At 39.9% G+C, this 101,169-nt stretch overlaps 5 protein-coding genes across 6 annotated transcripts; 3 read left to right on the top strand and 2 right to left on the bottom strand.

The window, feature by feature from the left end:
• Window positions 1-7,957: 7,957 nt before the first annotated feature.
• LOC146567169 (TNFAIP3-interacting protein 3-like) lies at window positions 7,958-11,899 on the top strand. The gene is made up of 10 exons (XM_085285945.1): window positions 7,958-8,083; window positions 9,044-9,156; window positions 9,240-9,303; window positions 9,539-9,613; window positions 9,701-9,766; window positions 9,879-9,992; window positions 10,075-10,203; window positions 10,307-10,381; window positions 10,799-10,924; window positions 11,010-11,899. Exons 1-10 carry the CDS (start codon window positions 8,081-8,083, stop codon window positions 11,148-11,150), a joined length of 906 nt encoding a protein of 301 aa, XP_085142071.1. The 5' UTR covers window positions 7,958-8,080; the 3' UTR covers window positions 11,151-11,899.
• Window positions 11,900-14,171: 2,272 nt separating this feature from the next.
• On the bottom strand, window positions 14,172-43,437 carry LOC146567168 (F-box/LRR-repeat protein 7). Its single transcript, XM_085286830.1, has 4 exons — window positions 41,723-43,437; window positions 36,688-36,777; window positions 18,558-19,175; window positions 14,172-17,622 (listed from the first exon to the last, which is right to left on the bottom strand). The coding sequence occupies exons 1-4, from the start codon at window positions 41,757-41,759 to the stop codon at window positions 16,886-16,888; spliced, it is 1,482 nt and encodes a 493-aa protein (XP_085142956.1). The 5' UTR covers window positions 41,760-43,437; the 3' UTR covers window positions 14,172-16,885.
• A 145-nt stretch (window positions 43,438-43,582) lies between these two features.
• med1l (mediator complex subunit 1-like) lies at window positions 43,583-54,256 on the bottom strand. The gene is made up of 20 exons (XM_085286829.1): window positions 53,969-54,256; window positions 53,730-53,819; window positions 52,427-52,502; window positions 52,277-52,331; window positions 52,030-52,156; window positions 51,916-51,944; window positions 51,703-51,774; window positions 51,535-51,609; window positions 51,273-51,349; window positions 50,797-50,859; window positions 50,576-50,687; window positions 50,327-50,451; window positions 50,115-50,221; window positions 49,797-49,995; window positions 49,591-49,686; window positions 48,379-48,481; window positions 45,895-47,648; window positions 45,386-45,527; window positions 44,937-45,024; window positions 43,583-44,350 (listed from the first exon to the last, which is right to left on the bottom strand). The coding sequence occupies exons 2-17, from the start codon at window positions 53,817-53,819 to the stop codon at window positions 47,381-47,383; spliced, it is 1,674 nt and encodes a 557-aa protein (XP_085142955.1). The 5' UTR covers window positions 53,969-54,256; the 3' UTR covers window positions 43,583-44,350; window positions 44,937-45,024; window positions 45,386-45,527; window positions 45,895-47,380.
• ralaa (RAS like proto-oncogene Aa) lies at window positions 54,173-60,761 on the top strand. Of its 2 annotated transcripts, none has more exons than XM_085286832.1 (5): window positions 54,173-54,392; window positions 56,739-56,856; window positions 56,952-57,160; window positions 57,384-57,558; window positions 57,672-60,761. In XM_085286832.1, exons 2-5 carry the CDS (start codon window positions 56,743-56,745, stop codon window positions 57,792-57,794), a joined length of 621 nt encoding a protein of 206 aa, XP_085142958.1. In that variant the 5' UTR covers window positions 54,173-54,392; window positions 56,739-56,742; the 3' UTR covers window positions 57,795-60,761. The 2 variants fall into 2 exon arrangements, with proteins under 2 accessions (XP_085142958.1, XP_085142957.1); XM_085286831.1 differs by having other exon boundaries at window positions 56,611-56,856.
• A 1,195-nt stretch (window positions 60,762-61,956) lies between these two features.
• cdk13 (cyclin dependent kinase 13) lies at window positions 61,957-70,431 on the top strand. The gene is made up of 14 exons (XM_085286828.1): window positions 61,957-64,069; window positions 64,314-64,880; window positions 64,970-65,128; window positions 65,236-65,375; window positions 65,533-65,703; window positions 65,810-65,999; window positions 66,124-66,180; window positions 66,308-66,409; window positions 66,513-66,590; window positions 66,858-66,974; window positions 67,076-67,207; window positions 67,294-67,490; window positions 68,193-68,687; window positions 68,920-70,431. Exons 1-14 carry the CDS (start codon window positions 62,931-62,933, stop codon window positions 69,618-69,620), a joined length of 4,245 nt encoding a protein of 1,414 aa, XP_085142954.1. The 5' UTR covers window positions 61,957-62,930; the 3' UTR covers window positions 69,621-70,431.
• The last annotated feature ends 30,738 nt before the right edge of the window (window positions 70,432-101,169 follow it).

Raw genomic sequence — 101,169 nt, 5'->3', positions numbered from 1 at the left:
TCTGAAAATATTGTTTATTTAACCTTCTTTTGTTTAATTTTATTTAATTGTTTAAAAATTGAATCACATTTCAATTTCCATATATGACATTTAATTTGTATCATATTTGCTTATCTGTTTTGTTTTGGGGTTTTTTTTATTGCTTAGAAATATATTGTGCAATTTATTTAGGTTTTTCAGGGGAGGAAATTCACACTGATTATGTTGAAGTCCCAAAAACTTTCAAAAAACTGTATGTATCAAATATGATACACTAGGCATTAAGGGGTTAATTTGGACACAGCATCTTATATGTATACTGGACCATAAGCAGTGACAATGCCCCGCTGATATGTATGGTTCCCGCTTTCAGTAGATGAATGAAACCAGTCTTGTCATGTCAAATAATGCACATATAATACAACGTTTTTTTTCTTCTTGTATCCAGATCAATTGATGAGCTAAATAGGTTAAATAAAGCCCAGTTTATTGTTGCGAAGTGGACAAAACTGTCTTAATGCGTGTGTGTTTTGGAGCTACTTTCAAAGGGTTTTGCCAGTTGGCCTTTACCTTTGTGATTCTTCTTTACATGCAGATTCACTACATTCATCCACCATTTGTTTGTTTTTCTAGTGACTGAGCATGCCTGCAAAAGGGTTAGAGGGAAAGAAAAAAGAGAACAGGGCGGTTTAAAAGAGGTTCACTTACAGGAGAAATGCAATGATAGAGGAAATAATTAGCAAATTCTGTAGTTTCAGTATCTAATTTCATAGTAAAAAGTTAAGCTATTCATTTCATTACGGTCTACCACTAAGCTACAGTTCTGTTCAGTTCAGTGTTATTTATATTGCGCCAAATCACATCAACAGTCACCTCAAGGTGCTTTAGACTGTAAGGTAAAGACCCTACAGTATTACAGAGAAATCACAAGAAGATGATCCCCTATGAGCAAACCCTGAGCTATAAAGAAAGAAAACTCCCTTTTAATGGGAAGAAACCTCCAGCAGAACCAGGGACAGGGAGGATCAGCCGTCTGCCATGAACTTTCGGGCAAAGGGAAAGAGAAAAGAAAAAGAAAAGCACAGGTAGACAGGACAAAACGCAAACTATAGAAAAGACTGACGGGAACTCAGAAAACATGAACTGAAACTACACCTTATTGAGGATCTTCCTATGTCACCGTCAGTGGTCTGCAATAGTTAAAAATCATTTTCAGTAAAAGTATACATACAGTCATAGTAAAAAGAAAGCACACTCTCCGTCAGTTCCAAAGTTTTATGTATTAAGAGATAAAACAAAACCATCTGGTTCTTAGCCAGACTTACAATTAGGTAAATACAACCTGGGGGAACTACAAACGTGACATTTTACACGGTGTCATTATTTATTTAACAAAAACATAGCCAAGAAACAGTGTGCAAGCACAGCCCATGAATCAGTCACTTGTAAAACCTCCTTTAGCAACAACTTGAAGTAGCATGAGGTACATTTTTTTTTTGTGTAACTTTATCAGTCTTTCACATTATTGCGATGGAATTTAGGCCCACTGTTCTTTACTGGGATATTTCAGTACTTTCAGTAGATTGCAGTAGATGAATTCTCATCTTTTTCTTTCAGCCATTCAGTTGTAGATTTACTGCTGTGCTGTGATCATTGCCCTATTTCATGGCACAATCTGGGCCAAGCTTTAGCTTATTGGACAGATAGCTTCATATTTGATGCAGGATTACTTTGATATACTATATACTTTGATATAAAGGACATTGTTCTATTGTTTTTAGAAAGAAGAGGCTTTTTCCCGGTAACCCTGTCAGACAAGCCGTACTTGTTCAGTGTTTTTCTAGTTATGCTGTCATGAACTTTAACATTTAACATCAGTTAAAGTTAACTGAGGCCTGTAGAGTCTGAGATGTAGCTCTTGGGCTTATTTTGTTCAGTTTCTCTGAGTAGTGCACAACTTGACCTTAGACTAAGCGCCATCACTGCTGGAGAAACTGGAAACTGATTGATTGGAAACCTGAACTTTTGCTTATGTGGAAGCAGTAAAGGTGTAATTAGTTTTTCAGAAACTTTCTGCATTTTGGCTTTGGTTTTCTTCGAGCTAATGACACTGTGTAATATTTCATGCTTTTGTTAGTCTGAAGTTGTATTTACCTAATTTTAAGACATGTTTTATTAAGCCCTGAAAGATTGTGAATTTCCTTTTTCCTTGTTTTTTACTCTAAATCTTGATTTCTATAGTGTATAAAAACTCTGTGACTGTGACTGAAGGGCGTTTTATTTCTAAAACTATAATTATCTGCTTATAAATGTGTTTCACTAATAATATCTAAAAAAATATTTGTTATTCAGTCTTTTTTTGTTTCGTTTTTTTTTTTTTTTTAGAGGGATTAGGTGAAAATTTAGGTCAGCTGAAATATATACTTGAAAACAAGCTACACCTTTGATGAGCAGGTCATGCAGTTATGTTTGGTTAAATAATTTATCAGAAAAAAGTCTGTTTCCACGCCTCAAGCAGCACATATGAAAGCCTCAGCTCTGATTTTGGAAACGTGAAACAAAACCTAAAAAGCGAACAGGCTTAGTAAGTTCAAATTCAGCGTCAGTAACTTTCTGTGAAGTCATCGGGATTTTATGGAAAGAAGTCTCTGACAACAAGCAATATTTGCTTAGCTAACTTTCCACTTTTTCATCTAAACGCTGTGTTTGTTTTCTTTCTTCTTTCACTTGAAACCGATAGCAAAGGTTACACTAACACGTGTGCAATTATGCAAACCTGCTAAACCACTGATCACAAGAGAAAGTGTTCCAGAACAAGATCAAACCCGTTTTGGGTTTTTAATTCGTAGGTGTACGCCACAAAGAGCCTTATCTGTTTCGCGTGTGAACCAAAGATCTGTGACAGGATCTTAAAGAGCAGAGTTAGACATATTTGTGTGAGTGATACTCTTGTGGCAGGAAGAGGGAGGCTCCTCGAGCAGAGTAAAACCTCCTCTTTCCTTTCTAGCGTATAGCTGCTGTGTCACACGTACCGTAAATGGGCTGTATTGGTGCTGGGAAGAGGCGTTCGGGGTTCTCACTGCACAGGTGTAATATGAAGAAGGCCCCTTGTGTAAAACCACAACATGGGGTACTGTGACAAGTACTGTAATGTCGGTAAACATTGTCACGATTTGAGTCACTGTTGTTGCCATTCGCACAATCACACTAATAATAATCTTTGTGTGGCACTTTTAGGACAGTGGCAAAGTGTTATTGTGGTGACAGCGAAACCTTCAAGGTCATTTTTTGACATTTCCACATATTTATCTAAAACGGGCTTTTTATTTAAGTAAGCTGGATTGAAGTTTTCTAAAAACCCAGCAGACCCTGCCAGCCCCCTGACAGTCAGTACATTACCTGCTCCGCTGACTGCTACTTCCCAGCTTATTGATGCTGCGCCCTCCATAGACATTTTAAGAAAGTACTTAGTACTTCTTAGTGGGTATAAACCTTTCCAAATCCTTCTTGGGTCCAGGAATGTGGACAAATATGGACTGAGTTTTTTGGGGGAGGGGTTAAAGGTTTTACTAGAGTAGAAAATGTACAGTATCACCGACTGAGCAACCAAACAAAGTGATGTTAATGCTTGACATTTTTTTAAAGCATTTAAGCAAAGTACATGAGTAACCAGAGGCCAATCACATTCCCTGAATGAAGTGAATTTCCCTGATGAACTGGGAATGTTTTTAGAAAAATCTTTCAACTCCTGCAGGCAGCAACTATGACACTTTACCATGCTTACTTTAAACATTATACTTTTTAGCACTGAATTTAGCATTAGACTGCTTTTTCAGTATGGTCTCAGCAATATAAAACATCTGTGCATGACAGGTTGTTAAGTCACGATACATGATAACTTCCTGATTTGATGCAGAGGTTCCAAACTGAACCAACAACAACAAAAAAGAAAAAGAAAACCTGGTTAAAATGTTTAGTGATTCAAATTAGCAATGTCAAAGTCAAGCTACGTGTCTAACAATGCACAAGTTTAGGTATTAGAAGTATTAAAAAGCTCAACTTTTGGACCAGACTGAGAAGTTTATGTCTGCTCTAATGCTGGACATTTTAACAATTGAGTCTGTGGGATCTAACTGGCTTTTGCAAACCAGTCTAAAGAGGCTACAGTTGGTTATTCTGGGCCTTTGGTTACTGTATTAACACTGGAGCAAATATACACACTGTGAACAAGGATTTGCACCTTGTCAAGCCATAAGCCTTCGTTTTAATTTAATTTGTAATTGCAGGTGATTATACACTAATGAAAGCATCACTATCGATGTCACATTTAATTATGTTAGAACAGAGAACAGATACTGATGAGTGTTTAACAGTTACAGCCTGGGCCTAATACTGCAACCTCCAGGGTGGATGAGCTGTTGCCTCAAGCACAAGCATTTAAATCCAACTAATATGCTGTCTTTCTGTCTGTGCACGTGCTCTGTTTTTTTTTCTTGTGCATTGCATTGGACAAAAGTCTCAACCAAATTACAGTAATTAAATGGCTATGTGGCATGAATAATTGGTATAAGTAAGGGGCCAACTTAAGTATAATATATATATATATATATAAAAACACCCAGCACGCCCCTGCGGGCGGTTTATCCTTCAAGCTCGGGTCCTCTACCAGAGGCCTGGGAGCTTGAGGGTCCTGCGCAGTATCTTAGCTGTTCCCAGGACTGCTCTCTTCTGGACAGAGATCTCCGATGTTATTCTGCTGGATCTGCTGGAGCCACTCGCCTAGCTTGGGAGTCACCGCACCTAGTGCTCCGATTACCACGGGGACCACCGTTACCTTCACCCTCCACATCCTCTCGAGCTCTTCTCTGAGCCCTTGGTATTTCTCCAGCTTCTCGTGTTCCTTCTTCTGGTGCTCCAGGTGAGGCATGAACTCACAACCTCGGCATTATAAGTATATATATATATATATATATATATATATATATATATATATATATATATATATATATATATATATATATACATATATATATATATATATATATATATATAAGCATTTTAAGACAGGAATTTCTCTTTTTTGGAACAATTAATTGTTGTCTAGTAACATCAGTGTTTACTAAGCCTACCTACATATACTCTCTATATTATTTTCCAAATAACAGTTTTAATTACACAGAAGTAAAAATGAACATTTTTGTTAGTGTTTTTTAAATCTCATCTCCACATGGTGATATAACTTTAGGTTGCAAAACATTTCCAACACTTTTAACATGTAGCTTGTGTCCAAATAGTACAAAGTCAAGATAGCATTTTCTTTATAAATGACCCAAACACACCATGATAATAAATGTGTATGGCTCAGGTGGTTTGGAGAGAGGTGTAGCAGTCAGAAGGTCAGTGTTTGATCTCCAGCTCTTCAAGTTCATGTATTGAAGTCTGCTTGGGCAAGATAGTGAACCCTGATTTGCCCCTGTTGAATCCATGTAAGTGTGTGTGAATGTTATAAAGCACTTAGGCATAAATGCGTGCGTGATTGGGTGAGGTAGAGAGTACCTAAAGTAGTACCTCAAAGACATTCAAGTTAAGTAGAAAGGTGTTATATAAGTAAGGCTCCATTTATTGTGCCTGCTATAGAACAGGCAAGATAAAAGCTTAATAGGATAATGTATTGGTATTGGTATTTATGTGGTTTTCTCTGAATAATTAGTTTCTTGTCTGATGTATGTAGAAAATATGTAAATGATGGATAAGGCCTCAAAATCTGAGAAGTAAAGCCAATGTGGAAGTGCCTTGAAGCTGCACTGTTCCTATTGGCCTGTAGAGGGAGGGTCTTACAGTTCCAAAAAGAGTCTATGCTAAAAAAAAAAAACCCTTATTTGCTTGGTCACTAGTTGGACATTTTCCTCAACGCGAGTTAATTTTGTAAATTATGGTTCAACTTAGAATAAAAAAAGGAGAGAAAACAGGCCCAATTTAAATGAGGGGCTCCATGTAATTAACAAATTGTTACCACATAAAACGTCTACGTGAGTCTTCTAGGGTCTGCTTGGGTTTCCAGCTGTCTGCAGCACAGTACAACTGAGGCATGCGAGTGCAGTGTACATAGACTGTAGATAAAAGATGACAGCAGAAGCGCTTTAGATCTGCAGTCTTTCCCATTACCAGCAGGAGGTGATTCCTGTGGCTCAAACACACACACACACACACACACATGTATACATATATATATATATATACGTATATTGAAATCTATAGGAAAGCAGCTTTGTATTTCTTGCTCTGTGACTTCAGTGAAAACTTTCTCAGTGACTTTCTGATCTCACTCACTGTTTTCAAGTGTAAGCACTTTAGGGCAAGCACACCCTATCATAGACAAATCACTACCACTTGAGAATGCACCATTGGTCGACTTCTCAAATCCACACTTTCCTTGGATATCACGGAAAGTAGAGGTCTCAGGTTTGGGCTTCAAATCAGGTCTGCAAAGCAATGATGATGATGATGATGTGACGGTAGCTATATTCATTTATATATGGGAACAGACTTGTATAATCTCTCTTGAGTTTCTTTCACCCATAGAGTCGAGAGTTGGCTATTTTTGGTCTTACTGGCAAAATCTGGGGATTTCTTTTTTTTTTATTTCTTATTTTTTTCAGGTGGAAATATCAAAAAATGTCCTAGGCTACAAAAATTAATGGTTGTTTCGGTGGAGTGCGGGATATCACATAATGCCATGCTGGAACGTCCCCACCATTGGCTATATTTAATAGGAGTGGAAGCTCCCACTTCAACAAAAGAAAAACAAATATCTTGATGTGAAAAAGGGCACTGAGGAATTACATGTCTGTGTCTGTTTGGTAACATCATCTCTAATTAAAATGTGCTGATCATGAAACCAGTCTCCTAAAGAAGAAAAGGATGGCGTGTCCTATATGTGGGAATAAATCACACAGGTTTCCATAAGAAATAATAAATAATTAGCTCTGGGTTGAGTCCCCCGCGCTGAGTGCCGGTTACTGGAGGAGGAGCAGTGGCGTATTTTCCCCTCTCTTTCTTCCCTGAAATAAGCCCGCTCTGAGTCAACACCTTTCAGAACAGACTGTCAAGAGATTGTGTAAATGATAAGCCTGCGAGATGTGTGATTTTCCCATAACCCGCAGGCCATAAGTTTTGCATTTTTTTGGACAGTTTCATTTCGATATTAGTGGTTCTGAAAGCTGGTCGGGCTTTTAAGCGGCTGCAGTTTAACCACCCAGGAAGTAAAGAAGAAAGAAAAAAAAAATACTCAGCATACAGATGAGTTCACACAGCTGAAACTGGAGGCTGTCCACTGTAAAAAATCAAGAGTCAGAATCTCTTACAATATTATTTGGTATCATTATAATTTTTCATATGGTTTCAAAATTTCATTCACATGAATTAGGATATGAACTTTAACCTTGAGGTATAACATATATAGTAAACAAAGTATTTTTTAAATGTTTTTGTTAATAGACACACAAATAAAGCTATAAAAGCTATAAATCTATAGCTATCAATAGTGTTATTTTATTTTATTTTATTTTGTTTTGTTTTACACCTAGTAATGTGTTGTCCCAACGGGTAGAATAATTAATTCATGAATTAATTAACTGGGTTTTTGTACATTATACATGCTTTTTTATATAAAGCAAAACTATCTCTGTAAATACAGTAAATGTTAGCTTGGTGTTAAGTTTAAATGCTAGAAAAATATTCTCTCGGTTAAAAAAACGTAAATAAAGATTTGCCATCTTTTGCAGTGCAACAGCAGATTTTTTTTTTTTTTTTTTTTTTGTCTTAGTCATCGATTCATACCATAAACACATCGTCTATTACCGCTCGAGGCGTTGATTAACTGCTTGTACTTTCCTTTCCTTCGACAAAGTCGGTCAGTCGCACAACTCATTCTGACTGCACGGGACCGGGGAGGGAATCCCGGCAGCTGATTGGACAGTCAGGGTTTTCCCACGTCACAGGGGATCCTCGGTATAACTGAGAGGCGAGCCGGTCGCGTCGCTTCAATTCACATGTTTTTTAGTCGGGTCTGCACACTCTGAAGACGCCTCCGAAACGCAGTATGGTGAGTCTGCTGCTTTTTACACTTCGCTATTACAGTTGTTATTATCCAACAACTCTGACCTTCTACTTAAAAAAATAAAAAAAAAGTTTTGCTTTGTACAGAACACTGACCTGGACTCAGAGCAGGAGGAGTTCAATAGGCTTTTATATCAACTTGGACATCTTGTCCTGATAAACATGTTAGCTCCTCAGAGGTTTTTAAAGGCAGTTTAAATATTGATGATTTACCGAGGAACGTGCAAGCTGAGGTCGGGTAACCACGTGACAGCGCGGGGTATAGATAATCGACATCCTTTGTGGGTATGAGTCAAGTGTCACTTTGTGCCATTACAAACAAACTGAGCTCACTGCAGCACAGTATCTCCGTGGAGCACAATGACTACGTCAAGGCTGCAACACACTCTTTGAGTAATTGAATTGTTATTAGTAATGACTGATTAATCGTTTTCTGAGACAAAAGCAGAAATACTTGTAATATTCATTTATGCTGATATCTTTGGGAATTTGCATTGATGTCAAATGAAACTGCTGAACCTGTGGAAATATCTGTTTCTACACTGGGGTGTTATGTCAGAAGAAAAACTCATTTTAGGCCATCCTAATGTAAATACATCTCTGCTGGCGTACTTATTCTTACAATAGAAGAACCGTTTTTTTTTATTATTAGTATTATTAATTTCATATAAAACTTATAAGATAAGATAAGATAACCTTTATTAGTCCCACACGTGGGAAATTTGTTTTGTCACAGCAGGAAGTGGACAGTGCAAAAGTTATGAAGTAAAAATTAGAATACAATAAGAATAAATAAAGTACACAACTGTACAGAATAGAATAAAATAAAATACTATATACAGTAGAATAAAATAGAATAAAATATACAATAAGATAAAAATAGAATACAAATGCTATATACAACTGAGTAAGTCCTTATGTCCTTGACTTTTTCTTTTTTTGACAGTCTCTGCTTGAAAACTCAACGGCAAGGCTGCCTGTGGACCCATCAGAGTCAAATGACACTGACAAACACAGACAAGCCCACAGACTGTATCCATCTCTGCCAAATATAGACAGGTGAGACACATCACAGCAGCACTTATGTGAAAATTGGAGTCAGTTTTTATGGAGGAACGTGATGCAAATAATTTGTTTTTCAGGTATGAGTTTTGGTGCAATACTGGGGAAGAACTACACCCGTCTGTGAAGCTGGAAAACACACAGGTAACAAAAGAACAGAGAACCACCACCTTTTGATTGCCTGACCACAACTGAATGATGATATTCGTTGGGTTACTGGAAGCAGTGTGAAGCAAAACTTCCAAAAATGTGTAAAAGGAAGTTGGTAGAGGGAGTCGTGTTGCATAATTTCCCAGAGTCGCAGGCATTTGGCTGTTGATGGATTTACTGTGTGCCACATTTGAGTAGTTCCTGTTTTTCTCTCTTTTATGTGCCTCAGCTGCAAGGGTCCTCTCACAAAAGTGATGTCAACATGAAAACACAGATTCTTATCTTAGAAGAGCAAAAGAACGAGGTGAGTACTTCTCAGACTTTCTGTGTATCCATCCTACGACCCGCGTATGCACGTTTAAAGGTTCACAGTCTTTCTGTTTTTACTCAGCTTCTTTCTATTAATGAGAAATGGGCAAAAGAGTACCGAACCATGGTGCACTACTACAAAGAGAAGGTAAGAAAGGAGCAAGTTCACATCATTTAATGTTGTTTTTCAGCTCGTGTCGGTTTATTATCGCGCTTGTTTATCATTTAAGTGTTGTCTGCGTTCTGCACCCAATGTCCAGGTCGAGGAGTTAAAAGCATTACAGCAGTGTGATCGCTTTGAAGAGGAAGAAGGAAAGCACGTCACGTTAAACCGACTGAAGCTCAAGGTGATCAAAGGAAAAGAGAGCGCACAGGTAAATGCGCCGACCGCTCTTTGATAGATTAAGTCGTTTGATCTGAGCGCTAACGGTTCCCTCATGGGATGCTTTTTCACAGACGGAAGAGGGTGATGCCAGCTCTGAGAAGCTCGAAGCACAGAAAGAAGTAAAAGAGCTGCGAGCGCAGAACAGCGCCCTGACCCGCAAAGGGCAGCATCAACACGAGGAGATCAGACGACTGAACAAGGTGAGGCATCAGGCTTTCTCTGATATTCACTGATGAAAAGGAAGTCTCATTCTAACCCTCGCAGTAAAAACGCTCTAACAGTGGTTTCAATGTGTCTGTGCAGGCCTTAAAGGAGGCGCTTCAGGCTTCTCAGTCCCTTGGAGTGGACAATGAAACACTAGACATCTGGAAACATCAAGTGAGTGCTTTGTCTTCATGTGTGTGATGTTTTTCTTTGCATAAAGACTGAAAACAAAGGAAAAAGGTATTACTTGTCCGTGTCCAAAGGCAATCAAAAAACCTATAAAATTCACTCTGTAGTAGTCTGGCTAATAGCTGCTTTCAGCTGCCACTTTGCCACAAAGCAGGCACCCTGCATGTTTGATTTTTGGCAGCGTTTTACACCGGATCCCCTTCCTGACGCAACTCCAAAAGGGATTTGTGTCTTCAGCTCGAATCCACTCAGCTGCTTTTCACTTACTCACTTAAATGAATGTGTAAACCATATCTTATAAAATCCAAGGTTAAATGTAGTAAGGGGTGTATAAGACTTGCCCAAACTGTTGAGTTACCCCTAATGGACATCTGTTTTTATTTGTCTCACGTCCATATTTAGGCTGAAGTCTTTAAGGAAGACTTTCGGAAGGAGCGCAGAGACCGGGAGAAGCTTAAGGGCAAGTATCTGGAACTGGAGAAGAAGTATACCAAAGCTCACAACGAGCTGCATGTCCTCAGATCTCAGGTACCATTCGTAACCTTAGAAAATTCAGCATGTGAACTATAGGATTAGTGCTTGACTTTAATATGCTTTGTGTATATTCTTCCAGATGACATGGACTCGGCAACTGCACCCCGTGCTTAACTGCTCCTGTGCAAATCAAGCCAAATGTCCGAACTCGGAGGGCCACCAGGTTAGCCAGAACCACATGAAGCTGCAGAGGCGGTGCACTCTCGATAACAAGCAGTGAAGCTCAACCAACTCCTCTGACTTTTTGGGATATTGTTTAGGCGGACTTTCTGGAAGTTTTTCCCGGAGTATGAGCAGCCAGATCAGTGTTCATCGCCAGCAGAGTGAGGAAGTGAGCTCTGTTCCAGCTAACTCCTCTGCTGGTCCTGCTTGTAACAAGGCCACGGCATCAGTCTGGGTCCACTGAGAGACTTATGTGGGGCAAGGGAGGAACCTAATACACAAATATCGATGCATACGCTTACCAAGAGGAGAAAGGCAGCGAAGGGTAAAATGAAACTGTCAAGATAGGCTGATTGCACTTCGAGTGTGACACAGGTTTTATTGCACTGCCCAAACACTACTGACATCCACCATACTGATCAATGATGCAACAAAAATGTGGAAATTTCCTGTGTTTAGCACTTGTAAACACCCTGTGCTGCACTACGCTGTAGAAACCTCTTAAAAAACAGAGTCTTGCCCCAGTGATGGGACTAAAAAAGATCAAAACTATCACAGCTCTGTAAGGAGGCAAAGAAACTCGAGCTATGCTGTGATTATAAAGGCTGGTGTTTTTCTGACTTATATTACACTATGTTATGTCGGTCGTATGCAGGCGCTTTTACAACAGCGAGAATCAAGCCTGTAAGAGAAAGAAGTTAATATATAATATATAATATATACATTTATGTTGAGCAGAGTATTTATATATGTTTGGAAAAGTTTTTTTGCACATTTTTGTCTGTTTCTTATTTATTTGTCGTGAAAATAAACAACTATACGCTGTTTGTGTTTTAACATGTTCGTACGCACTTCATTCACTGAAATCACTTTTTCACAAGATCAGACAGACCAGATTGTCTAATTTAGGTAATGCACACTCAACTTTAACACACACTCCACTGGACTTTTTAAGGATTTCGGTTGCACGATACAGCGCACTGCAGTGAACTCATTTTCACGTTAAAGACACCAGTTTGAGGTGAATATGAGATATGTGACGTGGTGTGTTATCCACCCAGTGTCTCAGCAGAAATCAAGACTCATCAGATCAGGCAATGTTTTTTCCAGTCTTCTAATGTGCAGTTCTGGTGAGCCTGTGTGGGCAGCCTCGGTTTCCTGTTCTTAGCTGACAGCACCCAGTGTGGTCTTCTGCTTATTTGAGTTACCGTTGCCTTCCTATCAGCCCAAAGCAGTCTGGCCAATCACCTTTGACCTCTGACATCAAAGAGATATTTTTTTACCCCGAGATTTGCTGCTCACTGGATATTTTCTCTTTTTCAGACTGTAAACCCCAAAGACAGCAGCTCGTCTTGATCATGTCACTGACTTGCTGCCATGATATTGATTGATTAGATATTTGCTTTAATGGGCAGTTAAACGGGAATAAATAATAAAGTCTATATCTTTATATGGACTGGTTCTTATATAGTGCTTTTCTACTCTATCTGACCACTCAAAGCGCTTTATACAACTAATTCATTCACCCATTCACACAGGCACTTTTTTTATAAGCTATTAAGTGCTTCATACACATTCTCACTCTGATGGATGCATCAGAAAGCAACATGGGGTTAGTATCTTGATCAAGGATATTTGGCATGCAGACTGGAGCAGACTGGGATCAAACCACCAACCTTCCAGTTAGTAGCTGACCTGCTCTACCACCTGAGCTACAGTCTTTGACTGTAGCTGTGTTTGGTAAAGGATAAAGTTGAATATATAGCAGAATATAGTACACATGTGTATCTGTGAAGCACTTAATGTCTTAATGTTTTCAGCTCATCCGGCTGATGGACCGATTAGTTTGTTCTAGGGTGGGACCTCCCTGCATCTGTCTACAATTTACAAGAACCGCCACTCCTCCTACAGTATTAGTGAGATTTCAGTGAAACAAACACACTAACCACCTAATTCATCCAAACTGTGCTCAAGATCAAAGTCACATTCATAGTTTTACAGGTAACAACTTGTGAATCATGATGGAAGTTGAGCAAGACGAGCAACTAATTCATTGACAATCTGCTCACCTCTTAACAGGTAACATTACCTATTTGCATTATTGAATCAGATAAAGGAAACGTGATTTTCCCTATATTGCACCGATATGTTGAAAAGCTCAGTTGTTAAATTTCAGGAATCAAAACTGATTTTTTTCTGAGGCCTGACAAGCAAAATTTGTGTATTTCTCATTTCAATTTAAACTGGGCAGCTTCAGTGACAGACCTACAGTAACTAAGTTTTCAGTGTCACAGCACAAAGATGCAAGAGCAACAAGACGCCAACAACTTGCCTTTGCACTCACTCTTACGAGCCTCAGAGCTTCCTGTGTCGTTGCTGCAGTCATTCAGTCAAATTGGAAGTCATCTGCATGAGGAAAACTGAATATGAAGCCTACTCTGAGGAAACTGATTCCACTTATAGTTTCATTGCATATGTTAGTGCTGGTGTAGCAGACTGCTTTGTAGAAACCAACCTTGCTTGTTTGAAAGACATCTGAAAAAGATTCTGTAGTTGGAAACCTAAATCAAATTTAAAGCAGACCATCTAATTTACTTACGAGTCAAAGACACACTGATGCCTCCAGCAAACCAATGATTGATTCAAGAGACTATAATAAAAAATACTTGTGTTAAAAATAGTTATTTTTTTAAGTCACTTAATATTGTTCATAAGTATCAAGTATCAATGACGGCTCAGCACTGAGAATCAGCATACCTCTACTGACCTCTAGTGGTAACCAGCGCAACAAACAAAACCTCACTCTGCCTCACAATTCTCAGTTCCCTAAATAATGAGGAAATATGACTAAGCCGACCTCGGAGCCAGCAGAATCTCGATTACCTTATTTTAGTAATTTGTCCATTACGTTACATGTTTACATGTCCACTAACTGGAAGTCTGTCTCTGACTGTATCTGTACACATAAGCAGAGGGCAGTTCTGTGAAAGGATACTAAACATTTTTCCCTAAATGTTTTCTACTAGATATCCTATCCTCCGCAAAGCTTTCAAGTAAAGACTTTAAGAGAGCTGCAGGATCCTTCTATTTCTTTATTTACATGATGATAATTTACATCTGGCAGTGAGAAAAAAGCACAGCCTATGCTGGCGGAAAGATTTTTCATATGTAGCAAGTTCATCTTGAATTTCTGGGCTTTGTTTAGGTAATGTCTCACTGAGGCATGAAAAAAAAAAAAAAAAGATTTGGCAGCAAGTTCACCCAAGCCCTAGACTTCCACTTGCTAAAGGTCATCACTCAACAAATGATGCTTCTCTGCTGCACCGCCAGAAACCACAGAAAGAGCTGGCTGTACATCTGTAATAACAGCTGTACAGCCAGAGCCTTCAAAATGCTGGAAAGGTTTTTAGAAAGCAGGAACTACAGCAAAAAGGATCGATTTCTGGTAGGGGGGGAATGAAGGTTTTAACTTGAGGGGAAGTATGTTCTCTGGCTCTTGTCTGGCAGCTTATTTGCTGTAAATCAGGTACATACCTGAATTACACGTAAACATTGCTTGCAAAAGGCTTTTGATCGCTGAAATATCACTGCTTTGGATTCTCATAAACTCAAACAGTAACAACCAGCCACACTCAACAACATGGTATAACTGACTCATTAGAAACTACACTGCATTGAACCCAAAGATAAAGCCAATTAACCCGTGTGGATCTAGTTTTATACAACTCATTGTTGTAACTGATTTAAGGCAAATAAGCTCTCCTGCAAGAGCCAGAGAACATGTTCCCATTCCATTACAGGAATTTTTGTGAGATCTTTCCCCCTCAAGTGTTTAGAACACAAGGCCCCCACAAGTGGACAGACGGACAGGATGTGCAAATTCTCCTCCATCTGCTGCTTTTCACTCTCACTGCGCTGCAATGTCCTCACACACAAACAACAGCAGCTTCAGAGCTCTCTTAAAAGCCAAAGAAAACCAGCTTTTCTCAGTTGCACTGTGGTTGCACTGTGATCATAAAGTGATGGCCACAGTCGGCAACAACAGAGTAGATTTGAGATATTAGTATGAACAAGACGTTGACTGGGTATACCTAACAAATGTGTACAGGTTATAGACAGGTTTGGTTTATTCAGTTGAATTAAAACAGCACGCATGCTGTTTCTTTTAAGTCTTAAAGGGGAATAGCACGTTACACGCCCATATATGGCATTCTCAGATATTCTCAGTCACCTTAATGACTCATAAACATGCGCAGGCTGGGAGGGAGTGGATTTTTACATGAAATTTATTGGCACAGTTATAGCAGCAATGTGTTCTTGTTTATTTTCAACACTGATCCCATTCCTATTTTTCAGTAAAAGCCCCTCTCAGGAGCAAACGTGCTTTCCAAAAAAAAGTCAGTACTACTTTTGCAAAATGTAAACAAAAACATTGTGCATTGATTTGCTACGCATTTAAACTCCACATTGCAGTTAGACTGGTACAAAGACAACATGGTTCCTCCTGTCTGTGTTTAAACGTTAATGCTCCTTGCAGTTCATGGTTTCTGGATTCCTCTTGCTTAGATCTTAGATCTTGCTCCTCCTGCATAGATGGTTACCGTCCCTCATGTTTCCACATGTTCTGTGTGCTCTGGATGTTACCTTACCTGTCTGCCTCAGCATCCAGAACCTCTCCACTCCTCTTATTTATTTATTTTTGACCGCATGCACACAGCTAATTAGGTTCATTACCAAAAGAGCATCTTGGAGAGTCTTTCAGAAGTAAAGAGAGTTTTTAACCACTCGTAAAAAAGACTAGATAGAGATCTACTTGAACTGTTTAACAACAGCAGTAAGGAATATAAAAAAATGCAAAGAACTGGAGGATTTCATTATTGAGATTACATAACAGCCAACATGCCAGATTTCTGGATACTTTCTCTGGGCTAAAGAACTGAGGAACCATCCAGCAAAGTTTAAAAGGAGCTGGAATCCATGTGGGATGTCCAACTTAAGCTTTCTGTGGAGGCATCAGTAATGATATTCAAGAGAGGCCCAAACCACATCCTGCACATATTACAGCATGGCTCTGTGATTAAACTGAATGTCATCCTTGCACAATTAAACATACTTTCTATGATTTGCATTTTATTTACATTTTATTGTATCCCGGCCTTTTTGGAAACACTGTTTGCTTTACTCGTGACATTTAACTAACACAAATGCATGTGGCAAAATGCTAAATATAAGAGTTTGAGCTCAGTTGAAGTGATTGTCAGCGCAAATGCATAAAGTGCGTATGCACACAACACAAAGAAAGTGAAACTGACTATAGTCTAAATCACCAGATCTGCTTAGCTGCTGCTACATTCTCAGTGGTTTAGGATCAAGAGATACTTGTTGTTCAAGAATAGCTGTAGAAATTATTACAATGATTATGTTTCAGGGCCTAAAGGTGACAATGACTTAAAATAAAATAGATATTACAATACTTTTAAACTGTAACACAGCTGTACCCAGTGCTCAGTGTTGTAGCATGTTATTACATTGCAAACTGTGATGTTGGGGGGGGAGTAATACTGTACTTTTCTGCCTTTTTGTATAGATAAATATGTTAAATACATTCTGTGGAAGTATTTTCAAAGGATAGCATTAACAGCCATCAAGCGAATTTAAAAAGACAAATTCTGGCCAGTATTGCACGCCGGTTTTCAACTAGCTCTGACACATCAGCCGCTGAACTCTGCCAACACCATAGCAGGAATATTAGAACATCCACTTGTCAGAAGACCAGTCCAAGAACTCCCCGTCTCAGTAGAAAGCGGGGTTTGTGTGCTCGATGACGCAGCGCCGACAGTGGCGTCTGACGAACCGCAGAGCCTCCGGTGACACCTCGCAGTCCTGCACGTTGAGCAGCTGCAGCTCGCAGCAGTTGGCCGCCAGAGCTTTGAGTCCTCTGCCTGTTACACTTTCGCAGGCTCTGAGACTGACTCGCCTCAGGCCTTGGCAGTACATGGCTAGCTGCTCCAGCCCGCTGTCCGACACCAGCGGGCATTTACCGACATCCAGAGACTTGAGTCTGGGGCAGCTCCTGGCCAAGTGACTCAGGCCGTGATCCGTGAGCCCCTCGCAGCCCCTCGCATTCAAGTAGCGCAGTCTCGGGCAGTAGCGAGCCACATAGCGCATGCCTACATCTGTAATGCGGGTACAGTGGGCCACGCTTAAGTAGCGCAGGCAACCCTCTAGGCGGGCGACTTCCCGGAGGCCGAAATCCCCCACCAAGCGGCAGTCACTGAGGCTCAGCTCCCTCACTGAAGGGCAGTGGAGAGCCAAATGGCGCAAGGCTTCATCTGTTAGTCTGGTGCATCGCCGCAAATACAGATGAGTCAGGCGAGGGCAGTGGGAGGCGATAGTTCGCAAGCCCTCGTCCTCGAGGGAAAAGCAATCGGTCATGTCCAGGTAGTGGATGGAGATCTGCTGGCCGTGCAATGGAGACAGCTGGAGTGAGGCCTCTTGGGTTAGGCTGATGCATGTCACCTTGGAGCAGCCTGGAGGGAAAGGAAGCAGAGGTGATTTTTTTCCATTAAAGAGAGTCTCGCTGTTGATGTTGAAAGAACAGGTGTTAATGCAGAGCTCACATGTATGTATGCACATGGATTTTATGTTATAATGCAATCCAAGAGTAAGAAAAGAAGCATTTTCTCTCTGTCTATGTAAAAATGATTTTAAAAGTTCTTATCTCTTATTGTGGGACAGCAAGAAAGAAATTATAAACCAATTAAATTCTCTTATCAGGCCTCCTATTACCATCTGCTGCACTTTCAAGGCTATTTGTGTACAGCCTACAATGACAGAGGGAGGCGGTACAGTAGCCCAACACTGACTCTTAAAAGCTGATGTTAATTGAGTCGCCACTTGATGGCGCCAGAGTAAAAACCTGCTGTGTTAGATTACAGCCAATCAAGCAGAAGAATGAAAATGTGAGCGCAGACAAAGAAAACACAAGTGCGGTCGTTTTTAGAGACCAAAAAGGCCAATTCAATCAAAGTCTGGTGTCTTTAACACTTTGAAAAGGGCTTATTTTTCCTTTTACTACAAAGAGCTTCCTTCCTGCTGCTAATAGTGCAGACCTCGCTCTGCTCCAGTCAATGTTATTTGTGTCACTTCCTTAATGAAAGCAGCAGACCGCTCCTCTTACCCATGTTGAGGTAAGCTCTGCTTTCAGCTAAAGAAAGCCTTTCTTCTCCCACATGGGGACTTAAGGTTGGAAGAGCTTCTCCTGCTCCTCTAATGATTCTACCAGCTTTACAAGAAATCACTAAAAAAGGACTGAAAGGAGAAGTTCTTTGAGGCAAATCCACACATGTGCATGATGTCAAGTAGTGGCCACTCCTTAAGACTTAGAGCTTGCCCAAAGATTCTAATTAAAGTCAGATGGGGTTATTTGCTTTTTACTCAATATGACTTGTCTGTTTCTTTTTACCCGAGAGGTTTAGGTGTTCCAGGTTGGGACAGCGGGATACCACTTCAAACACGGCCTCATTAGAGATGTTATAACAGCCGGCAACCTCCAGGCGGCGTAGCTCGGGGCAGCACTGGGCCACCACGTGCAGCCCCCGGTCAGTGAGCCTCTTGCAGCCATTGACCACCACCGTCTCCAGGGTCAGACAAATGTTCGGGGTGTCTTGGCAGAGCCGGTGGGTGAGGACCCTGATGGCACGGTCGGCATGAAGCAGCTCTCCTGTTAGCTGGATAGTGCTCCACAGCCTGGGGTCCCAAGCCAAGTTGTACCAGCGGCGGCAAACGCGTGCGCAGCGGCACAGCTGGTTGGTCGAAAGGTGGGAGAAGATCTGCAGGAGGGTGTGGTCAGGGAGGAGATCGATGGGGGCGTAGTGGTGGGTTTTCGACTGTCTGGAGCGAGTGTGAGTGCCGGGCTGAGGGTGGATCACAGCGACCGTCTCAGCGGGGGCAGAAGATGAGGACGAGGAGTTGGTCTCGTGGCCGTTGCTGGAGAGAGCAGGTGAGGAGAGGGAGGAGGACTTGGAAGGCAGAATCAATCCCGGGCTCGGGGTGCTCAGTGTTCTTGTGCTGGAATCTAAACCTGAATAAAAACAATAAAACAAAACAAAATGAGACAGAATAATTCTTCTGTTTTGTTTTTTTTTAAGTTTTACTTTTAAATGAATCTTTTGGCTGTTTAAGCTAATATTTGAGCTGTTAGGTGGACCAACCAAAAAGGGATTTCCCCTTTGCGATACCGCCTTACAATAAGGGACTCAAATAATTGTATAGTTAATTGAAAGAGTCAACAACAAGCTGAAGTTAAGTTAATCAGTCCCTTTATAATCTCAATCCAGGACATTACAGTAGATAATTGTTCAAGTAAAGTTAATAAAAGTAATTAATTACACTTAGGAGACAAAAACTGAAGGCACTGGTATGTAATGTGTAACTACAAAGTAACTGTAAGTAAGTAACACAAAAAGAGTAGCTAATGTTAAAGAAATGAGAAGTTACTGTTTTGTGACGTTCAACTTTTGCAATTAATCAGGAATGACTCATGCAGAAAGTGGGGAGTCCTGTTGATTTACAGATAATTATGAAATAATGGCAACCTAATGACTCACAATTTCTGGAAGTCATTATCTTCTAAACGGGTAGGGAGTTATTGAGTTAGAACATTACTAATGAATGACTCATTAACTGGTTGTTCCTGCTTTGTTGGTGTGGCTGTTATGTTCTCAGGAGGTAGAGCGGGTCATTTACCAATCAAGAGGTCAGTGGTTTGATCCCTGGCTACTCCAGTCTGCATGTCCAAGTATTTTTGGGCCAAATGCTGAACCCCGAGTGTTTGTGTGAATGTTAGAGAAGGCGCTTAGGTATCAAAAAGATGTTAAAAAAAATGTAAAAAAGTAAATAAATATAAAATGCAAAATAAAATTTGAGAAAATAGAAAAAAAGCATGATTTGTTTTCAGTGTTTCCAGGTATTTCTGTCTGTGATAATGACGTGTTTCCAACGATTTCCAGTCTTCTTATCTGAAATTTGTGGGAGACACCTGATATCTTCTGTTTTCTCGTTTGTGTAACGCGTCGTGATATTTTTCAGTAACACAGTCATGTTACATTGCAGTTACAATTATGTCGTTACTTGTGCTAAAACCCATCTGTTATCTGCGTGTTTTCTTCTTGTGTGTGCACTTGCGCTACAATTATCTGATTTTAGTGGGCGAGAGGAGGAAAATTGTAGAGTCATACAGCGATACAGCTTCTGAGGCGTGGTGATATGGACATTATTTTTATCTGATGCATCGGATGCACTGAGGAGTGATAGTGGGGTCTGTCTCTTAGCCGTTTTTTATCTTTGTCTTGTTGTCGGCTTTGTGGTCATATGTGAAAAGTACGAGAACAATAATATGTGTGTCTTTAGGGGCGATCGTGGCTCAAGAGTTGGGAGTTCGCCTTGTAATCGGAAGGTTGCCGGTTCGAGCCCCGGCTTGGACAGTCTCGGTCGTTGTGTCCTTGGGCAAGACACCTCACCCGTTGCCTACTGGTGGTGGTCAGAGGGCCCGGTGGCGCCAGTGTCCGGCAGCCTCGCCTCTGTCAGTGCGCCCCAGGGTGGCTGTGGCTACAATGTAGCTTGCCATCACCAGTGTGTGAATGTGTGCGTGAATGGGTGGATGACTGGATATGTAAAGCGCTTTGGGGTCCTTAGGGACTAGTAAAGCGCTATATAAATACAGGCCATTTACCATTTTATTAGGAAAAGGATTTGTATCAGTGTGTGGTTCGGCAGACTAAAGGTTTATGTTGTTAACTGGTAAATATGTAAGGGGGCGTTTGAAGTATCATATTATGCACTAATGAGAAAGTAACAGTGTAACAAATTACTTTCTCTGGTGAGTAATTACGTGATGTACTGCATTACAATAACAAGTAATGTGTACTTCACTTTTCTTGAGTAACGATCCCAACGCTGCCTCACAATCTCTTGTTGAGACCTAATAATTCTACTGTAATCAGATTATGACATCGATTGAGGTTTTAAGGTCTCCGAATCTACTAGTCCTGGTTTGAAGAGTGCATTCAAGATATAATATATAAAGGTTGATTCTGTTCATCTGGGCGTAGCGTTTTCAGTTTTTCACAGTGATATTTGGTACAATCCAGACGTTTCTTCATTTTTTTTTCTAACACATGGCCTTCTGTTTTGTTCCCCAAACTCTCTAACTAACAGTAATGACATCTTCATGCTTTTATAGAGTCTCCCAAAAACCAAATAACACTTGATATAGTTCCAGTAGCACTAATGGCAGCCATTATACCTTCATATGTAAAGAAAAGGAATATCATTAGTACTGTATATGAAACCTTGCTTGATTAGAGGGAAGTGATGTACTGCATTCTACATTTGCTAGCTATTATCAGAATAAACAGAATAAGAATAAACAGATAAAAAGTTGGAAAAACTGGTCGAGAAACTTGGAATCCACAGTTACAGTACTACACAAGCTTTTATCATCAGTGAAGAGGCGTTTCCATGGATCCTATTATCAGGTTTTGGGATGTTTTTGGAAAAAAGTGTGTCACATTTATCTGCCAGGCGTTTGGGCAGCACACACAGTTCATCTTCATCAGATTAACTCTGCGGCTTCAAAGCAAAGCAGATGAGGAGTTTGGTGCCTGGTCTGACAATATATGGTTAGCCCTGTGTAAACACTGAGGCCCTGACAGATGTGCACTGATTGCTGCCGTGTCTGAAGATGCAGCTGTGAGAAGACGAGGCTGGATCCCATCACTCTAGCGTGAGACGACAGAATCCTTTGTCAGCCAGGGCGCTGAATCTGATTCCCGGGGTCGAACTGTCGCACTGGGACACTGAGCGCTCTCCTCTGATGAAGTCTGCAACCCTCCAATCTATTCTTTACAATCTTGAGGATTTTAGGTGGACTGATAGTCATCACTAAAAACATTCCAAGAAGTCACTAGTATGATGTCACCCACAGCTGTCCAACCATTAGTACTAATCTGATTGACCTAAAAAGTAACAGTATGTGGTGAAAAAGGCAAGCTAGAATGAATCGCGTCACAAAGATTGCTTCCCAATAATTTGTTTAAAAGACGATGTCTCAGTTTTGGACAAAGGTTGTTACTATAACAAGATGAGATTTTTTGCCTTTTAACAGCAGAAATCCACTTAAAGCTTTCTGGGCTGTTCAAATGTTCCTGCCTTTATCCATGCTTTTTCCTGTTTAGGGTAGAGTAAGCAAAAGCTACTGAGTAGCCAGTTGTTTACGATTTGTTTAGGTGTCAAGCCAGCTCTGATTTATGCTTCCATCAACATCAGAGCTTTTTGGGAGACTCTTTGATGAGCTTACCTCATGAAAATGAAGCACTTTAGTCTTAAGCGAGTCTAAAGAACGGTAAAAAATTGAATGTAGGCTTTTTTTCGATGTAGAAATTTCCCACCAGTGGGATAAAGAGAGAATTTCTTATCTTGCTAATATGCCATTTTTATTCCAATGAAATGTTTTTTTAAACATTTTTTCAGAAGTTCAGACATTTTACCTTTAGTTTATCTGCTTTGATGCAGCTGATTAATGGGTTGTAAATTTTCTAGGCTATAAACATTCAAACTTGTGAACCACCTGAATGCCCAAAAATTTGTAATTAATGACAAAGCAGAGGACGCAAGTGCATAGAATTCGGCACTATTTCTTCAGGAAGCAAATTCCAGCTGTCTCAACATTCATCCATCCATCCATCCTGGATCCTATCTCAGCACTTAGTGGGTGAGAGGTTACACCCTGAAGAGGTTGCCAGTATTTAGACAACACCGTGGAGCTAATTTCCTAAGATATGTGGTGACTGGTTATCTTACAAAAGCTACATTTGAATGAATTCTCTTTACAAACATTGGGCCCAAGAAGAAGAGCACAAATGTCCCCTTTTCTTCTACAAGAACTTTTCTAGGAGCCTTTTGTAGGAGCTCGTGAATTAGCAGTGTGTGGTTATAGACTCATACTTCTAACACCCAAACATTCATTAACTATTTTCTAAAGGGTCCGTCTACTACTGAGGTGGAGTCTCGTATTTCAAAATCCGAAACTACTGGTCCAAGACAAACTCTGAGTAACTGAGTTTATTTAAGAAAGCCCAGTATGTCTGTAAGATCAATATCAGGACCTCATTTATTAGTAATTCACATTATGGAGATTACTGAGCAGAATTATCAAAAGGTCAAAATAATACCAACAGTCATACAACACCCAATACGTCACAGACAGGCTCACAGCTATCTGCAGGATCTGAGACAATATTTTGGTCAAAAATAAACTTGCAAAGTCTGCAGGTAAGTGGTGAGGTCGTGACCTGTACGATTGTTGTACTTCAACAGACTATTGACAAAAAGGTGATTTCCATGTTAACACTGTCTGCAATCTACAATCTATATTTAAACTCCCAGTCGTGTGAACTGAACTATGTTGGTTAAAATGAAAGGGTAAGTCAATCATCTGCTTCTGCACAGTGTGTCAGCATGTGCAGTACATGACAAATAGACAGCATCCTGTCTGCCATGTGGATTTGTGCGCTGGGAGAGGTGGGCAGTGACACCGTCCTTACAGTCGTATTTCAGATGTAGATACCAGAGCTTCTGCTCAGTCTGCTTCCCATCTCACTTCTGATGACATCCACAGATTCATCCTCTGGGTAACATGTCCTCGAATCCTGCTTTTTAAACTGCCTCTTGTGTGCTTTAAAATTCTCATTCAAATCCAAATCCTGGCCAGATGAAGAGAATGCATCAAAACTTTTCACATGTTGGGCTTTTTTTTTTTTTTTGTATTCTTGTGGGATAGAGTCCACCTCATTTTGGTTATAATGCATCACATTCTTGTGGGTGGTCCATCTATGATTAAAATATGCAGGACTATTCTCTTGAGGACTTGTACCTTTTCTCGGCCAATAGATTTCTCCAATAACAATTCATTTTTTAGCTTAATGCAAAGGATTTAATGGTCTGACGTTGTTACAAACACCTCATCTATTTTGAATTTCACACAGCTGTCCAAATATGTGTCAACAATAGTAGTGCTGTACAACATTCCCACAATACCTAGTGACTGTTATTTTTTTTGCATAATTTGGCTGCAACCCCACACCATGCAGCACAAAACTCTATAAATGTGAAAATATGTTTAACTATCTTCCAAAAAAGTGAAGTTTCACTTAATAATGGGAATGAAAAATATCCTGATACTGCAGTAAATCTTGTGATGTGAAAAAAAATGTATATGTGCAAGTCTTGCGATGAAAACATCACAGCATCCAGGAGAAAATCAGATTTTCCATGAAGCTGTGTGCAGGCATTACATAGACACATTTTGTGAATCATTAGTTTTGATGGATGAATGAGGCACCGCTTTATTGTCCAAATCCTAGCTAATGCGATAGATTCAGCATGCAACTCATCTGCCACTGGCTAAGGAGCAACTTCCAAATTGCGTAATTACATGTGTCACTGATCAGAAGAGCACTCCAAGTCCAGGCTACACCCAACCCCTTTAATCTGAGACACAGTTTCAAACAGCTGGTGGGAAAAGTTAAGTGAAGTCAGCTTCGCAGTTGCTTAACTGTGCATGATTCTGGATAGCTAGCATCTGGATTACTTTAAGGAAATCCAGGTGTTACAGTTGTCTATGTTTTTCAGCTGAGTGAGGATCTTGTTTATCCGGGTATCACTGAAGACTCGAATGATCTCATTTCTGATATTTTCCTTCATTTTCCTCTAAACATTTTTCACATCCATCTGGTACCTGAATTACAAAGTATCACAAGATCCCCTTGTACTTCTTGTCTTCTGAGGGATTCATGCAGTTCATGCAATGCATTTGCAACACATATTCTTCATACTTTCAAATGTTAGGGGTTTGCGAATACAAACACAAATAAAAGAAACAACATGAAAGCACTTGAATGGTCAGTCAAGCACATAGTTTGAAAGCCCATCAGGTGGAATTTTCTATACAAAAACTTGTGGAATGAAAACATTGAAAGTTAGAGCCTGATGGGGTCGATATATTAACTGTTTGCTGATATATCGAGACCAATTTAAAAATGACAGATAAATGAAAACTTAAAAAGAAATGAAAGTAAAGAAAAAAGAAAACTTTAAAAGTAAAAAAGAGACACCCTTCAACCATGAGTGTTGATAGTGCATAGTCTGTCCACCAGAGGACACTCTGCCACTTTCCTATCCGGTCTTTAAGTGATGACATATCAACCCTTATTGCAATTGTTCTCCTGACTGAAGTTTGGTCCGTTTACAGCATCCTGTCATGCGATTGCATTTGTCCCTAACCATCAGAAACACCCTCGAATAACTTTTACCGAATGGCTTCAGCTTTACTGTGCTAATGTGTTCATATTGTGCTAACCATAGCTGTGTAGCTAGCCACCAGGTAGCACACCATTATATACCAGCTAGCCCAACTTCAGTAACCCTACAAACGTCACTGCTGTTTAGTTTTCTGTCTTCATTTATCTCGAAAGTGATAGCAGAGCTGTACATTTTAATTTTTTTCAGAAATCCCTCAGTCAGAACATTAACAACAGTATTCTGACAAAACAATCACAGCTTATATTTCCCTTGCTAGGTGAAGCCAGCCTGGAGCTTTCAACACACTCATTAGTGGACCTTAAGATGGAACTGTTTTGTAATCTTCCTTTCAAAGAGGTCAAGAATGAGCTTTATGCATAAGCCAACATGGATGAGAAGTCCTAAAAGTGTTATGGAGAAAATTATAACAGCTACTGGGCTCACATGTCAAAATATTCTTCGCTATGACAACAAGAAAAACTTTCCTCTAATAAGGTCCATCTGAAACAGCAGAAGGTCTCTAGAAAACGTGGATCTCTTCAGAAGGTTTACTTGCAACTTGCAAGAATAAACTTTCCTGTAACTTCCAGTTGCAGCTTTACGAGTTAACCAGTGGTGTCGTGTTTTATATCTCTGTATCATTGCAAGCCTATCATTAGCAGAACAAATACTATGCAGCTGTTGAAGTTCTCTTGAAGTCACTGCAAGTGCAGATGGTGGAAGATTCAATTTAGTTTAAGAAATCAGAGAACAGTGGAACATCTGGTCTTTACCCTGGGCAAAGAACAACTGCACAGTAATGAAATGAAAGAGAAACTCATGCATTTTGAATGCACATATAGCCACAGCATGGCATACTTGGCTGAAATCATTTGCCACAAATACCCAAATCTGTGCTGATCCATGGCAGTGCCGCAGCAGGATCTCATTAACGTCAGCTCAGCTTCACTTCTAAAGCACATCTGGACTGTGCTTTGATACCAGAAGTTTAATGTAAATCAATCGGAATGATCACTGAAAAGACACCGTGCCTGGATGATGAAGAGGCGCAGCTGGCTATTTGGAGTGAGGTCGACTTAATAACAAAATCCTGATTAATATTTTTCTTTAAAGTAGCACACAAAAACAGATTTGAGGAAATCAGCTGAAGGCTTTCAAAAAGAAAGCAGGAGCAGTGGGGAAGGAAAGAGGGAAGATAAATTGGCAAAAGAGCCTGCAGACTTTACCAGAGACAAAGACAAGTGCACGGGCAGGGTCAATCCAGACTTTGACGCAGTCTGGTCATAAACTAAAGCTATAGGGATTCTACTCAGGATCTTGCAGTGCCGTGAAGCTCTGCTAAGACCCTGTCTGGGGCTCTCAGGATTATTACTGCTGCATCTGGCAGAACAGAGCAATGCATTACCTCAGTGACATTAGCCGTGTGACATGCTCCTGCTCTGTAAGCTTTCACTGGGCTCCTCCCTGCCAGAAGTGTGAGGGAATAAAAAGAAGCTCATTTTCTACCCATAAGTCAGGAAATCAAACCAAAATTAATTCAAGAGGAGTAACACGCCAAGAAGAAGTATCAGCTAATAAAAAACAACCAGGCAGCAGAGAGTTGACTGAAAAAAATGCTATTGATTTATCAGCACTAAAGGGGCATGTGCTCTAGTTCTTTTCTTTAAAAAAGGAAACATCCAACTGAGAGAGAGGACTGCTCGGATGAAAAACATCTGGGTCTGTCTCAGATTTTATTGAATACATGGAAGTTGATATTACTGTACAGTGTGGCGGCTGGGCTATCAGCAAAGCCTTCACTACAGGAAGGTCTTACGTCACTGCGCAATCTGAAAGACAATGGGGCTGCTGGTTCCTTCACAATGCGCACACTCGGACAGGAAATAGACTTCTTCACTCGGCACAACCCCCAACCCACCTATGCTTCTGGACGGCAGCTTTTCTCACACTCACTCAGTCTTGAGATTCTTTCTTTGCATTTTTCTCTCTTTATTTTTTTTTTGAAGATTTTGCTGCAACAGATTTGGCAAGTACATATGCCAAGAACTATAACACGTTTTTCCCCACAATGCGACTAATTTCCTCAAGGGAGTTTTTCCACCTATTAAAGCCCCTCAAACGTTTCCATACCCTGCTCTCGTCACTTTATAAATCCTCAGTAGAGGAGGACAGCAGACGCTCAGATATTCTACAGCCAGATTCGAACGCGAACTCACTTCTTCAAAAATTAGCTCTTGTGTGTGCGCAAATTTTCCAGAATGCAGATGAAAGTTTGCAGTCCACGAGTGATTTGGCCCAATTCAAAGATGATCTGGCTTTTGGCAAATAATTGAAATTCAAGATGATGTAATTTTTCTTTTTAAAGGTCGTTAAATTGGGATGTCAAGGTTGGGGTGACCAAGTTTGGGGAGTCATGTGCATGATTTCTCTTTTATGGACAGTTTCACCATTTTGGCAGAGTGTGTGAGTGGGGTTAGAGTGCAACGTGACTGTAAGTCATGTCAAACGACCGAGGAGGGTAACGTAGCTACACAGAGCACATCTGACACAAATGGAAAAGTGAATGCTTGGCCAAATGTTTGATTTGGTTGTGATGAGGAGCAAATGTAATGATGTCATGTGGTTAAAGCAATAGAACAAGGGAAGTGCCTGGACTCTTTGGTTATAAACCCCTGACAGAAAAGGGCTTGGTTGAACTTCTGAAAGAGGTTGTTTCACATCAAAGTCCTGGATACCCAACTCATGGAAAAAGCTGACAAGTGCATTTAAGGAGAAAAAATAATAAAAACACAATTTATTTTACCACAAAATACTTCTGGAAACAGTACTGGATGACAGGATTAACATCTCTCTTTTGTCCATATGCTAAATCTGTAGCTACAGCATGAAGATGATTAGCTTGAGTTAACACACCTGTCAACAGCAGGGCTCTCTCCAGTACTACTGCTTTAACAGTCTTTGTTTTCCTTGCTTTTTACTTTCAATTACTCCCTGAATCAGAAGGAATGGTGTTTCTTTGTAATACACACCTGATGGTCCAGATATGGTAAATGGTAAATGGCCTGTATTTGTATAGCGCTTTTCCAGATCCAGGAAAACCGAGTTAATGAAAAAAAAAAAACGATAACAAAATAACGCTAAAAACCGATAAAAACCCTGAAAACCATACATTTCACACCCGAGTCTCAACTCTCGCAGCCCGGTACCAAACGACTCGTTGGGGACCGCTGATTTAGAAGATAGGCCTAATTATTCATGACCCCAAACGATGTACAACTACTGGAAAGTTTTTACAGAGGTCAATTCATATTCTGCTACTTTAGATTTACCTGTGACCTCAGTAAACACTTTCCTAAGAGTTTAACTGTGACTAGCTAGCATGTTTCTGGTAAATCTAATTTTTGTGCAAATAATGAAAAATGACTTTGCAAAGCTATTTTCTGGCCTTGTAGTATCAAACTTCCAATAATTTTGTACAATATTTTCAGCAATCTCTCATAAAAACGTTTTCATCAGTTGCTTTGTTTTAGGCCTAAGGCTGTACAGATCATCATTCAGGCCAAAATTCTGAGCTAATATTTTTCCTCCTATGATGGTGACAAGTGTATTTCTAGACCCAAATGCTTCAGATAAAGAAGATGTTTAGTTGTTTTTGCATTTGCGATGTTACATAGTTACATAAAACACGATTAATAAAAGAAAGACTCCCCGAGGGTGGAACAGTCTCCACAGCAATGTTCCTCTCATTTTTGTAACGCTGGAGCTTCAGCCACAACTGACGCTTCCCTGCTTACGTAACGAAACAAACCACAGAGTGAAATGAGGGGAGGGGAAGTCCAATGTGTCAGTTCAGCTGTTCCACAATCGCGGTCATATTGCCACATAAAAGCCCAAATACCCAGGTGGATCATAGTGAAAACATCGCTCGCGAGCCAAAATCTTACAGGAAGCGAGCATGTGTTTCTTCCAGGTGGCATCTTTCCCAACTCCTGTCAAATGTGCTCCTGTAGTAGACCTGATAAACGTGACCCCTGTTGAAGAAAATGGCAAGCACATTCAAAACAGAAGGGCCAGCACTTCCTCCCTCTCAGCAGAGAAAGAGAAGACCAAGTCGTAATCACAGAAGAGTTATGAACTGACTTCCCCCTCCTCCTCCTCCTTCTTCTTCTTCTTCTTCTTCTGTAAACTGCTTTCACTTGTTTTTCTTTTGGAGCCTTGTTCTGTGCTTTTTCGCTCAGATTTCCTGGCTTGTGGAGTGGTAGAAAGGAAGGGGGAGGAGTGAAGACAGCTGATGGAGAAAATCTGGGCAGAATAGCATTGGCATTCTGTTCCTCACTGTGTTCTATCTTTACTAAACTATTTCCAACAAGGATTAAATGCAAACCAATGATATTTCTTATTGCAATCGCTATAGGCTTGTTAAAAATGCCCTTGGATAACTGCAGGCAGCTGTTTTGTGTCCTAATTTAGGACAGTAAAAAAGGTGCAGATACTTGTTGAGGTGGTGAATTTCTGTGCATTAGTATTTCCTTTAATAGACAGTAGTTAAATATCTTCCGTTAAAAAACAGATGTGATGTTTGAGAGGAGGCTATAAAAAAATAAAAGGAGGCTAACACCTTAAATCTCATTTTTGTTGTAAAAATGCCCCTAAGTCAGCGACACTTACGGACATCTCTCTGCAGGATCTGGCAACAATCAACAGGGAAACACTATATATCTGGCTGAGCAAACACAAGGAAATGGGCCAACAGTATGCAGAGTTAGTTTATAGATGAAGTGTGAGGGATCTTTTGCTCCAGGGAGAGCAAAAATATTAACTTGTTGGAGACAGGAGTGAAGCTGTTTAGACTGCAAATGTGACCCCGACACGGCATTCGACCCACAAAAAGGGGGATTATTAGTTTGTAATGCTTTATATGCTACATTGGAGCATATGACTAGTGCATTACACAGATAGCCTAAAGATAGAAAGATGTGAAGTGAGTCATTGTGCTGACACAATGCATCTATCTGGCATACTTGCCACAGGATCGGTGTCCATATACAAACCTCCCATGTACACTAAAGCTTTCGGTTTAAGTGTGTCTTTGTGAGAAAAATCTAGTAGTGCATCTTAAATAGCAGTTTTTTTATGTTTTATTTCATTTTGACTTGTTTTTTTCCAATTCGTTGTATTTTCAGGTTGTTTCCAGACAGGATTTTCTTGTTTTAGTTTTAGTTTTTATGCTTTTCAGTTCTAGTTTTAGTCTTATTTTTAACCCGTCACCTTGCTCCATTGCTATATAAAACTACACAGAGCCCCAACCAGTCAGTGTTAGTCTTACTCTTGCATTAACTCATATAGAAACTTTACTTACGTCATGCAGAAAGTAGATATTTATAGCGAAATATCATCTAAAAAAATTGCTTTTGATAACCCTCTAGTTAAGAGCATATAAATTACAAAGTGTTTACAGTACAGCCTTGTACTACAGTGTTGGAAGTGCTATAGAAGGACAGATTAGGTTTTTCCTCGGTACTGTTATCTCTGTTTCTTTGGTCCTTGGCAGACAGAGAGGAAGTCAGCACGTTCATTGTTCCCACCATTCTCCTGTGTCTGAGCCACCTTCCTGGTGCCATTATGTACGAGTGAAGGAACTGACCCCAAACATTGGCTGTTTTTACATAATGAAACTGTGCTACTTCATTGGGTAAACCTTTGGCAAAGGCTCCAGCTGATACAGCAACATCAAAATGGTCTTCAAGAGTCACAGCATGTAGGCTGAACACCTCAGGGTGCTGTCTGTTTAGCGCTTACTATGTCTGAGCCACATTCCTAAGGTACCCGGCGTCCAGCTGTACCAAAGCGAACCCTTGAGGCCCAGACTGGGTCACTGTGTAACCCCTGCTGGGAGATACTCAATTTCATCTCACAGGAAGGATTTACTGTCCCAAGCCTGTGCCTTTCAGTCTGCAACTAATAAGCGATTCAACTGGGTCAGGCCACCACAAAGTTGTCTAAATAATAACTGAAAACAGAGACGTATTGCAAAATCTTGCCAGATGACTGCCCAGCTCAGTTTGTTTTCAAGAAAAGAATGAGTGTGACTTCCTAATGTTGGTTTTGTTGGAATACTTGACTGATCATTGAAAGACGGCAGGCACCAGTCTACTTTCCGTTTGCATACTGATATTATGGCTGGGCGATAATTCAGTAATATGGTTTTCATTAGTTTTTGAGATGATTACAACCTATTTGAAATTCTTGCGATGGCAATAGTTTTTGTTTAGAGAAATATGAAACAGCCCTTATGGGACTTGGTGCAGTCTCCAGCCGTTCATTTCCAGGGTCTCTGGTTTGGATCTGACATACAGTGGCTGTAAAAACAGACAGTATCGTTTGAAAAATAATGTTTAAAGAGAAAAATATTCACCTCAAAAATCTAAAAAAGGAATGCAAACTTGCATAGCATTGGTTGTGAATTAATATATACATCTTTTCCATGTGCATATACAAAGTTTCTAGTAAGGTTAACTTTGGTTGTTTTAATGGTAAGCTAACAACAAGTATTGTTCTAAAAACCTCACTCCTTTTCTTTTTTGGACAGATCATTGTTAAAACCAGATTCATGGATCTGCTTTGTATTCTAGATAGTGCAAAGCAGGGAAGTTCTGGGCAGCCATAATCAGCCCAGCAACAACTCCAATCTGGTCCCCATGGAAACCCTTGGAAAATGTGAAGGACAAAAACTGATACAAATTCAATTTTTCCTGATAAAGGCTTCCCACATGACCATTGAGACTACACCAAAGTAATTAAGTAACAAATAAACAATTAGATAACTGGAAAACTCCTGTTTTTCATTATCCAATATAGAAATGAATGTTTGGGGGGGGGGGGGGGGGGGGGGTTAGTTACAGGATAATCTGAGGAGCAAGCTAAGAGAACTTTTTCTTTAATTTTATACATTAATTTCCTACAATTTAAGGCCAAAAGGTCATGCAGACAGATTTTTAAAATTAATAATTAGATTAGGTAATTAGATTAATAATTAGATCAGGGGTTAACAGGTGTATTAATATAAATAAATAGTAGTAGCATAGCATAGTAGCATATAAGTAAATAGTAGTAATATAAATTTACCATAGCTAAAGGCTTTACTTTATCTTGTATGACAACTAGCTTATGTTAGCTAATGTTAGCAAGCATTAGATTGGATTAGAACATTTTTATATTTTCTGACTAATATTTTTCAGTCACAACTTAATGACATATATATACTCCTTTCATCCATCTGCAGATGGGTGGAGCCAGAGGGCTGTGGCCTATCACAGCTGTCATAGGGTTTAGTTTAGCTTCATTTATTAGGATCCCTATTAGCCACATCAATGCAGCAGCTGTTCTTTTCCACAGGGGGAAAAAAACTTACACTGTGACAGTTCACTATAAACAACTTACACAGAGACATAAAACATCTTTACAAAACTCCACCACGCACACAAATAAAACAAAGTAAAAAACATAAAATCATAATATCATGTCAGCATGAGCAATCTATCATTTAAGTGCACAGCCAATATCCCCAGGCTTTTTTATCATTTCCTCTATTTGGTCAGACACCATCTCAAAAATGTAGTTTTTTAATAGCCTTTTAAATCCAATTCTGCTGGTTTCTTTCTGTGTCACCCGTTTGGCAGTAAATCTCACCTCTTCACAGCCTGACACAAAACTGTTCTTTCAACTGAATTAGTTCTTGCAACGGGTAATAAAAAAACATCCTTCTGTAGCCCGCCTGGTAGAACAATCATGTCTGTCTCAACAGAAATATGCATTTTTCTACAGTGAAAGGAATCTTTGTAACAACAGCACGAGAGGTCACCAGCCCATCACAGGGAGACAGACAGCCACACGCTCTCACGTTCACACTTAGAGCCAATTTAGAGTTGCTAATTAGCCTAACAAGCCTGCTTTTGGACTGTGGGAGGAAGCCAGAGCACCCAGAGGAAATCCAAACAGCCACAGAGAGAGCATACTACCAGATGACCAGGAGCTTCAACCAAGACTGCTGCGAGGCAGGAACAACTACACCACAGATCTAGTCTGTTACTCTATATTTAAGAATTAACACATGACTGGTGCAGTCTGTTTAGTTAAAGGGCAAATAAAAGTGGAAAACTCTATATTTAAATTCAAATAGGTTTAATTTATTTGGGCACTTACTGGCAGAGCATAAAATTTATGAAATATGTTGCAAAGTTAATATTAGAGATGCTCTGACCTCTAATAGTCTTTTAATCTGCTCTCATAAGGTATCACAATAATATTCCAGCTCATAGCATTCGGTGTCTTTTGGTTGCACTCTTTTATAAATTCATACACCTCTATAAATGTTCCTGTATAACCAATGTTTTCCTCTTTCATTGTGTTACTATGGTGTTTTACAAAGAGCAAAACAATAACTAACTAATGGAACTACATCAATGCAACAGTGACCATACTGCAGCATGGGGACACTGGAGGCCCTAATATGAATACTCCCAGTGTGTGGTGGGGAAACAGCCCAGACTGCTTCCTGATTAGTTTAGTGGACCACAGGACTAGGTGGGGAAGGGCTGTGTAATCTGCCACTGTGTATGAGCATGTGGATGTGGGTCCGTGTGTGTGTGCGCGTATGTGTATATGTGCATGCACATTCATGCGTGTGTCTTTCTAAGGAGGGGGGATTTGACTGTGGCCATAGCGGTTCCAGACCATGTAATTACTCCCACTTAGCATGGAGAAAAAAATAACAATTTCAGTCATAACACAGGGGGGGGAATTATGGTCTGGAAGCCACTGGCTATGGCCTATACTCTCTCTATATATATATATATATTTCTATCTGCACAGGTTGTGCTCAGAGAAGACACATCCAGGACAATTATCGATTTCCACAAAGTACTCTGGATTAACTTCCAGAAGCTGCTCGGTGGACGGACCTTTATGCGTCAGCATTTCCAGCGAAGCCGAATGAGTAAGAGTGATCTATCTTCCTACAATGCACTCTCACAAGTACATCTCAGTGTATTTTTAAAGCAAGATGTGAAACTACTTGGCACAAACTTTGCACAAAATCTGATGTCTCCTGAGGAGTTTGTCTGATGTGTGGTTTCCCCTGTGATCCTTTTTTTTTTCTCTGAGAAACACCTTAAAATCTCCAGCTGAGTGACAGTTATAAAAACACGCTGTAGTTAGTATTTGTTTTCTTGTGGGCAGTGCAAAGCCACAAGAATACTACATTTAGCATGCCAGAGCAAATTTAAGATTGGCGATGACAATGCATGAGAGAAAAAGGGCGAGTGTACTGTAAAAGTGTATGAGCGTGCAAAACAGCCGATGACTCACTGGTCAAGTCTCCTACACAACAGTAGGGAGACCACAATGTATTTGTGGGGGATTTTGATAAAGCTTTTGATCAGCTTTTGATCAGAATTGTCAAGTGACTTTGTGATTACTTCACTGGGGTTTTACATCTTATTCTCACTGTCTGAGTCATCATCTTTGAACGCATTCTGACCAGTGGAAGTCTGATGTCTACAAATCATCGCGATGATAGCGACAAAGATGCTGTGAAGATATCCGACCTGGATAAAGAGTACTGATGAACTGTGGAAAGAGAGCACTATCACAGCACTGTAGTCCCTAAACATGTGGGTGGAGACCACAAACTAAAAATGATGGGTCACTGCAACACATTAGCCATAATAACTAGAGATGCTACTTAACAGAAGCAGCTGCAAGAAATTTAGAGGATATCGACCCTTTTTTTTCTCCATAAGTATCTTCATAACTGCTTTGCTCATACTGAGGCTGCTGACTTGTGGCTTGTTCTGAGCTTTGCGTAGCTTTAGCTTTTCTTGTGATAAGCGTTTTCACGGTAGTACTGGTACAGCAAAGAGCTAGCAGCATGTGGCTGTGAGTGCACAACTATTTGTCTGTGCACCAGCACAGCAGTACTGACATTTCCAGCAAATTGTAATCAGACACATGGGTGGCTGACCGGCCAGTCAGCAGTCTGGGTCAAGAAGGCTGGAAATCAGATAATTCTGGTCCCTGGCCCGTCGATTAAAAAATAAAAAGCCCATTTAAACCGTCGGTGTTCTCGTCCCTTGTTTTTTGCACTACTGTATTTTTACCTGATGTCTTAGAGTAGGGGAAAATACATTTAAAATTGGCATACAGTCATCCATCACTTTAAAAAAAATGTGGAAAAAGTGTATGATATAGATCGTCCAATGGAAAAGAGCGCCTTGCCTGTCTTCCTCCTGGCACCTCTAAATTCCATCAAAATTTCCGAGTCTTTCTCATTATGTGGTCAGGAACACATTTAATCATGAATAGTCAATAATTAATAAATAACTGAAGTTTTGATAGTTGAGAGCATGTGCGCCAAAATTTTTTAAATTTCCAAAATCTGTAGAGCAAATAGGCTTAAAGGTTACTGGACCTGTGTTTTTGGAATGCACTATAATACTGATGCATGAAAACATTTTCTAAAATATGTTTTTGGTGTTATATTCTGTTCTTTTGACTGACAAATTGTTCCGACTGTACCAGATGGATCAATGTTCGAGACAGCTGCTGACAGCAGGCTTCAAGATGTATCTGCCAGCTGAAAAGTATTTCCAAACCATTAGGGTAAGCACACAGTTTACATTAGTAACACATCCACTCCTGAAAGAGTTCCTATGGTGACTCTTGCAGAGTTGGACGCTTGCCTGGGCAAGCAGGAGGCTGAGGAGGTGAGAGGGAGTCAGAGAGTCGGAGAGGAGTAAGGGCAGGATCTGAGCAGAAGGTGAAGCTCTCTCTTCTCCATTCTTACTCCCCATACCTTCACTGTCTCCAACAAAATCCCTCTCGCCCACCTCTCCCAAGTGCATGCACCTCCCACCCGCCCTGGCAACGCTTTGAGCCTGATACGACCACAGTTTAGATAAGCATTCTTCCACAATGAGAAGCCAGAAGTGTTTTTTTCCCCCCTTCTTCTAAAACAAAGCTCAAGAAATGCCTTTGGTTTCTGGGTTCTGATGGCAGCTGTGAGTTTGTTTTCAATTTAAGGTTATCCTAAGAACACACAGGTTTCTCTCCAAAAATAGGCAGCACAGAAAGTGGATGAGGAGGAAAAAGAGCGCTGGAAGGAGGAAAAGAAGAAGAAAAGGAGGGAAAGAAGAAGTAGGGAGGGGAGTTTGGTTAATGAGCACCAGATGCCTTACCTTCAGTGGTAGCCACATTCTTCGGAGCTTTAGTTGGTGTGTGATCTGTGCTCGAACTTATGTCAGAGGAGATGCTTGAGCTCCCTTTACCTGCAGGGAAGAAAAACAAAAGTGCTTGGACATAAAATATCAAGGTTAAGATAATAAACTGCCTTTTTAATTAAATTTGTAGTCATTTGAGGCAATTTTATAGCCCGCAATCCCCCGAAACTTTGATTTTCAGTTTAATACCTGAAGAATGTTTGCTAAAGATAAGGTGGACTCAAACTTTGATGATGTATATTATACAGTAAGGAGGCACAAAGTGTAGGGAAATATAAATCTCATCACTCTCTGCTTTTATGACTTTTATGTTCCTCGGTTTTGGAGGAATGGTTAGCCTTGGCACATGCACAAAGTATCTGCTGGTTCGTCTGAGTTAGTATCCGTTTTTGACATTTGGAAAAAGAATAAAGTCTTCTAAAATCCCCCCTTCAGCCCTTACTTCCACACAGGACGAGTGACAAAACACAGAAAGAGATTAATGAATGGTATCATCTGCAGCGAGTCAGCACTGTCTCACAAACACCACACCAAAGTGATTTCTACGTTTTCGTTCTAGGATTTCGACTTTGAATTTCTACACAGTCGACTCGTCTATGAGTGCTAAAGTGAAAAAAAGTATATCCTTTTGCATGACTGCCTCTGTTCCCAAAGTACGATAGGCTTCACTGCCATGGTGACTACAGGCTGCCTGTGGAGAAGTTGTTTATGGCGTTTCATTCCTCTGTCAGATCATAAATGCAGCTTTGTGGCTTTCCTGAGAGTAACTATGTGCCTTTCGCCCAGCACGACAGGCTAAGGAGGTGTTCCCAAACAGTCACGCCCACATCAAGCGCAGTAACCTAAACAGACAAGACAGTTCCCGAAATATGAAGAAACTCTCAAAAACTTGGGACGGAAGAAAAAAAAAAGCAACCTGTCTGCATAATGAGCCCAACGAAACAACGAAAGATCGCACAGCTACTTATAAAATAATACAAAACCAATGGAGCAGATATGGTATGAACATGAATGACACTTTGCGGTGACATCACTGAGCTGACACATCTGTTAAAGCTCCCCCCAGGCAACAGAAATGAGTCAGATATTCATGAAGAGCTTGCAGATGTTAATGTCAGACCACTTTTCCCAGCAGAGCATAAAAGGCTGAGTTAACGCAAGCAAATATATTTTGATATTTAGCCGGTTACACAATTCTTTAGCGAGCGAGGAACTCGTGGCTGCAGGGGCTGTTTGGTTGGCATGTGGGTCGGTCTCTGCAAGGCAATAACTGTTTTCTGTCTTTCATTGAAAAACAAGTTTCAGAAAAGCTCCTGCTTCCTGTCTTATGCTTATATAATGTGCTGGTTGATAGTTGCTGCATAGTTACAACCAGTGTGTAATTAATTGTGGAATCACACTTGAAAACAGATGTGGACTAATGGACTGCAGGATTCTAAAGTTTGGGTTAAGACAATGGTCTTAGATACTATCAAGCGATAACAATGCAATACTACCTTAATTTTACGTTACTCTCCTGACATTGTGGGATCCAAGGTCGACAGAAGGAAAAAACACAGCAAAACCAGAAATATTGTTTTTTTTTTTTATTCTGTGCCTACATTACCCAAAACAGAACTCTATTACTACTATTAGTAATTTGCTAATCTCACACCACTTTGTAGCTGACAGCTGGTTGCTAATTGGCATTCCAGATTCTGGCTGTGTAGATATCACCATCATATGTCAGTCAGTTGTATTCATTTGTTCATTTCACCTGTTATACTCAGAGGTGTACACACCACACTTTGCTCTGTCATTGCTACAAATCACCCAATTTTATTGATACTCCACATTCCCTGGTTGCCACATCCACTGCTTGTCTGCCCGCTGCTTTCAGCCCAACCTCAGCATCACTTGAGGAAGCCTATCAGATTTTGTGCAACCCCTCCAATACATTTAAAGACTTCAGATACATGTTTGACAGACTGTTATGGAGAATTCCTCTGGAAACTGATTTATCTAACAGCTGATATTATCAGTCAATATTAAGTATTTGCTAATATATTGGGCCTAGCATTTATAAATGAAGATTTAAAAAGTAAAGATGAGCCAGGAGAAACACCCTTCAAACATTCTATGTGTGCTAACATTGCACAGTTTGTCCACCAGAGGGCACTCTGCAACTTCAGTTGACAATACACGTTTTTAACTCCCCAAATGCATAAACCATCTGATCTTAGCCAAATCAAGCAGATGGTAAACATGTATCTAAAAGAACTACATTAAAAAATGTTAGGAAATACGTTAATGTTTTGTAAAAGAAAATATTGGGATATCAGATACATAAATCAACAAATAGCACTGAAAACAGGTGAAAAGAATCTGGAGCCCAGTGTCTTTTTTTCTGCCAGAAATTTACACTTTCTGCAATAACTTTGGCAAAACCTACAGAACAATGTGCAACAAGTTTTTTTAATATCATGATGGAAAAGCAGCCATTTATAAACTGAGGATGCAAGGGTTATTTTTAGCTGTACAACAAATAATACATTAGTTATTATTCTGGTATATTCTGGTATCAGGTATAATCTTAATTTTTAATTCTGCATTGGATCTATACAGAAATATCCTATGCAAGTGGGTGACATCACAGCCAGGATGCATGGTGTTCCTCTGCATCTGCATCCTCTCATCCCTAAAACGTTGAGCTGGCGGTGGAGATTGTCTCTTCCAGTTGATCGGCAGAAGCTGGCAATGCATAGGAGGAAACAGCACTACTGAACGGGCCTTGAGGCAACATCTATTTACATTTCTAGGGAGTTGCATGTCAGGTTATGGCATAAGTTACAGCGTAGGGTTATAGAAGGGTTTGCGGTTATAACTCCCCTACGGTGTAGATTTAATGCAGAACCATAAATCTACTGTTAAAGGGGAATTCTACTGATTTTACACATCAGTGTTTGTATTACTAGCATATGTATGTTCTGTGAAGGCTGATACATTTTCTGAAGTGATGTTCTTGAGTTTGAAAATTATATAAATAGATAAATCAGTAGAGTATGGGACTAAGAAGGAAGTATGCACCGTAGGTAAGGATTGTTCATTTTGAGCCTGTCAAAGACTTTAATATCACTTCTTATGTTGAAGACTTTAAATCTTAATCAACAAAAAGCACAATTTTTTAACTGTTTGGTTTATTTTGTGCTAGATACTAACTGCACAGTATGGTGTTCTTCAGTCTGGGTATTCTCTGACTGCTGCACAGCTCAAGGACAACTCAACTTCAGCTCTTGAGTACAGGCCTTGAGCTTGTGATAGAATCTGTTCATGTACCTTAACAGACTAAATTCCTAGGTGGAGTTGCTCCACGTGTTATTTTTAACATCATGAATTCCAACCTTTTCTCTGCAGCTATTGACTTAGGAAGAGAGCTCCTTGGAATGTTATTTATACAAACATTTCTGCTCTGAGGTAGAAATAATGTGTTTGGTAAAGTCCGACCACAATTTTTTTCTGAACAAGTAATGCTGAAGATCAGACCTCACATGAGACCTGCACGGCAGAGATAGGTCGTAACACAAAGTTTTTATTTTTGATGATAACAGACAAAAGGCGGGATAAATTCCTGGATCATTAATGCCACATGTTGGAGATTTTTCTGCATTTTTCTATGAGAGCGAACAGATTCTGATTCTGATTGTGGTAACGTCATGAAAAACAAGGTCTAATGTTATCTTTTAGACGGTTCGAGCTGCATTCCTGTAAGCTGAAACAGCTTTCTGTACTTGTCTGTCCGTTAAGTGTGATGTACTCTAAGTGCTTTTTAATCTATGCAATGCAACATTTTTCTTGTCTCGTCAGTCATTGATATTAATATGTGGCTATTTTATTTTGCCAAGTCTAAACACTTGTGCAAGAAAAAAAAAAAAATAGCATTATGTCTACTTGTCCTCTGTGAACCCCAGTTTCTGAGGCTCCGCCCAAACACAGCATTTTACAGCATCTGCAGGAAAGTTAACTGTAATTGAAATAAAAACTGAAGTGAAGCAAAAATAAATCAGTGAACTTGAGATGTACAGTCTCAATGAGAATCCATTTAAGAAAAGATTATTCACAGTATTTAGCTGTTTGTGTCTTGTGCACTTTTGACTTTACACAAAAAAATAACATGAAATTGACTAGCATGTATGAAATGGCCTCCAAATCAAACAACACCAGGCTGTGGGTCGTGGACTGCAATCTCTGATACTGGCTCTTATCAAGATAAGCTGGACTTAAGTGCCCACATCTATGAGAACCACCTCCACTAAACCTGAATAGATTTTATCTTCAAAAACAAACGATAAGGCTACAAGAACTTGCTAAGTCAGAGTCGTTATGCAATGTTGAGATCCTATTAAACTGGCTTTCTTTCACTTATATGCTTTTAACTGAAGGCAAACACACAATAAGGCAGAGATGAGTTAATTTCCTTGAGAATAAGAAAAGAAAAACACGAATTTTGTTCAAACTTGACTTTTCTAACACAACAGGCCGCTTTTCAAAGGGATTAAAAACGACCGCCGCCAGATGTCACTCTTATCTTTTATGAATAAATGTGACATCTCTAAAACCAATATAAAATACAAGGCAAAAGTAGCCACCAGCTTTAACTGCACACACCCCAAACATCTCGAAGACATGTGGAGTAAATTAAAGTGTGCATAAAAACAGAAAACGCACAAAGGAGATTAAATATAGTGCACAACTCCGAGGAGATGGTGCTAGTTTTAAGCTAGCTAACTGACGTCTAGGGACAAGCTCGAGGAAGCTACAGACCCAAGAAACTCTGCATTATTTTCTATTTTTAGATGGCCAGGACACAAAAGAAAAAAGCCACAGACGATGATATCACAGCCCCTCTTTTACCCACTAAAAAGGGAGTTTTTCATATATACTTGCATAAAAAAAGAGCGAGTTTTAAAGTGGCATTCACATAAATGTGTTTAAAAGTAATTTTTGAAGCACTTACCCTCGCTTCCATACTGTTTTCCATTGTTCGCACCCATTTTAAAGAATACATAATCTACGAGCACCAACTCGGGTCATCAAGTTAAATTCCAGAGTAGGCTAAAATGGATTCTTTCCATCAAGATAGCAGGCTATACAGTCAAGAGTTTCGTGTAGGGCCGTTAGCTCTGGCTCCAAATAGTTAATCCAGATGTTGAGCAGAGGACGTCTGAGCATTACGCAAACCTAGAATCCCAGACTTGCTTCCAGCGGTGCAGACTTTCTATATCTGAACATCCACAGGCTCAGAACGGCGAAAAAAAAAAAAGGACCAAAAAAAAAAAAAAAAAAAAAAAAAAAAAAAAAATCCCGATTGGAGGAGTTTGGAGAAAACTTTGTGAAGCGCCCTAAATGGTAAGCAGCTGTTTATCAGACTGAGTGCGGGCAATCACAGCGGCCACACAACTTTCTGAGGACGCGCAGCTCCCCTCCAACTGGATTTGGATTTAAAGAGACCGCAGGCCGGGGAGGGAGATGTGGAGGTTAAAATAAATAAATAAATAAAATAAAAGCGTACAACATCCCAAAACTGCGCTTTAGGAACATTTAAGTACAGCATTTCTACCTATTTGCAACTTAGCTCGCTCATTTTAAACATTTTTGCACACTTGGAGTTTGCCAACTGTACACGAAGAATCACAGTCCAAGGAATCTACTCCTCATTACTACCAGGTGCGACTTCAACAGATTTATGCCCGTCCAGTTAGAAGTGAGGACACATAATCGCTGATATATTCGGAGAACAGAAGCCCACTGAAAAAAGAGAGCGGTTTAACCACATGTTACAATGTTTCTATGAATAGCAGCCGTACAGGTCATTGGATATGCAGAAGTACAGACACGGGACAAAACCAGTTGTCTGCTGTTGACAGTTGACTTCGTATTCCTAATACATGTTAAATTCCTTTCTAAATGCACATCGCCAGTAGGTCTTCAGGATTTAGTTGAACATTGCACCAGTGAGTTTTGTCTCAAACATTTCTTTTGGAATGTGAAAAAAAAAAAAAGTTAAATTTCCTCCCTTTGTTAGAATGCAAATATTTCTAATTCTTTACAGACTACACTGAAAAAAATATGTTGTTGGATTTACTTAATTCAATGGTGGACATTTGTTGCACACAGATGTTTTGCTTTGGCAGCAACTTAAACAATTGAGTTAAATTAACACAATTTATTCATGTTCAATAAACCTGTGCAATTTGTGTTGATAAAATGTGACTTAAACATGTTTTGATGAAGTAATTTGAGCTCTTGAAATATTTTAATCCTTCACAATTTTCTCACTTTATCCCAACACGATTCAATAACTTTTACCCAATACTACTTGGTCACTTAAATGCTACATGTTATCTTCAAATTACATTTTGCTATTATATTCTAGTATCAAATACACAATTTTCAAATGGAGGCCTTATAACAGATTGTATTGTTCTCTTCCAAGATGGTTGCTGGCATCCACCAGTAACCTTTCAAAACAAAATGTCTAATTTCACTGCATTGACAGTAGGTAAAGAATTAAACTGACATTACTCCTCCACTGAATCTACATAAATCAACAGTTAAATAATGTCAGTTCTTCCGTGTTCTCTGGAATCAATCACAGCAAAGAAATTAGACTGTTTCTTTTGAAAAATGTTGGGAAAGAACAAATCAAAACATTCTATTTAAGGCCTCTGACGTCAAGATTCAGTTAAACAACAATTATGACTAAACAATTTGAGGTAATGTTAGTTTCCATTAACATTAAATTAGGTTACTGAATTGGCAAACACCTTCCTATTAACATTACCCATTTTACCCCAATAACTAAAGAAATTAGCACTTGCAGGTCAAAACCTTTATTCAAGAGATGCAAAAATAACATTGATACAGTGACTGTCAAAAATTACAGCACTGATCATACTGTGACATCTTGGTTCAAAACAGCACACTTAGAAATATTCAACGTTCTTTACTTCAACTGAATGAAACTGAAAATACCATTTCACACGACCCATATGGGATATTTAGACTGCATAACTGTTCATGCTACATCTCTTCACTAGTAAAAGAAAGAAAAAATACAAAGAGAAATTTAAAAATGCTGCCAAAATGCTGTACAGAGCAAAAGGAAAAACAAACAACAACAAGAAAAACGGCTCGTCCTCATGGCAGTTGCAGAGTATATAAAAATGAACCCTGCGATCTGTTCCTGGAATTGAGCTTCAAAAATGCAGCAGAACAAGTGTGAGATTTAAATGTCCTCTCACCTAGAGCTGATCAGCTTGCATGCATAACAGTGAGCTTTCCTTGCAGGAGCAGTTTTGTCTTAGTTGTGAGTTTTTCTTGAGAGCTGAGTTGCATCCAACTCCATTACCACCCTTTGAATCACCTCAAAAGTGTAGCAGAGTTGTGATGGGTAACTCATATTGAAGGAATAAAAAAGGTCCAAACAGCATGGCTACTGCAAAGGTCACGTTATCCAGATCTTGAAGAACTACTATACCCTCGATGATGATGCCAACATCAGAAAAGTCATTGCCTGGTGCATCCTCTGGAGACAGATGTTCATTGTGGTTTTCTCAATCTGTGCAGTGGCCTCAGTCAAGTCCTGGTTAAACACAAAACATTTCTTTAAGATTCCTTTTTAAACTCATCTCTTTTGAATCTACCAGTTCTAATGTTAGAGTAATTTAAACCAATGCAAGCAACATAGTAAATAGCTATAGCCAAAGAGTTGCCTGCCATGCTGCCATTCATGGTCTAACAGAGTTTCTAAGACAGAGTAAAAAACATAATAATTTCAAATGCTTTACATTAGTTTTTGTTAGAAAGACACCGGCCCATCAGAAATCCAGGTTATGTCACTCAGAAGATGTTAGAATTTAGACTTTCAGCCCCACAATTTGGTTAGCTGTTGGTCTTTTTTTTTTCCAAACAAAAGCTAATGTAAATATTGGTGGGATTTTCCTTTGTTCACTAGAATGACAAATTTAAAGTTTTTTCACACTGATGTGACCCCTAATATAAGGGGGTGGGGCCTCAAGGGGGGGCGGCCGAGTTCGCTACCAGGCCTCATGTGAACTTCAAATTATTAAAGAGGACTACTGGTCCTAACCAGTCCAATGAGGATCAAGTGGCTAACTAAATGCATTTTTAAATGTTGCAAAGCCACAATCTACTCATAAAACACTCACCATGAACTCCTGCACCAAGATGTTGCAATTGTCTTTCACACAGATGCGGAGCACTTTGATGAGACTCCCTTCGAGCATTAATGTCATCCTAAAGTATTATAACAAAGAAAACAGAGATTTGTGAACTTTTCAGTAGCACAGAAGAAAATGATCCCAGACAAAAACTTAAACCAGTCAACATGCAACACCAGCATCTACAAAGAAATATCAAAAGTTCCTGTTTGACATCAACTTTATGGATATATAGTTTCCAGAACATTTATTTTTTTAAAAAGATAAATTTTTCTCAGTGGGCCAGTAAATGCATAACGAAAATTATGGCATCCTTTCGGTGGAATCAGTACTCACGGGTAATAGTTGACTGTTTCAATGGATGCAGCATAAAAATCTTTTACTGACCTAATGCAATACATATACACTTTGTAGTTAAAGAATTTTAAAGTTCTTACTGTCATCATGGCAGCTACATCCTTTAGCTTTGTGCCCTGTTCCCCCAAACACTTTCAGCAGACTGTCAGAGAGAAACTCAGCTCCGTCAGAAACCTTGACTGTAAAGGCAAGGTTGGGATGCACTGGAATGCTGCATTTCATCTAAAATGACATAAAATTATTTTGAAATAACAGCAGGCACTGTGCTTGGTTAATCAGTAATGTTTTGTTGAATAAAAACTGTGTTTCCAGATCTTATGGGATTAAAAAAATCCAAAGATGTTTGTTTCTGATTTGCAACCCAAGAACCCACAAGTTACAACCTCATTTTAGTTCAAGTGTGCATTAATGCGAGTCCAGTAATCACCTTTCTGACAATACATACAGGTTAAACCTATGGCAGATTTTGGATTTCTCAGTTGTATTAATAGGGTGGTCTATTTGAGTATGCATGCACCTAATAATTATAAAAAACCTATTATAATTAAGTTACAGAAACCTTAAGCGAAAATAGAATATACTTTCTTACCATAACACCTTGAACCCACAATCCATCAGCTGACTCCTGGTGAAATGCAGAATAGAGGTAATCTCTCAATGTGCAGCAAAAAAAAACAAAAACAAAAGGACAGCAGGTGAGGGCAGGAAGGGTAGGGATGTAAGCTAGCATAATGCCACTGATGATATTAGCTAAAGCTGTTCAATGTCCAAAATCTCACTAACACCACGGTGCAGTAAATACACAATGTAACTGAAGAGTCAGTTGGCAAATCTATTCACACAGAAAACCAAATTATGTTGTGAGTGCCTCGTAATTAGGTTTAATGTGATATTACGGCTCTTGTGCCAAAGACAAATTCAAATGAAAAAGCGCCAATTCTTTGACAACAGATAAAACAGCAAATAAGCTAACGGCTCTTTTTTAGCATGTTACATGGCGGCACTCTAGACGTTTAACTACATTTGGCTGAAATATGGTAAACATTAATTCAAAAAATCAAGACATACCAAAAAACGTAGAGTTGGCTGCTCGACTTGACTGAGATGGATGCATTTTTTAAACCACGATCCAAAGCCCGCTAGATGAAATCACGCGTGGTTTCACGAGATTTAACGTTGCTATCTTATTGACTTACTTCACCTGAACATGATATGAACAATTTAATACACCCTTTCTGCATATCATGTAGTTTTTACACTATATAGTTACATTTATCTTTAAAACATGAGGCAATTGTGTTAAATACATGCAAGATGCTTACATAAATCCAAGAGATGGCCAGTCCCTTTTTTTCAGTGTACTCACATTTGTGCTATATTGGTAACCGTGTTGGCTTCCGCACAGAAAAAGCACTACTGTGCTCAGCAGCAATCAAGAGATTTCTTACTGCCGAGTTTCCATTCCACATCGGTCTTCCACTCCTACATTTTCACGCCAAATGTCACGCTTATTGTACAAAACCTAATTTACATCAAAGAAGAAAAAAAAAGAAGAAGCAAAAACTAAATTGTGGTTTAGAGAGAATGCATTTGAGAGCTGAATCATATGCTACACCAAAGCTATTTTTTCTTTATTTTTATTTTTTAAATGTGTGGAGTCTTACAAAACATCAAGAGTGCATTATGTACTTTAACAATGTTTGATTGGCTCACATGGTACCAATCAACTGGGCTCTTGGCTGTCTGAGGTCAGATGTCAGACCTCAGATCTTTACAGCCAGTAATCTCTGCCACGCTGGAATGCATAGTAAGTGACATTTAAGCATCCTGCAGGAGATGGATGCGATTATGAACTCTGAATTATTCAAACACAGCCTTCTGCAGTTACACATTAGCATCTCTAACTGATAACGGAAAACAAATACCAGTTATTCTGGTCCATATTTATGGCTGATTTAACCCGTGAGAGTTTTCATAAAGGCTGTGGATGCACGTTTAGATCAGCTGTGCCTGTTGTCCACCCTGTGTTGAAACATGTCTACAAGGGGTGGTGGGTAAGAGGAGGCGGAGGGACTTTAATTTATTTCAAGAATAGATTCAGATTTGGCTACAGTCAGGGCAGAACGTGCTAAATCAGCAACACTGAAGCCGTCCTTCGGCATAGCTGCACTTTGGGAGAAAGTGGCCAAAGCTCTGCTGGTGTCGGCCACAGCTGTACTCGAGGGAGCTGAATGGTCATTTTCAGTCTCTGTGGTGGCCGAGCAGCTGGGAGAAAGTGGGACAGAGGTGATGTCCTCGAGCTTGTTGTATAGCATCCTCATTGTCTCAGGGATGGACATACAGCTGAGTGGAGAAAAACAAAACAACTGAAAGTTCCTAGAAGGAGTGGAGCTAAAATTCAGTACGGCAACAAGACAAATCCCCTCCTCTTACAACCCAGTTGTTGAAACAGTCTGCTACCAGATATCTATATTCTTAATAAAACATGCAGGAACTTTAAACAGATAGCAAATCACAGGTAAATAAATGTGCAAGGTCACAATGTGTTAGTAGAGACGTCAGTGGGACACAGGCGCTGTAAAGGTTAAGTGCCGCAGCTCGGTGGGAGAATGTAAACGCAGAGGAATCGGGAGAATGTGATGAAGACACATACTGAAGAGAGTTTAATCTATAGTTGTAACACAAACAGCAAGGAAGCTGCTGGTATGTTAGCCAAGCATTGTGTTGAACACACAGTTTAACCTCTTAATTAAGAGCATCTTTTTTGTTGGCGTGTGTAGCATGTTTGTAAATGTAGGATGAGTACTAGTGGTTGAGAAAGAGTTACTGTAATTCTACCATGTAATCATGTGCTCACATTTGTTATGCTAGTTAAAGCTGTAAAGTTTAGACACTGTTCAGGTAGCTGATGAATGAATCAGCATAATAAACTACATTCAGTTACTCTGCTGCACACAGATCTTCATAATGCAGAATTTCTGTACATTGTTACACACACTTGAGTGAGTAAATAATAATCACATTTACACCAACATCTGCATGTAAGCATGGTTCTTAAAGACAGAAAACATACCTCATGATGACAGAGGAGAGGTATTCATTAATGGAAGGATCACGTGTATTTGCTCCAAATAAGCTGCAGGTAATCTGGTGAGGTTTCGGTACATTCACCAGCACTGTGGGCACAAATCAGTTTAAATTACACACCACATTCCTTTAACTTGTTCATTTTCCCAAACTGATATTACAACCAGTTTTTTTTTTTTTTTTTTTTACTTAATTTGCCCATCTACCACCATGTTTATAGCCAAAAAACGAACCCTGCAGGAAATATGATGACGTTCAAGAAACCAGGCTGAGATTACTTGTACTTTGTGGCATGACACTTCGTCCTGCTGGAAGGAGTCATGGGTACACTGGTGGACATTGCTAGCAGCAACACTCAAGAAGGCTGTGACATTTAAATGATTCTAAGGGGACCACAGTGTGTCAAGAAAATCTCCTTCACTACTCCACTACCACCCCCACCACCCTGAAACTGGAAATCAGAGCCATGCTTTCAAGTTGTTGTTTTCTAACCCTACCATCTGAATGTCACAGAAAAAAATAGACCAGGCAAACTCAGGCCAGGCAATGTTTTTACAATCTTCCATTGTCCAAATTTGATGAGATTGTGCAACTTTAGCTTTCGGTTCATAACTGACAGGAGCAGCACCCGATGCGTCATCTGCTACTGTAGCCCACCTGCTTCAAGGTGTTCTGCATTCAGAGATGCACTTCTGCATATCTTGGTTGCAACAACTGGCTATTTGAGCTACCATTGTTTTCCTATCAGTTCAAACCACTCTGGCTATTCTCCTCTGACCTCAACAAGGTGTTTTCACCCAGAGAACTTCCACTCACTGCAGTCTTTTCCCAGACCATCCTCTGCAAAACTTAGAGATTTTGCACCCTGACACCAAGACAAATTTCCTTATTTGTGTACAAACTTGGCCATAAACATGATTCTGACTGTGGTGATGTCAAAAACTCCCAGTAGATCAGCAGTTTATACTCAGACCAGCCCAATTGGTACTACCATGCCAAATGAAAAGTCACTTAAACCATATTTCTTCCCCATTCTGATGTTCAGTTTGAGCTTCAGCAGGTTGTCTTGACCATGTCTTTATGCCTATATGCATTTGATTATTGCATATAGGTTAAAAAAAAAAATAGATATATTAAAAAGGATAAACTTTTAAAACAGCTAATTTTTTCCCAAATTTGAAATGAACTTAATGCTCACAAACACCCAGGGAGTCAGCGTCAGGTGGCTGGAAGGTCACAGAAAAGCTGCTGTCAGACTCTGGAAGGACTTCAAAATGCAGGCCACAAACTGAACCTGGTAAGATGCATAAATGAAGCGTTACATATTTTAAGCACAACAATGTTTGCTGCCCACTTTACACCATCTCTGTGTCGACCGGTTTTGTAATGTAAAAACACTCCTACCTGGACTGGCACAGTGAAATATGAAACAGCTCCTCAGCAGGGTGTTAATGGCACACTGGTGGCGCAGCAGCTCCAGCAGGGCTGGGACATGACCAGGGTGGGTGAAGGGAACACTGTCCACCACAGCCCCCCTGTGGGCAGGCACATCCCATGCAGCTCCAGGGAAAACATAACTATGCATCACACCACCAGGAAGAGTCTAGATGAATAAACATTGATCTTTTTTTTTTTTTTTTTTTTTTTTAAATGCATAAATTACATATTCAATACTAACCCCTCTTTTACCTTTTCCACTTATAATAAATAGTATCCTCATACCACTGTAAAAATCATGTTGCTTTCGCATGTCATCTCCCAGGAGCTGTTTGCGCTTAATGAATCTCTCATGAGAAGCTTGGGTAAGGGTGCCCACTGCAGGTCAACATCTGGTACAGTCACATGTAGGAAATAATCGGAGACAGAGCAGCAGTAATGAGCAGGCTTTTTGTTTCATGTCCATTTCACAAAATACTCATGAAAGCCTCCCTGACCTGTAATTTGGCTGAGCTTCTTTACAAAAGACGGCATCACGGGCATAGCTGGCTGCAGTTTAAGCAGGAAACAGGCAGGCAGCATTTCATTTGGCACCTCATTCAGCGGAACAAACACAGGATAACTGCTCCAGGACACAATTGTACTCCATTAACACCAACGCTAGTGACAGTCAGACTCACTCATAAATGGAAAATGAAACGTGTCCCGCTGGGTGAGAGATTAAAAATCAGAAAGCAGGCAGATACCCCTGAGGATCCAGCTGGGGAGGCTGAGGGACCACAGATGCCATCTGAAGCTTGTGGGTCACATTGCTGACAACTACAGTAACCTGGGCGGCTTGAACAACTGGATTCAAGTCTGTCATTTGAGGAAAATCTATTACTTTTAACATCTCCGATGACACCTGTATTGAATGAACTGAATGAAAGAGAACGCAATTTATCACGTTTTTAACTCAGAAGCTTACCTGACACCAAAGTTTTTGTTCCATTGGTTGGAGGAATAAAGAACCGCATGGTGAAAGGACAATCTAGAACAGGGATGTCAAACTCATTTTACACCATGAGCCAAATTCAGCCTAGTTTCCTCTTAATTAGGCCAGACCAGTGACACTTCCCTTTCTGTCAGTGTAAATACATTTAGCTTCAATTTTAATGACTTTTCTATAATAGACAGTGAAAACTTTTACATCACCTAATTGTTTATCTATTACTTTGTGTGGTGTGGTTGACTGTGGGGGAGGTGTTTATCAGAAGGAAAGTTGTAAAACTTGTGAAAATAAAGTTTTACATCTTTCACATTTTCCAAAGCCGTCCAGTGGGCCAGATTGGAGTCATTACTGGGCCAATTCTGGCCCCCGCACCTTATATTTGACACTCTTGATCTAGAATTTAATTTGCATAATTTAAATACAACCAATTCAATATACAAGTGTAACTATACCTTCTTTTCCCATGATTAAATCCCCTATCCTGCCATTGTTTATCAAGTCCATTTCAGGGTCAAAATACTTTTGTTCCCTGAAAAGAGGAAAAAATACAAACAAAAAAAACTGCAGTTTATATGAAGAGCTACAATTATTTACTCTCCTGATCATTTTATATACATGCGTTTTGGTTTATGAAATTTAAATTGAAGCACTGAACAGGAATTCATTTTGTTTTAAGCAGACAGACTTTTGGAAAGTTGTTGCTTTGTCACACACCTTGGCAAATGAGCGATTTTCCATAAGTCTTTCCCAAGGCACTGTAGAGATGCCAACAATTTAAATTTAATTTCACTGGAAAAGAAAAAAGGGAACACATGGCTAAATGATCACAAGAGCCTCAGATTTATAAGAGCTAAAGAATATTTGATAAGCTGAGGTAGGCACTTGTCTCCAGGGATGTTGTACTGGGCAAAGAGGCCTTGTAACTTCAGGGAGAAGGCGGCAAAGTTTTTGGACCTGTGCACCCAGAAAGCAGCACAATCAGCAAATAGAGCTAAAACCATTAGTGCTGTCATTATGCTCTTAAAAAAATTTAGTGGATAATGGCACTGCTTACTGCAAGAAAAATGTAAATTTAAAAGCAATCCATTCCCTTACCTTAGCAGCTGAAGCAGGGATTCACTGGGCTAAGAGACAGTTTTATTTTATCAGCATGATTAGCAAAAGGTGAGAAGTTCTAATGACTTGCTGGAAACAGCACAGTCCACTTACAACAGGGGATTCTCCGTGAGGGACCACCTTCACCTCCTCCACTTCACCACACGGCAACAACAATACCTCAACGTAGAATAAATCAGCTGATAAATAGCACGTGGCCTCAGCAAAATGAAAACTCATCCTTGGGAGAAAAGATTCATATGGATAACAAGGTGTCATCACAGTAGATTAATAGAAAAACAGATGAGGAAAGATATGAGTCTAAAAAGCAAAAACAAAGCCATGGAGGTCAGTTTTATACCCTTGTTGTTTTGCGATAATCTCTAGGCGGAGCTTTGTGGTGTTGATGGTGCACACTGAAACATAACGAGATTCATTTTACTTATGTAAAGTAAAAATACTTCAAAAAAATAAATAAATAAATAAATAAAAACACATGTTACTCACATACCGTTTGATTCTTCCTGGAGTTTTTCCAGGGATCTTTCCAGTGGCTTACGGGATCTGGATTCATCTCTGGATTTCTCCTATTATAGGAACAAAGGCGAGAGACAAAGAAAACAACAATGGACTGTTTGTATGGCAAAAGCAAAGTCTTGTGCAAACAGCCTTTGGTCCTGTCTGCCCATCTCACCATGCAACACAAACTGCATGACACCATCTCAAGGAAAACACTGACATTTGCATGCTTTTCATACTGGGATGTGTGTGTTTAATGAAACAAATGTTTTGGAACTAGGAGTTTGAAATTATTGTACTTAATTTTTTTTGAAGAAGAAGAACCCCACTTCTTCACAAGTTCTCTTTAAGATCACTGCTGGAAGAGAAATTGATAACTAGCCCCAGATGCCTTATCCCTTTGGACCACACATCACTTCAGACCACCAAGCAATCACATTTCTTCAACACACTCCAGAGACTGACCACTGCCAAGCTCCACTCCACATTAATCCAAAAGTATTATCTACCCTGCTGCTCCACCCATGACAAATCTAAAGAAAACTAACCAACCCTCTCTTCTCACAGAGGCCCAGCATACAGATAGAACAATAATAATAGTGACTGCACAGAGTACAGCCCGTTTGCCTCATGTCAGTGCTTGAACTCTCAAACCTCTAACCAAATAATATACATGTACAAGAGGGACATCCTCTATTTAAGAATCAATAAATAGTGCAAAGGAAAATTAATTAAGCCAGCAGTAGTGCATGTCTGGCCAAAAGGGATGCTGTTAAAAAGTGGAATCAAAGCCAATGCCATAAAGATAACCAACAACCCACAGTCAAACTACTTTGTTTTGATTTGAAGGCTTTACTCCATACACTGTACCAGGTGCTTGATAAGTAAATCCAAGTAGGTTAAGTGATACCAGTCAATGCAAAAAAAGAGAAGAAGAAGAAGAAGAAAAAAAAAGGACCGCTGATCAAAAAAAACAAAGCCGTGTGTGTTCCAGGATGAATGATCTCATTCTGAGTGGATAGCCACACCAGTTCACACCACATTATCATATTAGCAGAGCCATGCACTAACCAGCCACATAACGCAACATACCCCCTTTAAACCCCAAACAAAACAAAGGAGGGGGTCTTAGTTTAAATTAGAAATAAAATGAGTAATCTCTTTTGCGTAAGACGAGATTTAAAAAAAAAAAAAACAAAACAAAAAAAAAAAACCCTAACCGTACAACTAAAATGATTCAAATAGACCATTTGAGTAGAGGCATTTTCATTTTTATTTAATGAAGTCTGCCTCACCATACACCTTCGGACAAGCTGAAAAGTGTCAGCCCAACTCTTCTCTGCAAACTTCAAACACAGCTCTGGAATTGTGACCCTGTCCATCATCTAAAGCGTCGAAAAACAGGAGATTGATGGGAAAAAATAAAATTAAACTTTCTTCCCATTTTAAGATGTTTTATTTACATTTGCGCATTTTTTTTTTAACTTAAATTGTGTGTTTATTTAGTGAGAACACTATATTCAAACCGACATACCTGGCATGTGGAGGTCTCTTCACTCTTCTCCTTTTGAACAAACCTGCCACTATTTATGCGGATTAGCCAGTTAATCAGTTATGTGGTACCTTTCATCCGCTGTTCCTAATCTGCATTGTACTGTATGCTCAACTGCGAGGGTAATTATCTGATATGTCCATACCCGGGGCTATTTTTTTTTTTATCTGAAAGAAAATATTACACTCACACACTAAAGTCAAAGTGAGACGCTGTGTGCTTCTCCCAAGCAGGCGGGCGTTGTCAGTCGGAGCCAAGCCCACAGGACGTGCAGTCAGTCTGCTGCTAACAGCTACCAGCCGGGTCTCTGGAGTTAGCTAGAAAGCTAGCCATGAGCTAACAAGTAGCTAGCTGAGTCGTTTCGTTTCGCCACCTTAAATTCCGCTTCATCAGACCTTTTGCCAAGGTGAGTGCTGTTTATTTTTGGATTTGTGTTAATACAAGACCTGGTACTGGTGCAACGGACCCTGCTTGTCTTTCAGTTTTATTAGCGTCGCATCATTTAGTTATGATTAGCTGCTCGCTAGCCGTTTTTTCCCCTTTACCCCCCCCTGTGTGTCCACACTCGCCCTCGCTAACGAGGAAGCTACTGAGTTTGGAAGCAACGAGCGAACATCTGTTGCAGAATATCCGCTTTTAGAGACGTGTCTTTCAGATGTTATCTTCATCCTGAAATGTTACTTTGATGTCAGGTGGCATTTACCTGCCCGGTAGCATAGTTAGCTTGTTAGCCACATTGCCCAGCAGTCAACCAGCTAAGTTGCTAATAAGTTAACGTTGTTGTTAGGGACGTGTACACTGACATTTGCTGTGCTAGTTTCTTTTATTGAAATAGTTGGTTAAATAGTTGATTTCTCAGTTCATGTTATGTATAGATTTTTGTGTATAGTATTTTGTTTTTTTTTTTGTATTCTTGGTGTGCTTATGGTGTGGCGTCTTGTTTGTTTTTTATTTGCTAAATAATGACTCGCTGACTAATTTGTCTAACTGGTGTATTGACTTTCCACCCACATTTGTGCTGATGATTGTAAACTGAAGGCATAGTATTGTCTCTACAGTCTCCCTGTCTTTACATAAGGTGACTTGGGTTTGTTTAGAAATTGTTGTTAAACGTCTCTCCAAGCCCAGAACGACTGACTCGTTAATAGTTCCCTTTTCACTTCCACTCAAAACAACTTGTTAAGAGATGTTTGCAGCTTTAAAAGATGAAAGTAAAGCAACATTCCTTCAGTTCTTTATAGTACTATTGACTTGCAGTAAATATAAACCTTTTATGTTAATTTGTGTAGTGACGAATTGGCTGCAAGCCCATGCTTATCCCTGATTCCCCCCCCCAAAAAAAAGGGTTTGTGTTGGCCTTTAGGAAAGGGCTTGAACACACATTACTGGACAGTATGCATTTTCTATAGTGTTCTTGGACAGTCCAGTATGGAAAAGAGGCCACTCAATGGCTTTATCATGTGTCACATTTTATCCACTGTTGTCAAAGACATATAAAGTACTGCCAACTTTTCAAAACTTGTCTCCCTTTTCTTAGGGCAGGTTCACTTAAAACTGTTCTATTAGTGGAATTTGTGCGCTTTATTTGTAGTTAACGTTACCTTTTCTGTGCTATTGACAAGCAGTATTTGGTCCTCAGGCTCCAATGTGTATTTGTAGTGACACTTGGCTGCCGAAAGTACTGCACCCACAAGGCGCCTTTCTGAATTGGTATTTGTGTTTCGGTATTTTAGCAACACGCAAAAGAGGTTTAAGATTATGTTAAATGTACCCTTTTGCTATGTTGTAGATTGGCCAGTGCATCTGTGATGTGAGGGTCATGTTTCGACCAGTTTGTTTGGTATAACCTTAACAACTGTTTTTACACAGGAATTAAAGAGTTAGTTTCTTGGGAGAAGTTAGGAATCCCTTTGCTGGACTAGGCCTAAAACTGATTCAAACAACATATTCATAAATCTTTCAAATCTTTGTGTACCTTCAGACATCTGAGAGGGAAAAATTAATAAATAAAATCGATTAGTAAATGTCTTTGCATGGACAAGAAAATTATTTCTTGTCTCTTGTATGAGGAAATTATGCCAGGGGTAATATTTCTACCAGTAGTAACTTGCACTTCTATTGCTTTCTCCAGCTTGTGTTTCACAACTAACCAAGATGTAAAAACAAAATGTACAGCTGGAAATTAGAGCCACGTTTACAATTTGTGTGATCTGATTTCTGTTACTTCTGAATACTTATGGCCTGAATTGTTAACAGGTCAAGTGGTATTGCGGTCGCGTTTGTAAAGAGGAAAGTAATACTGCTTAAGGCAGTAAGGGATAGGTGCTATTTGCACAGGCAAATGGCTTCAGAGCAGAATTTATAATGAAATAAATTTGCATTTCTAATGCGTCAGTCTTGTGTCATGACAATGTTTCCTGCATTCTTGTTAAGCTACCGAGAATCATTCTTTTGTGCGACGTCTCAAGTCTAATTGTAGTTTCTGCTTTTTAGCCTTTTATTGGTTTGGGATTTATTACCATGATGACTGTGCAATCAAAATGCAGAAATGGAACCTGGAGGCACTGGAAAATATGATGCAACATCTTTCTCTTTTTTTCTTTTCTTTTTTAAATTCTCCACAGGAACTATCATTCAGCCCTTTGTTGGACCTGCAGTCTTTGGATCTGATTTTTGCAGTCCTCACATTTCACAATCCCTTCCCGCCATCTTGCACTTTCTCCCTTTGATACTTGCATCTCTCGGTACACAGAGCCATGGCAGCTGCAAAGCCAAAAGGGCAGAACTCTCTAGCCCTTCACAAAGTGATAATGGTTGGCAGTGGAGGAGTGGGCAAATCAGCTCTTACACTCCAGTTCATGTATGATGAGGTGAGCTGCTCACATCACAGTACTCAACTGAAATTCCAGTTTTGAGGTTTTAATAAAAAAAACTCTGGCATAATGGATGTCTTTCTGTTTTCTAGTTTGTTGAAGACTACGAGCCCACTAAAGCAGACAGTTACAGGAAGAAAGTGGTGCTGGATGGAGAGGAGGTGCAAATTGACATCCTTGATACAGCCGGGCAAGAGGACTACGCAGCCATCCGGGATAACTACTTCCGAAGTGGCGAGGGTTTCCTCTGCGTATTTTCCATCACAGAGCTGGAGTCTTTTGCAGCAACAGTAGACTTCAGGTGCAGCCACTTAGATTCTTTTAATGAAGCACTTACCCATCCATTAGGATGTAATTAAGCTATTCTTCTTCCTTTGCTTTTTTGATACTTCATCACAACTCAAGGTTTTTCTTCCATCAGGTTGACTAGACTCATATGAGTAAGGATTTTGTGCATTTACCATGCAGCGCTCTGTTTATTTACATAATTCACGGCTGAATGAGATTTCCTGTTCATTTTGCAGAGAGCAAATTCTGCGAGTGAAGGAGGATGAGAATGTGCCCTTTCTCCTGGTTGGTAATAAGTCAGACTTGGACGACCGACGGCAGGTTAGCGCAGATGAGGCAAAGGCACGTGCAGAGCAGTGGGGCGTGTGCTACGTGGAGACTTCGGCCAAAACTCGTGCCAATGTTGACAAGGTTTGTTTAACTTGCTGAACATAATAATTCCTTCCTATGCTGACACCAAGCAAAACAGACACATAAACACAGAAATGTGAACACTTGTGTTTTTTATGTTCTCCTGTTAACAGGTTTTTTTCGACCTAATGAGAGAGATCCGGGCAAGAAAAATGGAGGACAGCAAAGAGAAAAACGGGAAGAAGAAAAGTAAAAGTTTGGCCAAGAGAATTAGAGAGAGATGCTGTATTTTATAGTCGTTAGAGGGAGCAGGCTCGCTGCTTATGTACATACGCATTTCTCAGACTTTTGCTTTTTTTTTTAAATTTTAATTTAATTTAATTTTTTGTGCCCATACCTGACCATGACCTTCTGTTCCTGGTTAACAGGACATCTGACCATGTGTCAGGAAGTAGTAAGGTGGCGCTTCATACACCATTTATAGCTCTAACTTTTTATGTGCTGACACTCCAAATAATTTATGTACTCTCTCTCTTTCTCACTCTGCCCACATTACAGAGTGTAATAATTCAGTGGTGTTTTTAATTTAGACCTAAGCTTGAGAGGCTAAGTCCTGAAATGTTCCAAAACTTTTCATTGTAAAGTCTGACGTGTGTGTGTGTGTAACACACATATTAAGAGAGCTGTGCAGTGCAAGTTGAAAAAAAGATTTAAATGAAAGTCTAAGCGCCAAGGTTTAAACAGGGAAGATGTAACTGGAGCTCAGTACTGGAAAGCCCCAATCCCTTTTAATTAATCCACCATCTTTGGTAAGAAGGGTTAGTTAACAGACTCGGCAGTGTAGTGTCAACCCAGAGTTCATCAAGAGCCACAGAGGAGATGAACATTGCACTGAGCCTATGAAACCTTTCAATTAGAAAAAAAGTTTCATTATCAAAGCTCGAGACAAAATTTGATGCCATTCCTATTTGTCGTTTTACACCTCAGTTTTACTACGTTGTACAGTTAAGTATACTTCTTTTTAGTCGTGACGTCAAACATTTCCCTTCTTCTCCTCTATCATATCACCCAGTGTAAGATAAGCGCACTAATGTTTCCACTAATCTCTCCCCTTACCCCACAGACTTTTGAGTCTTCTCAAATGCACAATGGACATTAATTGTTACCCTTGAATCTGTGAGGGATTTTGCAACACTTGAACTCTTTTTCAATTCTAACATTTCAGAAGTTTTACCTCACTTGGCATTGTCTTTTTTGCGATAAAGGAATCCCTGGTGCTCAGATAAAAGGTGATTCCATAACACTACATCCTTTACATGCTGACACATCTTAATTTTAAAAACAAAGAAACACATTGTAACATGTAAAAAATGTCTTTTTTCATTTATAATTTTTCCTGACATTTAATCTGCAAACTTGTATCTCCTTTTTCCTTTTGTTAAATGGAAAAGTCCTTAATTGGAAAGCTGGGGTAAATTAATGAATAGATCATTTTTAAGGCATGAAATGAAAATGAGACTGCAGGCTGCATAGACGTGAGGTGATACTTGTCCAAAAAAAGTTTTAGTCGCCAAAGAAAAACGCTAGCTAGTACAAACAAGTGCCCACTTATTATTTGAAGTGAATGACAGCTTGCTGTAACGAGCATCAAAAGTAAGCACTACAGTCTTTGCAAAAGTCAAAAGGAGTGTCGGGAAGCGTCGAGATTTCAGTCTGATTCGCCTGGGGAAAGAAATGCAAGGTTATGAGGGCTTTAGTAATTCTTGTGCAGTGCGTCACTGTTGCCTCTCTGTCCATTGTGAATGTGAAACATCCCCTCATACTCATCCTGTTTGCCTGTAATCTTAGACTGCCAATGATTTGCAGAGTTTAGAGGTCACTGGCGTTCTACTTTGCTACTTTTTGTGCAAGGCTACCCTGTGTTACAGTGCTGTAGTAACATGCCAAATGTGTTCATTTTATCTTGTAGATGGCATTTTAGAGGCAAAGGTTGAAACAGTGTATAGAAATTGGCAAATTGAGAATGCATAGACCAAAATACACTGTGAAAACTGCCCCTTGTTTCTTAATTTATGACTGAGCCTTTTCTTTTCTTTTCTTGTGAACAATATAATTTATTTTTAGTAACTTATTATTTGTTTTTAATATTTCAGTAAAGTTAAACAGCCACATTGAGGTTGTTGCCATTTTTCTCTCTGATTCACTACCAATCGTTAACTTAATAAGCTGCTCACCATTTACACTAAAAGATTGCCACAACCAATAACGTGCCCAACACTGGAGTCTATGCAAAATGTTTGCTGTAATTGCAAAGAGGAAATGTGAAACTTGGAAACAGTTTAAAACACTGACTGGGTCTAGAAACTATTGAGAACTAGAACCACTTGAGCTGGAGCGCCATTTAGAGATCTGACTGCAGTTTGGAAAAAAGTGTGTCATCCAACAGCTATGAAGCTTTCTTTTGTCTGTATGTTTGTCTTTTTAATGTGCGTTTATCATGCAACTCATGTCTACAGCAAAGCACATAGTAGGAGGAGTTGGACTTTAAAACAGTAACGTGAGGTGGCATCAAACTGATTGGTAAGCAGTTTATTCTAATATATGTCCTAAGGGCTAAACTCCAGTACACCACATAATGATTGAAACGCCCTGAAAGTTAAAGTGGCACGCACAGAAACTGGAATGAGCATAAAGATCCCAGTTTATTATTACTCCTTTAGCTTGAGATTATTACATTAACCGCATTGTGTCTTCATTGTTGAGGATTACAGAAGCTGCCCTACATAAAGTGACTACCGTAATGCTTGCATACTATAACACTGGCTAAACAAAGTCTTTCTTGTTTCAGTTGTTTGTTGTGGGTTTTTGTTTATTCAAGGAGACATCATTCATAATCATTCTACTGCTGTTACTTTGTTTCCACATATTAATTTAATAGACTTGATAGCCCGAAAAATTTCAGTGAAATACTAAAACAGATGTTTGTGTGAACGCTATGAGCGAACTGTCCTACTGGGTATTCAGATAACTTGTTTTGCCTTTTCTATACCCTTGGAGTAAAAAAAGAAATCTATAGGTATCTATGTAATTGATTGGATGGTTGTATGTATGCCATCAGTTAAATGTTTCCTTCATGTTTACTTATTTTTAACATAACCACTAATGTAGCCTATCTGTTTGTGAATACAAGAGGTGATGCTTACATTTCAATTCATTTTTTTTGTGAGTTTGGAAATGGCAAATAAAGTGGACATTACTAATAACACTTTGTGTATGTTCTGTGTGATACGTTTATTGTTTTTTGCACTGAACAGGTGAACTTTGAAGTGCTGTGTTATATGTATAAACATGGATAATCTCTATCTCCTTACCCTGATCTTTCTTAGAGGAAAAGCACTATCTTAAGGTCATAAAACAAGCTCTTGAAGTGTCTAGGTTCTTTCTAAGCTCCTTAGAAACTCATGAAGTCTTTCAGCAGGCCTGTATTGCCAGGAAAATAGCAAGACATGTCCATAAAAACACACCACAAAAACACTTGCCAGAAAATGGAAAAGTAACATTTATTGGTGTCTTTGTTGGATAAATAACAATAAAAACAGGTAAATAAATATATTTGTCACAATTTCAGCTTGTGCATTTGGTTTAGAGAAAAACGTAAAAAATTGCTTTAGCTTTTAGGTATCTTTCTCGTGTTACACCGTGTCTGCGATGAATGATGTTGTAATTTGTAAGGTATTTTAGTTTTATTGCATATAAATGTATCTATGCGCACACAGAATTTGAAATGTTATTGTACAATAGTGAGCAAACTAAGGTGTCGGTTGAGCTTGTGCATTGCCAGTCAGATCATCTTCTAATATTATTAAAAAATATCCTGAGTAAATGCAAAATGCAGTTGGTAAATGATTTAATGTATTCGGTAAAGGTTATCCAGACCTACCTGACCATATGTGAAAAGTTCTGCAAAGAAAAGTGGGCCGAAATTCCTTTGATGTGTGAGACTCATTGCCAGTTATTGCAAATGCTTGACTGCAGTTCTTGCACCCAAAGGTGGCCCAATAGGTTACTAGGTTTAAGGGGTATTTACTTTTTCCTGAGGCCAGGTAGGTTTGGAAAGTTTTTTTTCTTTAATAAAAAGAAAATCTGTTTTGTTTTTAATACTTAAATTTAACTTCTTAATTTTCCAATCATTCCCTTGACAAATGACCATATTCTGTATAGTAATAATTAATCATTTAAACTGAGGAATGAGGAACAGATTAACTGTGATTAACGGCGCGTGACGGCAGCATCTGGTCTTATTGTAATCAATGGAAAGACGTAACCTGTAGTTCCATTTACTGGATACGTAGAAAATAACCATCTCCTGTACACTCTGGTTAATATCGCATTTTCATATCATTATGTGGTGGTTTTTTGATGGTAGGGGTTTCCCTTTCGCTGTGACGTTACCAATGGATTACGAATACGAGTGCCATTGGTTGACAGCGACGCACAAGGCCTGTAGTTTGAAAGCAGCCTGGGCCCGGGTGAGCTGTACCGTTAGCTGTACTGGGAACAAAGTTAAATTAATATAAACACATTCAGAGATTTTTTTGAGCTATTTAACGCAGAGGTTTTGCTACTTTCGGGTAATGCTGCAATCAGCTGAGGTAGCAGTCCAGCAAGATACGTGGACGCAGGCGTGTTTTTGAATGGCATTGTTTTCTTGCATGTTGACTGAGTTGTCTTGAACTCCACACAAGGAGAAGCTAGCTGGCTAAGTTGCTAGCGGCTAGCTGGTTAGCCGCGGACTATCCGGCCAACTCGCGTGCTGTTCACTTCCTTGTTGCACACCGGAGCGTGATGGAGGGCAAGAAGTTTGTGAGAAGGAGACGGAGTTGACTACTTACATTTTAACACTATTCGGTAAATGGATTTACATGCTCGCACAGACGATAACGTTTTAGAAAAAGTGGATCTTAAATTTAGAGAGGCTTTAGGCCTGTGCTTTTACCATGAAACGGAATGCGACTGTGTAGCCGAGTACAGTTAGCCAGTTAATACTAGCTGGCTAAACCGACTAGCATTAGCTGATAAATCTGGGAGATGTCCGTCCTGGAACACAATGGTTGAGTATCGTATGGCTCTGTAACCAAGAATCATTTTGTGAATTTGATATGAGCCGGAGTGTGCTGGCACTAAGTGTCATTAATTTCCCTCTGAACCAACTCACTTTATCTTCAATCTGAACTGTACTAGCTTTGTAATGCTAACGTTAAGCTAGCTAGCTGGCTGGCTGTCTACCTGTGATTTTGCTGTTACGTTAGCTGACTAGCCTGTCACCATAGCTAGCCCAATGTTTTGTTCCACGACACACCAAGGGACATAGCTTTGGTAAATTAGAGAATATATTATTCTTAGCGTGGTGGTAGCATTTATTTGGGAGATAAATGCCTAATTCGGAGGTGCTTCGCGAGGGTCGGGGACGGAGCCCCTCTGCACAGAGAAATGCTAGCAGGCAGGACAGGCGTAGCAAACCGGGGAGCGGTGCCGCTCAGCGAGACAGGCACCGTGAGAAGAGGCGCTCATCGGCTTCTAGAAGAAAGAAACGCAGGCAACCCAAGGAAAGAGGCTTGTGGCATACCGGTACAATAGAGGACCCTGACAATGATCGAAGAAGTGCTTTTGAGAAAGATGTTGAACTTCGGACACTGGTGGAGTACGATGACGTGAGCTCCCAGTCAGAGCGTTTTTCTGGGAGCCCGTCTCCTAAACTTGACCCCCATGCTGAGAGTCTCACAGCGGACCGACTTAGCGATGTTGACTATAATGGACCAGCATCCCCAGACAGAAGTCACCCCAGAGAGCGGGAGGCAGTAAGCCTCAGCAAGGACGAGAAAACAAGAGGACCACCTGAGAGAAGCAGGCAAGAGAAGGAGCTAAGTAAGAAAAAAGACCGTCACAGTCGGGAGAGGGACTCCTCAAAAGCCAGGAGTGGAGGAAGCCTGAGTGGCTCTAAAAATCACAGAGACACTACAAGGAGCAGTGACAGGAATGGCAAAAGGACATCTACATCCCAGTCCTCACAATCTGCTGATAAAAGGGATTCAAAAAGTCACAGAAGTAAAACAAGATCTGATAAAGAGCCCCCATCTGCATACAGAGATGCTCCACAGTCTTACAGAGATGATCGTGAGGACCTCAGGGCATACAGGAGAAGTCCTGGTTTTAAATCAGAAAGTCCCTATGGGACATCATATTCATATAACTACCAGTCTCCTGGCGGTTATAACCAGCTGATATCTAGAAGAAGTCCAACTTATGCGAGCAAAAGACTTTCTCCCAGTTCCACATATTACAGCCGAGATGCAGACACGTATGGGTCGTACGGTGCCCCCAAGTCACCCAGTTCATACTCGAGCAACAAAAGGAAGAGATCACCTGTGAGCCCAGTGAACTGGCGCAGGTCTCCGAGTTACGGTCGGCACAGTCCTTATGAACAAGGAGAGTTTGGCTCAAGTCCTTATGGTAACCGGAGGCGATCACGGAGTCCATATAGGAAGTCCTTGAGCCCAAGTCCTGATGTCAGGTGAGTTGTTATTACGCAGCTAATTGAACATGTTTAATTTGTTGCACATGCTCTGTTGGTGTGGTGACTTTATTAGATTTGTTATAATAAGGCTGCACTGTTTCATTTTTCATTAAAAAAAAAAACAACCCAAAAAAACAACTTGCATGTGTCACTGCAGTTGCTAATCTGACTGAAATACCTTGAATTATAAGTGCTTTTGATGTACCAACTGAACATGCTGTTCTCATCATTTCCTTTCCAGGCGATCTGCTAGGTCACGCAGTAGAAGTCCATATTCAACTTCAAGGCATTCACGTTCTCGCAGCCGACACCGCCACTCTCGTTCCCGTAGTCGGCCATCTAGTCTTTCACCAAGCACGCTCACCTTCAAAACTAGCCTTGCTGCTGAACTCAGTAAGCAGAAAAAGGCTAAAGCTGCAGAAGCAGCTGCTAAGGCCAAGAATTCGAGCAATACATCGACTCCCACCAAGGGTTCCTCGTCCGCTCATCAGCCCAGCCCTAAATCGAATCACAACTCCAGAAAGGGTCGCCCTCCTTCTCCACCTCAACCGGAGAAGGGACCCCGAACTCCCACATCAACCCAGCCTCAGTCACCCTCAGAGAGGTCATCCAAGAAGACAACAGAGCACCAGACCAGCAGGGACAGGGATGTAAAGGGCAAGGATGACTCTATACATCGGGACAAGAGGAAAGCACCAGCCTCTGGACAAGGCAAAGAAAAGGAACGTACCACAGGTCAAGCCATGTCTACCCTCCCATTGCTGCCATTGCCCCAAACAGTTATTGAGCACATGGACAAAGGAGAAAGGTATGGATGTGCTGACCAGGAAATGTTTGTACTCTGTAGATATGATCAGACTGTTTCAGTATGCTAATGCTCTTTCAACATTTTTGCAGCTTGAAAGACAGCTCACTCTCAGGGAAGAAAAAGTCAGAGAAAAAGGCTCGTCAGCTTTTAACAGACTTGCCTCTGCCCCCTGAACTTCCTGGAAGCACAGATTCTACCCAGAGCCCATCTGATGACAAGAAGTCCCAAACAATTCGCCGAAGACCTAAGTATGTTCTTGATGTATATAGTGCTAAATCACTTTTTGTTTTGTGCTGTTGCTGCTGTTTTCTGTGTTACTATTATTTCAATGTAAAATTAAATTTGTAATTGCCAGAATCTGTGGTCCGAGATATGGTGAAATTAAGGAAATTGCCATAGACTGGGGAAAACGTTGTGTTGACAAGTTCGAGATCATTGGAATCACAGGGGAAGGAACCTACGGTCAAGTGTACAAAGCTAAAGATAAAGACACCGGTGAGTTTTACTGAAGATTAATATTCTCCTAATTCCTCTACACCAACTTTGGCACTGATTCATAGTGTATTCTTCAGAAAGTGCAGTTTTTCTTTGACATACAAGTCAATATTGTCATAAAGATCTGTTTTATGTATTTCTTTCTGTTGTCTGTTAGCTGAAATGGTGGCATTGAAGAAGGTTCGACTTGACAATGAAAAGGAAGGCTTCCCAATTACAGCCATCAGAGAGATTAAAATTTTACGTCAACTGAACCATAAAAGTATTATCAACATGAAGGAGATTGTCACAGACAAAGAGGATGCTCTAGACTTCAAGAATGATAAAGGTAATTTATATTTTTGTGAATATTTATGATACTTAGTGGAATTTTAAAAATAGTTTAAAAGATATTTATTTATTCTTTAAAATTCTTTCTTTCCCTTTTGTCTTAGGTGCTTTTTATCTTGTATTTGAGTACATGGATCACGACCTGATGGGTTTGCTTGAGTCTGGTCTCGTTCATTTTAATGAGAGCCACATAAAGTCTTTCATGCGACAGTTGCTGGAGGGACTCGATTACTGCCACAAGAAGAACTTTCTTCATAGAGACATTAAGTGCTCCAATATTCTGCTCAATAACAAGTAAGATTGCCTTTTTTTACCCATTTACAAGAACTTAGTGCTTCATGTTTTAAAACCTTGCTAAGGATGCTTTCAAGTACGCTTTAAGCAGTGTTTTTCTTTTCTTTTTTTCCCTTCTACTCAGAGGTCAAATAAAGCTTGCAGACTTTGGTCTTGCTCGGCTGTATAACTCTGAAGAGAGGTGAGCCCTCATACATTCTATTTCTGAATCTTACCTTATGTAAGATACTTATTTATCATTACCGGTATCTTTTGGGTGTGATTTTGATACTAATAAACAGATGTTGTCTTTGTTTTTGTATTTTCAGTCGACCATATACCAATAAAGTGATCACACTATGGTACCGTCCCCCAGAGTTACTTCTGGGAGAAGAGAGGTACACACCTGCTATTGATGTATGGAGCTGTGGGTAAGTGCTGATACTTTTATTGTTAATCATAAACATTTAATAATAAGAATATCTGAAAGGTGGCATATGTGTGTCATGAATTGTGTTATTTTGTCTATTAAAGATGCATTCTTGGTGAGCTGTTCACAAAGAAGCCAATCTTTCAAGCTAACCAGGAGCTTGCCCAGTTAGAGCTTATTAGGTAAGCATAGCCTAAATTCCTAAACCATGACTGGCTCTCACACAGGGCCACAGATACAGTTTCCCTCCTGTGAGCTTTGAAATTAAAGAAATACATTTATTTCTCCTCACATTTTATTTTCCTCATATTTCCATCACACATTGGTGGTTGAAAGAGGAAAGAAGTGAGCTCTGCTGTACACAGATGTAATGCTTTACCTCTGTTACCTCTGCTCTTTACTGTACTTTTTAGAAAAAATGCCTTTCTGGTTTTTTTTTTTTTTTTTAGCCGCATATGTGGCAGCCCCTGTCCTGCAGTCTGGCCAGATGTCATAAAGCTTCCCTTCTTCAACACCATGAAACCAAAGAAGCAGTACCGGCGACGACTACGAGAGGAGTTTGCTTTGTAAGTTGATGTTTACTTTTTCTTATTGTAAGTCGTATCTGTGGAATTTGGCCTTCCAGCATTTATTTTAAACATGTTCCTGTGCTTTTGCTGCTGTTCAGCATCCCTCCAGCTGCCCTCGATCTTTTTGACCACATGCTCAATCTGGACCCCAGCAAACGCTGCACAGCTGAACAGGCGTTGGGCAGCGAGTTTCTCAAGGATGTAGATCCAGACAAGATGCCTCCACCAGAGTACGTTTGGGTTCATGTTCCATCATCATGTTCATCCTGTAGTGTTGCTGTGCTCATCAGATCTTTTACTTTCTCCACTTCTTTAGTCTCCCACTTTGGCAGGACTGTCATGAGCTGTGGAGTAAGAAACGCAGGCGACAGAAGCAGATGCCGGAAGAACTGGCAGCTCCAAAGGCACCCCGCAAAGAGCTGGGCCTTGATGACAGTCGCAGTAACACGCCGCAGGGTTTGTCTGCCCCCGGAGCCATCAAAGCCCAGAATGCAGCTGCTTCTGCTCTGCTAGGTGAGTTTGACGACTGCTTTTATTTATTTAAGGTGTTGTCGTCTTACACTTGGTTTCATTTCATACCTTAGTTTCATGAGCTAAAAGTAAACTCGGATAGTCTGATGTATTTAAAAATCAACTTGTTACCTCTGAGCTGTGAGGTAATGTATGGAAATGAGCTTTTTAAAACATTACAGCTTTCACCAGACTAACATGCTTTAAACTAGAGGTTAAACTGGAGGTCACTGTTCGGTTAAATAGCCATTACATCCGGAATGTAGCTCAGTCATTCATTTATTCACTAATCTGCCTTTGCCTTCTTCTCTGAAATATTTAAAAGATCCGTGTTGCTAGACAACACACTGAACCAAACTCACTTATGCTCATATTGTAATTTCCTTCCACAGAAATATATATATATGTGACTCTTGGTTCTTGCTCTAGTAATGAATCTTGCAGACTGATATTTCCATTCTCTTCACTTGGGAAAAGTAAATATGTCATCGATTAGATTTATGTATTTAAAAAAGGATAGAACTTGTCATGCAAGGTTATAATATATACGGCTGTTTCCCGAAATGAAGTTATTTTAAACAAAGCCTTTTTTATAAATATGATATGGCCAGAAGTTGTTAAAGGAACTTTTGCTTTCATATATTGCATTCAGGATATTATCAGTGTTATGACTTCTGCTCAATCTTGTCATTTGTCTTCCTACAGACCCAAAGGGAGCAAACTCACAGTTAACCCAGGAACAGCTGGCAGTTCTCCTGAACTTCTTAGGGCAGCCAAAGAGTGCAGTCAGCACAGCCCAGTTTGTCCAGTCCATGAGCTCAAAGGTCAACCAAGAGACATTACAGCAGCTCTCTAAAGCCTTAGCTCCCACTGACCCAGCTGAGCCTCCTCTTCAGCCTGCAACTGCCAAGCCTCCCCCACCCACAGCCCCAGCAGGAGTACCCCGTACTCCTCCAATGCCCAAACCTCCTTCGCCCCCGATGTCTGCTCCGTCAAATATTCCAGAAGGCGAGGCTGCAGCTGCCACACAGACAGCCATGACTATGCTGCTAGCTCAGCTCCTCCAGGCTCAGCATACACAAAGGCAGGAACCAGTCGATGGTGGAGAAGGAGTAGAGAGCACCAACTCTGCTGGAGCTGCAGCACCGCTTCTACCTCCAGAGGTTAAACAGCCTCCTGAGCCCAGTCCTGTCTCACCAGGTGAGCTGCCTTCTGAACACACTGTGTCTGTGTACCTCAGTAGATTGACAAATACTTTTTCTTTAACTTTTATACCACTGAAGGTCAAATATCTTGTCAGACCAGCAGAAATATTTTTTCTGATTTTGCTTTAAAAATGAAAATAATCGGAGTTTTTTTATTAGCTGATCATCAAAAAGTGAACTAATATTATACATGTGCAATATAATACATTGTGCAACTGTGTTTTCAGTCTCTGATGTAAGTGGGGTGTCCATCCTGCCCCCAGACCAGAGACCACCAGAGCCTCCGGAGCCACCTCCACATGCTGACCTTGACTACCGGCAGCCACCACCTGAGCCCAAGACAGGCCATGCCCCCCCTATTGCATCTGCAGGTGCAGGTGACGGAGGGAGACCCCCAGAGCCAGACTATCCACCTCTGCCCACTGCAGAAGGTTCTGGATACGGTGGCGAATACAGCCATCCACCTCCTCCACCTTTTACACCTGCAGGGTTTGGGGAAAGCTACATGGGTCATATGTTGGGTGGGGGCTTGCCACCTCACACTCTGAGAGAAGTGTTTAGTGGGCCTGGACAGGCTGCCAGCTCCTCTACTGCTCCTGGGGCTCTTGCTCCAGCCCACCCCGACCCATTCCCTCCAAGTGCCGGAGCTTCTGGACCCAGCAGTATGGTTTTCACTGGGGACAAGGACCACCGTTTTGAGTACAATCACAGCCCTTTACCTGTGGAGGGACAGTCTAACCCCAGTGCTATCCACCTTTACAACCATGCCATGGCAAGAAAGGATGGTGTACCTCCTCCACCACCCATCCCAGCACCAGGACAACCCTGGGGCTCCCCCTCTCAAGTCGGGGCTCCACCACTACCCCTTGGCTTTGTCCCACATGTGAACTCGACGGCAACAATCAGAGGCCGAGGGCTGCCTTTCTGAAAGACTGGAAATATGTAAAGTGACTATGGGTGAAAGGGTTGACCCTGAAGCCTCTTAGACCAGATTAGATGGATCTGGAGATGCACATTAAGTTTTTAATAACTTAAATCTGTATAAGGCGTTGTATTCCTCCTCAGTCTGGAATGTGGAATACGCTGCAGAAGGACAGTTAACATCGGAGGAGCTTTTATTGCTCATACCATTTTCATATTTTTTTTGTAATCTATTCTGCTGTCTTTTAAATTAAACTCTGATCTTTTTGAGTGTACATTTATCAGGCTGGGTAAATTTTAAAACTCTACCTTAGCCTTTCTGTAATTGCTTCAGAGCAGACTAGTATTAATGTTTTGCACTACTGAGTGAAGTAGGCGGAAACTATTTTTGGTTATGAAAGGAAATGGATGATGTGCTCCATCTGCACAATTAGGAATATAACCCATAAGTAATGTTGTCCTCCTTTTTCTATTGTCAAGATTATCTTCAAACAGTGGTGGCCCATTTGGGTCAGATTAGTCATGAGCACAACAAGCTAATTGAGAGAATAAGGAGTAGTAACCTCTCAGACGAATGCACCAAATCTGATCCAGCTTCATGGAGAAAGGCTGTTTGAATTCCACATGCCTTTTTTTGCCAGTAGGTGTTGTAAAATCACAAGCAAAACAAAGAAGCATAATCGGATTTTGAAAAGAAAACAATGTCTTCTTTTTTTTCCTGTTTTTTTTTTCTTTCTTTTCTTTTGTACTAAAATGATTTGTCAACCACCCTCCTCCTCCACCTTTGGCAAATGTTTATTAAAGAAATGCCGACGGTATTGTCGTCTGTTACATTACTGAAAACACTAGTTCTCACAGTGGTGTGGTGACTTCACAGAGCACACCACTGGATGGCAGTGTCATGCCAGAAACACTCACTTACCTAGAGTGTGTTCATTGCACTACAACCATTGACATGTAAACTCACCCTTACTAAACTGTTGGACGTTTAGCTTAACACCAAATTTTGACACTTTGAACATTTGGTATTTTTTGCCTCAGCAAGCACCCTGTGCAATTCAGTATAATGGAAGCTCCTGTATTTTGAATTTTTATCATTTAAACCGTGAGAGACTTTATCAAGAGCGACGTGGCTAAGAAGGTGCAGCACTCACTTGTGCTGCTGGCGGCACAATGTTGGAGCACAGATACAGAGCAGCACGACTGTCAGGAAGAAAGAAAATGTTCTCCAAGATGATGGCTCCCAGCAGATTTAATCTTCAAGCGCTAAGAAAACGGTTTCTTAAAGAAACTAACCTGTCCTGCTGAATGCTCCCTACTAATATCAGCTTTGATAAAACTTTTTGCTGCTGTCAGTTAACTCTTGTTGCACTCGGATAAAAGCAACAACAGAATTCTAATAGATTTTGGTGAGGGGGAGGGGACTGCGCTTGCACATCTGGCTTGTTTTACCCATCATATCCACATCTGAATTTGCCACACGTTCATTGCTGGTGATGAGAAAGTGATTATCTCCAAGGAGTTCTCTTCTGCAAATCTAATTCGCAACGTGGATGGCGTCTGATCTGTGCTTAATATGGCGTGGATGATGGATTGCTGAAAGTTTATGGTAACTTCAGTCAGAGTGGCAGCATTTTTTTTTTTTCAGGAACATGATTGAAACAGTGAGTACAGTTTTAAAAGATGGAGATGGGAAAGCTACAGAAACAAATCACTTAGTCAGTTTTAGTGAATTATGCTGATGTCCAGCTTGAAAAATGACTTTTCAGTCAGGGCCGTGCTATATTTTTTAAAAACTGATGTAGTAATTCTTTCCTTTTTCCCTCAGTGTAAGTTGCTTACCAAATGTACAGTCAACTCCACTGAAAACAGGATCCAAACATTCAGCAGCAATACACAAAGGAACTATATGCACAGGTGAGCCAATCACATGACTTCCCATCAAAAAGAGACTATATACCGTATATCATCATCTATGGCAGTAAGCAGATCTTAAAGATCTAACACAGAAAAACAGCTAAAGAGTAATATAAACAACCTCAACATCTGTAAAGCTCGCAGGTGCTACCCCCTTTGTTCAATCCAAAGAAAACCTGAAAAATAACATTTTTTTCATGCTAAGCTAACTTTAGCACTAAAGCTGGCTTTGTGTTCAACCTACAAGCAAGGGTGGTATAATCTTCTCATCTGACACAAAAGCAAATAAATGAAGCAAATAAACATTTCAAACAACTCCTTTTATCGAGGCCCTCCAGTGAAAAAACTGCAGTGTTTGACATGTAAACACATTTACTCAAAGTTCAGCCTGACAGAAGCTCCACTAGTAGCCAAAATAAACTTTTGTACCTAGCTGTACATATTGAGTGCGAAGGTGGTGGTGTGGCAGTTTTACTTATAACAACATAGAATCAGACACCGGTAAAGTTATAAGCAGTATGCCAAGATCATAGTGTCTTTGACAACCATGCATTGTTATTGCAACCATCACAGTAAAACACAAAATCACTTTAACTTCAGGGATATCAGTCTGTCCAGTTGGGAAACAAACTGCTGTGAATCCATTTCATCTGCTTTGGTACACTTTATCAAAGAGGGGGAGATCCCCAAGGCCTGATCCACCTGGGATTAAATAAGGGATTAGACCCAGGATAGTTCATGAAGTTCAGAAATATATATACGCGCTATTGCACTAATGGTTATTTGAAATGCAGTGAAAGTAATGAAAAAGTGTGATATTATAAATCAGAAATCAGCGGGGCCACCATGTAAAGATAAATGGATGTAGGTGGAGTAGTGCATCAAGAGTGTTCTCAGCAGGCACTGAGGGGGGTATAGTTTGTAAAATGGTATAAACGTGATGTTTTGGCAATGCTATTACTCTGGTTCTTGCTGTGAGCAAACGGATCATCTGAAAGAAATGATTATACCAAAGGTGAGAAGTGCATTTATAAAACGAGGCAACAAGAAGACAACCCTCAAAAAGGAATGGTATTGCAAGTGGAGGCCACAAACCACTGCTATCTTTTTCTCCCTCCAGGCTGATTTTTCTCTAGTTTTGCTGGCAGGAACCAGGTCGTCCTCCAGGACCACATCTATACGTGCCATTTCAAGGAGGTTTGCTGTGTCTCCCAGCACAGTCTCAAGAGTGTGGACAAGATCCCAGGAGATGGGCTTTTACACAGGCCTGTTGAAAGGCACCAACCCAGAAACAGGACCCCATCTGCTCCTTTGTGCATGTTTCTAACCAAACTGTTAGAATCAGACACCATGAAGGTGGCATGAGGGTGTGATATCTTTCAGTGGGACCTGTGCTTACAGCCAGCACCATGTAGCTCAATTGGCATTCACCAAGGATATGCCTCCCCAGACCATCGCTGAGCCACTGCCAAACTAGTCATGCTGGGTGATGTTGCAGGCAGCATAATGTCTTGCCACGGTGTCTCCAGACTCTGTCGTGTATGTCACACATGCTAATTGTGAAGCTGCTGTCATGCCAGTGGTGGATCTGCCAGTACTGGTGTTCTCTGGTGAATCTGAAAAAAGGATGCCACACTCAAGGAGTGTGATTCTAAAGGTTTGGTTGGAAACATGCACGAGTAGCCTGTTGGAGGTCATTTTACAGCACTGTAGCAGGACTCCTCCTGCTCCCCTCATGCAAAGGAGCAGATAATGGTCCTGCTGGTCCCTGTTTGACTCTCCTCGTCTTACAGTAATGAACTGACTTTCTGTTACACTGCGATGATCAAGTGAGCTAAAATCTTCCCTTATTTAATTTCATTAATTTTGTGGTAAGTGTAAGTTGCTTTATTATAACAATACTTTGAACACACTGAATTGATTCTATTTAGTCCTTTAAATAAACGTCAGTTTGTGCTATTAAGACAATATGACACACATTAAAGACACCAATCAGAATCAGAATCGCATTTATTGGCCATATGCACAGACGCATACAAGGAATTTGGTTCTGGTAGATGGTGACTCTCAAGCACAGCAATGTGTATCTCAACAATGTAAGCAACACAATTCACCCACACACACACACATGCGCGTGTGGATATATACAGCTACACATGCATACACATACATACACATACATATACAAGCTGTGTAAACCAACCATAAACCATTCACTTTATTATTGTGCAGAACAACCTACAGTCAGTGCATATGAACCACTACTTATAGAAGAAAAACAGGCTGAATTTATTACAAAAACCTTCCTGTTTTGTGATTAGCTATCAGGAATACTAAATCTGAACGAGAGGAGGTAAGGCTGTTTGCTGGGTAGCGTGAGAAGCGTCTGATAGGATGAAAGGTATTTGCATAAAATATGTCTAGGGGTCATGCTAATCCAGGTGCAAGAAATGGGCTTTGAAAAGTGCTTCATCTGATAATTACATCAAAAGAAGTGACAACACGTAAATACCATAGACAGATATATGGATGATAAGCCTGGCTCGAAATTTTGCCAGGCACTTTTGTGTACCTTATAAAAAAATGTTTATTTCTACACCTTTCAAACAGGAAATGTAATTTAGAAATGTGAAATGTCAATAAATTTGTTGATTAATTTATATATTAAGTTGATTTCAAACTGCTGATGCAAAGCAGGAAACACAACAAAGAGCAACTTTGAAAGACTTCACTAGGTTGCGGTTACAGTCTTTGTCACTCACAATCACATTTATAAACCCTATCAGACCCTCAGATACAGTCGCTAACTGTGTGCGTAACCTGTAAAAAAGACAGCATCAGCAACATGCCACACATACTTAACTCAGAGAAAGTCTTTGCAGTGGATGCACACGCTCCACCTGCTGTTATGCCTGGTTTGAGGCACAGTGTGGTGCTAAAAGACTGGAAAGGAAGCTGAAAAAAAAAAGAAAAACCAGGAGCCTCTCAATCCATCACCAGGATTTCATAAACCTCGCAAAACTGAAAATTATGACGAGTACACTTCATCCTTAAAGCCCATGAATATGGACACATGCCCATTAACGCTGATGTCTGACAAGCAGAACTGACAGCATGAATTCATTCTTACTTGAGTGCCTAAAAAAGCATCGAGGGACTGGCTCTCTGATAGCGGAGCGGGCTAAGGTGTTCCCTTGAATTTTTAAGCTGCTGGCTCTTGTTGAAAATGGATTATAGCCAATATCATTATGATCCATAAGCTTATCATATTTGGCTAATAGACTTGAGCTTGTTAAGCTATTACTACTCCAAGGTGCTTTGAGGACAGGAAGAGGTGCTACCTGTGCTGACTGTTGACATTCAAATGTAGAAGGGAAATGATAAGGAGTTAAGGATGATTTATTGAAGAATTAAGGTGCTGACTTTGAATTAACCTTTGAGATTTTGGCAGCAACTAAACCACGGTGGGACCCAGAGTGCGTCACTGCGCCTTAGGCCAAAATGCTCCTTAAAGAGGTGAGTCAGCTGAACTAATGGCTCTTTAATGGCCAGTGGTTAAACCTTGTTTTGTTTTTGTGTTCTGTCTATAACGTGAACGAAAGGCAACGCATGTCTTTGACATTTTAAGATAATGTTATGTATACATTTTGTTTTCGCTGAGTAATTTCCTCCTGGGGCGTGTTCAACATAGTTTTTAATTAAAATCTGAAATCTGAAATAAGTGAGACAATTGTTGTGCAGTCTTCCACATGCATGCACAACATAACTAACTCTCATGCCTGCCGCGTATTATTTAAGCTTAGGTAGAATACCAATCATTAACGTGACCAAGTTACAGGGTGTTAGTCTCACTTAATGAGCTCTTTCCTTTAGAAGACACTGCATTAGCTGTGCAACAGATACAAAGACGGGTTATACTGAACAGGCAGGCTTCACAGTCAATCAGTAAAGATGGAGTGTTAAAGGGCAGCTTTTGCATCCTGCTGCTGTTTATGAGGTTGTGTGATCGGCAACAAGGTGACACTTCCCAAAGGTTATGCTGCACTGACCTTTACTGTGCTAATGTCACGCATGGTGGCAAAGATGACCACAGGTTAGTGAAGCCATCACATTAGCGAAAGGTCATGATCTCAATCGCTGTCAATATGTGCTTTAAAGCTACTGATTTCTGATCTTCTCTCCCTTTTTTAGGTGAATTTGAAGAGACGGATCAGCTAAATTTGGCACCAATTACACACAAAATGTAGAATTGTCACTATACAGAAAAGTTCACTGGAATGTTTTTCTATTCATCTATGAGACGCGGCTTCACCTTTTCTCTGACGTCCCCATTAACTCTGACCACAAAGACACGGGGTTCTCCAATCATTTACAGCAGATATGACCCATAAATGTCATGCTCAACTTCACTTCACGCCTTACCTGTACATGTAAGGTCAGGCTCCAGTAAGTTATTATAAAAACGAATACGGCTCTGCACAACCAGCCATTTTGACCCCCAGACTTCTTTTAGAAGGGCACGTCACAGCACAAAGTGTTTAGAGGGTTTTATATTAAGAGCTTTCACTGAATGGTGCATTCGAAAAAAATTTAAGAGACCCAAGCCTGGAGTCATGCTGAGCTGTGAGATGTTCTTCTACATCTATGCAAACAAACACAAACATAGCTTAGTTAGGCTAGTGATTACAGCTTGATTTGGCTGTCGCCTAAAAGTAAAGAAAAGTACAAGTTTAAATTAACAACAACTACTACATCTATTCTTGAAGTAAAACTTACTAGAAAGTAAGAGACTAAGTTGGCATGTGGAAGTTCTACTGCCCCTTCCATTAGTGCTTTGAGTTAAATTGAATATTTAAAGCACGGCTCTGCAACTTTTACTCAGAGTAGGCCTCAAAATCTAATAAATAATAAGTTTGGTTTCCCTACATTTCCCAATTTTCTCTTGCATTCACTACCTTAATAGCAAAAGTAGGGAAAAGTCATAAATATTAGGCAACTGACTCAGAAATAAAAGCTACATCTAGTTAATATTAATATTAGCTTACTATAGCTAGGGTTAATATGTCAAACGAGACTACTTTGCAGACTGCAGGGAGCAAACTTGTGTGGTAGTTCTTGGCTAACTTCTCTTTGTAATAGTGATATTTTCTCTTTTCAAAGCTACATAGCTTAGCCTTAAATCTTTATCATGCATTGAATTCTGAGTGATCTAAGTGATGCTAGCGATAGAGTTTAAAGACAAGCAGGAAAACAGTCTATTAGCGATTAGCGATGACAGACAAAATAACTTTTAGCAACCCAGATTGGGCAGGTACAGAGGTTCAGCTTTTCTCAACTTTGAGGCCAATGGTTGAACTGACTACCAGTGGGAGTGAATGGTACTGCTCCTTATGGTTTCTGGGGCAGTACCATTCACTCTCACTGGGGCAAAAATGCTTTGTTGATGTCAAAGGTCAAAGAAAAATGTCTGGACTGGTTTGAGCTAACAGCAAGCTAGCAGAACACAGAAAACTATTTGTTACAACCAAAGGAGAACATCTCTGAATGTAAAACTCATTAAACCTTGAAGTTGATGGGCCACAGTAGTAGAAGATTCCAGTGCGCCATAAATAACATGAAAGCATAAATCCATCCTGCTTTGCATCAACAGCTTAGGCTAGTGGTGGTGATGGTGCTGGTGTAATGGTGTGGGGGATATTTTCTTGGCACATCTTGAATCTCTAAGTGTGTCTTTTGACATTTCTCTCTCCACTCACCCCAAATTGCCCCTTCCTGTGTCTGGTTCTGCAACCGGAGATTTCTTCCTGTTAAAAGGAAGTTTTTCCTTCTCACTGTCACCAAAGTGATTGCTTGTCTGATTGTAGGATCTTTACCTTACAATATAAAGCTCCTTGAGTCAACTGTTGTCGTGATTTGGCCCAATATAAACAAAATGGGACTAAATTGAAAGCTCCTCTCAAATGGGTTTCTTGAACATGACAATAGGTTCACCGTACTCAGATGGCTGTCGCAGTCACCAGTAAAAAGGGAGTCCAACCCAGTACCAGCAACCTAATAATGTGGTTGCTGCGTGTATGAGGGGGAGGTAAATGCATTAGAGGGTTACCTGTGTAACAGGAGGCTGAAATACCCACCAACCATCAGCTACAAAGCAAAGCGCAAATTGCTTTAAATGTGGATGGGGCTTTGCAGTGAGAAAAACCTGATGGCTTTGGTAGACTTTGATCAGTTTGTTGCCTCAGACGAAAGGGTCACCACAAATTTATGCAAATATGATCAAAGTGAACATTTTTTTTCCTGAGCGCCCACCCACAGGCCACGTGGGGGTCAAACAATTGTTGGATGAATCACATGTTTTGGCTTTCGCGGTCAACAGATCTCGAGGTTATATATGCGCTGCCCTCCACCGTTAAAACATTAAATGAAGAAATATGTGTTGGGAGCATGGTTTTCCATTTATCTGACAGTGTTTCAGAGACTCGTGGAATCAAAGCAGAAAACATGGTGGGGCAACACATCACAATGCGCTTTATGTTCGCGCTTCCTTTAATTTGTCGTACGTCTGTATCTATAAAGAGAAAGTTAAAGGAGCGGGATTTCATTTAGGAATCCGCTGCTGTATTTACTGTTGGATGTTCTGGATCAGTGAGAATGAAAAGAAACAGTGATGCAGCAGTAATGGCAGCAGCGGTTTGTTTTTCATTCATCATGGTGTAAAGACATGTATTGAAAACGATTTTGGAAATAATGTTCGCAGAGAGGACAGTGAGTGAGAGTTATGTCAGCAAATCCCTCGCTTTATGCCATGCAAAATCTCATATCTCCAAGGTGAGGCAAAGCTAGATGATCTGTGAAAAAGGCTACATCTGTTTTATACAGCAACTTCCCACACATTACGGCTGTCTAAAGCCACAGCAAAAACAATCTCCGAAGCCATTAACGGAAATTGTGTAAGCGCACACAACTGCTTTTTCCATAAATGTGAAGAGAAATATGAAATCAAGCGTGAAAAGTAAGAGTCGCATTTCTGGAGAATTATTGTGACTCAAATTGAAATGGCGTGGAGTCGGGGGGTGGGGAGGATACAAAGCAGGCAAACAGTGTGGCATGTGGAAAGGTTGATAAGTCACTAAAACATCCTAGTTATGAGTCATCACTCGTTTTGTACATTGACCCTTGCCCAAACTCTGTGTGCACTGTGCTCAGCAGCTCTGCTTGCATTACTGTAAAGCCTTGACACCCCACTGGAAGCATGTACAGTAACTTTACAGTACACGTTGTTCCATAGCTTGTTTCTCCACCGGCTCCTGTTAAAAAAAAAAATGCTACAGATGAAATGCTGACATCTTCCTGAGCAAACAACCTGTCAGAGAAAAACATACTGCCAAACAACAAGGAAGGATCTTTACCTGGAGGGAGAACTCCACACCCCACAGACTCTTGAACTGATCAGAATGAAGAAACAAACACAATTTGTGGCTGGTTGTTTACAGCAACAGGAAAAAGTGAAGCACACCAACAATGATTGATACTGTCTTGTGTAATAATCCAAGCAGCAGGAAAGAATTTAAATATATACTTGGTCGTGTTTTTTTTTTCTTCCAATGATCTGTGCATCAGAATAACAACACAGCATCTATATAGTGCCGTAAACAAAGGTTTTTTTTGCATATTTATCAACCTCACGTTTCAGATCATCAGCCAAATTTTAATATTTAAAGACAAAAAAGCTCAGTGAGCCGAGTTAGTAACATTAGATTCTTATTCATTTTAATTTTAATCAAGTAGTAATAGCTGTAGATTGGATATATTACTTTTCTTTCTGATTTATCAATGAGCTCAGTTCGCCATCACATTCAGAGTAGACCTACAGCTAAAGAGAATTTGTTTGGATTCCATTGGAGAGGCAACCTCATTCAGTGTCACTGTGAACCACGCAGCAATAATATCTAATGAGTTTAGGTTGCAGGTAAATGACTACCCCTGGGCCTGTCTTTGAATATGGAGGTGCATTAAAGTAGAATAACAGAGGAAGGAGAATTAAAAAGTTATTACTTCTTTTTTTTAAAATCATATTCTTCAAGTCATGGAGAATAATGCATCAGTTAGTATGCTGTTTTCAGCTCAACTTTTACCACAAGATTTAAGTTGACTTGGCATTTGAGTGATGAAGTACATGAGCCATATTGTCAATTTGTTTGAATTTCTAGAGCGTTTTGGCAGCTTGTTGACTGATGAATGTTCTCCTCTGAATCACAAATATCCTCCTTGGTTTTTAAAGCTGTCCTGACTTATTGGTACCAGTAAGACAAGAGGGGAAAACAATGTCTGCTCTTATTACAGAGGGTGTTTGTTCATGAAACACCAGTGTCTTCATTTGCATCCTTGGTAACCTCTGTGCGCTCTATGTCTAATGGAAAAAAGAAAAACAAATCAAGACCTAGAAATGCCAAGCAGTTTGATTTCTTTCAGTCTGGGAATAGCTAAAAATACACATCCCTTCCAATCATTCAAATGTGAAAGTACTTTAATTCTTTGGGCATTCTGACCCTTTTAAAGTCATGCCATAGTATCTCAATCAGATTTTGACCTATTTTGCTTCTCAACACTGCTTCACCTTCTATATTAAACCAACTGTTATTCTACTTATGATCCTAAAGGCACTAATTCGATGCTTTTGCCCTGATCCCACTGAATGATGCCCAGGCAAACCCTGGAGGTACTTTTTTTTTTTTTTTACCACGTAAATCATTCTGATTGATTGATTTTTTCTGTGTGAATATGTTAGTCAGTTCCTAATGATGACACACCAATTATTTCAGTTTCCGTTTTTATTAGTGTTTTTTTTACAAAAACACACATGCTTTAAGGTCCTTGCAGAGTCAAAAACACAGAATTCTGCCAGTGATGTTTTAAATGGATTTAATCAGTGAACATTTGTCATGCATCCTAAGTCATTTAAAAGAAGAAAAACTCATTATCTGGATTGAGAACTTTCTATGATTTTATTGAGCCAAGGCCTCAAACTTACACTGGGGGTTTTTCCAGCCTTGTGTGAAGCGGTTTGGAGGTTGAGGTGGGCATCTGACCAGGATGCCTTCTGGGCAACTCCTGGGTGAGATGTTTTGGCCATCTAATGGAGGCCCTTGGGCAGGCCCAGGAGATGCTGGAGAGATTAGGTACTTTTTAAATGACTAAAAACTACATCATGCCAGATTTATACACCAGATTTATATGATACCAGATGGTGAGGGAGTTTTTAAGTATAACGTGGATTGTACTGCAGTTTATTTTGCTATAATATTTGCTTCTCAGTCCTCGGGAACTACTGTGCTGCAGCTTTTAGATGCATCCCTACTCCAACATAGCTGAATCATATGGCTTGATTACCGCTTCAGCATGCCATCAAGTTTGGCAAAGGCCCGATAACAAGTGTTACGTCCCTCTGCGGCTTCTAATCGTCTCAGTGTTTTCAGCTGGTGCTAATTGGCCACACCTAGTCAGGTGTGGATAAAAGCATACCTGAGGCAAGCTTTCCGGCAGTGCACTAGTCTTTGCCTTGGTGGCCCCAGCCATTTTAGCCAACCTGGTTTTCCATTTTAGGATGAAACCTCTTCTCACCCACACTCTGTTGTTCGTCTCCTTTTTTTTTATGTTGCGGCTTTTGAGCCGGGTCGTAACAACAAGCCATTCTTTTGATTCAGATGTGTTGTAACTAGGATGCATCTAAAAGCTGCAGGACAGTAGCTCTTGAGGACAGGACTTGGACACCCCTGCTTTACACTAACTGTAAACACTTGGTGTGAAGGTGCAAGTATCATCAGCTTTTACAACTGATGTAAGCTAACTCTGACCAGTCACACACTGTTTTTTACTTTAAACCTGCTACAGTACAGCAAAGCTAAGCTGCAGAGTATTTTCATGCAGCCTTTAAATAACACAAAGTTAGCATAGCTCAGTTTGTTTCCCAGAATTTACAATATGAAAGAAAAAAATAAGTACACATCTGAATATCTTAAAAAAACATGAGGATGTAGTACAGTACAGTAACTCAGTATTTGTACTTAGTTACTTCCACCCTTTCCATATATGTAGCATGTTAGTAGGATGAGGCTTAATGTATGAATACAGTGTTTTTATTCATGACACAAAAGGATGCATTAGAAGAAATTTGGAGTTTGATATTTTGCCAAAGGACACTTCATAATGGAGAATGATAGTACCGGGAATCCAGCCACAGACTACAATTAGTTGACCGACTTCCCAAGTGGAGCTGCACTGGTACAGAGGGGGACCAGTCTTCCTTGTGGAGTGGGTCTTCCTGTTTTGAATGCTCCGTCAAGCATTCCTTCTCTTGGGAGATTTTGTACAGGGTGGCAGACAGAATTTGAGGCAAAGTACAGTAAATGCCTGCTTGTTAATGGCAAACCAATTTTCTACCACTAAAATGTGCACATTTTGACATTTAAAATGATTCTTTTTCGAGAGGAAGGATATTTTTTAGGTTACTGAGTGTCAAAAAGTGTTTGTGTTACATCCGAGGCAATACTTTTTTAAAACGACACCCGTGATACTTTTTATAATTATATCTCAGTTAATTTTGGTATATTTTAATTAATAAAGTTTTAAGAGTTGGATACGGAAGAGAGTTATAGCCATGTCGACGCTATTATGCAATGGTAATGTAGACAGAATAATTGAGAACACTTATATTTGCTGCTGGTCTTGAAGATTTAATTTTTAATGGGTGTAATATTTTACAGAAATGATAATCACTTTCCACTCTGTGCATTGGTTACTGTAACCAGTGCCTGCCAACCGGTATAGGATAGCTTATGAGTCATTTATGACCCTTTGTGGTTTTCTGCTGTAATAGCACTTTGTGTGGAGTGCTGAGATGAGGACAAACTGTATATTTAGTGTTCGGCCCAGTCTCTCGCAGTGTGATTAATGAGCAAGCAGACAGACAACCAGGGTGCATTCTAATCACCCACAAGGACAAAGACTGATAGAGAGAGACAGAGGGTGTGAAGAAATGCCTGCTTACTAATGGCTTTAGCTGCCTGCAATCTACGGGATATTTGACTGAATTTGTTAATGGAAATGCACTCTAATGATAAAAAAATGTCATTCTTGTACATTTGCCTAATAATATGCCCTTGGAACATCGTAATGAGTCATTTTTTTTCTTTTCCTCCTTTTTTGTTTTTCATGGCTGATGCAAATCTTGACCTTGTACATTTTAGTTTGACACAGAATAACAATGATAATAAGCTTTACTAAGTTTTTATCTGCGTTAGAATTTTGTAGGGAATAGAATATGTGGTTATATCACAGTTTAAGATGGTAACATGTCCCTGAAAGCATGACAAAGCTAAAAAGTGAACTTTGGACTGAGATTTTTCAGTTTTTGCATTGCGTCCTTTTATACCTTGTACTGTTAGGCCTAGAAGATTTTGAACAGTGACAGCTTTTGTTTGTCATTCTGTGCATGAAAACAATAGATATTAATTCAGACCATCAAGATATGACTGACCTTCAGACTTTCAGCTTTAGGTCAAAGGGTTTAACAAATGTATATTAATTGTTCAGGAATGAACCAGTGCATATTGTTTTGGTTTGGGTCAATTTTGTATCTGGGTTAAGAATTCACACATAACAAATGTCTAAATGATTTTTGAACACAGTAATTTAAAAAAATGTAAATAGCTTATCTGATAACAAATGGAAATAAATAAATGCTAAATTAATATTTCAGAGAGCAGAGAGTGCATTTCATGCTTTACAAAATCACTTTAAACAAGTTGCAGTAAATTCTGCAGCAACTTACAGCAACAAATATCTTGCTGTAACTGCAATTACAGTAAAGTTGCAACTGGAATTTACAGTATTTTCCAGTATGTATTTATTTTTACAGTTATTTGCTGCTTAAACCTTTTGCACTGATACGTTTGAATTACAGAATGACACATGTCAACCATGTGATTTCATTATATTTTAAAGTTGGCATGAGTACTATACTTACTCAATACTTATTGATCACAAAACTGGCTTAGTGCAAACAAGCCTGGAATAAATTGTCCTCACTGACCACTCAAAGAGCTTTTAATGAGTCACACTTTAACCATACATTTATACCGCATTTGTTTCTGTACACTTAAAGCATTATATCTACAGCATATTCATATAGTAATGCCTTTGCACTGTTGGAGGAAACCAAAGGACATGTACAGCCATCTAGGCCCCTATTTTTAAAGGCTCAAAGGTAATTGAATTAACCCATTAACGCCTAGTTTACATACATACTTTGCCAGTTTTTGGGACTTCAACTGAATTTGTGAATTTTCCCCCCTGAAAAACCTAAATAAATTGCACAATACATTTTTAAGCAATTAAAAAAACAGATAAGCAAATATGATACAAATTAAATGTCATATATGGAAATTGAAATGTGATTTATTAAAAAAATAGTGTTTAAATAAACACTATTTTCAAAATATTTGAATTTTCTGGCAATTATGTCATGATTCAGGCTTTAAAGGGATAACTAACATAATTTTAAATATCCACATTGTTTTTAAATTCTTGGATGAAAATCCTTCGCAGTCAGTGATTGCCTGAAGGCTCTGACCCATGGACATCACCAAATGCTGTGTTTCCTCCCCTGAGATGTTCTGCTAGGTCTTTACTGCAGCCGCCTTCAGTTACTGCTTGTTTGTGGATCTCTCTGCCTTCAGTTTTGTCCTCAGTAACTGAAAAACATGCTCTGTTGGGCTGAGATCAGGTGTCTGAATTGGCCATTGAAGAATAACCCATCTCTGTGCCTTACTCTTACTTTTGCAGTATGCTTTGAGTCATCATCCATTTGCACCATTAAGCCCTGTCTTATCTGTTTTCGAGCGTTTGGCTGAGTATGAATAGAGCGCATACCCTAAGTATATTTAATTGTGTTTTCCCTTTGTCCTTAATTTTAATGTGTACTGGGCTGATTGATTACTTCAGCACAGTTAAGAAAATAAAAAAAGAGCTTTCATCAATCACATTTTGAAAAGCTGCAGTAGGGAGCCAACAGAAGGCAATGCATTTGACCATTTTTGAAAAAGTGTTTCAAATTAATGCGCACATTTGGGAACCCAGTGGAAGCCAAAGGCATATATATCCAGTTTCTGCTCCCTTGATTTCCAACATATTTTGCCTCCAAGATAAATATTCAACTATCAGTCGCAATTCGGTGAAGCCAACCAGCAAATCAAACACAAAATGCATCCATTAGCAGTAATCTGCAGGGTAAATGTAAAATACAGCAAGAAGTGTACGAAATCAAGTTGAAATTGGTGGCCTCTTACTTACAGTGAAGAATTTGCCCCCCAAAAATGTACTTTCAAATATAATTTACACGAGGAAAATATGAAATAAAAGCACCGGAAAGTAGTACAGCAGTGCAAATGGAAAACACGAGCGCCATCAAACACCATCACGCTGGTTTAACAAAAGCAGAAAGAACAACAACAAGGACATGGTAGTGATTTATATGTTTGTCCATTTCCTCCAGCTTCTAACTTAAAACCCAAAGACCAGAGAAACGTCCCCATTTATGTGTGTTATTTGGCAATTCCACAGACTTAGTTTATCTATTATGAAATCATCTGTTCTAAAAAAATATGAAAAATTATGACTCATTTAGTGGCAAACAAATTAAATCTACATTTGCTTTCTAATATTTAGTATATTAAAAAGAATTACTGTTATTTGTTTCTCATGTTATTAGAAGCAACGGACAATTAGAAATCAGTTTATAGTTTCTGTGCCTCCCCCATCACTCCTGATTTCTCCCAATAAAAACGGAGCGTCCATGTGTGGGATGTATTGCTGAAAGTCACCATAGATTTGGGTGATGTATCTGCTGTCACTTTGTGAATTAACGGTCTGACCTTTTCTTCCTATTTCAGAAGCATCATGGCCCAAGCTGGTAAGAAAGATGGATACACAGAGGATGAAATCTGTCACAAGGAAAGAAATTGGGCAGGCGGACTCGACATTGTTGTTCTACAACATATAAACTACTCTCAAATGTGAAACTAGCACATGTTATCAGACAAAAATGTAATATACTGAGATGGAACCAGAAAATTGACTTTAAGTGATCCAGGGGAAAACAGAATAGAAAGAGGAAAGAAACATTAAGAGTGTGAAGAGAAAAAAACAGAGTGAAAGGAAGATGGGTTTCACAGCAGAGGAGAAATCGACTTCTTTGCTCATTTGTGCTCTTTGTCTGAGCTGTTACACAATAGATCAGGCCAAAATGTGGATTGATTAAACTGTCACTGCCAGTGTTATCCCCCTTTTGAATGAATTTAATATTTGATTCAGTTTGTTATTCATGCTCGGGGTTCTTTGCAATGCCATTTGGCTCCACTGTCACTGTCAATTCATCTCGCACTGCCCTCACTGTCATTAGCTGAATCCAATACTGAAGAACAAGCTTTTCTGGTAAGCACAATTATTCCGGTTTATAAGCGTATTTTTATACTTTCTTCCTTTTTTGCATTATTTGAAGATATTTTCAGAGTGAAATAAAGTCACTCTTTTGGCCTTCTTCCCGAAGAAGTATATATTTGTAAAAAATTGACTTAACTTGCACTTTTAAGGCTAATTTATTCTTCTACTCAGTTTTTCACCCACTTTTTACTCTGTTTATTTGAGCTGTCATAGGCATTCCTACAGAAGAAAATTACACATTAAAAGAAAACAGTGTGAAATGATCATCAATTGCACATCAGCTGCAAAAGCTGTTAGCATGAAAACTTTATAACAATAAGCAGCCTTTAGAAGCCATGTGAATAACTGCATTTAAAATGGAAAATGAATGGAGTGGAGCTTTGTAACATGTTATTAATATCCTGTAACCACCAGTTTCTAGCGAGAAGTGTGTTTTCTGCAAGTAGAAGGTTGCAAATTGGTTGCCAGGCAGTATTTAATACAGCACTGAAATGCTCTTTCTGGTCACTTTGGTTGCTAGAGGGGTGCCCACCTTTTGCATGTAAGACATCAACGTGTCCCTAAAAACTAGCTAACTACTTGCCAAGTGTGAGTGAAAATATGAAATATGATACACAAACTGAAAAGTGAGACTGTTGACATTCAAAGTAAAAGTTGAGCCTTTTGACATATGCTGGGTGCAGGAGTAAGGAACAACCTCTACTCTGAAGACAGGCATTCTTTGTTTCTAGTTTGCATCACAGTTTTTCAAATTTGACTCCAGCTTTGAGAGTGAATGGTGAGTATTTGCAGACACTCTGCATCTTCCATACAAACTATTGGTGATTACGGCAGAGATCAAAGCAATACAAGGAAGTTTTTGGCAAAGAAACGTCCTAAAACCACCTGCCAACCGGTCAGGGAATAAACATTTTTGCTCCCAATGAGGTTGCCAGGTCTCTATCTATGTGACTAAAGCCTACATTAAGCAATGCTACTTAAGCAATCTCAGTCCTGGTCCAGAGGCTGGTATGTATGAAGTGGTGGTGTACTACCTCCACCCCTTCAATCTAATTACATGGATTTTGACAGTGTGGGTTTTATTAGACATAGGAACAAATGAGTGATGTAATAGTTTAGTGGAGGGATGTGTTCCATTTATCATAATAATCAATCAAAGAGTGAATAATCAAGTATTACACAGACATATATACACACAAATAGGCTACTTGGGAAAGAAATACTGTAGCATCTGTAATGGTTCATCTGCCACTGAGTGAGCTGTGATGAAATTTTGTACAAACATTTATGTTCCTTTGAAATGAATTGTGACAAACTTTAACTGTTTGTATGTTTGACTTCTAGGTCCATAAACACTGTGATTGTGGTCAAATATCAGTGTTGGCTGTACTTTTGTGGTTATTACTAATTTAGCACATTTTAACAGGCTAAAATAGTATGGCCTAAAGATATCATTTAAAATGGGTTCTTTGCTCAGTTATCTTTTATGCGTAGACACAACACTGGTTCATCCCGTAGGTGCCTTTTTTATGCTTGAATGACTCATAGGTCAGTGTTAAGTGCAGAGGTGTGGACTCGAGTCACATGACTTGGACTCGAGTCAGACTCGAGTCATTAATTTTATGACTTTAGACTTGACTTGAAAAAATGTTCTAAGACTTGTGACTTGACTTGGACTTTTACACCAATGACTTGGGACTTGAATTGGACTTGAACCGGTTTACTTGAAAAGACTTGATATTTCACCCCAAATATAAAATTTAACATGCATATTATATAGAGATTGAAAATGTGACGTCATTCATGGGTAGAACCGCAAAGGATTCTGGGAACTCGTGGCAAGCGGTACTAGCGCACGCAGGCTTTCAATTAAAATCAGTTATACAGCGATAAAAAGAAACACAAAAATGTCAAGAAGCTGTTGTATTATTAACTGCAATAGCCGGTCGCATGACAGCCACGGGAAGCCGACGGGTAAAGAGATCGGTTGTTATCGGATTACGTCGTTGAAGAGAAATTGTTCGAGCCATGTTTCCGAAGTAACAAAGAGGCGACTGGATTGCAGCCATTCAAAGATCAAATATAACGTCCTAGAACACTCCAGCTCACAGGTTAGTCTGCTCCAAGCATTTACACAAAGGTCAGTCTGCTGTTGTAGTTAATGCGTCATTTTTCTTAACATAATTGGTGATATAGGTTACAAGCAAGTCTGGCGCTGAACAGAAATTGTCGCGCTATGCTCCTTTATTTATTGTGTTTATTGTGCATAAATAGTAAATTATCCTGACACAATATTGCGTTTCGCTTCTGTTATTATGGTACACTGACAAAAACATATACTTTTATTCACAGGATAAAACAGGTTTTTTGTATCACTAATTGCCCAGTACGATTACAGCATACAATATTGTTGTCACTGCTACATTTCTGTGATGCTACCAGAAATTATTTCCACTACTAATTAATTACCGTTGAGCTCAAAGGTCCTATTAATAAACGGTTAACGAATGTGTATTTATGAAGACGATTTGTGAGACTGGTAAACTTATGATACGTACGATGGTCTTTCGTTCTACACGGTGCATTTCAAGGTCCTGCACCCATCCGTCGGTAAACTGTACCTGGGCTTGTTGCAGTGACCGGAAGTTACTAAACTTCATGAGTGTATGCACTCACTCCAAGAACCGTATGATTATAAATATGCATATAAATATGCTAAGATGAGATAGCTGACTTCATCTAACTAGCAAATGTTGTCCAGGCTACGTTGGTGATGCAGTTCTTTTTAATGTGTATGATATTTTTGTCATGCGATTTTAAAGCTGGTCCTACAACCGCATCCAAGAATAACATGCAGCGTATCTCAGAACTGTCGGTGAAAATTATTCTTGGAGCTAAGTTTAATTGAGCTGCATTTTAAAGAGGTGCAATTTCACAATTTGTGTATATTTTCTAAGTTCACTATTTTGTCATGTGTTGAGAAAAACACAGATTTTAAAATTACATGGTCTAATATTTACATTTAGCATAACTGCAACATTATTTTTTCGTTTGTTTTTTTTAAAGACTCGAAAGGACTTGAAATTCAAAGTTTCAGACTTGTGACTTGACTCGGACTTTTACACCAGTGACTTGAGACTCGACTCTGACTTGCCTGACATTACTTGAGACTTGACTTGAGACTTGAGGATAAAGACTTGAGACTTACTTGAGACTTGCAAAACAATGACTTGGTCCCACCTCTGGTTAAGTGGTTTAACAAACAAAAGATAACATCCCTGGGCAAATGGTCAGCTACAAGGGCTGGACTGAAAATGAATGAAAAGCAAAGAAAAACAAAGTCTGGCTCCTCGGAAGGACAATATGAAGAAATGAAGAATGGCTCAAGAGTTTTGCACATGGCTGTATCATAAATTTAAATAGGATTTTAAATGGGGAACTTTTATTTGTACTTTAAGCTAAGTAAAGTATCTGGACACTTCTTGTACCATTTTTTTTTATCCCAAACTTGTACAAGTGTTACAAACTAACTCAAACCTGAAATTATCTTGTTTTATGAGAGCCAGTCTTTCAAATTCCAGCAACCCAGTTTCAAAGCAAATCTGTCTTTCACTGCCAGAGGAAGCTGTGAATATTTTTTTACAGCTGAATTCTCTTGGCTATATTTCCAGAAAGTTATGTTCTATTATTTTTTTCCCATCACAACCATCCAAGGACAGATATTTACTGCCTGTAGCAGCAAACAAAGGGCTACATCATCACATACTGTAGTCGAGTCAAGCCCCATCGACAGCAAAGGAGAATATTATTTATGTAAGAATATCACAAGACCTTGTCTGCTTTAGTTCAGTAGTAAGATAAATAATTTACATTTATGAAAAATTAGAGGTGGTATGTTCTAAAATCCATCCACTGTATTGGCTCCAACTAATGAAATATAAATTATTTGAGTTTTGTATGGTGACTCCAGTGTTACACAGGAAGGATAACCTGTAATAACCCAAGCGTGAGTGAAAACTACACAAAAACACCAACAGATAAATCCTAAAGCTGGTAACTTTTTGGATTTTTAGAGGATCAGGAAAAAGAAACCAAACCCTAAAATATCCTGTGGATGTGCACACATCAGAGATATGGAATCTTTACTTTCTGATGAATAATTAATGTGTTTTGATCGTTGCATGCTGTGGGCTTCTTGCCTAGTGGGGAGTGCTGAACTCGTTTATTGCATTGGATTCGTATTTGCGCATGTGTACGTGTTCGTGTGCGGCTTTTTTGTTCTCTAGTTGATTTCTACACCGAGCTGGACTTGGATATGTAAAAGATGCAAGCACACGCTGTGCTCATCTCTTGGCACCTGAATTCTTTGGCATGAGCATATGTACGTTGGAACGGATGCTTGGCTCCAGCCTGCTGAGAGGTGAACTGCATGCTGGGATGGCTAAGGGCTGAGAGAATCTGCCGGTTTGTGTAGCCATGGCAGCTGTGGTGGCGAAGGTAAGAGGTAAGGGTGCTGTCTCTTCAGATGACCTCTATTTGCCACGGTGCAAAGCACGGATGCCAGTTGTCGTCATGGTATCCGCCGAGAAACTTCCCCAGTCAGTTAACAGCCGGAGGGGTGGAACCGTTCAACAACATGAGCCGCACTGAGAGGCTGAGGAGTAGCTGTGAAACCTCCACCAAAATACACACTGCATCAGGCTGCCTAAACAAGATATGACACATGCCTCATTCCCTTATGCCAGCCCATGACAAGTGATCAGGCAATCTCATAACTCATGCAGTGCTGGAGTAGTTGGCGCACACATTTAAATACATCTCCATATACAGTGGCTCTGCTTCATTATTTCAGCATTTTAAACTGCGATAGCTTTGATTGTCACACTCTACCTATTCCTAATGTAAAAGAAATGCCCTTACAAGCTACCTCCATCAGCTAGGAGGCAAAATACACACTGATGATGTTACCCAAAGTATTTGGGGATGCATGAGTTGCAACCTGGAATTTCAAATGTGATCTAATAAAGTGCAATTCATATTTGATGAGGTAATAAAACACTTTTTTCACTCAGCAGCGAGCGCGAGAGAGAGATGGGTGGGGATCAGTGTGTTTTGTATGCGTTTCACCCTGCATTTCACATTTGGATTTCAAGGCTCCGCGGCACCCAGACACACAGGTGCATGCACAGAAACGAGCCCACACATGCCTGGTGTTTATGCAGCTCACAGTAGCTGTGCAAGCAGATTCTCTCTCTTGTCCCTTATTTTGGGTACTTTTCTCTTTCACGTAACAAACATGTCCTCCAAAGTGTGCTAATCGACACGTTATAGCTTGCAAAAGGTTTCTATACATATGCAGCACTGCAATAGAGTCAGATTGAATAACAGAACCTAAACAAATCTAATTTGTTCCTCACATCGTACCAGCCTTGTTTTCATGCTGGTGCCCTTACACATGTCACCGCGTACAATTTTAATGACATTTGACTAGACAGTTGGCATCACTAATGCATGTTTTTTTTTTTAAATAATGTGGTCCAGGTTCCATTTTTTTCTTGGTGCCTTACACACACAGAGAGAGGATAACACTTTAACAAGTTTCAGAAGCAAACGCCACGTTGCATTATTTAGTGGAAGTTGAGAGTCATTTCTGTGGGAGGAAAATCAGAGCTGCTTGGAATAATCTGTGAGGTTCTTCTAGTAGCACTTTCATAAAGACACTTAAGTCAATTGTTTTGGCTTTGGGACTGTTTTGCAGGGCTTAGCTGATAGCAGCATCTTCTTCCACAGCTTCAGTCTTTTTTGTGTGGAAATGCATAGAACTGTGTTCTGGATTTGACAGTGGATTCACACTGATGCGCAAGAAATATGACTCGTTTTTAATAAATATGGTTGGGAAGATTGTTTATTTCCCCTTAACATTAATGTTGGATATGTCCATGTGGTTTTAAATCATTTCAGCTGGGATGCTTGGTTTATTGTGCAGACTTATCAACTACATTTGTATTAGTATAATTTGCTTACTGAAGATGTATTTTTATGTAATTTTATTTGTTTTTGACCTGCCCAGGGACTGCAGATGGAAATTAACTAGTAGCTCAATGTGGTACAATACATCTTTTCTCTTAGGAGGTTAATGTTTTTTTGTTAGTGCATGGTCTCTGACAAAGTGAAAATGAATTAAAATGAAAATCAAGTGGTGCCACGTTTGTAAGAAAAATACATTCATGGGTTGCGCAGCAGAGGTGAGTATGTGGATCCATGAAAAACTTGCCAGATCTCCTTTGACAGTGCCAAACAGCTTATTCTGCTGTTGACTCTTATTTGGTGCTGTTTGCTAGATTGGATGATTGAAGTCTGAAGAAACTTGGCATATTAGCACCTTAACAGATAACATGGACCTCAGTAGCTTGTAGTAGAACCATATACTGCCACTACAGCCTGGTACCTCATCTTCATGATCGTCACCAGCTTGGCCCACAAGTGATGTGGGATAGCATCTCATTCTGGGTTGGTTGGTTACCCTGGCACGAACAGCATGCCCAACCCGATCCTACAAGTGTTCAGTAGGGTTGAGGTCAGGACTGCAGGCCAGTCCATCCCAATCCCATTTGATTGTTGTGCCTAGGTTTTCCTACGTGGAGGTTGGCCAGGAGGCTGTCGTGATAGTCTTCAACATTACTCAGCTCCCTCTTTAGTGACTCTTTTCCATAAACATGACTCCAGCTCCACCACTTTGGATGGCAGCTGGTGAGGGGAGTCCTTGTTAAGCTGTGAAGCCTCTGTGAGTTTGGCATAGGGCCACATAAACCCTTCTCCACCGACATTAGGTTCTGGATGGAGTGCCCCTTCAGTCCACAGTGGGTGTCCTGGAGAACAAAACAAGGACTACCGTCATCAACTGTACTCTAAGATGATAAGTCGGATGAGTGACTCATTGGAGGGGCTGTTAAAAATATCAAGGACTTAGAAGTAGATTTAAAGTTTAGTTTATGAAAGATGAGATGAGTTGTTAGTAGAAGATCTTATTGCTTTCAGCTGTTGTTTCTCCCTGTTTCCATCTTCATGCCAAACTAATTGATTATATATTTATAGGTGTATATTTATCACATAATGTTAAAATGTAAATATATACGGTACTCTGAGGGAACTGGAAGACTATCCTTTACTTTCATGCGGTGATGCAGTGATATGAAGTGCAGGTTACTGAGGACAGAACATTTACTTTCAGATACATGTCCATGAAAAGGAAATAGCCAGAGATTGTCTTCTAAGAGGAAGCTGTGCCAAAGCGATTTCATAATATTTATACCCGGGTTGCTTATCACCCAGAAAATGTCGAGAAGTATTAATATGTAACATCTTGCAGGCCTCTTCAGGACACTTGCCATAGCTCCGGAGACGGAGAGAGCTGGGTGTTATCGAGGCTTGGCAGTGTGACTTGGTGATGGTATCAGCCATGTTGACTGGATTCCATTAGGCAATGCCCACATCTATGTCTACTGAACATATTGGCTCACACTGCAGGGAACACAGCGAGTGATAGGCCTGCAGTCATGACATATGAGCTATCATCCACCATCCAGGAAGGCATATCGGTACATACACATAGTCTACTGCAGACCTGATGCTGCACTGCAGAGATTATGGAAGTCTCTCTCTTCCTCTTATATAAATCATACTTTGGTCAAAAAGCAGCAGTTAGGATGATGGGAATATTCTTCAGAGCTTTCTTTCCCCCTTTTTAAACACCCTGACTTCTTTCCCAGATGCCCACATTTCTCAACACTAATAGGATGAGTCCCCCCCCCTTGCCTTTGTATACACAGAGCTGCTGATTTAAGCAGCAGATTTGCATTGCAAAGACAGTAATAGAAAAATTCAAAAAACAGAACAGGGGTATAATGAGACAGCAGATAAAGGATAAGTAATGAGAGACAGTTCCCTGTTAAATGCACTGGTCCTTGGAGGTCAGAGATTCAAGTGAGACTGCGCTAAGCTGTGCATCTGCATCCATGCTGTTGTTTTAATGAGTCCCAGACTTACATAGCCATCAGCAATTAAATGAAAATCAATGAGATTCTAGTCACCTACTGTAGTATGAGTGGCTGAAATCTCTTACATGTGCAAAGAATATTAATAAATATCAAGGGAAATTGTCTTTTTTGAGAATTTTATGTTTAATCTAAACTGCATATGCAGGCACACCCGCACATTTATGACGGGATCTTTTTTGTCTTTGCCAGGAGCTTGATTTTTATGTTAGATTTGAGGCATTGATTGTCTCACCATGAAATGCATTTTGAAATTATACATAGGAAAAGGAAAAACAATAAAATAAATACTAAAAAGGACTAACAGTTTTGCACTGTAGAGAAACTTTTCCAGACCACAACAGCTGGATAAATGCAGGGCCGATGCACGAAACTTTAAAAGCAGAAGTAATTTCTCTTCTGCAGAGCACAGCTCTGCTGTGTGTCATCACTTGAACGACCACCTTTCTGCCTCTGTTTTTCTCTTCCTGCCTTTCTCTGTTAAAGTCTGCTTTGTTTGGAATGTGGGTGTTCATTCATTTTCTTCTGTGGCAGCTTACAGGCTCAGGCTTGAGTTCACAGTTCTCCCATAGCTCAGACAAACACATTGTGTAGCCTGTTAGGATTATCTACAGAGGCAACAAGCTTTGGAGACACTGCCAAACAAAATCCTAATTACGCAGAATGCACTGTGCTCTTCTACCAGTGTGGTGTCTACTAAAATGTTCCGACATGAGCGGCTAGGCTTTGCGGAGTGCTCTGACAACAGGAGCGAATCTTAGTGCATCATTACCTGTTTAAAGTCTTTAATTTCAATTAAAAATATATGTTGGACGAATAACAAAAACCCACACGAGGAAATACGAAAATGATGCACCTTAAAACATTTTAAAACAATGTTGAAAAAATGGTGCAGTATATTCACACACAAAAAGGAAAATCACAGTCACATGAAATAGAGTGCAAATGTCATAGTGTGCTTTTGGACACACTGAAGGGCCATGTTGCACTGGGGGCTTGGTGGTTAGAGCAGGGGGTTTTGTTTGTTGCTTTCCAAACCAGCAGGAAAAATCTGGTCAAATCTGGCAGATAAGACACTGGGAGCATTGGGCTGCTCTTAGGACAAAGTGCATCTATCCGTATGACTGGATCAGCCTGGAAATTGTACTTTAAAATTGTCACTCTGTTCATCGTGTTTTCTAGTGTCCATGCATGTCTACATACACGTAACCACAACTGTAGTGCATGCATGCGTGCAAGTCTGCTGTTACTGTCTGCAGCTGCCCATGGAAACAGACACATACAGTCATGGTAAAAAGAAAGCAAAGAAACCCACTATAAATACCACTTTTTTACATATCAGGAAATAATAAAAATAAATAGCAGTCAGGTGCTGATGATAATGATCAAAGGCACATTAATTGATCATCATGAAGTGTCAGCAGCTCTATAAAAGGAGTGGACCTGGCAATTTGTTGGTCGGGAGGATTCAGGTTTGTGTTGACAAATTGCAAAGGAGAAAATACATCAGCAATTAGAAGCTGTTAAAGAAGCCACTGTTGCTCCCCATTAATCTGGGAAGGATTATAAAGCCATTTTCAAACAATTTGACGTCCATTATCCTATAAACATTCACTACTGGAAAATATCCAAGATAGTTGCCAATCTTCTCAGGAGTGGACATTCCAGCAAATTCACACCAAGGTCAGACGGTGAAATGCTCAGAGAAACCGCAAAAAATCCAAGTGCTACATCTCAGGCCTCAGTAATCGTGTTAAATATTATGCTTCTTGACAGTACAACTAGAGGAAGACTAAACAAGTTTGAGGTGTTTAGCAGAAAAAAATCCTCTTCCTTCTAAAAAGAACATAGCAGCACAGCTTAGGTTTGCAAAGTTTCATTTGAAGATACCAAATGTCCTTTGGACAGAGCAGACCAACAGGGAAATTTTGTAGGATCTTCATCTTTGGAGAAAAAATAATAGTAAAGTGGTGCGTTGAGTTTAATTTGTTCCACGACGGAGGTCGTAACTCAAATTATTCGTATGCAAGCACATATGCAAGCACAACACTGCAAGCTAAATGCTTAAAGTGAACGAGTGAGTCACGATATGCTGGGCGGATGTTGCGGTGTTAACTGTGGCATTTACTGCGCCAAATAGGCGTGGGGTATCCAAAGCTGGCTTGTATACGAATTTCAGCTCTAGAGTCATAGCAAAGAAGAGAAGGCTTGTATCTCGAAAAACACATTTGTTCGGACACTTATAAATCAAAGTACCACTGTACCTCATGCCACTGTCGAACATGGTGGTGGAGGGCTGATGATTTGGGCTTTTTTTTGCAGTGAAAGGGCCATGAACTCCACAGGGTTTTAAAGTCAGTTATCTGTCCAATAGTTGAAGCTTGACCTAAAAGATCGAAACAGTGCTGTAGCTGAAGGAGAGCATCATCTGCTCATGTTTTAATCACCCGGGAGCTTGGAGGGGTTTGTTTCCTGGGGAGTGTAGGCAAGGATAAGGAGCAGAGAGAGGGAGTCCTAGGTAGGGGAAGGGTGTCGATTTGTAGGTCTGCTTGATATTAATGTACACATGGTCCATTAACCCTAATCCTAACAACAACACATGACAAAGTATATGTCATGTGTTGTTGCTCAACTCTGGATGTAGGGCATTTAACATGTTGATGAAGTTTAGGGAGTACAGATTTCAAACGTGCCTTATTAAAGTCCCTTGCAACAATATGGATGCTCTCTGGGTGGTGTTTCTGGCATTGACTTCTAATCAAAAGGTTGGTGGTTCAGTCCCCGTCTGCTGCAGTGTGCATGCCAAAAATCCTTGGGCAAAATATTAAGTTGCCCTCCGATGCATCCATCAAAGTATTTAGAAAGCACTTGCATAGAAAAAAAATTCTTATGTGAATAGAGCTGAAGGAGCCAAGTTGTGTAAAGAGTTTTGAGTGCTGAGATAAAGTAGAAAAGCACATAATAAGAACCAGTACCATTTGTCTCTGCAGGGAGAGGCGGTTCTACAAGCTACTGAATCATGGGTGGTAGTTTGCGTAGTGCTCCTGCATTTTAGCTTAGTTTTTGTTAAATAAATAATGACATAATATATGTCATGTGTTATTGTTCATCTCTGGATGTATTTGTATCCTTTTCCCGATGTGTAAAACAGAGGGTGAAGTTTTGTTTTGCCATTACAGTATATAAGCATATTAAAAAAAAATGCTTTAAGGTATAGATAATAGAGTATGTAGGTATCGATTTTGTTGTTATATTGAGGAATATAGTGTCAAAACCCATAAAACTGTTCCATTTCCGAGCAGAAAGCAAGACAATGTAGAAATTACACTTCATGTTTACAAAGTGTGTGCAGAATTCCATGAATTCTTTAAGGCTCATAAGATTCACTGATGGCTGTGAGCAGGAACAAAAAAATCAATAATACATAAATGTAACTCACCATTGACTGACTGGTGAAGTTTTTCTTTCAAAAGTTGCTTGTTTTGTACATGGCTGAGGGGAGAAACTGTCCACTCATCCAGGAAATAAGAGAGCAGCCATGTGATTTAGAGAGGAGAGTCTCTGTCAGGCATCCAGTCCACCTGAGACTGAGATCATTCTAGGTGTTCAGCAGCCCGTTGATGGATAGACACACTTATTTTATTGCTTTTGCTGGCCTTTGATCATTCTTTTGTGAACATACTATTTCATGTTTTATCTGCACTGCAAGATTATTTGCTATATATTATATTGTGTACCCAGAGACCTATGATCTCCAAAGGAGACTTCAAGGAGAGTCGTTTCCCCACCTAGCTTCTGTGTTTGTGTGTGTGTGTTTGTGTGTGTGTGTCTGTGAGAGAGAGTGAAAGATCATCCCTCTGGTTGATTAAACCACTGCACCTCAAAGCATCTCATGGCCTTGGTGTTTATTGGCAGGCACTACAGAAAGATGCACTCACAGGTGCAATAAACACACACATGCATGTGCACGCACACCTACACAAACCTTACTAACATCCCCAATTCTATCGAGCTCTGCTTCATAATGAGCATCTAACAGTAATTTAAGGCCATAACACTGACACCCATATTGATCGAGGTGGACAGGGCATGAAGAACACCCACAAATCAGCGCAGCGGTGTTAAATATCCTCTCTCATAAGATAAATCAGCGCTTGCCATAAGTCCAACCCTTCCCCACTGCATTTCAGCAAATTTGTATTTCATATCATGTTTTATACTTGACATCATACTGCTATTTATTCACACTGTATAAAATTATGTTCAGTTTTTGACAATAGCGTAATGGCTACTTGTGACTTATAGAAAATAAAAGGTGCAGCAGGGTACGAATTTGCATAAAGGACAGCCTTAAAATTCTGACACTGCAATTTATTTTATAGCGAGGTCTAACATTCATTATAACTTATACATGTCTGCTTTTTAAACGGGGCCACCCATATATCCAGTGAGAGGTGCTACTATCCGACCAGTTTGTTGCAGGGCTAACACACAGAGACAGACAACCATTTTAAAAAGGACCCGGGGTCTTTTTACTTTATTTTACACTTTCCAGTGTCAGTTTGATCTCAGCTGCCAGCTCCTCTCCTGTCAGCCGCTCCGATTGGCTATCCTACTCTGGCCCGGGCGGCTGCTGAAGTGGGGAAGACACAATTAGATGATGCTGTGACAATCAGCCTCCCCTGACACCACACCCTGAACCCGCTGCTTCACCCCTTGCCCACAAACCACACCCCGCCACAAACATATACAGTCTTATTCACCTACTGCAAATTAAAATAATAAGTTGACCAAATAAACACATCTTTGGACTGTGAGAGGAAGCTGTGTTACATGGTTCAGGCAATGGAGAGAACATGCAAGCTCCAAACAGAAAGGCCCCAGATTGGAATCAAAACCAGGAACTTGTAGGTGTGAGGTAGCACTGTTGCACCAACAAGTCCTGGGTTTGAACCACTGCAGTCCTATGATACAATATCACCACTGTCAGTTCTGACTTTGAATTTAAGGGGGAAAAAAAGACCCCCATCCCTTGCATCACTTGCATAAACGCATGCAACAAGTTTGAAGTTGCAATTATGGATCTTATGATGGTGCACTTATTTAATTGACTCAAACAGTCAGAAACTCCTTCAGCTCCTGTAAACATGTTGTCAACCCAGAAAGGCTATTCAATGATGATTCTCCAAACTAACCTCTTATACATACATGCACTGTATCTCCCTGAGAAAAAAAAAAAAGATTGCGCTGATCTGTAGTTAGCTAGACTTAAATGGTAACTACAGTAAAATCTGCACACACAGATTCATCCTCAGTGATTCAGAGGAAAAATTCTGCATGTTGAGTGTGTGCTTGAGGTAACATTACTTTCTGATTTAAGTGTCTCCGTGGGTTCAGAGCCAGGAAGCCGTGCATGAAAAATAAATTTCCTTGACATTATTATCGCCAGTCAGATTTATTTACTCATTAGCAAAGGTGCCTGATGGTTGTGGCCCACTTTATTCCCTGTAAATGTAAAATATGAAATCCATTCACACTCTACATGACATCTGGTCCTGATTTCGCGAATGGGAATTGCTCTATAAGAATTTTGACCTTGTACATATACAGGGCTTCTGTATGTTTACATGCAAGGAGGCCTATAGGAATTGTCACGGCCGAGGCCGACTCGAGAGAAAAAGGACTCAAATGCAGGACGCAAAGAAGCACAGAGAATGTTTAAGTGACAATGTTTATTTTTCACAACAAGTGTAGTAAACAAAACTAGAAAACTGAGTCGTGTGTTTAACTTGCGAGGAACAACACCAAAACTAAGGGGCACTTATGCGACCTGAGCTATGTAAACAACCAGTGATTTTTCAACTGTGGAAACTGCAGTTCTGTGGTTTGGGCCAAAGGGAGAGTCAGACTGGATGGCTGGGTCTCGGGAAAGGGTCAGAGTCACTAAAACAAGAGTACATATGTCAGGTATGGTTCCGGAGGAATACTGGCAGCTATTAGTTCTGAATATTCCTTTGCACTGCTTACTTGCCGTGGGTGGATCAGTAGCATGGAAGGGAGAGTTGTTCGGGTGAATGGTAAGTAATTCCTGGCGTTGAGGCAGGGAGGCAGGCAGGTGCATGGTGTGAGTAAACCTGTGAGAATGTCGGGAGGGCCAGCGTCCGGATGGGAGTTCCATGGTGGAGATTTGCATCTGGTAATCTGGTGAGTAGCTATGAAAGAGAGGTACAAGTTAAGACAAGATAGTTTGCCATGACGTGTACAAAACACAGTGGCAACCTGCACTAAATGTGGTTAGCAGAGAATCTGGCAAAGAGAAGCTGAGTGCGCTGGCCTTATAAGTCCACGGCATAATTACCCACAGGTGAGAGCAATGAACAGGAACACAGTGGCTCCTCCCAGAGGTGGAACTGCTGGCTCGGTGGAAAAGCACTGGCACTCACCCAGAACATGACAGGAATTTCTTCTTAAGTTAAAAATCCTCATTTTTTAGATGTGATGTGGTACATCAAGCCTCAGAAAGTGATCTTACATGGAGTTTTGGTGATTATATCCATCTGAATATAATATAGAAACATAACAAAACTCAACTCTCAAAATATAGAATTATACTTTTAACAGTATTTGATCAAGTCTGATCCATATTGGTGGTAGACTTCAGGACACCATAACCCACTGACTAGCTAAATATCACCGACCCTAACACTGCGTTAAAAAGTAGAACATGTTAGAATCACTTCATCATGAACTGCCACACCAACTTGCAAACTAAATATGCTTTTGACCTACAAATGGGAAACAGGTTTTGAGAAGAACCAAGTTACTGAAGAGTTGATAATCACCATTAACACTTACCTCTATAGTTCATTTCTCTATAGAGTGACAATCTCCCCCACTCGCTTTTATCCACCTCACTGAGATCTGTGGTTGGCAGTACATTCCCAGGAATATGTCTTACCTTGTGTCCTTTAATGATAGCATGATAAAAACTAACATTTGTAGCAGGTACAACCCCCTAATGTGATTTGGATTTTTGTATTCTAGCTTAATTTTAATGCAGTGTGCTAAAAATTGTTTCAAACTATT

Source organism: Mchenga conophoros, linkage group LG9, assembly GCF_057382185.1.
Source record: "Mchenga conophoros isolate Kocher_MC1m ecotype Shallow Benthic linkage group LG9, M_conophoros_male_GT1.1, whole genome shotgun sequence".
NCBI classification, from domain to species: Eukaryota; Metazoa; Chordata; class Actinopteri; order Cichliformes; family Cichlidae; genus Mchenga; species Mchenga conophoros.
The sequence above is the reverse complement of the archived record's forward strand: the minus strand, read 5'-3'. Positions and strand labels throughout refer to the sequence as shown.

What these genes read in the sequence shown, in the direction of transcription:
- LOC146567169 (XM_085285945.1), top strand. An exon ending in TCTCTGCCAAATATAGACAG is followed by an intron (nt 9,157 to 9,239) that starts GTGAGACACATC and finishes TTTGTTTTTCAG; the next exon opens with GTATGAGTTTTGGTGCAATA. An exon ending in TAGACATCTGGAAACATCAA is followed by an intron (nt 10,382 to 10,798) that starts GTGAGTGCTTTG and finishes GTCCATATTTAG; the next exon opens with GCTGAAGTCTTTAAGGAAGA.
- LOC146567168 (XM_085286830.1), bottom strand. Translation starts at nt 41,759, where the DNA reads ATGGGTGCGAACAATGGAAAACAGTATGGAAGCGAGG. An exon ending in AAAACAGTATGGAAGCGAGG is followed by an intron (nt 36,778 to 41,722) that starts GTAAGTGCTTCA and finishes TCTTCCCTGCAG; the next exon opens with GTAAAGGGAGCTCAAGCATC. An exon ending in GAATGTGGCTACCACTGAAG is followed by an intron (nt 19,176 to 36,687) that starts GTAAGGCATCTG and finishes GTTTTTATTCAG; the next exon opens with GTTTAGATTCCAGCACAAGA.
- med1l (XM_085286829.1), bottom strand. Translation starts at nt 53,819, where the DNA reads ATGATGGACAGGGTCACAATTCCAGAGCTGTGTTTGAAGTTTGCAGAG. An exon ending in CTCACGGAGAATCCCCTGTT is followed by an intron (nt 51,945 to 52,029) that starts GTAAGTGGACTG and finishes ACTGTCTCTTAG; the next exon opens with CCCAGTGAATCCCTGCTTCA. An exon ending in AAAATCGCTCATTTGCCAAG is followed by an intron (nt 51,350 to 51,534) that starts GTGTGTGACAAA and finishes TCCTCTTTTCAG; the next exon opens with GGAACAAAAGTATTTTGACC.
- ralaa (XM_085286832.1), top strand. Translation starts at nt 56,743, where the DNA reads ATGGCAGCTGCAAAGCCAAAAGGGCAGAACTCTCTAGCCCTTCACAAA. An exon ending in TCCAGTTCATGTATGATGAG is followed by an intron (nt 56,857 to 56,951) that starts GTGAGCTGCTCA and finishes TCTGTTTTCTAG; the next exon opens with TTTGTTGAAGACTACGAGCC. An exon ending in GCAGCAACAGTAGACTTCAG is followed by an intron (nt 57,161 to 57,383) that starts GTGCAGCCACTT and finishes TTCATTTTGCAG; the next exon opens with AGAGCAAATTCTGCGAGTGA.
- cdk13 (XM_085286828.1), top strand. Translation starts at nt 62,931, where the DNA reads ATGCCTAATTCGGAGGTGCTTCGCGAGGGTCGGGGACGGAGCCCCTCT. An exon ending in ACAATTCGCCGAAGACCTAA is followed by an intron (nt 65,129 to 65,235) that starts GTATGTTCTTGA and finishes TGTAATTGCCAG; the next exon opens with AATCTGTGGTCCGAGATATG. An exon ending in ATTGATGTATGGAGCTGTGG is followed by an intron (nt 66,410 to 66,512) that starts GTAAGTGCTGAT and finishes TGTCTATTAAAG; the next exon opens with ATGCATTCTTGGTGAGCTGT.